Here is a 144,179-nt window from a genome sequence, read left to right as displayed (position 1 = left end):
GCCAGGGCTGAGGAGAGCTGGGCTTCCATCGGGAAGGCCTGAGGCCCTCCCCCTCCCTTCCTTCCTGAGCCACGCAAACCCCTCGCCTTTGTTCCCCAACAGGACGAGCAGCTGCCCCAAACAACGGGGACCAGGCCCAGGAAGCCGAGACCCCGCCTCGGCCTCATGCAAATTGCACTTTCAGCATCCTCCTGTTTGTCCACCTCAAAAAAGAAAGGAAGAGGTGGGGGGGGGGGGTGCCGGGAGGGTGGGGTGAGTAGAAATGAGCGGTTACTTTCACATCTGCCCTGATGGGGATAGAGCAGACACCAGCGGATGAGGTGAGGTGGGGTGATCACTGGGCCCATTTCACAGATGAAGAAATTAAGGCTCCAAGAGACTGGGTGACTCGAGACAGAGCAGAGACTCACACCTGGGACCGTGGCCCCAAACCCAGACTCTTCATTGGCTCCACGGCACTGTGCCACGAAAGCCCCTCCCCACCCCAAATAAGGAAGATGCTGGGCCAGAAAGTTCATGGAGGAAGGAATGTTGAAGAAGGGATCTAAGACTGGCTTCGAGAAACGGCATGAGAAGGAATGCCCCTCAGAGCACAGCCAGCGAGAGGCCCAGGAGAGCTGTCAAGAGCTCAGACCCCTGGCCAGGCCTAAATTAGATCCTGGCCCGATGTTACAGCCACTCGGGTCCTCAGTATTCTCACCTGGAAAATGGGAATACCATGGCACACCTCCCTCATGAGTTGGCTGTGAGAATGAGGTGACAAGACCTGAACGGCTCTTGAATATCACCTGGCTCGTGTGAAGCATCATGTTAGTCGTACAGGTAAGCGTCACCTAAGTGTCGGTGACTGCTGCTGGCGTGGGGGTCTGTGCAGACCCAGTGGGGGAACGCCACCAACTAAACTCCCACAGGCTAGCCCGTGTCACCCAGCCTTCCGCCCAGGAAAAGGCTGGTGGCACAGGGCTACCCTAACAGTGACCCCTGGGGTCACCTGAGGCCAGAGTACCCGGCGCTGTTCTGGAAGGGGCAGGCCTGTCGCTCCGCAACCCCCGAGCTCCTCGGCGCCCAGCAGCATGCCAGCGAGCTCAGCTTGGCCTGTTTACCCTGGGCCCATGCCAGCCGCCCCTGCCAGGAATGATTTCATCCGACAGTCGCAGCGGGTGGGCAAGCGGGGCCCGTGATGTGCACGGGGCCAGTCTGGGGGAGGCCTGCTGGGGACGCTGCCGCTCCTTCAGGGCTGGGCAAGGGGACACGGCAGTGAAGGCTCCTGGGGCTGGGTATGTCTGGCTGCCCAAGATCACCGTTGCTTTTCACCAACTTCAAGGCAAGAGATCAAGTTCAAACAGAGAGGTGGGCCTAGCCCACATCAGCTCAGCCACAAACTGGGAACCACATCAGAAAGTTCCCTGGGGCAGAGGGCTATGGAGATCCTAACTAGCCCTTGCCTACCCTGTATCCCTTATCCCTGCACTCCACCTCCACCGCCTCGGAAGGGGGCAGACGCAGGCCCCCAGTTCTTGGGGTTCAGAAGGCAGAGGGGCCTCAAGACAACCCTGCGCCCTGCCCCGAGCTCTTCTTTTCCCAGTCTGAGCTCAGGCCCAGCAAACGAGGCAGGGAGGCAAACACTTCTGGGACAGCAGAAGCTGTGAGGACAGAGAGGAGTGACACCCCGCTGCGGGGAGAACAGCCGGGGCCTGCATGCTGCTCCGCCACGCTCACCGGGGAGGGCCTGGGACCCCCAGCACACTGTGAAGTTGTCACACTGAGGGGACCACACGGGCCTGGACAAGTGGACACCAGGGATACCAGCCCGGAGTCTCCCCAAGAACCAGTCCTCACTTGAACAAAACAGGGGGACATCTGGACCCCAAGTGGCCAGTCAGACCTGCACCGATGGTACCCCTGGGCCACATGAGCTCTGCCTCATATAAGCTTTTATTCCCTCAAGCATCTTCTAGATCATGAAGGACAATCGGAGACAGAAATAAGCAAGTGGACATAGCCCAAGGGGGTGGGGCTTGTAATAGGAAGGCTTGATTGATGTGAAAGGAGTGCACTTTCTACCTCCCAGCTGACAAAGCCTTTCATGGCCACCAGGGGTGTTAGGGCGGGTGTCCCCTCATTTTACAGAGGTGAACTGAGACTCAGAGGTGGGGCGGCTTCCCCCAGCTAATGAGCAGCCTGGCTAAAGAAGAGAACAGGCTTCCTAACTCTCAGACCTGCACTCCGAGTACGTGTTAACCTGGAATCTAAGTGTAGGCAGAAATCTTTGCAAGGGAGTGACATGGGATGGAAATGTGGGCCAGGCCAGACTTACAGCTCTCCAGGATGCCAACGTGCCTTTTTGGGCTGCTCCCCACCAGTGCTGCTGGCCCCACGAGCATCAGGCTCTCCAGCTGTTCCAGATAGTCCTCACCACGGGTCTGTCTGCTCAACGCAGCCATACCTCTGCTGGCCAAACTCCTACTTGGTAACTGAGCATTTTATTCCATAGCTGTCTAGACATATGCTCCACGGGGGGCCTGGGGGAGATGAAATGCAGACACGGCTGCAAGTGCCAAGCCACACCTCAGGCTTGACCTGCAGATGGGAAACACCGGTCCGCTTCACTCCGCAGCGCCGTCCAAAGGCTGGTCCCCAAGCCACCCACATCAAAGGCGCCCCAAGGCTCCCGGAGCAGACACTCCGCCTGAATCTCCCTCTGAAGTGGCCCCCGCCACAGGCCCTGTCGGAGAAGCCAGCCCCAATCCTGACAGCCACTTCCCACACCTCTCCATCTCAATGGAGCCTGGCTTGCAGCACATGTGTGAAACAAAACACAGACGTCTCTCCTCCACTTGGCAGGAAGCAAGGGGGCGAGTGGCTCCCATTCCCATGTCAGACTCTCTAATCACCGGGGGGATAACGATGTAAATCGGGTGTGCACACCACAGCAGTGGGGTGGGAGAGCTCGTAAATGGCCAAAGCAAAACTCCAAGGCTCCGTACCGGAGCCAAGAAGGAACCCTCGGGGGCCCTACCCAGAGAGCATGGGGCTCGAGATTGGCCCAAGTCCTTCGAGGACAAGGGATATTCCACAGCACGTCCAACATGCTGCTAGTTCTTAAGGTCACACTTATGCCCATGAGAGGTGGGGAGGCTCTCTGCAAGGTGACTCCCTAATGCTAAAGGACGTCCTCACACTACCACCATCAAAAGCAACTTTAAGAAAACATGAGTCCCCCTAACACCTGGGTTTTCAGCCCACTATGACCCGGGCCGATGGAGAAACAGCCCAGGTGAGGGTGTCAGAAGTCCTGGGTGTGGACTCCAGACTTACCATATCTGTGTTAAATTACTAAATACTAGCCATAGGCAGGATACTAATTGTGTGGTAGATTTCATGCGAAAACTTGGAAGAGGTTGGTGCACAGCATGATTAAAGAAGGCTCTCCCATTCATTTAATCACAACAAACAAACAACCAGCAGGCCCAGCAGCACTGCTCCCGTGAAACACCACCAACATGAAAGAGAACTTTCTCAACAAGCATTCACTGAGCGTCTCCGACGGGCCAGGCACAGTGAACACAGAAGATCAATGAATCCATCTGTGCCTCCCAGGCCTACTGTCTGATGCGTTGGAGTCACATGGCGGTGAAAAGAGACAAAGTCCCAATCTCCATTGCCATGGTCAGCTCAGTCCGGAATGTTCCATAAGGGCTAACAATAGATCAACACTAAAAATGACTGAGGTGTATCAGTGAGGGTGTTTGCCGGCTGCAAGTATCAGGAACCCCAACTCAAAATGGAATAAATATCCAGCTGTTCAAGGGCAGGGTGGCGCCAGGGCTAATTACTTCAAAGACTCATGGACATCTTTCCTTCTGTCCGATCAACTTAAGCCACCTCCATTCCAGGCGTTAGGTAAAGACATGACTATGCCCAGTGGAAGTAAAAGGATCTTTTCTCCCCTGTGTGTCTCTTTTGAAGAGCAAAGAATTTGGGGCCTCGAACCTTCCTCCTCCTGGGTCATCAGCCAGCAATTAGTCATAAGATTACCCTCAACCAGTCCTAGGCAAGGGGAACATGGCCCCCACGACTGCCTTAGGCTCCCCAGGACTTGCCTATGTTAGGAAGGAGGTGGGTCACGGGGGGACGGACCAGGGCTGTACCAGCAGGAAGAAGGCTGAGTCTGCTGTGGAAGCTGGGGGGGGTGGGGTAGGCTTGGAGAGGCGGCCATTAGCATCCGCCAAGGCTTTGGGGGAAATGGCTCATTTTAGAGCAGCAATCCTAATACCTAACTAGGTTTGGGAAGGGCTCTAATAAGTATATGCTCCTTCACGCAGGTTTTTGGGGGGTGGGAGCAAGAGGAGAAATCTGCTTCTAAAAACAGTAATGGTCACGAGGGGTGCCTGGCAGCACAATCGATTGGCTGTCCCACGCTTGGTTTCAGCTCAGATCATGATCTAAGGGTCGTGGGATCAAGCCCCACGTCGGGCTCTATGCTCAGTGTGGAGTCTGCTTAGGACTCTCTCTCCGTCTCCCTCAATCTCTGTCTAAAATAAATAAATCTTAAAAAATAAAGTAATGGTCACTAAATATCTGCGTTGGTCAGTGCACAACACAAGTTATCCAAGCAGAGCCTGGCCAGACCCACCCCTGTATGCATGCCCCCCGTGCCTCCTGCTCTGTCATTCCCTCGGCCTTTACAGCCAGCCGCTCGGTGGGACAGATCACCCTGCCTGTTCTGCAGCCCACGTTCCCCCAGCTTGGTGGTGGCAGTACCAGGACTAGAGTCTTCCCCGTGCCTCCAATCCAGGTGTTCCTCTCTCCAGCCTACCCCGCCCGCTGCCCAAATGTGCAGAGCATATTGTGGGCAGGTGAGGGCAGCAGGGATGACACACAACAGGACAGCTGGGGAGTCAAAGGACGCCCAGCCCAGAAACCAGCCAGAGGAGGCAGCATTCATGAGTCCTCGGCGTGAGGGCCCGGGCCTCGCTGTTCCTCCAACGCCGGGAGCCTGAATTAGCCTCAGACAAGCCCGGGCTGGGGCATGAAGGCAGGCCTGTGCAGCACCAGTCGCTCTGAGGACTCTCCGTGGGGCCTGGACTCGCGCTGAAGGTGAATCGCGAGCCCCGGAGCCCCCCAGGAAGAAAATCTGGGCGTGTGCTGGCTCAGGCCCCTGGGTGATGGCTTGCTCTGGGGTTCTTCTGCAGCAGCAGCCAAGGGTGCGGCACAAGTGAAGACTCAGACAAAATCACACACACACCATATGCACACGCACACGCGCACACACGCACACAGGCGGACACACACATGCCACTTCAGCCTCTGCAGATCCCCAGAGCACCATGTCCCAGGCAGCAGACAGCTGGGCTTGGACCTGGTCCTGCAGTAACTCACTCTGTGACCTCGGGCCATTTGACTGACTTCTCTGAGTCCCAGTTTTACCACTTCTAAAATAAGGTTGTTTGAGGCTGGTGATGTCCAAGGTCATCCCAGCTCTGACAATTAGGGTCCTTTCCGAAAGACCTGGCTGATTTCCAAAAAACCTATTAGCAGACGATGGTTAAATTTGGTGAGATCAAAACAGGCACCACAGTCCTTAATAAATCTCTTTTCATACAACCCCCCAACGGGGTCAGATGAGCCCACAAGCTCAGGCCACAAGCAGAGAGGGGACTCCTGGAATTCTCCAGATGCTGGCTCAGCCAGGAGTCGGCTAGAGAAGCTCTAACAACAATGGCCCGTCAGTCTTGCAGCTTCTGGCCACACTGGTTTTGACCTAATAGGCCTTGAGTGCCCACTCCAGTGCTCTCTCCTTCCCTCAAGCTTGCAGAGAAGGGCAATAAAACAAACCAATAAAGCTTAAGGGAAAAAAAAAATTTTTTTAGCCTAATGAGGCAAGTGAACTACTTCTTTTTCTTCCTTGGAAAGTATAAAGTACTCCTGTTACAAAAATATTTTCTGTTGCTGAATCCGCAGGAGCCACGGCCTCCGCCAGCCACCCAGCATGCTCGTTTTCAAGGGGCTGGGGCTTCCAGGCTGGTCCTGGGTGTCGGCTGAAGCTTGCTTCAGAGTCTAATGTTGCAGCAGCTGGCTGGGGCTCAACTGAGTGATTCAACGTGCTTTCTGGAAACAGTTATGCTAACCTTTCATTTTATTTTAAAAATATGTGATGGAGAAAATAGCACATCCCCCATACCCAGCAAGAAGCAGAGCCCTAGAACTCACATGCTTCCCGCGGAAAAGCAAACTAGGCGGCCAAGGCATCAGCATCTGGGCTGTCCCACCGATGGCAGTGGGGGAGGGCTCAGATGGGAGAAACAGGAGAAGTGGGGGAGTCAGGGGGAGAGAGAAGGAGGAACAGAGCACCATCGTGCACAAGCAGAAAAGGAGCAAACACAACCATCTTCCTCCTCCCTGTTTACGAACGCCACCATAATAATTAGTCTCCTTCAAGCTGGGTCAAGAAACATGGGCATTTTGGGGCGCCTGGGTGGCTCAGTCATTAGGCGGCTGCCTTCGGCTCAGGTCATGATCCCAGGGTCCTGGGATCGAGCCCCGCATCGGGCTCCCTGCTCAGCAGGAAGCCTGCTTCTCCCTCTCCCTCTGCTTGTGTTCCTGCTCTCGCTGTGTCTCTCTCTGTGTCAAATAAATAAAATAAAATCTTTAAAATTAAAAATTAAAAAAATAAAAAATCGATGAATATGAAAGTGACAAATGAAAGAATGAACCAACCAGATTTTAAAAGATCCTTCCCAAAGGGATGGGTGGTGGTCTCTCTCTGGTCAATTCAGGGCACAACGTGCAGCAACCACCCAATGTCTGTTGAACTGAACTGTCTCCTCACTCCCCATGACCACTTAGAGCCCCTGATGTCCTATATGCAGAGAAGCCCAGGAGATATCTTTCCTTCCAAATTTATGCTTAAAAATTTTTTAAGATGTGTGATGTATTACCTCCTCAACATAAAAATAATCTGAGATGGTGAGTGACACAGGGCCTATTATAATACATTAATTAAAATATATTCATGGCATAAAATGGGGCCATAGAGAATATGCTAACCACAAAACCAATGGTTTCTATGAGCTGCCCAGTAGCTAAAGCAAAGAGGGAAACATCACGAGTCACACACTCTCATTATCAGATTCTGGTGCCTTAATTAACAAAAGTGACTTGTTAGTTAGCATGTGTATTAAATAATCAGTCCACAATTCACCACAATGTCTTATTTCTCCCTCACCATAGAAGGTGGTCATGATGATTTTAGGAAACCAGTTTTGGGAAATTGTGTCTATACTGCTATGAAAAGAGATAACCAGGTCAGTACAAAGCCTTTGCACCTTCAGACTCTCAGGAGATTGACTACATAAAAAACCAGAGCTTTCCAGAGTATGACCAGGAATCCCCAAGAACAAGGCCAATAAGAAATGTAGACAATATGCAGAGAAACCAGCTACGCAGAAACGTAGGCTTGGGTCCTGAAGGGCTCTAATAAACTCACTGAGAAATAAGTTTGCACCTTGGTCCAAGGTTCAGGTCCTCCAGGTTTGCCCCCTAATCTTCCCCTAGGTACACTCTACCTGTCCTTCCTGTCCTTCCTGTCACCCCAAATATAAACTTCCCTGCCTACACTATCTACAGAGGCCTCCCCAGCCTCCAGTGCCTTCTGCCGCTTCTGCTTGTTCCTTTTCTGTACTTGTTACCGTATTTGTCCCACTTCTCCTGTTTCCCACCCTAGACTGTCATCACGGGGCCACATGGCTCTTGCCCATTTCTGATACATGCTCAGCACCTAACACTGTGTTTGGCCGAGACAGATGCTCAGTAAATACTGATAGAATCCATGAATGAATAAGGAGTAACTGAAGAAAATGAACAAAACCAGACCTTAAAAGATCTTCCGGATTTGAAATTGGATAATCATTTTCAAAATATCTTGGAATTCTACTGATAATGCAGAGAAACGAGCAAACAGAAGGCTTCTCTGCTTAATCCAGCAAAAGCAAAGCCACGGCGGCAGCAAAGAAACACAATTTGAGTGCATGTGCGCACGCACACACACATACACACACATACACACATACACACACACACACCTGCCCCAAGAGAAAGAGCAAATGAAATCAGCCTGTCTGTGCTCTCCTCTTTGGTCACCTAGACTTTGGGTCTTATGAGCATACTGGGCCTCCGGCCACTCATTTCCTCTAGGACAAGGTGTTAATTGTCTCACACTGGGGTTGACAAACTTCTTCTGTAAAAGGCCAAAAGGTAAACACTTTCAGCTTCATGGGCCATGTGGTCTCCATCCTCATGACTCAACTCTGCTGAGACAGGGCAAAAGCAGCTACAGACTCTAAATCATGGGCATGGCTGTGTTGCAATAAAACTTTATTTACAAAAACAGACGGAGGGCCAGATTCGGCCTGCAAGCTGCAACTGGCCAACCCTGGACTCTCACACAGTGTTACATACTCGCTAAACTGTCAAATGGAAGCAGCATCTATGTACCCCCTCCCCGCTCAGTAAAGGAGACAGGAGACATTCCGGATGGGGCACCTACAAATTCGGTCCCAACAACCTGGGAACTGCTTTGTCAGAACCATAAAAAAGAGTCTTAATCCAATTCCCTGAAGACAGAGCACCGATGTGAAAAAAGGCATTACCATATTAAGAGAAAAACATAGCCAAAGAATTTCCTTAACAATCAGCTAAGTTCTTGAACTGGGGCCAGAGAACACATGAGGGCTCCGGTTCTGATAGTTTGGGGAACTGAAACATTTTCACATTCCAAAAGGAGCTGCAATCAGAACAGAAGGAGCCACGTCCCCATCGGCCTCTGGACAAAGGCCGCGCAGAGGAATGAGGGCCGGCCTCCACTTCGCTGCCTGGGTTTACATTCCCTAATGAAATATTGATTCCCACGCCCTCCAAGTGGTAAAAATCAATACGGTAACAGAAGCCTTGTAACATCAACCGGGGCCACGGCGTCGGCAGCAAATCCAACGGCAGCCCTCTGAGCTCTGCGACAGAGAGCGCGAGACCACAGAACGACCAGTACAGACGGAGCGAGTGGGGAAAAGGATCCAAAATGGAAAAACACAGAAACAAAATAAGAGGGTAACTATGGTAGTGCGATCCACAGCCCAGGCTCCCAGTTGCTTTACGAGGATGAGTGACAGGCTCCAGAAGATGCGAAGCCATTCAGCCCAGGCTCTGTGTTATCTGATTCACCCTGGGACAGCTCACGCGGCTGAGTCAGCGCCTTCCGACCATCAGGTTGCCTAAGGAGAACTGGCGGGCGGGCGTGAGTCACGCCGAGCACCGCACCACCCCCGGCCCTTGCCACCATCCCGGGGGCCACCTGATACACCCCCCCCACCCCGCGCTGAGGACTCAGGGCAGAGTCACCGCGCACCGGTCCAAATCTTGAGACACGGGCCTGGAGAAGACAGAGCCCGCTGAGCAGCTACGGGGACCTGTGCTTGGAAGGCCCAGGGCCCCCCACCCACCCCGGCCCCGAGTGACCCCTGTCCTGAGCTTCATGGATCAGAGCTGGCCCCTCTTCCTGGCCCCACCCCCCACCCCGTGGCCGGCTCAGCAGTAAAAGGACCCTCTGTAAACAAAGCAGCCCCCCCCCTGCCTAGGAGTGTTCCTCTTCAGCCACTTCAAACGGGTCTGGCCTGTAGGTGGCAAGAGGCCCGAAGGTGGCCAGGGGCGGATGCAGGCCTGGGGGTGAGGGAAGAAAAACACCTCAGAGGCCTCAACCTGGTGGCCTGCACACATTTCCCTGGTTGTTGGCCTCAGGAAACCTCACTGCCTCGGCCGCGCTCTGAGTAACCAGAGACCACAAAGCTCCTGGAGCCCCGGCAAAGCCAGGTGTCCGTCCAAACCAGACGGCCCCTGGGATCAGATGAGCCCCGGCTGAGGAGTGCAGGTGAGGGCGAGTGGTGGCCCGCCCGCCGCGCCACCAGGCCCTCATCTGACAACCCCGTGAGCCCCGGGCCTCCCCACTCTGCCGTGCCTCGGAGCCATGCACCTTGCTCCCTCGTGAGCAGAGGGGACTCGGCCTCGTCCTGGGACCCCGCTGTCCCGCGCCGACTACCTGACAAGTGCATAAGACCAGAGTGTCCCTCACACTCCAGCAGCTCTGAGCAACTTAAATCAACAAATAAGACAACAGTCGACTATGCTAAGGAGATGGGGGGGGCAGGTAAAGAGTGAAATGTGACTGTCCTCAGAGTGACAGTCGGGGGATGGGATGTGGGGAGCCGCCTTGCGTACTGGGTTGGGGAAGGGCTGTCTAGGGCGGAATTTCGGGCAGGACCCGGAGGATGGGAAGGCCAGCCCTGGAGCGGCTGTGGGGAGACACCCCGGGGAGCCATGGCCCAGACCCCCGAAGCGTGGCCCTGGCCTGTGGGAGGCAAGAGGGGAGGGGCATCCAGGCAGAGTGGGTGAGGGGCGGAAGGAGGAGGTGAGGCCAGGAGGAGGGCCGCCCCATCAGGCCAGGCCTCCGAGGCCCTGGGAAAGGGGCTAAGCTCTCTCGGTGAGAACAGCGGGAAATGTGTAAAGGGTAGACAGCACACGGTCCCAACGCTGGAATCAGCAAGGGAGGCTCGGGCTCTTGTCCTGGTGCTTCCTCTTCAACACAGCTGGAAAATCGCAGTAACAAAAGTAGCTTTCCTTTCTTACCTTCTTCAATATATCCCTGTATTTCTGCCCTGGGGTCGGGCCTAGAGAGACCAAATCGCTCTCCTTTTACCTCTCCCTCGACAGCCACCCCCTCCCCTTCTCTGTCTCTCTCCCCCTCTCTCTCTCTTTCTGAACTACTCAGGGAAAAAAACTGCATGGGACAAAAATGCTGCCTTTGGATAAAATTTTTAAATGTTCTGCAAACACGCCCAGTGTCATGTTGAACACATTTGGAAACGGTTTGTATCTGAAGCTGAACTAGTCTGCCCTCAAAGCTGCTTTCTATTAAAATGTTTGCATGCACATGGTCCCTCCTTCCTGCAGCTGGCTTCCCCCACTCCTTGACGGCTAGCCCCAGGAAAGATGGATGCAAATCCTAGGACGGAAGCACAGAATGGGCTGTGGTTGGAGGGGATGGGCCTGCAGGGGGGCACCTTCCTCCCCCAGCTTGGGGGGGTGGGGGGCAGGGGGACAGACCAGGCTTCTTCTGAAAGCTCTCCCATCTCAAAACTCAGCAGGGAAAGTGAGTGCACACGTGTCTTCTCAGCAGTGAGAAGCAAAAACAGAGTTCTTTGGTCGCAAGCCCAGACATGTCGCTGGCAATCTCGAGCCAAGGGGGGTTCACTGGAGATGCGCAGGGAGTTCCAAGAATGGAAAGAAAAGTAGACAGCTTGGGTCAGAAACGACAGGAACTCAGCACCCAGGGGTGCTCATCAGCAGGGCCTCTACCACGCAGTTTTGGTGAGAGTGACACCCAGCTGCACCTCCGAGGGGAGGGTCTGCTTGATCTCCGGGTCCCATGTCCACCCCCTGGCCCTGGAGGGTGGGGCACCGTGACTGCCGGTCCCACCAAGACTGTCCAATGGGGGAGACGTAGCCCCCAAAGGAAATGCTAGTTGCTGTTCCCAGGAGATGGGGGCTGGATGACAAGGGGACATGACAACAGACGTCCATGGTAATTTCTATTCCTTAAAAGTGTTGAGGGGCACCTGGGTGGCTCAGTCGGTTAAGCATCCAACTCTTGATTTTGGCTCAGGTTACCATCTCAGGGTCCTGGGATCAAGCCCCGAGTCAAACTCTGTGCCCAGAAGGGGAGCCTGCTTCTCTCTCTCTCTGTCCCTCCTCTCCCTCTGCCCGTCCCCCACTCGCATGAGTGCATGCGTGCTCTCTCTCTCTCAAATAAATTAAAAAAAGAATCTTTAAAAAAAAAAGTGTCGAGAATACCACACTCAGGAAGGACAATAGCTGTTAAGGTAATGGAGAGCCTCCAAATGAAATCATGACGGTGGGGGGAGGAAACGGGCCCAGGCTAGGAGCCACTGAGCTCGTGGACATGGCAGGCGGTCCCATCAATTTCCTTGGGTTATTAGAAAACAGCCCGGGGAGGCTGGGCCACAGCCTCACGTGGCAAGGCACCATTTGGAATGATTTTCGATCCTCAGGCTCAATTTTTGTTGGTTCTGTTCTGCCTGCTCTGAGTTCTCCCCCGACGGTTTCTTGTCCTTTGCTATTCCCGAGAGTGACCCAATGCAAGGCGAGCTCACAGCCCATCCACAGCCTGCAGTTTATTAACTCATGTGCTCAGACGGATTTGGATTTGCTGGGAGGAGAGGCTCCTTCCAAACGGAGCCTCATTTCAAGCCAGTCTCCACCCCCTCCTAAATAATCAATCATCCAACGAAGGGAACAAAAGGGAAAGCGCTAGAAGAGATGGTTTCACTCTCCCCACTTCCAACTACTATCAGCAAAAAAAAGCAGTTTAGTCAGTGGAAACCAGTCTCTTGTGTGGGTGTCTGCAATTTAATATCCATTCATTTCCGATTCCTTTTTGAAAAGCCACGTTTAGTTCAACTTTTAAATGTTAAGCATCTTTTTCTTGAGCTAGAAACAGCCCTCAAATACTGAGCTGCCGGCACAGGGCTAGACTCCTGCGGGCAGCAAAGGCCGGGTCAGAAACACGGCAAAGCTGGTCTGTTGAGATCTTTCACATCCTTCCTGGACATGTCGGGGATGACACAAGGATACAGTCTCCACCTTGGCTCAAAATCTGAAAAGAATCTCCCCCTGGCCAGAGGCACATTCCATGCCCACGCATTCCAAACACGGAATCACTCAGTGGCAGTGGCTCACGAAGCATCTGGGCCAGCACCCTGCCTGCAGAGAGCCCCACCGCTGGCTGCCTTCCAGGGGCTGGGGTGCGGGGGGAGAGCTGAAAAGTCCTGCGTGCAGCCACAGGATGTGCTATTCTGGCTAGCCTCCTTCCGGTGAGACTACCACATCCTGGACACCCTTCTAGCGGCATGTTCCTAAACAGGGCAGCACCAGCCTTCCCGGGGGCTATTTAAGGTCCAGCCATCCCATCACACCAAACAGCCAGGTTCCATCCCTCCAGTAAGGGCCATGGCCTTGGGTACTTGGGGGTCAGCAGCCTGGCTCGGCTTGGAAGGTTAGTTTCCCCACAGCACAGCTGTGTGACTTCAGGCAGGTTACTTAAGCTCTCTGAGCCCCTGTTCTGTCCTCTATAAAATGGGGATGATAAGCTATCTTGCTGATTAGGTGCAAGTTACGAATGAAGCCAGAGGCTGGATCAGCACTGGAACTCATCAAGCAGAAGTTACTATGATTATGTTGTGACCAATAAACACATTTTCAAAGATAGTTGTTGCTAGAAATTCCACAGTTACCTAATAGAAATAATATCCGACGGAGACCTCGCTGAAGGCCAGTTTCCTACATCAACCACGGAGCCTGTTTCTGTCCTGAGGAACAGCAGACAGACAAAAAGCAGCCTGTGGGATACTACACTGGTCTGCCTTCACAGCCCACATCCAGGCAAAGGTATGCGAAGAGCTGGGTCAGAAGACCCCTCGTGGCTCTCAGTCTAGAATCTTTTCCTGCACCAACAACAAGATTCCAGCCTCCCGGGAGTCTTCCTTCCTTCCACAGGAATTCCAGAAAATTACAAGGGCATGAAGAAACCCAAAAATGCAATCTCACTGCAAACCAAACCTCCTCAATCAACATATACCAACAAGTGGGAATTGTTGACGGTCTAGTAAGAACTGGATTTAATTTCAGGTATGAAGCCTTCACTAAACAAATCAAACAGAGCAAAAATGACTGCAAGGAGAATATTTAAATAGAAAGCAAACCATTTTCAAACACAGCATTTCTCAGACTGAACTATGTCTCAGTTTTGCCCAAAAAAAAAGTGCTAAGCTCAGATGATTATCATTTGGAGTGCACACCCTTTTGTGGGAGACTCCTGTGTGCATTAGCATATTAAAAGTTTTGAGAAGTTCTGTAAGAAAGAAATCCATTAGCTTTGCTTTTTTTTTTTTTTAAAGATTTTATTTATTTATTTGACAGAGAGACACAGCGAGAGAGAGAACACAAGCAGTGAGAGAGGGAGAAGCAGGCTTCCCGCGGAGCAGGGAGCCCGATGCGGGGCTCGATCCCAGGACCCCGGGATCATGACCTGAGCCGAAGGCAGATGCTTAACGAGTGAGCCACCCAGGCGCCCCCATTAGCTTTGCTTTAATTCAAGGTTTCCAAAACTTTTTTAAGAATGGAGCATTGTTTTAAAACCCATCTAGAGGGACGCCTGAGTGGCTCAGTTGGCTAAGCGTCCAACTCTTGGTTTCAGCTCGGGTCATGATCTCAGAGTCGTGGGATCAAGCCCGGCAACTGACTCTCTGCTCAGTGGGGGGTCTGCTTGGGCTTCTCTCTCTCTCTCCCTCTCCCTCTGCCCCCCCTTCTCTCTCTCTCAAATAATAAATAAATCTTAAAACACACACACACACACACATACACATACATCCAGTAACCCTGCAAAAACCCAATTTGAGAGACTTGGTTTGTTTTCAAACCCAGTGAAACGCACAAATGAACAAAAATGAACACAAATGAACAAGAGTTGCCTCAGGAATGGAGGGGAGACTCAACATTCACTGCTCACCTACTAATTTCTTTATAAACTTATTGCTTTCTTTTATAAAATCATTAAGCTTCTATTTTTAAAACTCTGATCTTATAGTCTTCTTATTAAAGATGCTTTCATGAGTCCCCCCACTTTCCCTAACTGCAGGCCACACTCAGTATCTCCTAATCCTCACCTCCTGGGGTCCAGGCTTGACTGGTTCTCAGGAAATCAGGGTGCTCTGGGGCTTCTGACTTCTCCCAGGCTTTGCCACCTGGGAGCTCAGGTCTTCAGGCAGGGAGCACACTTACCTCGTGGTCAATTTTGATAAGTGCAATGTCTGCCTTCTCATCCACATCCTTGATTTTGGCTTCGTAGGTGGCACCGTTCTTCAGCTCGACCTTGACCCGATGCTTGTTGGTCACCACGTGGGCGTTTGTCACAATCAGTCCATCTTCGGACACGATAAAGCCAGACCCACTGGCCACCGGCACCTCCCTCTTAGAAAAAGGAAGCCTAAAACCCAGAGGAGACCCCAGTTAAGGCCGAGAATCACCTTCAGATCAACTCTTCGACACACTGATTCACTGGGTCTGCAAGAGCAACACATATCTAGGAATTTATACGTCAGGTCTGTTTAACGGCAGAACAGTGGAAGGCTATCGATTTTTGTAAGCATCAAAAAACTCCACTTACAAAATATTCTTAGGGACTCTCTTCAGAGCTAGAGGTTCTTAAATCATCTAGAAGGGTCAAGAATGTACATTCAAACAGGCTAAAGGGAAAGCATCCTAAGGGGGAAATGCTATGCTCCCGTAGGAACATATTCAGTGGCTCTTGGACATTTCCAAGTGTCCCAGAAACAGCCCCGATGCTTTGCTAACGGCAATGCGTCTCGGTGGGAGCTTCGGAGTCCGTGGGAAAACAAGAAGGCCCTCTTTACTTGCGAAACAGCTCGATGTGCACCACGGCAGGAGCGATCTTCTCCACCACGTCGGCAATGAAGTTGTATTTATGGCGCAAGCTGTTGGGGTCTTCCTGCCCTGAGAACAAAGCAAAGACAGGACACGTCAAGACACTGTGCTCTGTGCTGTGGTCTCCTGAGAAAGGCATGGGTGAGAAGGAGCCAAAATGCACACCCGGACCTCCGGAACCCCAGACAAGTGACGACAAGACCCCAGACCCGTGCTCCGTTGCAAAGGTCCTCGGGGCTCTCCAGGGAACACCCACTCAGGTAAGGGGTAACACCCATCAGAAATGACCTCTTTGCTCTGCTTCTTTCCTTCCAACGGTTTCACTGCAAAAATGCTGAGCCGGAGGCACCAACTGATACCTGGAACTCCTAGGGGCTCCTCGGCAAAGGTGGTGGGGCAAGGAAGGGGTCACGGTCACAGTCAGGGCTCCACCCTCCGCCACGCCCCTGCCAGTTCCCACAGCACCACCGAGAAGCAGCCGCTCCCAGCGTGCGGTCACCACCCAGGGGAGGGCTGAGGTTGCTTTTGAGGAGATGCCCACTAGACGTTACAGATTGAAAAGGCATTAAGGCGGGGCGCCTGGGTGTCTCAGTCGTTAAGCGTCTGCCTTCGGCTCAGGTCATGATCCCAGGGTCCCGGGATCGAGTCCCGCATCGGGCTCCCTGCTCCGCGGGAGGCCTGCTTCTCCCTCTCCCACTCCCCCTGCTTGTGTTCCCTCTCTCACTGTGTCTCTCTCTGTCAAATAAATAAATAAAATCTTAAAAAAAAAAAAAAAAGAAAAGGCATTAAGGCAAAGGCACAGATTCTGCCTTCCCACTGATTCCACAAGGTGGACAGAGGCCACCGTCTGTCCCCAAAGCAGTTTTCCACCATGCCTTGTTTATTCCAGTCCCCTGGGACACCCCAGGACAGAAGGTACAAGAGGTGCCTTGACACCATTGGGGGAAAAAAGAAAGAGAAATCAAATGACCATAATTTCTATATAAACATACACACTATAATTACCGAACCCCCATTTCAAAGCTACTTTGAGACAAAGCGATCCCACATCCCAATGTAGGGCTCTCACCCAGCAAGGCCAAAAAATTGGTTTCCACCCAGCAGATGCCCACACCATGGCATCTGGTTCAGAAATGAGCTACTGGAGACTCAGGTCCCAGGACACCCATTCTGCTGGGACGGGTGGTGGCAGGGGCCAATGTGGCCCCCGGAAGTGCAACCCGAGCCTGCCACCCTGGCCCCAAATCCATGCCACCTGCTGATATCCTTCAACACATCTCTCTCTGCCTTCACAGGCTAGAGGGGTTCTAGGCTAGTCTGCAGCCAAGACCCACACACCCTTTCCTTTCTCTCTCCTTGTCTCCCTTGGTGCGGTCACCTCCCTTGGGCCAGTCGCCTAGCCTAATGCTACACAAAGCAGGCTCCAGGGACCAGAATTCTCTGCCAGCTTCGCTCTCCCTTGTCCCATGTAGACACTGGCAGACAGCTTTCAGATACCTTTAGAGCAATTTGCCAGAGTAATCTGTCTGTTGCATCGAAAAATTTTAAATTGGGGCTTATATTTTGTGTCTTTCTTACAACATTTTGGTAGGAATTCATTTTTAGCATATTTTAATTGGTCCATAATGAATAGGAAATAAAGGAAAAGAAATCTGTTCCTTTACCACAGATGGTCTAAGGAGCACTGATCTGTCCCCTGCACCTGTCACTCCCTGTCACAGCTCACTCAGAGGGATTCACAACACAACTTTGCAGTTTAAAAAGAAACCACTGGCCTACAAAACTGCCCCTTATTCACATAAGGGCCTGTGTTCCCCACCCCCAACACACACGCACAAAACCCCACACTCGCACGAGCACAAACCCACACCCACACTTACACGCTCAGTCGTGAGCATGCACAGGCACATACACGCACAGAGACTCACACCCCCACACGCCTCCCTCCCCGCGAGAGAGGACTGTGGCCACAGCCCGGGCTCGGGGCCGGCCGAGAAGGTTGTGACCCTTTCAAGTCCTCTGTGGCCCTCAGAGCTGCATATCCACAGGCTTCCGTGGCGGCCCCACAGCATCTGTCCAGATTGTGTCCTCGGTCCCTGCCATGGCTGTGTGTCCCCACCGGAGACATCAGTAATGCGATTCATACCACTGGACCCCAGGACATCTAGGGGACGAGTCTGCCTCTCCCAAGCTTTCCCTCTGGGAAGTGAGAGACCATCGACAAGCAAAGGGTCCCTCTCAGCCCTGGCTACCGGGCTCTGAACTGCTTTACTTCAGGGTTGGAATGCCTCTCTTTTTGCAAAGTAGGATTTTCTAAGGTCAGAAAAAGATCTGCACCTATTAGGCAAGGAAAACTAACTCAACAAGTTCACACTAGCATCATTTTATTATTTTTGCTTTCAAAGCCCTTTCATACAGCACCCTATTTTTATTTCCCCCCTCCCTAAGGATGAGGAAAATTAGATGTTGTGCTCGAATTATATTTAAGGAAACTGAGGCTCACAGACCATAAATGACTTCTCCATGGACACTTAACTTTCTTAATAGAGAATATAAATAAGAGGAAAATCTGGGCAGAGCTACAACTTTTCTTCTCAATCCTGGCCCCAGACATATCTGCCACCCTCCTAGGTTTCTAGGTAGTTGCTGTTAATTGGTCTGTCTCCCCAAGTGCTCCGAAGGGAGCTATAAAGAAAGGGATAGAAACATTCCTTCTGGCCACAGAACCTGGCGAACATCACCCAGAGACAGCTGTAAACACATGCATCCGGGCCTCCTCAGACCAGCTTCCTGGGAAAGACCAAAGGAGGTTTAACGCCCAAAGGCCAGCAGCCCCCGCAGGGCAGCGTGGGGTTTCAGAGGCCTTCCCGAGCAGGGCAATCACCAGAGCCGTACCACTGAGGATCATTAACTCACTTCCTATCCCTGACTTCCCAAAGTAGGCATGGGAGAATCTGCCCGCAGCAGGAGTAAAAATGAACATGGGTTTTTCCAGCTAATGCGAGAACCACCTGCCTTCTCACACAAACTAGCAAGAGATGCTGCTCCAGGAACTGTGCCCCCCAGGAAAGCAACATGGAGAGCAGGGAGGACACCGGCCTGGGCACCAGAAGGCCCAGGTCCCATCCTGTCTGCTGGGTGGCCTCCACTTCCACATCTGTAAAATGGGGCGAGGTGCCTCTATATTAAGCTGCAAAGTCCCTCCAGTCCAGCTCCAGCATTCTATGATCTAATCACCTTCTCTCCCTCTCACCCCAACAAGCTGCAGCAAGATAAAGAGCTCGTGGAATTTGAGACTGGGCACAGGACTCTCCAAACCCTGCAGATGAGTAAACAGAAAGGGGAAGTGGAAGGACAGACCATAATGAAAAGCCCAACTGACAATCCTTAATTGTGCAGCTCAGATGAAAAAGCAACCAGTGACCTCCATTACCATCACTGAGTGGACCAGCATCAACGGGAAGACGAAATAGAGCAGAAACAATGAACATAAGGAACACCAAGTAATTGTTCAAACATGGGCAAGATGTCAAACCAAAGAAGAAGTGTTTGGCTTCTCAAAATGCTATTTGAGAACGAGAAATAAACAGGTCTCTAAGAACAGCGTGGCTCCGTGTCAGAGTCCTGCTCCATGTGAAAGGGTTGCCCATCAAGCAAGAGGAGGCTGCCACTGCCCTCCTGGTCTTTACAAACCCTGGCTCGCTCCATTTGCTCTGATCTCAAGTGCCAGCCAACTGTCTTCCTTCCAGAGGGGTCAACCGAGGTGGAGAATCCCCAGAGGTGGACCCAGGCTGTCTCTGCCACGACCCAGTGTGTACGTGATGCAGACGGATGGAGGGTTGGGGTGTCCAGGCCACTCAGTATGGGGAAAATGGCCAAGAGCACAGGCGTGGTCTCAGATCAGAGTGTGACACTCCACACAACACTTACCTGCTGTGTGACCTTAGTTATGCCACCGCACTCCTCCGAGAGTTATCCCCTTGTCCATGAAATATGATGACAACAACCTCAAAGTGGTTTTGATGCAGATTTTATGAGTTACTATATATGAAGTGCTTGGTCAAGTCCTGGCATACAGTTTAAAGTTAAAAATAAAAAGAGAATAGGGCGCCTGGGTGGCTCAGTTGTTAAGCGTCTGCCTTCGGCTCAGGTCATGATCCCAGGGTCCTGGGATCGAGCCCCACATCGGGCGCCCTGCTTGGCGGGAAGCCTGCCTCTCCCTCTCCTACTCCCCCTGCTTGTGTTCCCTCTCTCCTCGTCTCAGGTGAGAGAGGTGCTGCTCAGTAGGCAGCTCTGGACATGTGTGAGCACCACACAGCTCAGTGGATACAGCAGGGAGAGAACTACTCTCCCTACCTTGGCAAATTTGTGTAGGCCCTGGAAACTCCTCCTAACAGGACCATCATGCAGAGGCAGGGGAAGCTGCGTGGCAGGCCAATTTTTCTGGCTTTGATGTTCACCTATGCTCCCCCTTGTACGAGGCTAATCCACAGCCACGGCAGAAGGGAAACAGGGAGCTGGGTCAACAGAATAATCTAACCCGAACTGTAGCCCATCTGTACACAAGGAGCAACCAACCTGCACCAGAAGACAAATATAACTCCCTCTATAAAGTGAGGGCCTTGTTTAGTTAGGCCAAACCAATGTGGCAGAAGGTAATGAAAATGGGAAGCCTCATGCAGGGTCAAGGCCTGGCCCTTCTAACTGTTCTAATCGTTCCATTATTGTACAGAAAGCTGGAATTGACTGGAGTTCAGTAACAGCCCACCATTTACAGAAAGCTGGTGATTCAGAATTCAGAAACGTGGAGGTAAGGTGTTTTTTACATTCCTGATTAATGAAAAAAAACCAGAAAAGACAAAATGACCAGTATCATGAATCAAAGAGGATGCAGCACTATAGATCCTACAGACATTAAAAGTATGATATGAAAATATTCTGGACAAATTTGTGCACATAAATTCTACATCTTAGATGAAGATAGATTTCTTTAAAAGACATAATTTGGGGCACCTGGGTGGCTCAGTTGGTTAAGCGTCTGCCTTCAGCTCAGGTCATGATCCCAGCATCCTGGGATTGAGCCCCACATCAGCTCCCTGCTCAGCGGGGAGCCTGCTTCTCCCTCTCCCTCTGTCTCCCTATCTGCCTACCTGTGATCTCTCTCTCTCTCTCTCTGTCAAATAAATAAATAAAAATCTTTAAAAAAATAAATAAAAAGACATCATTTACCAAAGCTCATTCAAGAAGATATAGATAACCTGAATAAGAAATTGTCTTTGCAGTTAAAAACCTTCCCACAAAGAAAGTTTCAGGCTCATGACTTCATGGGTGAATTCTACCAAACATTTAAGAAAGAAACAATACTAATACTTCACAAACTCTTCCCAAAAATAGAATACGGAAAACACTGCCCAACTTATTTTATGAACCCGGCATTACTCTAACATAAAATCCAGACAAAAGACATTACAAGAAAACTACAGACTAATATCCAACATGAATACAGGCCAAATGTCCTTAAAATGTTTATAATTCAGCAATTTATTAAAAAAAAAAAGAATTCAGCAATTTAGCAAAAAGAATAATATATCATGACCAGGCGAGGTTTATTCCAGGAAAGGATAAATGAGGTTTAACATGGGGTGCCTGGGGGGCTCAGTCAGTTGGGTGTCCCCTCTTGGTTTTGGCTCAGGTCCTGATCTCATGGGTTGTGAAATCGACCCCACATCAGGCTTTGCACTCAGCAGGAGTCTGCTTGGGTATTCTCTCCCTCTGCCCCTTCCCCTGCTCTCTCTCTCTCTCTCAAATAAATAACCTTTAAAATAAATAAATAGGGGTGCCTGGGTGGTTCGGTCGTTAAGCGTCTGTCTTTGGCTCAGGTCATGGTCCCGGGGTCCTGGGATCGAGCCCCACATCGGGCTCCCTGCTCAGCGGGAAGCCTGCTTCTCCCTCCCCAACTCCCCCTGCTTCTGTTCCCTCTCTCGCTGTGTTTCTCTCTGTCAAATAAATAAATAAAATCTTTAAAAATAAATAAATAAATAAGATGTAACATTAGAATATAATACTAAGAAAACCCAAATGGTTATCCCATAGATGCAAAAAGATGTGACAAAAAATTGAACACCCATTCACAATAAAAACACTCAGCCAACTAGAAAGAGAACTTCCTCAACCTGATAAAAGGGATCAATAAAAAACCTAAAACTAATATCATACTTAATAGTGAAAGATTGAATACTTTCTCTCTACAAATGAGAATAAGACAAGGACATCCACTCTTACCACTTCTATTCAGTATTTTACGATGTCCTGGTTGGAATAATTAAGCTAGAAGAAGAAACAAAGGCATAAAGATTAGAAAGGAGAACATAAAACTACTAGTATTTGAAGATGACATAATAGTGCATATGAAAGTTGCTTAGGAAGCTGTAAATATACTGCTAGAATAAGTGAGTTTGTCAATGTCACAGGCTAACAGGTCTATACACACAAAACCATATTTCTATGAATTAATAATAAACCATTGGAAACTGAAATTTTTAAAATACCAATTATAATAGCATCAAAAATATTAAATAGGTAGGTAAATATTTAATAAAGTATGTGTAAGACACTGCAAAACACCACTGAAATAAATTTTATTTTATTATTTTTTTATTTAAATGTTAGGTTGTTAACATACAGTACAATTTTGGTGTCTGGAGTAGAATTCAGTGATTCATCACTTACATGTAATACCCTGTGCTCATCACAAGTGCCCTCTTTAATATCCATCACTCACCTAGCCCATCCCCTACACACCTCCCTCCATCAACCCTCAGTGTGTTCTCCATTGTGAAGTGTAAGGTTTGTTTCTCTCTCTCCTTTTTGCTGAAATAAATTTTGAAAGACCTAAGTACATCAAGAGATACACGATACTCATGAATCAGAAGACTCACTATTGCCGAGCTAGCAATTTTCTCAAAATTGACCTACAGATTCAGCATACTCCCAATGAAATCCCAGGAGGTGCTTGTGTAGAAATTGATAAGCTATTTCTGAAGCTTATGTGGAAAGCAAAAAACCTGGGATATCCAAAATAATTCTCAAAAAGAGAAAATCGAATGATTTATACTATGTGATTTTATTTTAAACTGAAAAATTCTGAATAACTAGGATTAGTAGAAAGATGAGTCACAACATTTTACAGGATAGGCCTTTCCATTCATCTAATAAATATTTATCGTTACTGATTATTAACACAACAAATGACCCATTAAGAGTAGCCAACATTTCCTATAATTTAATGAGTTTTAAAATTGCCAGGATTTCATCCAAAAATAATAAATGATTGCTGCCTCCTCTTTATAAACTACTAGGAAAGCACATGACTCCATAAATGTTACTTCCTTGGAGCCTATGGTCCCTGGAGTTTTACAGATAATACTTAACTACTTTCAATAACTTCCTTAAAGGAGGAAAGAGAGATACATACAGTGTTGCTAAGTTTCATTAATTAGTATTAAAATTAGCATAACAGACACTTCCATTATTGTTTGCCAAAAAGAGCCAGGCACTAAGTTAAGTATTTGACATACATTATCACAGTGAAGAAAATGTGTTTTTGCAGCGAAAATGAAAATCACAATGTGGGAACTAGGAACCAACAGACTTTATTTGTGTTTCTAGGCAAAAATGTAACACAAAATCAGGTATGTGCCTTAACAACATCAAAATGTGTGCTTTTTTTAATATTTAAGGTAAAAATGTCAGGTAAAGATTAGATGTGGGTCAGGAGGAAGAGAGAAGTAAGTGTTTATGGTCCTAATGCCATAGTTCTCAAACTCTGCCCCAAGGCACCCTAGAGTGCCATAGCAAACTCATAGGATAGTTTAAGTTTTCTGCAGAAACACAGTGATACTTGATATCTGCTGGACATCTTGAGAGCTAGTTCTCAGTTTCAAAATCAGATTACACTATAATCCTTTGGATGATCTCATATCTTTGTCACTTTGGATTCTGGCGGTCACTGTGATTAAAAGCAAGTACTGTACAAAAGTCAATGTTGAACTTGGAAATGGGGGTGGCAGTGTCCAATTTGATTCCAAGGCTTAAGAAGCTATATGGCACCCAGCAGTAGACCTAGCCCATTCATAAATAGGTGTGGTTACTGAATAACAAAATTAAAATACCATTTTTCCTTTATTTTCTTTTCAAGTGACTATTATACTGTAAAGGCACAAACGCTCACTCAGTTGTTGGGACCTAATTACTTGATGAATAGAACCATTAGGTATTTGTTTTGGCCCAGGGGGTACCACGAAAAAATCACTGAGACACGAAGGGTGTCACAAACCATGAAAATCTGGGCACCTCTGCCTGATGCCTCTCGGGCTCTCTCCAGCAGAGGATCCTGAATCCCAACACAGTTGCAATAATTCAGAGCAAAAGTGGATTTACAGTGAAGGGTGAAGGTAAACATTGGCCCCGCGAGGGGCCCTAGCAAAGCGTTCAGTTGTCAGACACTTTTTGGAAAATAGTTAATAAATAACAACAAAAATATTTATAAAAATATTTAAACTGCAGGTGATTGAGGCCACTTGTCTCCTTACCTCGGCCACACATCTCCTGTCCTGTCAGAGTGGCTGTAGCATTTGGGGATGTGGCTAAAAAGTCAAACTGTAGAATCATTTTGCTTGAATTTTCATGTGCTTTGAAGTCACTTCTGCCTTTCTATCCCAGTACAGAAATGGTTTCCAGGGACACTCCTACTCTTCCATCCTGCTAGCTCCCTAGAGCAAGCCAGAGGTTTTATAGGGTATGGTGATCTGGCCTGGAAGTATACAGTAGTGGAGAAATATGACAGCGGAAAGACTAAATTAACAACAATAATAATAAGTCATTCTATTCTCTCCATAGGAAACATTACAAACTCACTGTCATATGAAAAGGTGATCAAGGTAAAGAGTCTATAGCCAAAAAGTATATAGGAGAGGGAAGGTATTTTAAAGGTGAAGGTGTATTTGGCAGTTAATGACAACCTCATGACATTTTTCTGGGTTTTTGGAGTCTGTAGTATTTTCTCATTTTAAAAAACTTGTAATTTGTGGGGGTTTGCTTTTTCAATCTAAATAAAGATCATGTCCATGCATAATGTTATATTTATAATTTTGAATTCTTTTTCTTAAAGAGGGTCCTCTGACTTGTACGAGTTTCAGATCCCATAAAACCCAGACCTGCCAGCAGCGAGGCAGGAGTGCCAACCCTACCCAAGTAGCAGGCCCGAGTCCCGCACATTCCCAGCTCCCAGGCCCTCTGGAGCTCATGACTGGCTCGCGATGTAAGGGGTGGGGGCGGGGGGACCTCTGAGCTACACCTACAGGATGCGCTGCCTCGGCCGCCAGGACTCTCAGTCACCCACCAGACAACACGGCCAGCATGGAAGGCATCTGCTTTAGAAGGACCCAGGGAGCCCTCCAGGCCCTCCCTGGCAGTCCCAAGAGAGCCCCAGGGCTGCAGCAGGGGGGCTGCCTCAGACCTGGCTCCAGGAATCCTAGCAATGGATCCTGGACACCCTGCCCCTGTTCTCGGCTCCACTGTGCCTTCTCCAGGCAGACCCGCCCACCCTCTCCCCATCTGACGCTTGGAGTATCAGGGATGGACGGAATGCCATGCTGAGCTCTAAGCCCAGTGGATTCCTAGCAGGGTCAGCGAGGCTGGGAAAGGTCCCAAGGCTCCCACTAGTGCCAGGACGACTCCAGAGCCAGACTTGGCCTCAAATCCTGATTCTGCTGCTTCACAGCTGTGTTACTGCAGGCAGTGGCCCTGTCTGAGCCTCACTCTCCCATTCTGCAGCGTGAAGATAGCATCACCTCCTCCAGGCGGTTGCGAGTCCTAAGGGAGAGGAGGCACACAAAGCCTGCGCTCAAGGCCATGATCACCTCCCCCGTCTCACCAGGTGTGCCACCGCCCAGGTACGTTTCAAGGCCTCCAAGTGCCTCCTCCCACACTTCTAAGGCTTCTCAGAAGCCCATTTCTGCTTTCTAATTCAGGCGCACGTGGCCCATTTTCAGGTGTCTCCCCGCAATGATAGCTACCACCTGGGGTGCATGAACTTACCGCAGGACCCCCATGCTGGTCTCCGTCTCCTGCGCACGACCCCCCAGCTCTCTATCCCAGGACTTCCTGACGTACGCTCCCCACTGCTGCAAACTTCTCACTGGCTCCCAAAACACCACGCGCCACCTGACCTCCTTGCACTCACACGGTCTTCCTGCCTGGGATCCTTATTCTCCTCCCAGACAGCTAGGGAAACCCCACCCAATCCGCAATACTGGCAACCAAATAATAACACCATAACCACACTCATTTATTGAGCATCTACTATGTGTCAAGCCCAATGCTAGGCACTCAGTAAAAATTACCTCTAATTATTCCTGCAAGCCTATAAAGTGGATCTTATGCCCGGTCTACAGAAAGATGGAAAAATGAAGGATCGGGGAAGTAAGGCAGAGAGGTGGGGCATGTGACTCTTGTCCTTGGTGCTGGCGGGTGGCGCAGGGGGGAGGCTAGCCCCTCTGCTCTGCAGCCGTAGCCTCCCTTCCAGGTCCTTCACTCAGCCTCCAGCCCCCTGCAGCCCCCATGGTTGTAAGGGGTGGGGAGCCGAGAACAGGGGCAGGGTGTCCAGGATCCAGTTTCCTACAACGGAAAATGCTCCCCACTTCCGTGCATGAGAACTCAGGGCCAGAGCTCAGGATTCACAGTCCAACCTTGGCTTCCAACAAGAATAATCGTGCCTTCCAATTTCTCAACAGAATCAAGAAGTAGAGCGAATTTGGAAAACAGAACACAGTGTATTCGAGGGAAAAGAAATGAATCCCCCTTTATTCACAGGGAACAGCATGTTCCCCAAATTCAAACCAGTTGCAAGAGCAGATTGATCAAATCACTGGCATTTTAATGCACTGTCCCATATTCAGGATGGGGTAGATGATTTGTAGGGCCCCGTGCAAAACAAAAATGCAGGGGCTCCTTGTTCCAAAAGTATTAAGAAGTCCAAGAGGGGGCCAACAGAGCATTAACCCAGGTATGAGGTCCTTTTGAGCATGGACCGCATAGGCTGCATGCCTGCATTTCAATTTTGTTTGATTTAAAACCCCACGTGCAGGCCAAGTACTGAGAAGCAGCACCTGTTGCTCAGGAGCTGACTGAGCCAGATTCACAGGCAGTCTTCAGGGGCTGATGGGTACCCCACATGCCGGGAGGCACCCCCCCTTCCATGGCCCAAGGTGCAGGCACCACTCACACATGGGGAAGGCATGAGACCTCAGGCAAGCCCCTTGGGCTGAAGGTTCCTGAACTTTAAAATAAGGAGGCTTGACTGGGTGGCTTCCACTTTCCCCCTCCCTCTCCCAGCTCTCGAGGAGAAAGGGAAGACCTCGCTTGTGATGTTTCACCTAATTACTGCAACTGTAAGTGCCCCTAAAGGTATTGGTCCTTGCAAGCCTACAAATCATAGCCCAGCCCGGTTCCAATCATTGGCAGGATGCAGGGAGAAGGACGAGAAATACCAAGAAAGAAACTCAGCCAAAAAGGCCAGAGTCGGCCAGGGCCTGCTGGCCAAGGGACCACGGGAGGACGCTCGGGGACAGTTCGCCCTCCTCCGCTTGCCCCGGCCCCCGCGTGCTCCCATTCCAGCCCTTCTTTTCCTTCTGTCACACGGGCCCGGGCACGAGTCCCTTCAAAGGCAAAGGCACAACCAGCCAGGCTCCCACTGGCTCAGGAATTGTAAATCAAGAAAAACCACAGCAGGCCCCGAGTGGGGTGTCATGAAATATTTAGTCCTTCGGAAGGGCTCAGTTGATTAACGGGTCTGGGACATACTCCTCAGCTGTCATCAGCCACCAGCCCGCGGCCCCTGCACCCCAAGCATGAGCCCCGCCTCCACGAGGTCCTGCCTCCGGAGCTCCATCCTCCAAGTAACCAGCCTTAGTTCAGGCCAACAATCCGCTGACACCTCAGAATGTATTGCCATGGGGGTGCGTGCTGGAGACCGTCCTCTTTTTCATCTTTCGATGGCCCGAGGGGCATATCTGAACATTTCCCTGTCCCTAGCATGGCCAGATTAAAAATAACTACCAACAGGCTACTTGGTGGGTAAATAAATCTGGGCCCAAATCCAGAGGGGACCTCCAGGAGGCACATCACCCGCCCTCCTACCCGCTCTGTTTTGCTCAGTCTGGCACCCTCATGGAGAAGCCAATGGAGCCGGGGGTGGGGGGCGGGTGGCAAACGCAGTCAGAGCTGAATCCAAAGCTTGGCCCCCCGATGCTCCTCCTACCTCCCCAGCACGGCACTGCCCTGAGCCCAAGGTCCCCACACTTCTGATGGGCTGGGGGTGGGGGGTGCAACAGCAGAGAGACAAAACAAAGCAGAGAATGGGAGGGCTGCAGACCAAGGCCAACCGATAGGGAGCACCTGCCATGGCCCGTCGCTAGGATGGCAAGAATACCACGCTTTCGCTCAATGGCGGGCCCCGCCACGCCGCTTGTCACATCAGGTCTTTTGATGTCAGAATTGGAACTGGGCTCCATAAGTCTGCCTGGCACAGGTCCCTGAAGGGGGAGCGGGACACCTGTCCCACTTCTGTAGGCACGTGGAGACGCGACCAGGAAGCAGGCGGTTAACTAACCTGACACCATGCAGCTGGGAGGGGTGCCGGTCCACATTCAGGGAGGGCAAGGGGGATGATTTTTCACTAAGAAAAGCTCTCTTTGTGAGGCTGCATGATGAATTCGAGAATGACCGTGAGAGGGACGGGGCGGGGGTGGGGGGGCTGAGGGAGGACCAGCCAAGGGGGGAGAAAGAGAGGCAGGCAGGCGGCATAACAGGAACTAGACGGCAGCGGAGAAACAGACGCTTCCTCCTCTTACAGTGGACTTTCACGACTTTCTCCCTGAGGGTCAGCAGAGAAATCAATTTAAACAGGTTCCTTTTTTTTTTTTTTTTAAGATTTTATTTATTTATTCATTAGAGAGAGAGAGAGGCAGAGGGAGAAGCAGGCTCCCAAGGAGCAGGGAGCCCGATGCGGGACTCGATCCCAGGACCCTGAGATCATGACCTGAGCCAAAGGCAGACGCTTAACCATCTGAGCCACCCAGGCGCCCTAAACAGGTTCCTAATGGGTAATGAGTCATGAAGTGCAAAGGGGATGGGGCCTCCCGTTTGCAAGAGTGGTTGCCTGTGGGGGGCGGGGAAAAGCGGAACCCAGTGAAAGCTGCAAAGATGCCCCGCAAGACTCATTGTCTCCATGTTTTCAGTTTGAGTGACTGCATTCTGTCTGTCCCACTCGATTCCTTTCTAAGGACCCTTGTCAGCCACGGCTCCAACCCAGAGGCTGGCCCCGCGCTGGTCTGGGGCGTGGAGGCAGCAGAAACAGAAGCGAGACTTTGCACATTCCAGGAACCCAGACCCCCATTCTAATCAGTGCTGTGGCTGCACGTTCCAGGGCGCCCGGGGCCCCCCGTGCAATGAGGTGTCTCTGAACCTCGCAGGGAAAAGGCACAGGAGGGAGAGAGGGGCATCACTTGGCTGTGGCGAAGGCCGCAAGCTGAGGTCTCAAATAAACCTGAAAACCCTGTGCATCATCAGGAACACCCGGCTGCAAACCGAAGGAAGAACGAACCAGAAGAAACAGTCTGGGAGTCAGCCTTCCCAAGGCCAAAGGCTCTTGGACCTCTTCTTGTTAAAATAAACTGAATTGACAAGTAGCAACTGTTACTTTTTTTTAAGGTTCAAAATCGAACGAGGGACTCCCCTACTCTCTGTCTTCTGTACAGAAAGAAAGAAAGAAAACGCAGGAGGGCTCCGGGTGACCTATTTCTCGCCTCATCGTGAATAAAGGAGGAAGAGGAGGCGGAGCCCGGGAGCCTGGCCTCGGTTGCCAGCCCACACTGGCACTTCCAAGCGCTGGCAGCCCCTCTCTTTCCGGAGCAGTCTCCCAGACGGCTGAGAGTGGGAAAAGCTCGCCTGACGCCAGACCTCAGGCTGCCAATCCGTCCCCCATGTCCATGGTGCCCTGAGCCCGGAGCCGTCTGTAGAAGCTGGCCCACAGCTGCAGCAGATGGTGCTGGAAAAGACCAGGGCAAGTGAAGTGAAGGAGCGCAAACCCTGACTCTGACCCAAGCAAGTCTGAGACGGTCTCTCCCGACCCCCAACAGGCTTTTGGGAGCACCTGGCCAGTTGGCTGCAAACCCCTACAAATTCTGTCAGTCACAAGCGTGGCTCAGTTTCAACGTTGCTGGTATAAGGTGCCTTTTCCAGAACAATGTGTCTATGTTTAATGGTGCCTGTCATTGCTAATCACTTTGCAGTCTCATTGCCCAACCCGCCCCCCCCCCCCCCGCAAAAAAAAAGGTCCTTCCTTGCACACCATGGTGAATGCTTGGGTTTGGTCAGCATTGTTGCATTTGACAGTCTTTCCTGACCTACTGTATGTATTAAGAAAAAAAGTTTCCAATCAACTCCCCCCACAATTCTTCTTTTTCCCGAAGTTTCCTGAATGCCCGCATGATGTGTCTTTTATTACCATCAGGGAAATGGCTGACTGCTCAGTTCACAAAAACACTATTAACGTTCCCCTTGATAAGCATCTGGCTCCGGTCTTGACCTTCCCAGATTTCTCATTTGGGTTCTCTTCCTGCTCTGACTGCTCCTAGTTGTTATGTCTGGAGTGGCCGGGAAGGTTCAGGCTCCGCAAGCAGCAGGCTGAGAGGAGATGGTTGAGTTGCTCAAGGGGCCTGGGAGACACCCTCCTCAGCTGTCTTGGGCCCCCTCCCACAGCCCCCTGGTTGGGGGGTGGATCTGGATTTGGGGTGGGGAACAGGAAGGTACAGGGAGGGGTGTGACCAGAGAACCAAGGCCCTCCGTCCAGAAAGGGGACAGTTCCTCCTGAGAAGTGCCCCATACCCATTCGTGATGAGCACGATCCTCCAGATCCGAGGAGGAGAATGAGGGTAACCTGTCAAACTGACAGAAGCCAGAAGGAATCTTTGGCTCGAGTAAGAAGTGAAAAGTGGGCCCTGAGACCCCAGACAAGCCACTTCCTCTCTCTGGGCCTCAGTTACCTCATCAGTAAGATGATGAGGGGCTAGGCGACACAATTTCCAACATCCTTTCCAGCTCCCAAAAAAGGTATATGATCTAATAAACCTGAAAAGTGCATTTCCTGATCTTTTCCTTTCAGCGTATAATTCTCATCCATATAGAATATTCCTGTTTTCAATGCTGGCTTCCTGTGTCCCGTGCTCGGGTTTCTTCTGATAGAATAAGCCAGGGCCGCCCCACCAGTTTAGACTTTCAAAGTGACCTTCCTGGCTGGGATTAGGATCCCCCGTCAGGAAGAGCAGACAAAATAAAAAGTCTGGCCTTCCTATATCCACACAACAGAATATGATGCGGTCATAAAATGGAAGGCTCAGGAATGCTACAACATGAATGAACCTTGAAAACGGGACGCTAAGTGAAACAAACCAGCCACCAAAAACCACACGTTGTGTGGTTCCATTAATATGAAATGTCCAGAACAGGCAAATCCATAGGGACAGAAAGCAGATTAGTGGTTGCCCAGGGCTGGGCAGAGGGGAAGTATGGGGTACGTGCTAACGGGTACTGGGTTTCCTTGGGGAGTGATGAAAATGTTCTAGAGTTAGATCATGGTGATAGTCGCACCCTTCTATGAATATAGGGAAACTAGGAACCGTACGCTTTAAGATGGCGAATTTTATGGTATGTGAATTACGTCTCAATAGACCTGCAATAAAAAAAGAAAAAAATGTCACTTGTTCCTTTTTACTCTTTTAACGTGGCTACTACAAAGTTGGATTTTACCTACGTGGTTCATGTTATATTTCTGTTTGTGTGTACGAAACATTTGAATAAACATATTCTTCACTTTTCAAAACAAACAAAAACATCCTGGTCTCCTCCTGCATCCTGGGCAGCCTTGGTATCCGGGAGGCCCAGTGTGAAGAGGCCTGGGCTGCGTGGCCAGAGACTCATCATGTTCGCGGTCATAGTCCTGGCTTGTGACCTCGGACCTTCGCATCCCCTGGCCGGTCCTGGCTCCTCAGTGAAAACACTAGGGAGTTTGCTTCTCTCTCCCTCTCTCTCTGCCCCTCTCCACAGCTCGTTCTCTCTTTTCTCTCTCTCAAATAAATAAAATCTAAAAAAAAAAAGCATCCACCTGAGAATAAAAAGAACTTAAAGGTCAACCAGGTAATTACCTCACTGAGCAGGATGACTCGTGTGGTACCTTCCTATTCTATTTATCTTGAAGGATTGCTTTTGGGGGAATTTCTTTTTGCTCGCCTCCCCTGTCAGTGACTCAAGAGGCTGATAATCATAGATAGCTGATGGCAACAAATATGGGTATAATCCTCTTGGAAAACAACTTGGCAACATACACCAAGAGGCATAAAAAATCCCTATCATTTCATCCAGTCGTCGTACTTCTTAATATCTACCAATATCAAGGGCATAACCCCAGATACAGAAATAATGATGAGCATGAAAACATTCGTCTTAGTATCACTCCCAACAGCAAACACAGCTCAAATGGACACATAGAGGGGACTGGTCAACTAGATGCTGGTGATGCTTAGGACAGAGACGATGAAGCTGCGGTGGCTCTTTTTCTGTTTTTCTTTATTTCTGATACAATTAAACTATATTTATAACTTTAAAAAACTGATACAGTAAAATATGTCATCAAAAGTATGCATGCGTTTTCCACGATGTCTACACAGTATGGTAAAAGAAATTAAAAAGAGCCTTTATGCCAAGAGAAGGGAAGCTTGGTATAGTCATCTCAAAGAAAATCTAACCACAGCTTAAAAGGCATGGAAGCATCTCAGCCCTGATTTATCTGGCATGTCCACCATGATATTTGTACTGTTTTGTTTTGTTTTTTCCCTTCAGCAAGGGCATTGTAATTACGGTTAAAGGGCATTAATAATATATGCTTAGAACTCTCGAGAGGAGAAATCAGTCATTACATGGATAGCTTTTGGGTCATCTTCCAACCAAAGGAGACTGTTTGGGGCAGGGGGTGTTTTCTTTAGCATCATTTTGGGAGACTAAGCAAAAGTACCCACCGTTTCTCAGACTCATAGAAAAATCATCTGGATGGACCCTGTCCCCTCCCAAACACCCACCTGCTCCAGCAGGAAGGTGGGCTGAGGTGGGAAGGCCTCCAGGGCTGTTCCTTGGGCCTCAGCACAGAGTCTACATTGGCCCCCCACTGATGAGTGGGGCAGCTTATGAGAGGCATGCTCCCTTTGGGTTTCCCCATCTGTAAAGTGAAGGGTTGGGCAACAGGACCTGCAAGGACCTTCCAAACTCAGGTTTCAGGTTCTGGGATTGGGTCCTCTCTACAAGTCTGTTAGTGAGTATGGACAACCACCAGTGTCTCTGCAGGGAAGGAGTTGTCCTTGTCCACAGGACCCCAGAAAACAAGCAAATGGGGAGTTGCCATAGTCAGAGGCAGGTTGTGGAAACGCAGTGATATTTTTCAGAGGATGAAGGATTGATTATCTGCTGGCCAGCGATGGATATCCCAAGGGAACAGGCTGTGTATGAGAGTACTACACAACCCCACATGCTGGAAGGAATCAGCGTACGTGGGTCCTTTCTAGATGGTCTCAAATTCTTGCCCTTCCTCCTGTACTTTCTGTTATCAGACTTCTCCTACTGGGTTTTTCCAATGAGGGCTGAACCATACTGGGCTATATTTTTCAGAGCCAAAAATGTCAAACTGGTGAAGAAATTTCAGGCTGGGACCTAAGGAACCTCAACTCAGGTCATTCCTTGACCAGCACATGTTCGACAGAAACTCAGCCTGAGGATCTCAGAATGCAGGCCACAGGTTCCCTGTAGGCACAAGAGATGGCGGTGTGCTCTACATAATAATTGGGGTGCAGGTGTTTTGAACCAAAATGTTCTTCCCTTGGAGCTGATGGTAGAGGACTCTGCCTTTGGCTTCCCTGAAACAGAGGATCGGTGCTTGCAAACAATTCAGTGACCTTGGCCAAGAGCTATGCTGTCTCAGTGGGACAAGGGAACATGCCCTGAGGAGACCCGTGTCTTTTTTTTTTTTAATTATTTATTTATTTGAGAGACTGAGATTGGGTGGGGAGAGAGAGAGAGAGCACGCATGCATGAGCCAGGGCAGAGAGAGAGAGAGAGAAGTAGACTCCCTATTGAGCAGAGAGCCCTGATGTGGGGCTCGATCCCAGGACCCTGAGATAATGACCTGAGCCAAAGGCAGATGCTTAACAGACTGAGCTACCCAGGTGCCCTGAGACCTGTGTCTTGACACTCAGGAAGCATATGACTTTTTCCATCCTTCTGGCTCCATTGCTTGGTGCTGGTTCTAACAGGAGTCCCGAAGAGTCTAGAATTGCCAATAAGAGGTCCTAACTCCTTGCAGCTGCGATGTTCCAGGACTCCCAGGTGACAAGTGCCTTCCCAGCCTGACCCTCACAGTGTCCCTCCGAGGTTTCTGAGGCAGCATCCTTATCCCCCTATGGTAGATAGGGAAACCGAGGCTGAAGGGAGTTAGTAACTCACCCAAAAGGTCCAAGGGGGGCTAGAACACATGTTTCCTAGGACACTAGCAGGTCACAGAGGAGACAGCAGGTCAGGATTTCAGAACAGACTCAGGAGACTTCAACACCCCTCTTTCTGGAACTGACAGACCGAGGAGGCAGAAAATCAGTAAGGCCAGAGTTGACCTGAGCAACATTATCAATCTGCCAGACCTAACTGGCATTTATAGAACACTCCACCCAACAACAGCAGAATATTCGGCTGCTCACATGGAACACTCACCAAGGCAGACCACATTCCAGACCAGAACACACACCCTAACAAACTTAAAAGAACACAAATCATACAAAGTATGTTCTCAGGCCACAGTGGAACTGAACTAGAAATCAGTAACAGAAAGACAGCTAGAACCCCCCCCCCCCCAGATACTTGGAGATTAAGTAACACGCTTCTAAATGACAGTTGGGACAGAGAAGTCTCAAGCCGTGATTTGGGAGTACAGCAGACCTGGGTCCCAATCCCAGCTCTGCCTCACCCCTACCGGCTAGCCTTGGACGATTACAATCCACTGCTTGGGAGTGGACTGCCAGTCAGCCAGGGAGCAAGGACAGCACCACCCCCTCCCTGGGTGCGTCCAGCATGCGCCCCAACTGTGGGCGGTCACCTGGGCAGGCCCCTAACTCAGGCAGCACAGCAGCCCCTCCCAGAGAGCACCCAGTGGCCGTAGCTCTTTGGGTCATTTTTATGCCCACACTGTCCCCCACCACCTGGCCGTCCTGGAGAATACTGCCCCCGCACCCCGCACAGAGGCCCCCGGCTAGCTCACTCTGCCAGCGAAAAGCAGATGTGCCCGCTAGATGCTCAGTCTTCTCTACGTCCATTGGGCGGCCACCTGCCTAGGCATCCCTGCCAGGCAGAACTCCCTGTGTCCGTCCATCCCCACCAAGCGGTGACTGCCACTTGCAATAGTAGCACCAAAGACGGGGTTCTCCTAGCCACGGGGAGCGAGATGACTCAAATGCTAGATGAGCCGGGGAAATCTCACCCGAAACTGTGTGGAAGGGAACTCTACTGCAAATCCTGCCAGACCCTGAGGGAAAAAAACAAAACAGCTCATCTCACTCACACACACACACACACACACACACACACACACGCAGGCCTAGTGTCTTCTTCTCAAGATCTGATTGCACAACTCAAGAAAAAGAGGTTTCCTGAGGCTTGAAAATCTTGCACAAGGCTCTGACTCATTTAGACGGGACATATTCAAGTTTGAAATTATCAAAAATTCCAGCCACAACAACATGCCCTCCAAAACCATCATGCGCCCAAGGGGACGGGCTCAGCCCCTGGTGAGGGAGCAGCTCCTGTCACATGGTGCTGTGGAGGACTGTTTCTGAAATGTGCTTACTTGACAATTTGTCCCGGGAATCTCAAATCATAGGGTGTACCCGCAGGCTCCCAAACCTTTTCCCCCCTTAAGATGTGACAATTATTTCCATGGGAGGAGTTCCTAAAACATGGAAAGCAAACCAAGGATTCTTGAAGAAGGTCTCGGGGCTTCAGGGTTAACCACTGCTATCTCTGGAGCGTCACAAACACCAGGGAGGGTTAACAAGGTGGCATCTGCTGAATCCCAGGTGTTCCAGCTCTTTGTTCTAGAGAAGTCACACACTTTGGTCCAGCGATATCTAAGCAAGGACCAGGGGGTTCAGAGGGTGACGAGCAAGGTGGTGTCTGAGTCCCTCTGCCTGGAAAAACTCTCTAAACATATTTATTGGCAATTTCCAAGTCAGCCCGCAGGATGCATGTCCCTTACCTAACCTTCCTTCTCTGTAAAGCCTTCTCTAACCCACCGACCAGGAAGACATGATCATTATAGCATTTCCCCCACCGAGCTGACTCCTTGTTAGATGCCTCAGTGCTGATGGCAGTTACTGTGATGATGACTAATACTGACTGGGTTCTAGTAATGCATCCCTACACTCCAAGCGCTTCACTTAAGTAGGTGTCCCCACCCTCCAGCAACCCCAGGACACATGCAGGCAAGGCCCCGTGTTTTTATTATGATTTCACTAGAGAAATGGGGAAATGGAGGCTTATGGAGATTAAGTCACACCCAAGAAGTGCCACATTTAGAAAGTGGTGATCTAACTCCTTCAGCCAGGTATTATGTGACCTACTACGAGCTCCTGAAGACCATGGGCTGCCTGGCTTTACTCCCTTTGACTCCCTACATCCGGGCCTTCTGAGTACACAGTAGGCATTCCATAAATGCTCTGAATAAACTTAGAACTCGGGCGCCTGGGTGGCTCAGTTGGTTAAGCGACTGCCTTCGGCTCAGGTCATGATCCTGGAGTCCCTGGATCGAGTCCCGCATCGGGCTCCCTGCTCGGCGGGGAGCCTGCTTCTCCCTCTGACCCTCCCCCCTCTCATGTGCTCTCTCTCTCTCATTCTCTCTGTCTCAAATAAATAAATAAAATCTTTAAAAAAAAAAAACTTAGAACTCATGTCACTAATTCCAAGAGCTAAACTCTGGGCCCTGACCGCAGCGAGGGACATGCCTCTTCACTGCCACTCATCTCTGTCCTGGGCCATGTTGTACTGGCGGGGTTCATCAGTGGCTCCAGACATACGTCACCCAGCAGCATGGATCACACCATCTTCCCTACCACTTCCAGGAGCCCTGCCAAAAGCATCTGGAATAGCTACACTCCTCAGTGTCTCTGCTAATACTTATTTTCTTTTTCTTTTTTTTCTTCTTCCCTCCCTCCTTCCCTCCCTTTCTTTCTTTCTTCCTACCTTCCTTCTCTCCTTCTTTTCTTCCTTCTTTCCTTCCTTCCTTTCTCTCTTTCTTCCTTCTTTCCTTCCTTCCTCTTTCTTTCTTTCTTTCTTTCTTTCTTTCTTTCTTTCTTTCTCTCTCTCTCTCTCTCTCTCTTTTATGGCAGAGATGGTGGGAAGGAAAGATGAAATGACTCAGGAGGGATCTCACTCCAGGGACCCATGCAGCCCAGCCTCAGAGCCCCTGCGAAGCAGCAAGAGATACCAGGTCCGCTGGAGCTCCTGTCTTGGGGTGTGGGCATGTCACCACAGGGGTCACCCAGGGATTTTCCACAGCCAGCAAAAGCTGAAGTACTCAGGAACCAGGCCCAAGATGGGCCAATGTCAACCCGGGCTTTATCCATCAATAACCTAAGAAAAGAAATAACTCAGCCCAGCCTTTAAAATGGGGATGCAGTGACCACAATTTTTCAGACTAGTTTTCTTACAAGAATCACGGACCATTCCAGCAGGAAGGGACCTCAGAGATCATCTGGCCCAATCCCCTTATTGCTGAGGCTCTGAGAGGTTGGGGGCCGGTCACTTGGTCACCAGCCTGCTGGTCCCTCCACTCCAGCTGGCCTTCTAAGGAACCCTCAACCACTAGCCAAACTTGATTTCTTCTTCAAACTAAGCCTCACCAGAGCTATTTATTCACTTGAAATATAAGCTCATGGAAAGTCTGATTTCTCAATCCAAGGCATGAAATGGTGTCCAGGATCACACAACCCCAAATGGACTGAGAACCCAGCCTTGCAGTCCGGAGGCTGTCGGACGTCTGACCACAGTTAGCTCATGGTCCCCACCATAATCACTTACTGAATGCAGTTATTTTAAGCTCTAATGCAACCTATTTACAGCTCTTCTGGATGGAATGAAGTTACTCAAATGCTTGGCTTTCGATACTCTTAACTTAACTAATTTTATGAAACCTTAATATTTTAACTCTTTAGCAAAACTGACAGAGAATAAAAGCAAATAGCCAACCAGAGAGCGCAAAGCCTCATAAACTGTGGCAAAGACAGTTTTTCTTCTAAGCCACTGGTCCTTCACCAGGAATGCACACCAGAGGCCCTCCCTGCTCAGGCCTGCGGGGCAGGGGTACCAGGACCAGGATGGGGAGAGCTCCAGGCTTGTCTGGGCTGTGTTTCGGGTGGGGTGGGGTGGGCTGTCCTGTCGGGGGTACTAGGAGCAGAAATGGAGGAGCCTGCTGCTTTGGGAAGTCTTTTTCAGCCTCTTTCCTGGCTTCTTGTCCATTTTCTGGCAGAGGTCTGCAGCGCTACACATCCTGACCCGTCTTTTGCAACATCTGGGAATCCAGCGGGGCCTTTCTCTCCCCAAGAGCCGTTTGGGGCCTGGGGCTCTGGTTCCGAAACATCTTTACTCCAGCCCCTTCTGCTCCTTTCGCTTTTCTTCTGCAAGAGCTGCCCTGATGGCAACCACGTCCTCCACCTCCCGTGCCCACGGACTGAGAGCTGGGAGGTGTCCTACATTTCATCTCAAGGCCACGGCCATCTGGAGCACTGTTTATTCCAGCTATTAGCTGCGGCTTAGCTGAAGTTGGCGTATAATCTTAGTTTCTCTGTCAACAGCACAGCGTGGTGATTATGAATGGGCCCTGGACCAGAGGCATGGGTTCAAGTCCTGGACAAGGAATTTCTCTGTGACTGTGTCTCCCAGCTGTGGGAGATTCCAGAACACCCCTCACACGGTTCTAGGAGGGTCAAATGAGTTACCATGTGCCTGGCACAGAATAAGCACTAAACATATGTTGGCCTTTATTATTATACTGTTATATTAATTGCAATTCCTTTCTTTGTTATAATTTCCTGACCGTAGAGAGTTTTTGCTTTAAACTAATCCAAACCGCTAATGGTGGAAGAGGAGAGATCTTTGTTCTCTAGTATAACTGGACCCTTTCCCATCCAAACCCTGACAGCAGCACTGATTTCTGAAATAGAGGATTTGCCTTCATTTCCAGAACTGTTTTTTAGGAGACGTTGTCTGAAGTCTTCGTTAAACAGTGTACAGATAAAAGTGCTTTCTCTCTCTCTTTTTTTTTTAAGATTTTATTTATTTATTTGAGAAGAGAGAGCACCTGAGCAGTGGGGAGGGGCAGAGGGAGAGGGAGAAGCAGACTCTCCACTGAGTGCGGGGCCCAGTAGGGCTGGATCCCAGGACCCTGAGATCATGACCTGAGCCGAAGTCAGACGCTCAACTGACCAAGCCACCCAGGCACCCCCAAAGGGCTTTCTTTTAAATGGTGACACATTCCGCCATCCAAAGTTCCATGACTGCAAAGAGCCGCTCACCTGCCCAGGGCCTCTGGTCTGCGGCCATTTCCTGCTCCCTTCCCCTCGCTCTCTGCTCCCGGCAAACCCTCCCTAGGATCTTGGAAATCATGGAGCCCACTCCTGTCTCGGGAGCTTCTTCCCCACATGCTTGCATGGCTCACCCCAACTTCAGGCCTCCAGCGTCCAGCCCAGCGCAAACAGCATCCCTGCCAATCCCCTCCGCCAGAGCAGGCAGCCAATTCACCTCATTTAACAATGACGTCAAGTGACCTGCTCATGGGCAGGGCTTCGACCAAATGACGTCTTGGCTCCCAGGCTCCGGTCCTCAGAGGTACCTCTGGGAAGTCAAGGGTGGAGTGCGAGATGGGGGGGGGGGGGGGGGGGCAAAAGCAAAGCCTTCCATGAAGGGAAGTCTGGATGGCCCACGTCTCTGGTTTCTTGATGTGTTCATTCATCATCTACCCACACACCGATCAGGTGCCGGCTGAGTGCCAGGCAGACAGAGAAATACAGAGTGCAGCCCTCAGTAAATATTTGCAGAGAGAGGAAAAGGGTGAGAACAGACTTGCGCCCTCTGTCTCTCTCTCCTCTCGAGGCTGCCACCCTCATCCTCCTGTGGCTGTCCCCTCGCTGGCTCTCTGGCAGCCTGCTGTGGGCCCGATGGCCGATGGGCAAGGACCTGTTTCTGTCCCCACGGCGACTATGAATGCCTCTGCCAGGTCCGAAGCTCGCTAAGTGACTCCACCTCGTGGGCAATAAACTAGGTGCTCAGACGGTGCCAGTTCCTCAGGACCTGGAGCAGCGAGGTGTCACACGGTAACAGCTGTTTGTGACCAAAAATATGCAATATGCTTTTTTTTTTTTTTAGAATTTTTTTTTTAATGTAGATTTGTTTTCTTTTTTTTTTTTTTTAAGATTTTATTTATTTGACAGGGAGAGACACAGCGAGAGAGGGAACACAAGCAGGGGGAGTGGGAGAGGGAGAAGCAGGCTTCCCGCGGAGCAGGGAGCCCGATGCGGGCTTAACGACTGAGCCACCCAGGCGCCCAGCAATATGCTTTCTTAATGTCATCACCTCACACCCCGCCCGTGGCAGGGGCCCTACCAGCACACCTGGCTCGCTGTGCCCTTGGCCGCTAGCTGAGTCCTGCCCTGGGATTTCCTGAAGCTGCCCTGGTCCGAGTACCTCAGAGTACACAGCGCATCTGGCCTCTTCGGGCCAGGGACTCTGCGCCACCAGCCTGGGTCACTCTCGCTGCCCTCCCCAAATGTCCCCAGCCGCACCAATCTATCCGCCAGCTCCCAAGCAAGTCTCGGGCTTTGCCCAGGCTGTCCCCGGCCCTCCGGAAACTTCCCTCACCCTGCCTGACCTCTCTTCCTCAGCCTTGGGGTTGAGCACGGGGCTGGCTGGGAGGTAGGCCGTCTGGGCTCAAATTCCAGCTGAGTGGCCCTGGGCACGTAACTGAACCTCAGTTCCCCCGTCTGTGAAAGGGGGATGACGGCTGATGCCCCCTCCTCATGAGGCTGTGAAGCCGCGTGAAGTCCCACGGGTAACACGCCTGGCCCCCAGGGCTGGGGCACAGAGCGCACACCCAGACCTGTGCATGGTCACACTCAGTCCCCGCTGGATCATTTCCCTCCAAGATAAGTCTCCTGCACCCCCTAGCTAGGCTCTTCCCTAAGGGCAGAGGCCAGGCTCCCTGCTCCTGAGTTGCTGGAATTCTCCAGTTTCTCCTACACAGCTCTGGCGCCCTGCTCCCCGTGTGAGCCACCCTGTGCCAGGCCCTAGTTGGTCATGCTGGCCCCTATTCCGACAGAGAACATCTAGACCAGCTCCTGGCGCTGGGTGCCCCTCTCTCCCTCCATGCACTGCCCCCGGCAGGAGGCGGCCGCCCCCAGCACTGCCAAGCGCCGCTGGCCCGGCCCAACACCGCGGGATCGGCCGCAGCCGAACTCCGTACTGTTTTTCCACAGGGTGTCCCTGTCTGGAGACCAGAAGCATCCCTCTGGAAGGTCCCGCGAGAGACACAATTTCCCCACCCTTCGCCCCATCCCCGCCGCCGTTCCACCCGCCCCGCCCCCAAGAGGGGTCCTGTTGATACCGAAAAGATGAGAAAGGAAGGAGAAGGGGTTCCCGTCTCCATCTCTAACCCGCCTCCCCCCCTCTGCCTCCGATTCCGCCATCCAAAGTCCCGTTCGGCTTATTCCAAAAAAACCACTTTCATTTTTGTAGGATTGGCTCAAACACGGGCAGCAGGCCGGCGGCGACGGCGCTGCGGGGTCTGCGCTGCTCCCCCGGCGCCTGCCCGGCGGGATCACCGCGGGCGCCGCGGAGCCGGCCGGCAGCCCCGTTCCTTTCAACCCAAAGTTCCGCCGCGAAGTTTTCGCCGACAGGATCCGCAAGAAAATGACCGCTCGGCTAACTCTAAAGGCGCGGGGCGGCCGGAGGGGGCACCGCGGAGAAGCAGAGGGACGGCAGGCAGAGCGACGGAATCGAGTCCTTGCGGCCCCAACGCGCCCGGCACAAGGCACCTTTCCCAGTCCCTCTCAACTCTGGGCGCACACTCCTGTCCCGGTTGTCCCTGCTCCCTGGCGCGCTGTGGCGCCCCGCGGGGCACCCAGCAGCCGGCCACCCGGCGGGACGCCCCAGTCACCCCGGCCGGGCGCTGCGGGGCAGAGCGCGCGGGGCACCCGCCGGGCGCGCAACCGGCCCCGGGCTGCGCGCAGAGCTGCGTTCCGAGGGGGCCCGCGGACTGCCGCTCCCCGGGGGCCGGTGCCCGCCTTTCCCCGCGGGCCGGAGCCCTGAACAGCCCGCGACGCTTGGCCGCCCGTCGGCTCGCCCGGCCGGCCCGTGCGGACCGGTCGGGGCCGGGAGGGCGAGCCCGGGAGCGCGGGGCGCGCGCGCGGGTACCTTGGCCGCAGGCGCCGCGCTGCAGGACGATGACCGGCGGCTGGTGCAGCCTCTCGGAGCGGCGGCTGGCGGCGCGCAGCTGGCACAGGTTGGCGTAGGTGTTGGCGTCGCTGCCGCACACCGGCTCGGGGCTGGCGCACACGCAGAGGCCGGCGTGCGCGCGCCGCCGCACCGTGGCCGAGGCGGGCACCCCGAAGGGCACCACGCACTGCAGCCCCTCGCCGCACGGGCCCTCCTGCAGGCCGCACGCCGCCCCCTCGGGCGCGCCGCACACCTCGCAGCAGCCGCACGCGTCGCGGACGCGGCCGCCTTCGCAGTGTCCCGGCGGCGGCGGGCAGCGCGCGGGCTCGCAGCGCTCCGGGCAGCCGGCGGGGGCGGGGGGCGCCGAGCGGCCGGGCGCCGCGAGGAGCAGCAGCAGCAGCGGGAGGCACGAGGAGCGCGGGGGCTGCATGGCGGCGGCGGCGGCGGCGGGCTGGGCGAGGAGCGGAGAGCTGCGCCCGGGCGAGCGCGGGCGGGACTAGCGGGAGCGGGTGCGAGTGCGCGCGGCCGCGCGGCCCAGCCCATTGGCCTCGCGGCGGTGACGAGCCGCCTTGGGGACGGGCACGGCGGCCGGGGGCGGGGGGGCGGCCGGAGCGGGGGCGGCCCGCGGCGGGGGCAGGGCGGGCGCGGCTGGCGGGGCGCGGGCGGGGCGGCGCGCGGGTCCGCCCTCTCGCGGGGCCCGCTCCCCGGGTCTGCGCGCCCCTGCTCTCCGCCCTTCGCGGGCTCTCTCACGCCCCTTGCGAGCCAGAAGCTAAACGACTCCGCGCAGGGGAACCGGCAGCGGCCCCGCGCGTGCGGGCCCGAGAAAATTCCCCAAATTGCCCGGCTGGGGACCCGCCCCGGCAGCGGGAGGGGCCGCTGCCCACCGCCGGCTCCCGTCACGCGCTCCAGAGGAGGGGGACGGGCACCTCTCTGGCGTTGACCCCCGTGTCCGGCACGCGCGCCCGTGACTGTGGTCCCCGTGCCGCCGGACAAAGAGGCGGCGCCCACGGGACTGGCGGAAAGCCAACACCCAGACCCACGGTTACATGACAAAGGCAAAGAGCACAAGTAATTAGAATATAACCATTCGTGTCAGATTCCTTTAAAAAGTTGTTGTTGGGGGGGTGCGTGCTTGTACACGCACAGAATAGCTCCGGAGCGAGACGCCAGGACCTGGTGACGCGCGGGGGCGGGAGGGGGGTGGGAGTCCTGGGTGAGAGAGGGGCTTTGTACCGCCTCAATTTTTCGCCACGTATGATTATCCGAAAACGTTGTTATTAAATAAAAGAGTTCATCTTTGATCTTGCACTTGAGAGCCTTCGGTGCGTCCGTTGGGACAGATGCAAGTCAAGGCATCACCTGGAGGGGCAGGGGTGGATCTCCGTGCCCTGGTGGCGCCAGGCCCGCAGGCGGCGGCCTCCACGCCAAAGCTGAGCGGACGGACAAAGCTTACGGCTGAGGACCCAGGCGGAGACGGGTTCACACACGCCCTGCTCAGGCAGAGACGCCCAAGGGCGGGTGGGCTGCGAATGCCGACCTTGGGGTGGAGTAGGTGTGGGAGGGTGCACGGAAGGCTTAGGGATTTTGCACTATTTTTTTGTATTTGGGTGGTTCCCTTGTGCACACGATATTTTTCCAATAAAAATAGTTTTAAAAAGTAAACTCCAAATATTTATAACCACCCTTGCCCAAAGCACCTCCCAAATGTGAGCCATGCTAGCGTCCAGGGTCCAGAAGGGTGCCTGGGACCAAGAGTTGGGAAACAGGAGGTTCAGCAGGGGGGAGTTCGAGAAAGACGTTAGGGAAGTATTTCCTAAAGCCAGGACCTCATCCCTGTGGAAAGGGAGACCTTGACCCAGAATTCACTCAGCCCTGGATACTGGAGAGGGCATAGCTCCGCTGACTGGGGGCGCTGAGTGCCTGGCGAGCTGTGATTACCCCAAAAGGGCGGATGCCTCTGGGTGAGGGAAGTAATTAACAAAGTTGACCAGCCAATAATGAGTCTCCCCACTGCAGTCCAGTGGGTGGATAAAATAAGCGGGGCCCATGGTAGGGAATAAATTGGTGAAGACTTTTTGTCCAGTACTCTTATTTTACAGATGAGAAAACTGAGAGCCTGAAAGGATAAGTGACTCCACCAGGGTCACACTACAAGTTAAGAGTGATGCAGCCAGGACCCCATCCTCCAACCTCCAGCCAAGCTGCTGGAGTGAAATAGCAGATTAAAAATAAAACTGCATGCTGGGTGCTTCTCCTGGCTTATTTCCCTAACAGAGGACAAGCCCCTGATGGTTTCACTGAGTCCGCCTCACCCCCTCCCCCTCACTCCATTCTCCACCCCATCTCCTCATGACAGACACTTTACTCCCCCAGAGCTGAAAAACTTGCATTCTCTGGTACACACCTTCTCCTGTCTAAAGCCTTTATGCTTTGCTCGTGCTCTTGCCTCCTCCTGAAATGCCCTTCCTCCTCTCCAGGGTGAGTTAGTGTGACCTAGTGAAGCTGCCAGCAGCCATGTCATCTGATGGTCTTGGGAGTCAAAATCCTGCTTCTGGCACTTCATTCTGTGACTTTGGGTAAGTTGTTTAAGAACCTCGGGCACCTTGACCAGGAACATGGTGGCGACTGCACATCTAGTGACTGAAAAGGGTGTTTGTGGCCACAAAACCACTCCTGTGATGGTTCACAACCCGGAAGGGATGTTCACAATGACACTGATCAGGAAATGCAAGCCACGGAGGCCGTGTGGTTCTTCTGCCAGGGAAGAAAACTGGCACCACCCCGCTACTGGACCCCATGCTGGTGGTGGCATCCAGGAGTCAACAAGGGAGGAAGGGAAGGCTGAGCCATTCCCGACAAGCAGAATTCACAATGCCCAAGGTTTTAGAAAGACCATGATCACATCACATCATCTCCCAGGCTTGACTGCAGCTCACCCCCCTGCTCTCACGTTAACACCAGCTCATCAGACGGCCCCCTACCCTCGTCCCCCAAGACCTTCAACTCAGAGATGGAGAACTTTAAGTCCCACCGGAAAGATTAGGGAGATCCTGAACAGTCCACTCAGGAGGGTGTTGTGTGTGTGTATGTGTGTGTGCACGTGAGTGCCTCCATGGAAGGACACAGAATAATTCAATCGAAACCTGGCATCAAGAGCCCATCATTGATTGCTCGTCCTTTAATCCTAGCATTTCCATTTCTAGAAGTAATGCTTTGGGTCTGAAAAGGCTACTCTTTCTTTCCTTTCTTCCCCCTCTATTGCCATTTATAAAGACAGTTTCTTACGAGATGCATATTTTTGATACATCATGAAAACTCATTTCTCACCAGCTCTTGGCACAGATTCCTAGAGAAGATTTTTCCAGAGAAAAAGGGGTAGTTCCGAAACCACAAGGGTGAGTTCCCTGCCGGTTTCTCTGCAGCCCAAATTTGCAGCATTTAAACTTTAAGTTTGGACAAAGTCAAGCCTACTCGTGAATGATAAACAAGAAAACAGCACGGCAGACAAAGCCTCTGCGAGAAAATGAGGGTTCTGAGCTGGTTCAGAGTAACCGTGTCTTCGCTGCCCCCGAAGAGAAAGATCTCCCACTTGGGGCCTCTATCCTCCCAAAAGCAAGAAGGACCCAGAATGGTTGGGGACTCACATTGCCTTTCCTAATCCACAGGACCTAAAACCTAAGGAGCTAGAGTAATAATTTTGACCCTTCCTACAGTCTTATAATTGCCCTACTCAGTAAGGCTCAGGGGCTGACAATCCCAGAAAAAGGAAATCCAGACTTCTTAACCTGACATCCAGAATGCTCCATGATGTCACCCAAACTGCCCTTCAAGGCAGATTGTCCTCTGCTTCCAGGGTGGCAGATATCCATCCTCCAGTTGCCCCTAGCATCCATTCCCACCCTCTCCATAATAACAGAACCTTGGCTGGGGACAGGCTGCCCCGGTAAAAGGCGACTTCCGAGCCAGTTTCGATTCCCTTCCCTCGGAGAATCAGGCCCATTCCTATTACTCCCGTCGGAAAATCATGACCTCCTTTGACAAAAGGCATGCCCTGCTCCTGTGTCTCTGAACACAGTCCCATGTCGGTTCAGTTTGGTTTAGTTCAAGAGAAACTTCTCGAGCATCTGCCGCATGCTGGACCCTCTGCCAGACACTGAGATGCGGCATTAAGTAACAGAGCCCCTGCCCCCAAGGAGCTCAAAGTCTAGAAATTTTCTGCAACGATGGAGATGGTCTCTACCTGTCCAAGATGGTAGCCACTACGTGTAACTAACTACTGAGCATTAGAAATGTGGCCAGTACAGCTCAGAAACTGAATTTTTATTTGTATTTCATTTTAGTTCATTTAAGTGTAACCCCATGAGTACACCCCGTTAGCCGCATGAAACGAGTGCCTATCACACTGGAGAGAGGGATAAGGACACGGGTGCAGGGTGACCGGAAGGAACTCTGCCCCGAGGGGGCAGCTGGGACTCTAAGGATGCCAACTGAGCTGCATCTTGAGGGATGGGGACCAGGGGACAAGAGCGGGCGCCATGCAGGTGGGGGTCGACCTTATGACTCCACTCAGTTGGGGAACCTTCCAGCTGTCCAGTGTGGTTGGTGGCAGGAGAGGGGTCCCCGTGGGCGGCAGAGGCAGCTGGAGGGGAGCGCCGGGTTGTGAAGGGCTCCTGCTGTCCTCCTGAGGAATTTGGGCTTTACCCTGGTGCTGACGCAGAGCCCCACTGGGCTTTAGAAAGAGATGTGTTTGGGTCGAATCACGTTGGTGCAGGGTGGATTCAGCAACAGACATTTTTAAACAGAGCTACATTATTAGATTTTAGGTTAAGGAGCACTTTGAATTAAACTGAAGATGCAGCTAATGTAACCTAATAGGATAAGAAGTGAAGAGATTCCAATAGCTTGGTAACAAATTATTCATTCATTTCCACATGACCTCTTCAATGCAAGCCCCTCATCCAAAAATACTGCAAATGGTGAGGATGCTTAAAATGTTTTGGGGAACTTCAGAGGCACTTTGGAAATATTAGCATTTCTAATATCAAATCACAAAATGTTCAGGTCCCTTAATTAAAGGAGGACCCGTGGGAACCCATCCTGGCCTGGCTCCCATTCCATGTTTCCTGTCAAGCCTTCAAGATCTACAATTCAGATCTTTCATTAATTTAGACTAATCTGTCCCCTAAATCAATTGCAGAAAACCAACGGTCTGTGTTTGCATTAATCGGCTCTTTCCAACATATTTGCTCTAGAAAATTAAAAGTGCATGCCACATGACCAAATTTTTCCACTCTCCTTGACCATCTTGATCAGACACAAGTTCAAATAGAACCACAGGCAGCCACCAAAGTGTGATGAATGACAGCCTGTCGATTTTCTGTTACTCGGGAGCAGCATAAAAACCTGACCAAGGTCATGTATAGAACCTGTTGCCTTTTAGGCAGGAACATTTGAGTTCAAATCAAAGAAATTATGAGCCAGAATTTTAAACGTGCTTATAAAAAGAAATTTTAAAAAACGGAGAAGGGTGTTCGAGCCTTGAGTTATTTCATCATCCAATTATACAGGCACTAAAAAACACGCAAAAGGCCAAAGTTCTGTAAGTATAAAAAAGCATTTACTGAGTTTATTTATCAGGAGGATCTCGGGGGTGCTTGGATGTCAACATTTTAAACCAACTTGACCTCGAAGGCCCAGATTCTTTCTCTACAAACTTGCATTGTTATTTTACATATACATTGTTACCTATGCAGCCAAATGTTTATCTTTGTTTAATCCCTCTACTAATAGGACCATGAGAAATGTGAAAACTGTGAGAATATAAAGATGGTGCCCCTTTCCTAAGGGCTATTCTAAAAGCCTTGGCCAGAAGTCGCTGAGGGCCAAGGTCTCTGCTTCCATCCGTGTAACCCCAAACCCAACCCAGTAGCTGGAGGGGGCCACCCAGGTGGACTTTGGGTTTCCCCCACCCACCCACATTCTCCCATCCAGTGCATCTTCCTGTTTCCTTTGTCTGGTGCATCCTGGGTGCACTGGAAATATTTGTTGATATTCTTGACTTACCAGCTATAGAGAATATCTACCTTGAATTACTTGACCCAGAGAAGGGCTGAATTCACCCTGATTCTAGCTGTGAGGCCGGTGGTTCTCAAACCTGAGCGTGTCTCGGCACCTAGAGGGCTGGCTGAAGCGCAGATGGCTGAGAGCCACCCCGAGTTCTGATTCAGTAGGTCTGGGGTGGGGCCTGAGGATTTGCATTTCTAGTAACTTTCAGGTGATGTTGATGCTGTTGGCCTGGAGACCCCACTTTGGGTAACAAAGAATCTGTGTCCCCCTCCTATCCCTTGTCTGCCTCTCATTCCTGCCCTGCTTGCACATCTGCATATACACACGCTGGGTGCTATTATGGGGGGAGAAGCATGGCTTCGTTTAGGGGAACAAATAACCAGCCTCAGAGGAGCTTCTGCAGAGAGACCCAGAGCAAGTCTTAAGAGCGAGCAGAAGTTAGAGGCCAGTGGGCGGGGAAGGGCAGAACAGGGACAGCCACTGTTCCCATTTATTGAATATGGAGGAACTCTGGCTTCATCCAGCGGTTTTAATCAGGAAAGGGATGTGGTGAGATTTGTGGGTTGGAAAGACCACCAGGATCAGGGCAAAAACTGGTCTAAGGGATGGGGGCGTGGATGGAGGGGGAGTCTGGAGGCAGGTTCTAGCAGGAGATGAGTGGATTTTCGCAGCTGGGATCATGGAGTACGACAAAGAAACAGTTTGCCCCTCTGCCTATAACCAGCTCCTCTCCTTCCCACCCAGTATCAAGCACAGACTCTCCAAGGGCAGACATGAAGGGCACGTGTCCCACTGAGCAGAATAGACTGACAGTCCCAGGCCCTCCAGAGGCCTGCCTTTCCCCTCCCCCTCCTCAGCTCTATTCAGTCCTGGATAGAGACTGTGTCTCGGGCTAGGGTGCAGGGCATGATACCATGACAAAGGTTCTGTCCCCTCGCCAAGCCAATTGCCCATCTGGTTCAGCTCTAGGAGAGGCATCTTTTCCTTAGTCATACAAAGATGCCTCAGGGGTTGGGCACCCTGAAAACTCTGCCCTAAATGGCTGGTGACCTCGGGGAGGGCATTGTCCTTTCTACGGTCCTCCTCTACAGGAGGAGGTGACAGAGACCCCTGGTGTCCATTAGAATCCCCTGTGGAGCTTTTTCAAAATGCTGACCCCCTGGAATTTGGCAAACCTTGATTAAATTCAGTAAATAATAGTAGTGAGCCAGTGTTGATTTTCTGATTTTGATGACTTGACTGTAGTTGCGTAAGAGAAAATTGGTTTTTATTTTTGTTTTTTAAAGAAAATACACACTTGAAGCCTTTAGAGGTAAAGGGCCTTCATGTCTGCAACTCACTCTTAAATGGTTCAGGGTTGGAGAACGAGTGAGTGTGGTTGACCTGTGGGGAAGCTGGGGTCAGGGTAAATGAGAGTTTTATACTATTTTTACAATTTTTCTCTAAACCGAAAATTATTTCAAAATAAAAAACTTTTTTTGAAAATAAATAAATTGAATAAAAAACTCTGGAGGCACCAGTAAGCACATGAAAAAGATGCTCAACATCATTAGTCATCAACAAATCAAATGCTCAGTGAGGTTTTGATTCACACCCCCTAGACACTTGTATAAAAAGTCAGGTGGGAGGATGGGGTGACTGGGGGATGGGCATTAAGGAGGGCACGTGATGGAATGAGCGCTGGGTGTTATATGCAACTGATGAATCACTAAACTCTACCTCTGGAACTAATAATACATGATATGTTAATTCATTGATTTTAAATCAAATAAAAAAATTTAAAAATCAGATGGTAACGCAAGATGGCAAAAAAATGTCGAGAAATGGGAACCCCCTTACCCTGCTGATGGGAACGGAAAATGGTTCATCAGATCATCACAGAGTCACCGTGTGGCCCAGCACTTGCACTCTCCGTGTACACCCACGAGAAACAGAAGTGAGCGTCCACGCACAAACTTGCCCGCGAATGCTCACAGCGGCATTATTCGTAATAGCCGAAGGGTGGAAATCACTCAGATGTCCAGTCGATGTGCCACATCCCTGCGATGGAATATTTCTCAGCCATAGAAAAGATCAAAATACTGATGCCCGGGACAAAATCGATGAACCTTGAAGACAGGACACTAAATGAAAGAAGCCAGTCACAAAAGACCACACATTGTATGATTCCGTTCACATGAAATGCCCACCACAGGGAAATCCACAGAGGTAGAAAATAGGTTAGTGGTTGCTTAGGGCTGCAGAGAGGATGGTGGGATAGACAGGTAATCGCTAAAGGGGAGGGGTTTCCTTTCGAGGTGATTGAAATGTTTTAAAATTGTGGTGATGGTTGCACATCTGTGAACATACTAAAACCCACTGAATCGTACTCTTTTAAACAGTGCACTGTCTGGGATTTGAATTGTATCTCAATAGAATGTTTTAAAAATGCTCTAGGGGGTGTGATGGAGCTTCCCTGATGACGAGTTTTCAGAGTCCCCCGCCCCCCAGGGACTCCAGTGAGCAGTCAGGCTGAGAACCACAGACGGGTAATTTCTATGTGTTGACATGATGGGAATACACGTCTAAACCATCCTGTTCTTTCACAGCCAGAGTACATCCAAAATTCCGTGGCTCTGGGAATTCTATTTGTCTACTCCACAGCCTGTATTTGAATCAGCCAGGCTGTGTTCAGATGGGCCACCCCACTGCCCTCCCCCCCACAGGCTGGGAGCCGTCTGGAACGGGGCGCCTGACCGGCCCATGGTGCCCACCAGTGCCAGCCCCGTGGGGCTCAGGTTGTTGGGTTAGACCGATGCTTGCAACAGATGCCAGGTACAGCCCTGAAGTCAGATCTTTTATCTTGATTTTCATGTACTTTCTTCCCTTAAATTGATTCCTTCCCCCCCCCCACTTTGGTACCTCTGAATCCCCCTCACCCATTTCGCCCAAACTTGGTTCTATTTTTGATGTGTCCTCTGGCCGTCAGCTGTCGGCAGTCCTGGACGTCGTGGCACCCACAGAGCATCATCCCCGATGAATCATGGCCGAGGTACTTTTCCATTGGCCCCTCTCCATCCTTTCTTAAAGCCCTGTCACCTTGCGTGGTAGAGACTTGTGTCCCTCTTTCCCGATGGACTCCACTTCTTGTAGGCAGTTTCTGGGCGCTCAAGCCTAGCCCCATGCCTGGCACCCGGTCATTCAGTGACTTCGCTACTCCTTTAAACACAAGAGTCACCACTTTAGAAATCGGGCCTGAAAGTCGCAGGGGCCTTCCCCTCACAAAGACCTGCAATCTGAGAGAGGGGAGGGAAAAATAACTCAGCCCCTCACCAGCAGGAAGACCAAGCCCAACCACTGTGATCATTCAAAGGGGATTCAGGAAATCCTCACTAATGGCCCAACTTCCCTAGTCTGAGATTCCAGAGGAAGCCCAGTAACGACCCCGGAGGATGCTAATACTCTAAGCAAGAAATGCAGGATATAAAACTGTGCCTGTTGTTTGCTCCCGATTGTTCAGAAACTGATGGCCAGACACAAACATGGGCAGAACAAAGCCTGAGGTTAATTCTGGGTGGCAGGGTGAAGGGTGACGGATGATATTTTCTGTACTAACCAGTAATGCTGGGAGAGATAGACAATTAAAAGTGAAGAGAAGGTAAGAAAGCCAAAGCCTTTTCCATCAGTGGGAGCCAAGCTCCTGGGCATGCCCTCCCTGCAGCAGGGGCTCCTCATCTGAGGATCCCCCAACACTGGACCATGCTCCTACCTGTGGTCATTCCTGTCCCTCAGGCCCTTCAAACCCCCCCGTCACAGCATCTGCTCCCAATCCTTTGTCGACTCCACTCGTGACTGCCTTCTACATACCTGGTTGAGTACTGGGTAGTGCTTAGTACTGAATAAATCCAAAGAATTTATAGATTGTTCCAAATCTGTATTTTCTGTCATTTGAAAGCAAGGATGCTTTTCCATGCTTTTTAATCCATGAAGACATTCATACACCTTTTTGACATCTTCCGCAAAGCTCTGTCTCTGGACATGGTTTATTCATCCTCTTCCTATTTCCCAGTTTCTGTGCCCACATCCCTAGTGGCCGGTGCCCTGCTCCCTGGCACAAGGAAATAGCTGCGTGAATGCTATATTGGTGCAGATGGTGTTCAGATATCACAATATAATTTTTAAATCATCAGGACAGTTGGGTACTGGCGTAAAGATAAACATAGAGGTCCCTGGAATAGGTGGGAGCCCAAATCAGACTCAGACATCAAGCAGTAGCCTGATTTCACAAAGGCATAATTGCAGTCAAGTAGGGTCTTTTCAATCAATGGCACTGAATTAATTAGCTATTCATATGGGGGGAAAATGAACGTAGGTCCCATATCAAACATAAAAATTAATTCAAAGTGGATCATAGACCTAAATTTGAAAATTAAAAATAATGCAGAGTTCAGGAGAAAGTTTCCAGATAGGGAAATATCTTTATGATCCTGGGGTAGGCAGAGATTTCATAAACAGGACACAGAAATCACTATTGAAAAAATTGATAAATATGACTTAATTAAAATAAAGAATTTCTGCTCATCAAAAATGAAAAATCATCAACTGGGAGAAGATACTTACAGCACCTGTCTCTAAACAAGGACTCATATTCAGAATATACAACTCAACAATAAAAACACAAATAGAAAAAAAATCTGAGCCAAAGACTTCATAAAAGAAGATCTACCAATGGCCAATGATGTCAGGAAAACACTGATTAAAACAATGACACATGCCCACAAGAATGGTTAAAATAAAAAAGTCTAACAATCCCAAGGCAGGCAGAATTCTAGGACCACCTCCAAACCTTCCCCTGCCTGGTAGACACGCCTTGTAAAATCCCCTCCCCTCCAATGTGGGTAGGACTATGGATAGGATGCTGTGATTAGGTTGTATTGAATGCTGGAGATAGAGGGATTTTGCAGATGTAATTAAGGTCTCTAATCAGTAATTTAAGCAACCGCGAGTTCTACAGCTGCGTGAAAATGAATTTGGTCAACATGTGAGCTTAGAGGAGGACCACAAGCTGCCACAACCTCCCCATCCCCCCACCTCCTATCTATAAATCATCAGCACCAGGCACCAGGCACTGGGGCAGGAACTAGAATGTCAGCTCCCTGGGGACAGGTGCCTCTCTCATCGCTCTATCCTAGCATCTCTTGCAGAGCCTGGCACATTGCAAGAGCTCAGCATATTTTAGATTAATTTATTGAGACATGGAAGGATTGGTTGTATGTGTCAAACTCAAGTGAAATACAGGATTTTTGAATTTTAATTTTTTGTATATCCTCCTCTGAATTAAAAAGACAATCCTTTCTTCTATAGATATTTTGCAATTTTGCTGGTACCTCTATGGCGTAGATTCAAATATTCATTGCCCTCCCCACCACCATAGGAGGATTATAGTAGGTTGAACCATATAAAATTGCTGATGTTTGGTCATTTTTGACTTAATAAAATGGCAATCTTATATGGTTCAACCTCATACTTCCCTGCCCTTTCGATGTCAGCCTTGACCATGTCATCTTCTCTGACCAATGAAATGTGTGCTTTAATAGCATGTGTCACTTGAGTTTTAGGAGAGGTTACATGACTGGCAAGCATTACTTTTCCCTCTTCTAAGACCACCAGTTTCCAGATAGAGGTTGCCCCATTCACTTGCGCCTCAGGGTAAAAATGAAGAGCAGAGCTATTGGCAAGCCATGATGGACAGAGAGCATAACTGATCAATCAGCCTGTATGGTTTATAAACCTCTGAGATTTTTGTTACCGCAGCAAAACCCGGTATATTCTGTCAGATAGTCTTTAGTCTGTCATGTAATAGAGGTAAATTCTGTGTGTCTTCCTCACCTATTTCTTACACATCAGAGTTCAGCAAAATTTCTTGTCCCTAGGAAACCCTTGGGAAATGATTGGATTTAATCAAGCACAGTATTTCTTCTGCTGGGAAAAAAGCCAGCTGAGCACAACCAAAGACATTTCGTAACGTTTATTAATGCCTTTTCTACCTTTAAGCCTAAGGACAAGAATCAGTCATGAGCCAAGCTCTGTTATGTCAGCAAAACTCCCAGGACAATTAAGACTCCTTTAAGGCTGAAATGAAATTGTTTTCAGAATTGGAATGAAATCCAGTTGTCAGCATGCATCTGCTAGCTCTTCTTCCTGGGGAACCCCCCCCCCATGACTCTAGGCAGCAGGATGAGAAGCCTCCTATAACACTGACTCCAAACCCAAGGTAGGAGGAAGGTGGGAGCCAGGACTAGACCCTGGAATATAGCTATTGTTTTAAGAACAATGGAAACATATCAAAGGTTTTTACCCAATGAGTAAACAATCTGATGTTTTAAATGTTGTAAGACTAGATTGTAGAGAAACAGTGTAAACAGGGATGGAATAGTAATTTTCTCAGGAATCATAAATTAGGGGTGCCTGGCTGGCTCAGTCAGTGGAGTGTGTGACTCTTGATCTCAGGGTTGTGAGTTCGAACCCCCACGCTGGGTATAGAGGTTACTTAAAATTGTTTTTAAAAATGCAATAAACATAAAAAAATAAAAATAAAGAAGTCATAAATTAATAATGTTAACAAAATAAAAAAAATAAACCAGTATCTATGGAGAAAAAGCAATATTTGTCAAAACAAACAAAAATCACCTCTGAAAAAATTCTTGAGGCCAACAGATTTCACGGTTGAATTCCTTGAAACTTTAAGTGAAGAGTTTTGTGTTCTTTAAACTGAGAGAGAACATGGGAAAAAAGGTGAAAAACCTCCCAATTCACTTTACAAAGCAGACACATGCCAATATTAAAACATAACAGAGAGCAGTCCTTCTCCCCCTTAAAAAAATATACAAGTCAATATTCTAAGTGGGTACAGATATGGAACTACTAAACATAAGCAAATCAACCTGCGTTGTATTCAAGAGTGGAATAAGAACGAAAGAATGCTATGTTATTCAGAATTGTATTAATATAATTTTTCATATCATCCCAAATCCCAAAAAGTATCTAATGAAATTCCATATCCATTCCTGACTATTTTTGGTGAACTAAAAAAATAAGGAACTTCTTTAACATGATAAAGAATATCTCAGGGCACGTGGGTGGCTCAGTTGGTTAAGCCTCCAACTCTTGATTTTGGCTCCGTTCATGGTCTCAGGGTCATGGGAGCCTCAGGATGCCTGCTTGAGATTCTCTCTCCTTCTCCCTCTGCCCCTCCCTACTCGTGCTCTTTCTCTCTAAAAAATAGAATAGAATAAAATAAAGTATAAAATAGACTATCTCAAGTCAACAGCCAGCATCATATATAATAATAAAACACCAGAGACAATCCTATTATTATCTGTACCAAAGCAAGGGTGCTAGAAATTCAGGCCAATTCAATATTAACAACCAGTTCTCGGGGGTGGGGGGGGAGTTTATTATAAATTTTACTGATATGAGAGATATGTAGCATATGATTTTCCACTACTAATAAAATATACAATACTCTTTATTGTGAATTCCATCTAGACAACTGATTTTCACAGAATGCTTTCTTAATTATGGACCAGGGCTTAGCAAACTTGGCTTACAGGCCAAAACAGTCCATCTCCTGTTTTTGTACAACCTGCAAACTCAGCATGTTTTTTTACATTTTTGAGTGGCTGAAAAAAAAATCAAAAGAATCATATTTCACGACACAAGAAAATTACATGAAATTCAACTTGCAGTATCCACAAATAGAGTTATATTGGAATCAGCCCCACTCGTTTGTGTATTGTCCACGGCTGCTTTCCCTCTACAACGGCAGAATTAGTAGTTGCGACAGAAGCCTCCTGCCTGCAAAGCCGGAAACATCTAGTATCTTGCCCTTTACAGGAAGAGGTGTCAGCCCCTCGTCTAGACGATCAACACAAGAATAAATAAACCCTCATTTGTAGCATTTGCCAATTTCCAGGGTAAACACTCCCACCGGGGCCAGCTACCAACGTGGCGTCGCTGAATTCAGAACTGGGAGGAGCGCCACAGAACACGGCCCTGTGTCGGGTTTTGGCCTCCCAGGTATAGTACATATAAATAACCGCAAGAGCATAAGTAATGATAATGTGCAGTAAAATAACTAGGACATGAGGAGTTGTATGTATTACCTTTCTGCCTAATGTAACTTACTTCATTGTAAATTTAGAAAGTCTAATCTTACTGATGGCTGTGTGTGGAAATGACAGGTGTTGGTGGGGATGCAGAGAAAGGGGAACCCGCCTACACTGTTGATGGGGATGCAAACTGGTGCAGCCACTCTGGAAAACAGTAGAGAGGTTGAGGTTCCTCAAAAAGTTAAAAATAGAGCTACCCTATGACCCAGCAATTGCAGTACTAAGGTATTTACCCCAAAGGATATAAACGTAGTGATCCGAAGGGGCACCTGCACCCCAATGTTTATAACAGCAGTGTCCACAATAGCCAAGCTATGGCAAGAGCCCAGATGTCCATCAAAAGATGAATACATAAAGAAGATGGGTGTAAATATACAATGGAATACTACTCAGCCTCCAAAAGAATGAAATCTTGCCATTTGCAATGACATGAGTGGAACTAGAGGGTATGATGCTAAGCAAAATAAGTCAGAGAAAGACAATTATCATATGGTTTCACTTATATGTGGAATTTAAGAAACAAAACAGATGAACACAGGGGAAGAGAGAGAAAAAGAAAATAAGATGAAAACAGAGAGGGAGGCCAACCATAAGGGACTCTTAACTATAGGAAACAAACTGAGGGGTGCTGGAGGGGAGGTGGAGTAACTGGGTGATGGGCATTAAGGAGGGCACTTGAAGTAATGAGCACTGAGTGTTGTATGCAACTGATGAATCACTAAATTCTACCTCTGAAACTAAAAATAAAAAATGGCTGCGTATAACAACAAGCTTGCGAAATTCCCCCAAGTTCAGCAATTGACTTACAAACCAGCCCCAGGACCACCGCCTATTTGGAGGGACCAATGGTATGGCAGAGATGTCAGCCCCCTAGCCTGTGCCCACACCAGATTCCACAGAAACGGGAAAAACGCCCTTGTCTGTACCCACACTTCCTCCATGGTCCTTCATGTCCCTCCCACCTCCAAAATGCAGGTTTTGTCCACAGCCTTCGCTGTATTCAGAGCACCCACCCACATTTGCTCTGTCTTCATGCACACAGCCTCCTCCCTGCAAATCTTCCTCCCCCAAATGCAAACGCTACAGGAGGATCCCTAGTTAGGAGAATCACCTGTCCACAGAGCCACCAAATACAGCCAGACTCCGAGAGTTTCATCCCAGGTTTTATAGGAACAAGCACACTGACATTATAAATTCAGTGTAATTGCCATTTTTAAAAAGTAGGATTTTTGGGGAACTCAAAAATAAGGATTTGAGGGTTCAAAAACAGAACAGAAAAACATGTCTTTGCTATTAAAATGATATAAACTACAAATACTAATATGGTATGATACTGGCAGAGAAATATTCGTAGCATAGAGAGCTCAGAAATGGACTCCAATGTGAACAATACTGCCTGAGTGCTAAAGCCTGAAGGTTCGGGTCCCCCCTCAAATTAATGTGTTGAACCTAACCTCCAAGGTGATGGTACCAGGAGGGGGAGCCTTTGGGAGGTGATAGATCAAATCAGTGGGAAGAAATCGATTTTTAAAACTAATAGCACAGAGAAACTGCTGAACTTGCGCATCGGGGTCGAGTGGCAGAGTATATTAGATTTTTACTTGTTACTATTTGCCGAATTTAATTCCAGTTGTAATTGACTTATAGGAGTAAAAAGTTACAATAAATGTATTGGGAGATATTATAAGTATACATATTAGATTTTGTGTGGAAAATTACTTTCTCAGCATAAAGCAAAGGCAAACTCCATAAAGAAAAAAAAGACACTCATAAACAGAAACACCTAAATGAGAGACAAGTGATAAACAAGGATAATATTTAAATATAGAAGATGAAAGGAGGACAAAGATTAATAGTTCATACATATACAGTTCTTAGAAACAAGAAAAATTCAAGCAGCAGTAAGAAACAGCTAAGGACAAATATGGGCAGTCCACAAAAAGGACAAATAGAAATGGCCAATTAACATTAAAAAAACCTGGACTTCCGTAGTTTTCAAAGAAGCATAAATTGAAATCACAACAAGATCCTTCTTTGCAATCTGGCTACCAGAAATGACGGAATCCAGCACCGTCCAGGACAGGAGGGACCGGGCGGTCTCACGCACCAGCGGCGGGAGCAGAAATGACACACGTCCTTCCCAGAAGACCGGCAGGACCGTGCTGTGAAATACCCACGCCTGGGAGACCTGCGGCGCCGAGTGAGTGTCGGGAGGCACCACCCCTGGAGGCAAAGACCCGGCTTGCAGCGTGGTTAGAATGGCAAAAAGTTGGAAACAATCAAAGGGTTCAGTAAAGGAGTGGGTAGAGAATGTTCCACTGGGATACACAAGACTAAAGGTTTAAACCTCTAGACATAGTGGGGTTGATCCATATTCACTGATACAAAAAAGCTTGTATCACATGGTCCCAAACACGTCAATAAACACACATGTAAATAAACACGAAGGCACGTCCAGAACAAAATGAAGTTTGGGAATGTCAGGTGCTTTTTACGTTATTTCGTCTGGTCTGCGTCAAATTAAATGTAAAACGGAACGTGCATGGGTGTAAAGGGGCCTGCGTCCCTCCAGCAGCTGCAGGCCACCGCCCAAGCCTCCGTGCGCATGAAGGCCCTTCCCCGAGCGGTCCTTCCTAGCGGGCGGGTCTGAATCCCGCTTCCTGTCTCATGGACGGCTCTCTTGGGCCAATCGAATCAACCAAGAGCTAGATTTGGGCTGTTTCCACTTTCGAACCTCTTCCGAATTTTGAAGTCATTGGCTTTTTTTTTTTTTTTTTTTAATTTTTATTTATTTTTTGACAGAGAGAGACAGCGAGAGAGGGAACACAAGCAGGGGGAGTGGCAGAGGGAAAAGCAGGCTTCCCTGCCAAGCAAGGAGCCCGATGCGGGGCTCGATCCCAGGGCCCTGGGATCATGACCTGAGCCGAAGGCAGACGCTAAACGGCTGAGCCACCCAGGTGCCCCAAGTCATTGGCTTTTAAAAGGGACTCCAGGGGAGAGAGAAATCTCTTTAGTGAGCCCAGAGTTTGAGTGCAGAAGCTTCCATTGAATTCTAGCTCCAATTAACTGAGTTGGATGTTGGCATGGGGAGGGAGAGGGAATCGGGTATTTTGGGGTCATCATGGCTTATGTTGTGGGAAAGCTTCTGAGAAAGCAATTCCAACGCCTCAAGGAGAAAGTTTCATCTTAGTGAGAACTGAAGGATGGATGGAATTACAAAGCAAAGATGACCAGGACAGCGACCTTCTGTAAAGGGCAGCGAGAATTATGGCAGAGAGGTGGGGAAACCAGCAAACAAAGAATGGTTCAGTTGAACTGGAACGTGGGGTATACAAGAAGCCCGGTGTGAGAAGGTGGGAGGGCTGTGAGATTAAACTGTTAAGAAATTAACAGTTTAGGGGCGCCTGGGTGGCTCAGTCGTTAAGCGTCTGCCTTCGGCTCGGGTCATGACCCCAGGGTCCTGGGATCGAGCCCCGCATCGGGCTCCCTGCTCGGCGGGAAGCCTGCTTCTCCCTCTCCCACTCCCCCTGCTTGTGTTCCCTCTCTCGCTGTGTCTCTCTCTGTCAAATAAATAAATAAAATCTTTAAAAAAAAAAAAAGAAAGAAAGAAATTAACAGTTTAAATACTGTTCATACGAGTGTTTTGCAAATGGAGAACTCAGACTTGTTTTCCAGGGATCACAGGTGCTTTATGAGAAATTTTACATTTCACACTTGAATTTTAACTTAATTAAAAAAACACAACTCATAAGGGGGCGCTCAGGTGGCTCAGTTGGTTAAGTGTGCAACTCGATTTCAGCTCAGGTCAAGATCTCAGGGGCATTAAGATCGAGCCCCATGTCCGGCTCCATGCTGGGCATGGGGACTTTGCTTACGATTCTCTCTCTCCTTCTGCCCCTCCCTCCACGCTCACGCACTTTCTCTCAAATAAATCAATCTTTAAAAAAAAAAAGGCTCATAAAATTGATATAGATGGCCTGAATATGACTTTATTTTGGTGTCCATGTATGTTTGTAATCACCGTGGTGCCAGGTAAAACACAGCGCCCTTTGCCATACAAACGAAGTCTTCACATTTGTTCATATATTTTGAGTTAAAGACAAAGTGAGTTCTTGCACTATATACTTGGCTCAACTCCATGCAAATACACTTGAAAACTTAGCATGTGTAATTGTCTAGGAATATAATTTCTCAGAACTGATTCTAGATAAGACAGAAAACCTGAGCACACCCATTTTCATAGAGGAAACGGGGAAGTTGTCAGATACACCCTCCCAAAAGAGGTTCGGAGGGGATCCTAGGGAAAGCACCAACTCTGTAGAGTAATAATCCCGTCTTTTTTAGCCAGGCCAAAGCAGAGGAGGACAACATGAGTGATAACATGAATCAGGACAATGAACGTGATGTATGTCAAAGTCACAAAGGAACACATATCACTGGGACCAATGGCCCCTATTTGGAAACAATGATTAAGATTCCACAGGGAATAGATTTTCACATGATGAAGGTACCAGAGCCAGACAAAATTGGGCTTTGATGTGGCAACTTTCTAAATCATGGAAAAGTTCCTCGCATTTCCCATCCACTCATTCCCCTAGCACCCCCGCCCCCACACACACGCGGAAGAAAACTAGTGTGGCTGATACAAGGATCACAGTTTGGGAGGGAGAAAGAGGTAACGACGTTTAGGAGAATATTTACATTTTAGCACCAATTTGGGCCCTTCAAATCCCAAATCAACATCTGAAATGTACTGTCATGTCACATAGTTTTTACTCATAAGTACCTTCTTCTCTTCTGGGACCTTTTGGAGGCCCCTACAGCACAATGCTTCTGTCACCCACTGCGTCACTCGCCGGTCACGTCGCTCTCTGCACGTGTGGATTTCCATGCTACTGTGGTCTTCCACACGTGACTTTATTACATACCACACTTTATTTTTCTCTCCACGGATTCCTTGTGGACATCATCATCTTCTTAGGTCTCCTGGGCACTGCGTATCATATGCTGGAGACACCGAGTTGACCCCAGATCTTACATTAGAAGGTCAAAAGCTTCCCACCCTACAGGTGATTAGAACCAGTCCCTCCAACTATTTCCAATACAAGAATTTGGCATCCTGAAACGATTTTATTTTATAGTCCTTATTCTGGTAATCTTATTAAATTTATACAATGTCTAATATCCGGGCTTAAAATTTCTCAGGGAGGTTATGATCAGGATACTTACATACTATTCTCAAGTGTTAAATTTAAATCAATATATAAAGAAATTATTATTTTAAAATTTCTATCATTTGAAATACTATGGTTCTGAGAAACGTTAAAAATAGATTGAATGAAAAATTAAACTCATTTAATAACCTGGAGATAGGACAATATAAACAAAGAATAGTTTTAGAGACTTCTACCAAGGCAGTTAATACCATAATAGTTGAGAGCCCAAACGCTGGTATCAAAATAATTGTGGTCTTTTTTTAAAAGATTTTATTTGACAGAGAGAGAGAGCACAAGCGCACACAAGCAGGGGGAGTGGCAGGCTTCCTGCGAGGAGCAGGGAGCCCGGCTCGAGGCTCATCCCAGGACTCTGGGAGCCACCCCAGGGGTCCCAAAAGAATTGGATCTTAAACCTAATATTACTAAGTTTATTTCCAAACCTGTAAAATGGGATGCAGGTGTGGCTATAAAGGAGGTCCTTGTGATGATGCAATTGTTTTGTATCTTGACTGTATTTGTGTCAATATCCTGATTATAATATTTTACTACAGATTTTCAGTATATTATCACTGGGAAAAGCTGAATAAAGGATATGCAAGAACTCTTACAACTCCATGTGAATCTGTAATTCTCTCCAAATAGTTTAAAGAAGTCATTTGCAAATGTTGACTTAAATTTTATATTAATTTCAAAAGTATCCTATGCAATTACATATCTTCCCTAATTTCTATGATGAGTGAAATAAAGGGGACTACAGATTACTTTAAATTTAGCAAAGACATGACCAGGAGGTGGCGCTGTTACCACATCACTGCCCCATAGGAAGGCACTACTCACTTTAAAAAATGTCTGGAAAATGGAATACTAATTTTATCAATCAAAATTGTAAATGCTAACCCCAATTCAGTAATATTTTCAGTAAGTCTTATGTGAGGTTTGAAAAACTATAATTTTCATAAGTCATTAAAAAATAAAAATATGCAAATAATTTTGGGTATGGGTAACACGGATAAGGTTGCAAATGGAAAATACAAACCCATCTAACTAAGTGTATTTTCATCATGTCTGATGTAGACTGTCAAACCCGTAGAAAGACAAGGAAAATTCTTACCACATCTGGTATTAAGCTGTTTATGTCACTGCACTTTTTAATACAAGTATTTCCCGCCTCACCTAATGTTACGTCTTGATAAAGGTACAAGAACCACTCAAAGAAAATTCCTGAAATGCAGCTAGAAGAAAAAAAAAAAAAAAAAGCTGAGAAAGGGATCTCTTTTCTGCGAAAGCAACAAAGTTTAGAACTTTCTCATTTTGGGTTTTTAAAAAATAAAAACATTTAAAATACTTTTCAGGGAAAGAAAATTAAGTTGCGCCAGTTAATAAAGATTACTAAGATAGCCTTTATCCAATTCCATCAGCATTAGACGCTGGCTGTAGAGCAGACATGGACTCTGTTACACACAGTGGGTCTGAAAAAGAAAACCCCCAACACTGGTAAACACACGTCGACAGCCCGTCTGGGAATGGAAACACCCTCTGCACCGGCCTTGCTCATGCCGCATGCAGTCTAACCAATAATCAGGCACGGCAAAAGCAGCCTGGACAAATCCACGTACGGTCTGAAGCCAACATATCATAGTGCTTTTGGAGACATGTTTTTCTTTTGTTTCAGTGAAGCAAAATAAGCAAGCCCTTTTTTCCAAAACCAATCATCTTCCCTTGTGCAATTTTAGATCAAACTATGCCTTTCAAAGGTTACCAAATAATGAGTCTGTCCTTAAATATATAAATTCCAGTCAATTACCCGTATTTTGTACTAGTTCTATTACTTGTTCACACCAGAGCGGAACCAAGCCAAAGGAGAAGTTAAGTTAGAATTTTGAGTTTATTCTCAAGTCATTACAGTGTTCAACCAGTTTGACATTATAAAGATAACAGACGTAAAAGTAAACACTGGGAAGCACACGTACATTCCCGTTCTGAAAGAAGACATTATATATACAGGAAAAAAATGCAGCAAATATTAAGGTATTCAAAGTAATTTTTTAACAATTCAGATGTGACATATTTACAAGAAAAGTATGTTTTAAAATAATTAAATAATTTTCATAGAATTATAAAAGTATTGAGATAAATATTAGGAGACCCTGATAATCACAAGAACATTTTCCTATGCTACTGAATACAAGGGTAGTTCTATAAAAAGCCCCAAAATAGAGCTAGTATTTTGCCACTATGAAATATATCAAATTACCAATACCAAAATATGCTAAAATGAACATGCAATGTAGAAGCTGTACCAAAGAAAAAAGCATGAGGCTCCTGAATATTGCAAACTGTCTATACAAGATTTCTTAGGTGTTTTCATGAAAAAGTAACTTTCAAAAGAGCCATTATAATGGATATATCAGCAGAAAATATGATATCTACTTCAAACCTTTCCCTTCTACCATTTTCCAATGTAGCTGCAAAAAAGAAAAAAAACTGAAATATAACTTTTCAAAGTATTAGCTTGTGAATAAAAAAATTGAGTGGTGCACTTTATGCATTTGGATTTTTAAACTGATTCCATGATAATTCCACTATAACAGATAGTAACCTCTGGACCCCACCACTGCGTAGGAAATAGGAAATCTCTCCCCCTCTTTCTCAAACAAGACGTCATCTTAGAAAACGCAAAGGAGAAACAGTGTCACATACGAACTCAAAACAAAACAGTACAGTAAGATGGCAAAATATCATAAAAATAGCAGCATGTGAAATTCAAGACTATTTTCTTAAAGCAAATGTTTGAAACTCAACCATTAAAAATGGCACTTCAAACTGATCTATTACACTTGAAACTAAGGGTTTTCAGAACGGTGCTGACATTCACGATATCCCCATGATTAAATGTATACTCAAATCTGTGTTTTACAACCTCTGTATCACACAGGTAGGAGAATAAAAGCATTCTGGCATCTTGACCACGAGAGGACTATGCTACTGGAAGTTAATTTTATCCCAATGTTTAAAACCGATCACGTAGGACTTCTGAGAACATCAGTCCGACAACATTGTCCAACAAGGTGAGAAGACACAGGCGCTTGAATAGAGGTTAATCAGTGACAAAAAGGGGAGGCTGCAATCGTACGGCTAAGGGCAGTATGACTTTACATATCAACTTGAGGTCTTTCATTGATCCAAATATAGAAATAAGAACTACTTATAAAACCTCGGTATGAAAATCAGATCTCCCAGAAACTTCATACCAAATCATTTTCACTGTCTGATGCTGCAAGTCCCAAGTTTTTTCAAATCCACGTCCAAGGCACAGTTGTGTGAGTTCTAATTTCCATCCCGTGCCGCCTACAACCCTCACGAACAGGTCCAGTGATACCCTCTACTCAACACTTGCCGCTCACCGTGAGATCCAGAGCATCAAAGATGGTTATCGTTTCCCAACTGTCCACGTCGTAGAATAAATTTTACAGCACCACAGACATCATGATTTTAGGTATTAGTCTGCCAACATCTCATTCAGTAAGAGTATGTCAATACCAAGCATCTAACAGGAACTCTGAGTAGCATTTTAAAAAGAACCAAAGTAATTAATAGTTAATAAGCATTTTTAACGTTTTAAGTTGTTAAACATTTAAATTGTCAGATTCACTAGGGGAAGACACCACACACGTTTTCATCACCCGAAAGAGAGCACACAAAGCTTCAGACAGTTGATACTCAAACACTAGGTTTTTTTCTCGCGGTCGTTCTTTCGTCTTGTTGGTTTTTTAAGGAAATTACATTTAGTTGGGCCACTCCCGGGATTCTTGGTCTACCAGCTTATGAAGAGTACATCAGAGAGGCAGTGTAACACACGTATCAAAAACCGTTTCATCCTCTGTCATCTTTGGCTCCAAGGGCTGCGGAGGCAGGTGCGGCTCCGCGCGCTTCCGTCTCACACGTCGCTCACCGGAAGGCTCGCGTCGTCCAAGTCCAGCGGGGCACAGTGCTCCTCCTGGGGGCCGTTTCTACTTGGAGGTCTTCGCGGAGCTTGCTCAGTCACTTTGGAAGCGGGTTCTCCTGGAGAGACAGTCTGGACCTCGAGGCCGCCTGGCTTGGCCTCGGCAAGAGACTCGTGAAATCCTCGCTGCCCCACGGTAAGGCTTGCGACCAAAGAGCTGCTGCGAGGGGCTGCGGAATGTGAGGCGGCGGCGGCTGCACCGGCAGAGTGGAGAGCGGGCCTGGGTTCGGGAGGCCGGCTGGAAGGCTCCTGCAAAGAGGAGCGGGGGTCAGACGCGCTCAAACCCGAACGACCAAGCTAGTAACTCAGCGCGAGACTTTCTTCTCTGAAGGACGAACACCACGCGCACGCGCACGCGCGCACACACGCACACGCACGCACGCACACGCGCACACGCGCCCGCGCGCGGAGCAGAAGCACGAGCCATGCAGCACCCGTGTGCAAGTTCTTTCCCAAAGCAATGCATTTTTAGGAGTGAGGTTAAAGCCGTGACAGTCAACCACCATTTCCACTAAGAAACCAGTTCTGTCACCAAAGCTTTGCCACTTGGAAGACTCAGCCGGCCTCCCCCGAGTGCAGTGCTCCCACTGCACCCGAACTGTGTCTGGAAGGGGGCCCACCAGCTCTGCCACTCTATTGAAGAGAATCTTCTCAATCAACACTAGGCATCCTCCCACATAGTGTAGGGAGATAAAAAAATAAAAATGCAGACTATAAAAAGGAAAGGCCGTATTTCTTTAATAAGTGGAACTCACTGTTTTTCAAACCTACGATTTTGTCTGGCAGTCTGACAAACTTCGTTTTTCATCCCTGAATTTTGCTGCAACCTGTAATAGCACAGTCTTCTCACTGTTCCTTTCATGGCATTTATTTAGTTTGGAATATGTCATACACTCATATGGTTAAAGATTTTAAAGGTAGCAAAGGGTACGTATTTAATCATTTAGCAAAACTGTGGTGAAATAACTATCAGCTGTGAATCTTAATTTCAATTTGCTTCTAACTAAAGATAGCCTTAATATGACCATTCCAAATGCACTGCCATACAGTTCCTGTCCTACTGCACTCACGTATGACACCAGTCAGTGGCTTTGAAAACAAAGTGCTACAAACTGACAAAACACTACAGATTCCCAGGAGCTGGCTACACTTCACCTGAGATTTAAAATGCCATGCCATCTACAGTAATGTAGGGTTTATCCAATGTATATGCATGCATGAGTCTGCATATATTATTAGAACAAGGGTGCAGTTAAGTGGTGTAGTATAAAAAATTTCAAAATACATAAAATATAGAAGTTGAAACTTGTGGCAATTCAGTAAATTAATTCAGAAGACAGCTTAATGTGACTTTTTCAATTAGTAAGGTTCCATTTTTTTTTTTATGATGTATCTTTTTCATTGTTGTTTAAATATACATATCCAACCGGATGACTGTAGTGAAACAGTTTGCGTTAGTGTTGACAAAGTCAGTTACGGTAACTGCAAAAGGCAGTTTGGTTAACTCAACTTTCTACGATCAGTTGTAAGTAGTGAGTGAGTCCGGGCCCTCTAGTAAGAAGGCACGTTTGCGTGAGAGCCCACATACGTGCTGCATTCACCAGTTCTTGATGTATACCTCTGTATACAAGGATTCGACAGCCTTCTGGCCTGCCGCATCTGGAACACAGTGCAAAGCTAAGATTAGAGTTAACCTATACTGGGGAGAGGGAGGAAAAGAGAAAGTTCTGCTGACAGTTACAGCTAGAGAGTCCACTTTGCCCCCACCACAAAGCACAAAACACAAGTGCCCTTCTCCAATTTTTCCTCTTCCCAACAGACACCATTTTTGCAGAGAGTCTCATACTTGGCTGCTGAAAATCAGGTCACATAAAACACAGGCAGTTACAAAATTAATACCTATGAAAGTGACTTCTAAGATATTCCAAAAAGGATATAAGGAGAGTAATTTAAGAGGTGAGAAACATGGATTTGTATTTACTTATCTTAGTTATCACTACCAGGAAACTATGAAAAGAGTTACTACCAGAAAAATACCAAAAGTGCAGAATATCTGGCATTAACAACAAATCTGTAGAAGGTAATAAAGGCTTTCATGCTACATGTTAGACTACATTCTGCAGACGAAAGTGCTACATTTCAAGACACTTAAAATTTTTTTTTTTCTCGGGACGCCTGGGTGGCTCAGTTGGTTAAGCGTCTGCCTTCGGCTCAGGTCATGATTCCGGGGTCCTGGGATCAAGTCCCACATCGGGCTCCTTGCTCAGTGGGGAGCCTGCTTCTCCCTCTGCCTGCCGTACCCCCTGCTTGTGCTCTCTCTTTTTGACAAATAAAATCTTTAAAAAAATTTTTTTTTCTATTCCTCAGTAGAATTTGTATTTTCGGGTGAGAGACCAGTGACCAAGGTATTCTAAAGCCAAATCTTATTCCTATGATGTTCTTGAACATGATAAATTAAAAACATTTTTCTTATTATTTCTGAAAATGTTTAACATTTCAATTTTATTATATTACCACAAAGACAATTATGATAGTGAAAAACAGCACGTTTTTAAATCACCCTACAAGAAAATGAAAATGAGAACATGTGATGGAAAATGTGGCTGAGAACAGGAAATCGTATTAAATCAGGGTCCAGCTGCTCAAAGGTCTTAGGGCACTAGTAAGTCAAAAAAATCCTTAACTGAAATTAGAGGGAGTAAAGAGGAAACTGAGGCTTTTGGCAAACTCTGTAATGCTACAACCTCAGGTGCTTTACAGGATTAGGCCACTTCCCATACTAAGAATCTGTCCAGTTGTAACAAATCTAGACCTAGTGACAAGTAAGAACTCCTAAAACAAAGCAAGGAAACGTTCATTCTTTAGTTGCCCTGCTTGTGCATTTAAGACAATACAATGCACAGAAAGTTATGTATACATAACACTACAAGGAAGCATTAAATTAGAAATGCATTATTTTTTTGCAAGTCCAATTGGTATGAAAGTCAACATGCAAATAAATCTCAATACAGAAAGAAACCAGAAGGACTAGGGGGAGAGGAAAGAAAAGAACTCGACAGGATGGGGGGGCCCTAGGGAGTATCACCCCAGAGAACAGGAAACATACAGAAGACGCTGATCGGCCAGGCCCCCGCTGTGCTACAATGGCACCAGAGACCGCTTTAATCCAACTGTGCATCTCCTCAGGACTATCAGCCTAAAGGAGAGAAAGGACTCAGTCAGTTTGTCCTCAAAATCAGCTCCTACGTCTACAAATTCAATGTATTCATTTTGGTAAATTACAGGGTCAACAACAAAATCATTCCAAGGCAATGGTTTCCAGAAAATTTTAGAAATCGCTTTTTAAAGCCAGGTTTTGCAGGTAAGTTACTATAGAGACAAAAGTTGGGAGACCTGATATTTTAAGATCAGACACCAAAAAGTGTCAATATCAATACTTCTGGAGAGAAAACAAGAGGAAGAAGTCAAAGTCAAACCTCATTTTGCTCTATCTACTGCTATATTGTCTGAATCTATTACAAGAGTATTTATGTAATTGTGCAGTTAGAAAACATTTTGACATCATTTTATATATTATTTTTCTAGAAATCTTCTCTAGTACTAACTAAATACTGGAAGAAATACTGGTAGTCATAGTCCAAAGTATCATATTCCTTGATAGGACCTTGCTTTCCAATGTGAATTTAAAACTTTACTATGACTTTAAATCCAATTAAACAGGACCTAAGAGGGGTGTAGAGATACTGCCCTTTACTTGTGTTCAAAGATTTTAAGTTACGTCACGTTCTTTCGAACCAATGATTATAACAAGGACTTTTAAAGGAAAAACTCAAAGCAGGCAAAGGTAAAGCACAAATCTAGAAATAAATTTGGCAAAAAAGGGGGTTTAAAAAGGTTTATGCTCTGACAGTTATTCCTGATCTAGAAACTAAAGAAGAAATCCAGGCAAACTTAAGCACAAAAATGTTCACCACATTGTTTATCATAGTAAATGTACAAAAACTATGTGAATAATCAGTTACAGAGGAGCAGAGAAACAGTTTAACTGCAGAGCATTCAAACACTAGAGTACGGTGCAGTTGTAAAAGTTTTTACAGAATTTTTAATGATGTGGGGAAAAAAGACTGTAATATATTTAACAGAATATATCACTGTGTACTTCATATGACCCCACTTGTTATAAAAATATATGCTTTTAAAAAGACATTAAAGGGCGCCTGGGTGGCTCAGTTGGTTAAGCGACTGCCTTCAGCTCAGGTCATGATCCTGGAGTCCCGGGATCAAGTCCCGCATTGGGCTCCTTGCTCCGCAGGGAGCCTGCTTCTCCCTCTGACCCTCCCCCCTCTCATGTGCTCTCTGTCTCTCTCATTCTCTCTGTCTCAGATAAATAAATAAAATCTTTAAAAAAAAATAAAAAATTAAAAAAATAAAAAAAAATAAAAATAATAAAAAGACACTAAAATAAGAATGGTTTCCTGAATGTGGGATTTAGTATGTTTTATACCCTTTTCTTCATATTTTTCTATATTTTCCAAATTTTATGCAATAATCATATGCAACTTTCATAAAACAAGTGTTCTTTAAAAAAAACCTTTCACTCTAATTTGCTGTGTAAGTAAAAAGTGTATTTTAAACTTAAATACAGGATGCCTATCTACCACCAGTGTGATCTATTTTTATTATGGGTATTTTAGACCCCATTTCTAAAATTACCAAAAATGATACAATCAGAATTCTAAAATATGTGCAAAAATAATCCAAATTGAAAGTTAGCATCTAAGTTAAAACAGCATTTCCCTTCCCACAAATACTACTTAATTCTATTCTGCCAATTCAGAACAAAGAGTACCCCTATTTGCTGAACATATGACCTACCAATAATTTTATATATAACATTTTTTTAAGTTGCGAATTACAGTTGTCATGTTTTTCTTTTCTTATTCACATAAGCAACAAGTTTATTTATATTTATTTCACCTCTAAAATTATTAATCTCTTGGTAGGAGGATCTATAATCTCTAAAGAAGTATCTCACCTGCACATAGAAAGTTCGAGACGATGTTACAATTTCAAAGAGATTGTCCCTCATCATTATGTCACTGTCAACAAAAACAAACGTCCAATTGCACGTAAGTAGCAGTTATTGGATAGTGTTTCTTTCACTTGTTTATCTAGCACCAAATATATGTCAACAAGAAAATAAATAGAGATAAAATACTGGTGTAATCTAGCAAAACCAAATTAGCATCTTTTTCAATTTATTCTTGTACTAAATTTTATATATTTTATATAGTTATATACATTTTTAAAAAAGATTCGTAAAAGAAGTTTAAAATTCAAAGTTTTCAACTGCTAATAAATCAGTCTGCTCAAAGAAACACTGGCACAGTTAACACATTTTCTTATAAAGCCCTATTCTGCAGCAACTTCCAAATACTAAAATTAGTAATATGTCAATCTGTCAAATATGTTAGAAGTCGTTCACATTAAAATTTTTCCTTCCCATTAATAAGCCTAGGGATTGTTTCTTAACTTTTAGTTTTCAAATGAAACAAAAAGTATCTCAATACTTTAATCTAAGGATTTTGTAGGTTCGAGCATATCCCAACTATGAAGAGTTAAAAATAACACTAGAAATAACACGGAAAAATATCATCTGCACACATCAATCAAACTAAGGCACTGCTGAGTATTAGTAAGTTGTGCCAGGCACTAAGTGAGAGCTGGTGCTTACCTCTGCTTACATTCCTGGACTTTATGAACCTCTTTAAGTGGTATTACACGGAGGGGTTCTTTTTCCTGGCAAAAAAGCAACAGGTACATGAGGTATATTCTTAAAATCCTTCTTAAGATGTAGTTGTCCTACCTGGAGGTCTGTATGAAAGCCGTGCGTCTCTCTTGAAGCATGTCCAAGACCTGTATCTACCTTCCTGAACCACCCGACGTCAGAAGAGCTCAGGTACTAGACCAGCGTAGCAAACGCCCAGCTTCTCTGAATTACATTTGTCATTTAAAGAATGTCACTCTTATATGAGTACCTTATTTTAACAAGCACAATTTATTGAACATTTACTAAGTGCCAGGGCATCTGCTAGTTTTTAAACCTATCACCTCACGTAAACTTTCCACAACCCCACAGTGTATGCACCACTATTCACCCGAGGAAACTAAGCCTCACACATTAGGTACCTCATTTAAGATTGCAAAACTAGATACAGGACACAACTGGTTCCGAATACCGTATTTACCCTATGCATTCCATGAAATACTATATGCCGTATTTCACTGAATATCATACCCTAAGGTTGAGACATACCATTACTTGACGCAGCACCAAGAAAAAGCTAAACCACGCCAGACACTTTAAAAAAAAATTACAGACCTTTAAGTTTACAAAATAGTTCATTCTAAAATAATTTTAGGGCGCCTGGGTGGCTCAGTCGTTGAGCGTCTGTCTTCGGCTCAGGTCATGGTCCCAGGGTCCTGGGATCGAGCCCCGCATCGGGCTCCCTGCTCCGCGGGAAGCCTGCTTCTCCCTCTCCCACTCCCCCTGCTTGTGTTCCCTCTCTCGCTGTGTCTCTCTCTGTCAAATAAATAAATAAAATCTTAGGGAAAAAAATTAAAATAATTTTAGACTATAAAAGGCTTACAAAAATAGTATAAAGGATTTCTGTGTACGTTGTACCCTGTTTTCCAAGATGTTAAAATTTTACGTTTGCTACACCATTCTGTTTGTGTTCATGTATGTGACTATGGTGTGTGTGTATATACCTTTCCTGAAATGTCTGAAGGCAAGTCATAGACAGGATGCACTTTACTACTAAATACTTTAGTGCGTATTTCCTAAAACAAGAACGTTCTCTTCTATAACCCCGGTCCAATTACGAGACTCCATACTGCTGCAATACTGTTATCTAATCTATAGACCATCTTCAGAGCTCATTAACTGCCCAGCAGTATCCTTGACAGAAACAGGAAAACTATGGCTTTTCTGCTGCAGGGTTCAATTTGAATCAGACCTCGTATTTAGCGGTCATGTCTCTTCGTGTCCTTGACCGTGGAAGAGTTCTGCCGTCTTTTTTTCTCTTTCACAACCTTTAGAGTTTTCCAGAGTCCAGGCCAGTTATTTTGTACAATGTCCCTTGATTTGGACTTGTCTGATGTTAACCATGCTTGGATTCAAGCTGTACAGTTTTGGCGGGAAACCACAGATGAGCTATGTTCTTCTCATCCCATCATTCTCAGGGAGTTCATGAGAGTGGTGTGTCCCATTACAAGGACATTAACCCTCATGTCTTACTGTCATGTTTGCCAGTAACTAGAAAGTCACCCTCTTCTCCTTTGTCGTTATTATCTTGTGGGAAGATACTTGGAGCCTACGGAATACCCAGTTTCCCTTCATTGTTTTGCCCATGAGTTTTATCAAACTTGGGAGGATTCCTGCCTGAAACCATTACTGTAGTAGCTGCCGAATGTTGATTTTTTTTTCCTAACCCCATCAATTCATCTACATATATTAGCTGGAATTTTGCTCTAAGGAAATGCTTTTCCTTCCATTTACTTCTTTGATTCTCTGGGTTGTAATCCATTGCTATCATTATTTAGTTAGGTGCTCAAACTGTATGAGTTTTAGGCACTGGGAGCCCCTGCAAGCTGGGTTTGCGTCCTTTTGTCATGTCCCCATCATTCTCTGAGCCACTTCCTTATTTTCTGTCACAACTAGCTCTTCCAGGCTCAGCTCGTCCTATCCCTGCCCCACCTCTGAAATGTGCCATCTCTCCAAGGTTCCACATTCCTTTTGTTAGAGAATAGCATTTATACTTGTTTGGGGGGGAAGAGGACAGCCCATCTCTTCACTCAACCATGGCTTTGTCATGATAGATGAGAAGTAATATTTCTGTGAGGTTTTAACTTGTGCTGCTCTAATTACAAGTGATGTTGAATATCTTATATATGCTTAAAGGCCATTTAAATTTCTTTGTAAATGAACTATCTATTCACGTCTTTTACTCCTTTTTCTACCAGATATTTTCCTCATTGGTTTTCTCTCTCTGTAAACTTTGAGCCAACCACAAACTTAGACAAAGGCTGAAAACACAGCACAAAGACCTAACTTTCCCGAACCATTTCAGAGTGAGTTGCTGACCTGGCCCCCACTGCCCTTCAATTTAGAGAGTATTTCCCACAAAGACATCCTCTTATCACAATACAACCATCGAAATCAGGAGAGTGTCCCCCAAATGTCCTTTATTAAAAAGAATTCAGTTCAGAATCACAGACTGCATTTAACTCATCGTATCTTTCTTTTCCTCATTCTGTCCTTGACTCCCACAATCTTGACTCTACTGAAGGCTCCAGGGCAGTTACTCTGGAGAACATCCCTGATTTGGGTGTGTCTGATCCTCCCCGAAGATTAGATTCAGGTTAGGCATCTTTGGCAGGAACATCACAGAAATGGGGCAACAACCTTCTCAAGCTATCCTGTCAGGTGGTAAATAATTTTAATTCATCTCACCACTGTTGAAGTCCACTCTAACCATCTGATCACCTGATTAGAGTGGTATCTGACAGCAGTAATTCTATCACTGTAAAGTTGCTATTTCCCTTTTTGTACTTAATGTGTATTTTGTAGACAGGGACTTTGAAGCTTTGTGATCTCTGGTTCCTCATCACACATATGTATGTACACTCATGCATTCACTCATTTATATCTATGTGGGTTCATGGATTCCTACTTTATTCAAAGGGCAATAATCTGTTACCATCATTACTTATTTTGATACTCAAAATGCCCCCAATATGGTAAGGTGGAATGTTTTCAAGTTGGATTCTAGGTCCTTCTGACATGTCCCTAGCATTCTATGAGCACTTGTTTTCTGATATAAGACATCCCAGGCTTAGTTTCTGATCATTTCTCCTGTCTTAAGCTTTGGAATCTTGCCATTTCTCCACAAGCCTAGGTTTCTTTCAGGGGAAAATGGTGGGTTTTTTTCAGTTGCACAGAGCTACAAAGTATATTAGATGCATATATATGTAAGCACATGAATACATTTTTAATTCTACATCTATCTGTATATGTTAAATGTTCACATCAATTCCAATCTAATATAAAAGTTTTCTCATTTCCATACTTATTATTCCCTTTGACAGAAACTTGGCTTTTAATATATTTCCTTATTTTATTAATAAGTACATATGTCAACATTCTCCCATCTCTGCCACCACCCTCTTCCCAGTGTGGATGTGCTCTTCTCCCTCTTCCATGTTGGGCTAACGCCCCAAGAGGACGGTCTCCTCATCCTTCTTGGGCTCTGACTGCCCACACCAGGCCACTGTGGCTCCTTCTGCCCCTGGCTCACCACATGAACACCTACATTGATCTGCCTCAGCTAGAAACTATAGGTCTGAACTGTTTGGGATTGATGGGAGGAAAAGAGGGCAGACAGTAAGGAAGGACCCCCTCAATTTTTAAGATTCTTTAGGGATATTAATGTTTTCTCCCTGATATATATTACAAATATTTTCTCCAGTTTTTTAATTGTGCACTTAAATCCTTCATACCTACTAAAAAAGCTTTTAACACCTCATCTTTTAAAAATACATACTAAAATAATTAGAGAAAATAATATGTCTAGGAGTTACTTCAAAATATGAAGGGAGAGTGGGTGGTGGTACCTAAGAAACAAAACTAGCCATGTGTTGATAATTATAAAATCTGGGTGAAGAATATATAGGGGTTCAGAATACTATCTATTTTTTGTTTAAACTTTTAGATGATCAAAAGGTTTTATAAAAGAGCCCTTTTACGCGCTAAGCATCAATTTTTATCATCTATCGTTCTTGAGCCTATGTAGGTACATAAGCAAAATTAACTGGCTAAGGTTTTTTAAAACTTCACATTTGGATTTCAGCTCTTCTCAATCAGTTTTTGACTCAGAGCCATCAATGTCAACCTTTCTCACTCCATACCATTCTCTGTGTCTTTAAGAGAACTGGGGATGCAGCATTTCTTAAGAACGCCCCACTGTATCCCTGAGATTGTCTTCAGAGCCGTCAGCACCCTCTCTGCAGGATCTGGCGCTGGTGTTTCGCAGACCTTACCCAAGGGGCTGTGCGCACGCGAGCAATGCCAACTGCCACACGGCTGCTGCCTGACCGCCCCCGCCCCCCGCCCCTGCAACTCGAAGACACCCTGAGATTTCAGAAATGTTAAATGTGGGGGAAATGCACACCTTAGTTACGGATTAAAGTAATTATAAAAATACTTAGATTCCAGCCTTATCTGTGCTCATTATAAATGCTTAACACATTCCTACGTACGCATGGCATCATTTCCCTCCCTCATCTGTTAGTTCAGTATTCTTTCATCTCAAATTTTATAGCATCATGTCTACATGCAGGTTTTCAAAATTCAGTAAATGTTTCCATAATAGTTCTTGTCTCGTTACCTCTTCCCAAGAGTACTGCCACTAATTAAAAGCAATGAATCAACCTACTAACCACGTACACGTGTAGCCTTCTGAGACACCAAGTCTGATACTTTTTGAGCCAAGTAACTACTACTTCCAGTTGAGGCTCTTACAATCTGATGTCTGAGCAAGGCTAAATACCCATGTTAAAATGGGTATTCTTGCTATGCTATGCCAATTTTCATTCATTCAGAAACACTTATTAATTATCTACCAAGTACCAGGTGCTGTGTTCATAAAAAGAAATAAAAGAGATCTTTGCTCTCAAGAAGCTCACATAAGTAACTGGTAAAGACAAGTATGCATACAATTACAAAACACAGCGGGAGGTATTATGATAGATGTGGGCATCGGGCACCATGGTGTGTAAGGAGAAGGCACTTAATCTGGAGTCTGGAAAGCCTCCCAGAAGAACAGACACCTAAGATGAACCTCAAAATATTCCTTTCCTATTCTCTGGTAGTCTCCTGTCCAATACAGTACCACTAGCTATGTGTAACTATTTAAATTAAAAACATACTAAAAACAATCCGTATTAATTTTAGAATTAAATAAAGTCAGGCTCCTCTGTCATACTAGCCGTATTTTAAGCATTCACCAGCCACATGTAGCCAGTAAACCTGGCCAATGCACATATAGACCATTTCCATCAGTGTAGAAAGTTCTACCGGAGAGTGCTATTCTGGTGCCTTCATTCAAATAAAGTATATGATCCCCATGCAAAGGTCCCATAAAACAGGAACAGCCAGGACAGACATGTAAGGTTTAAAAAAGCATCCAAATTATCCAACAATCTGTTGCAGAACTCAGGCGTGAGAAGAATATTTTAAATGAGGACGTTACTCAAACAAGTTAAAAGAGAAAATTTCAATCTTTAGTTCCACCTTCAGATAGGATAAAAAGGTCTTATATGAGGAAACTTAAAAAGTCAATCTGAAACAGGAAAAAAAAATATCAAGAGAGGGCAGAGAAAAAAAAGTAGAAATACAGAGTTAAAATGTTGACTTTGAGAGTCTTAATTCTTCTTACAATCTCCTCCCGCCCCCCTTTAGAGGAAATCTGTAGACTAAGGAGTTCTGATATTTTTAATTCTTTCAAGGTGAAATGCCTTTGAAGATATGATCTTTTTATTTAAGATGTATTTACAAAATTACCATTAAAACATCACAACCAAATAAACTGAACTGTATGCACCTCTCAAAACCAGAATTATTTTAAAAATAGAAAACAGGACAAGAAACTATACACACACACTAAAATCACCACAGTGTTAACACTCTTCTCAAACATTTTAAGGCAACATTTATGACAGAGCAACATACCAGTTCAGATTTGAAGTAGCCTATTGTGTTTTCATCCAATTGAAAATATCTTCTCTTCCAGTTTTTCATCTACCAGAGATGAACACAGACATAAGACTTCTATTTCTAAGAATGTCAAATGTTAACAGCCGCTTAATTATTCTGATATGAGCCCACAATCAGAAATGTCAAGCACTGAAAAACTTCACTACCCTCCCTTGATGAGGAGATACATGAAACTTCATCTCTTATGCTACTCAGGTCTTGAACTCCTAAGTCAACTTTGGTGGCTGGCTTTCAGCTTGTATCCTATAATTTATAATATGGTTTCGTATTTTTAATGCTCTAAAAGTAAAAAAACAACAAAAAAAAGCAGTTCCCCATCCCCCAACCCCACAAAGTAAATGCCATCAAGAAGAGTTCAAGAGCAAGCACAGGAAATGTTATTAAACCACATTAAGTTCTGTAAGATCTGTAAAACGAAAGAATCTTTCTTCAGGTACTTTATACTTAGTAGTAAAGCATCAAAAATTTAGTAAGGTGAACCTACTTTGTACAAATATTTTTTGTCACTGAAATACAGTTTTCGTGAAAGCACTACAGTATCTCTAAGGGTTGTTATTTGGATTTGGGAGTAAAACAAAAAGAAAGAAATGTCTCCCTAAAAGCCCTAATTAACACAAGTGAGTCACTGCCTGATGAGACTTCTGACTTTACCCGTAGGCCTGCTACCATGAGACTCTCAGCCTTCCCCTTCATTTCCCTCAGCTTAAAGGTTAAAAGGCAAGAACTTTTCCATGGCTGACCTAAGCTAATGAGTTGCCAGAAAGTGATGTGAAGTCAAAGAGAACTGCCAGTAGGGTCTGAAGTACTTATTTCTTTACTCAGAGAATTTTTTTTTAAATTTTCAAACTTTAAAGTTTATTTTCTCATGAAATTCTAACGATTTGGTTCACATAGGGTGACAAACTTTGGAAAAGTACTTTGGAACCTCAGAAATACTGGTCAATATACTTGCTCTTCCTACAACGTCCCACCATGGGTCTGGCTGGATGAGAGGATCTGGCTAACCCTTAACAGCTCTTACTAAGGACCAGGTGCTGTGCTAATACTATCTTAATTTACATCTTCCAAAAAAAAAAAAATCTCCAGATGGTAGGTTTTATAACCTAATTTTCCTAAAAAGAAACTGAGACTGAGAGGTTAAATAAGCAGCTCAAGGTCACAGAGAATTCAACTGAGGTCAGCCCAACACCAAATGGAGTGAGTGAGCCTTCCCCCACCCCACACCCCTGCCCCCTCTTTTCCTGACAACTCCCTGCTAGAGCTCTCGTTCTCTGACCCACTCCCAAGGGAGGAAAAATCAATAGGAAAGCCTTCTGGGATAAACTGTTAGGAAAGCTCATTTAAAGTTAAAGGTCAGTGGTAATAGTCATTAGCTTATCCAGCCACTCACAGACCAATAAAATAACAGCACTGAGTTATGAACACAGAGTCACCCCTATTCTATCTCCTGACTCCTCAGCACACCAGTCTCTCATTTTGGGTCTTTCAAAAAACAAAGCAAATGACTGGTATGTTAGAGTGCTAGCGGAGATGCATTTTCCATCATTACCGTACATACCATTATGGTACTCACCACTGCTCCTTGCTTTACACAATATCCAGCTTTGATGACTGCACTGTCTGGGGGTGGTTTAGGAGTAAAGTAGGGGAGATGGCTTTGTGACCGTTTCAAATTATTTCTGTCAATACTTTCACCACATTCATTCACCTCTTCTTTCTGAAATGAAGCAAATAAAGAAATTCTTTTCCTGTTTGTTTAGCTTCAAAGCACAGTTGCTGTCACTCTAATAAAAAAAATCTTAAAATCTTAGTTCAGTTAGGAACACAAATTTTGAAGAGTTTCCTAAATAATTTGAGATACTTAATCATTAACACTCACATCAATGATAAAACCATAGATTTCTATTTCTCTTGTTTTGCCCCCAGTGCTTTTTTTTAGAGGGTGAAGGGGGTGAACTTTTGATTTTGAAATAATTATATATTCACTAATACAGAAAGTTGTAAAAAAAAAAAAAAAAGTACAGAAGGTCCTATGTACCCTTCAACCAGTTCCCCCAACAGGGAAACTGTATAACTACGCTACATTATCAAAACTGACACTGGAACATCCCACAAGCCTTATCCAGATTTCATTGGTTTTACAGGCATTCATTTGTCTCTGTGTCTGGATCATTCTATGCAATTCTGTCACATGCAGCTTTGTGTAAAACCACCACCACAACCACATACAGAAGTGTTCATCATTATAAGGCTCCCTTGGGCTACCCCTTTAGAGTCGCTATGCCCAAACCCCTGGAAACCCCTAATTTGTTCTCCATCTTGATTATTCTGATATTCAGGCAATGTGACATAAATGGATCCTACAGTACATGACCTTATGAGATCAGCATCATTCTCAGGAGGCTCATCCAGGCAGCTCCCTGTATCACTAGTCTGTCCCTTCCTCCTGCTGAGTAGCACTCATGGTCTGGACATACCATGGGCTGTTTAACCCTCTGCCTATTAAAGGGCATTTGAGTTGTTCCCTGTTTTGGACCATTAGGAATAAAAGTGTTATGAACATTCATGTACAGATTTATGTAAACTAAGTCTCCGTTTCTCTGGGAGCAAAGCCTAGGAGTACATATGCTGGGTTGTATAATAATCCCAAGTTTAATTTAATAAAAAACTGCCGTATTGTTTTTCAGAGTGGCCATATTTGTACATGCCCACCAGCAGCGTACGAATGATGCAGTTTCTCCTCATCCTTGTCAGCAGTCAGCATTTGTGTTATTAACTGAGTCATTCTGAGAGGTGTGCGGTAATATCTCACTGCAGTCTTAATTCGCATTTCCCTACTTACTAATGACAGTGAACAGCCTTTCTAGAGCCTCTCTGCCACATGTGTATCTTTTACCTTTTGTTCATGAATTCTGCCCATTTCCTAAATGGATTATTTGTTCACTGCTGAGTTTTGATAGTTCCTTACATGTTCTAGATACAAGTGCCTTGTTGAATATGTGGTTTGCAAATATTTCCTCTTAGTGTGTAGCTTTTCCTTTCATCCTCTTAACATTTTCAATTTTGATGAGGTCCAATTTATCAATTTTTCCTTTTATGGACTATGGTTTTGATGTCAAGTCTAAAAACTCTTTGCCAGGGCGCCTGGGTGGCTCAGTTGGTTAAGCGACTGCCTTCGGCTCAGGTCATGATCCTGGAGTCCCGGGATCGAGTCCCGCATCGGGCTCCCTGCTCAGCGGGGAGTCTGCTTCTCCCTCTGACCCTCCTCCCTCTCATGCTTTCTGTCTCTCATTCTCTCTCTCTCAAATAAATAAACAAAATCTTTAAAAAAAATAAAAATAAAAATAAAAATAAAAACTCTTTGCCGGCAGATTTTCTCCTTGCTCTTAGAATCTAAAAGTTCTGCAGGGTTTGTTTGTTTTTTTTGTTTTGTTTTGTTTTGTTTTTTACCTGCCAAATCCAGTGCTTTTAAAAAAAGATCTAACTACACTCATGTTTTCATGGTCCCCAAAGCACTGGCTTCTGGTTATTTATAATATGCAACATATTATAATCTAGAATCCCACAAATCAACCAAACATGTATTTTGAGGAACTCCTAAATTTCAAGAGAAAAACTAATACTCAAGTTTTATCTTGAGGAATTTTCAACCTGTTATACATTTAGACAGGTCAACAGCATGAATTATGTACTTAAATTCTGTAACTCTAGCACGTAACTGCTACTAACCCAATAGTAATTGAAAAAATTAATCAAGCAAATGAGATTTGTCATTTTCTTGATAATATAGCAATTAAATGCTTTTATAATGAGTAAATACTTCTTTATAAATTTAAAAAGCTACATTACAAAATGACAAAGTAAAAAAAATTCTTGGGGATCTTTTTAATATGGCAGCTGCTATGGAATCTTACCTAGAACCTACTGAATAATCTACACCAAAATTAAAACAGAATGAAATCTTAATTCTGTATAAAATTAAAACAGCCAGAGATACAAACTACTATCTTTTTTTTTTTTTTAAAGATTTTATTTATTTATTTGAGACAGAGAGAATGAGAGAGAGAGAGAGCACATTGAGAGGGGGGAGGATCAGAGGGAGAAGCAGGCTCCCTGCCGAGCAGGGAGCCCGATGCGGGACTCGATCCAGGGACTCCAGGATCATGACCTGAGCCGAAAGCAGTCGCTTAACCAACTGAGCCACCCAGGCGCCCCACAAACTACTATCTTAATATAACTATAGACAAGCTGTCTTACCACTTATATCAGCATTAAGACGTAAGACAGGTGAAAGCAGCTTAGTCTAGTTCTAACTTAACCAGACGTCTTACATGTTAAAATCATTACTTTTTTTAAAAGTGTACACACACACACACACACACACACAACTAGCTTATACTTTTATCCAACTCTGGTGAAAAAAGTAAGCTCCCACTAGAGCATGGATTTTTTTTGTTCATTAATATACCCTTCATTTAGAATACAGAAAGCACTAATTAGTTAATTAATGTGTTAAGATTCTCCACCATCACCCTTCCCTGACAGAAGACCTGAAAAATATGGTGCATAAAACGATTTAAAAGATTAATAAAGTGCCAAAGGCCTCTCAGTCCAAACAGTCATACAGACAAGGAAAGTGTCCAGCTGGCAACAGGAATTCCATTACCTCAAGACCCACAGTTTCTCAATAGCTGGTAATCAATTTGTATTACAAACTCATTCACTCAATAGCAACACGAGAAATTTAAGCTTATTCAAAAGTTTTCATTTCATTCAAAATTTTTTTATAAATTTATATTTTTCATAACACCTAAATAAGATATGACTTAGCAGATTAGCACTTTTGTGATAGAACGGAGTAAAAATTCCAGTTCTCTGTGTGGCTCACCTAGGTCAGGTTGCAGAAAAATAGGTTTAAAAAATTACATATATTTGCAAACTCTTTCATTTGGCATTTTATTCTAGGACTTTATCCTTTAAAAAACTATTCTCCATGTCTCTAAAGTTTATGCTACAAGAATCTCATCACAGCATTTATGGATGATGGGAAAATGTATACCTATTGGTCTCTGCCCTGGTTCCAGGCACACAGCTCCTAAGGCCCTTGTAAATTCCTAAATGATAAGCACTAGGGACATCTCTTGTTCTTTTTTTTTTTTTTAAGATTTTATTATTTATTTGAGAGAGAGAGAATGAGAGACAGAGAGCATGAGAGGGAGGAGGGTCAGAGGGAGAAGCAGACTCCCCGCCGAGCAGGGAGCCCGATGCGGGACTCGATCCCGGGACTCCAGGATCATGACCTGAGCCGAAGGCAGTCGCTTAACTAACTGAGCCACCCAGGCGCCCGCATCTCTTGTTCTAATTCAGTGACTCTGGGTGGGCTCCTAGGTGCGGGCTGGTCACCAGAAAGACCAAGTCATGACTAGAAGCTTGGGACTTTCAGCCCCACCCGCCATTCTCCAGAGGGAAGAGGGGCTGGAAACAGAGTTGATCATGCCTATATGACGAAGCCTCTATAAGAATCCCGAAAGTACAGGGTTCAGAGAGCTTCTGGGTTGGTGAACACTTGGGAGGTTCTGGGAGAGTCCCAGAGAGGGCACAGAACCTTCACGCCCTTCTGGATGTTCATGTGCATCTTTTATTATATCCTTTTATAACAAACCAGTAAGTAGCAAATAAACTGTTTTCTTCTGTTCTGGGAGCCACTCAAGCAAATTAATCAAATCTGAGGACAAAGTCATGGGAACCTCCCATTTACAGCCCATCGGTCAGAAGCGCAGGTAACAACCTGGACTTTCAACTGGCATGTGAAGGGATGTAGGGGCAGTCTTGGAGGACAGAGCCCTTAACCTGTGGGATCCAGGCTGACTGTCAGAATTGACTTAAACTGTAGGACACCCAGCCACTGTCACAGAACCCCACACCTCTGATGTGAGCAGCATGTGAGTGTGGTAGTGTGGGGGAGGAAGAGTGGGCTTTTCCTACTCATACTGTTTCCAAAAGGAAAAGGAACTCTGTCCAACAACAGAGGATTTATAAACTATGGTAAATTCATGGCAAAATGACTAGTCATTAAAAATGATGTAGATTAATTTTTAATGACTTGGAAGATGTTTGAGATATAAGTGAAAAAAGCTGTTTACAAAGTATCTCCATTTCTGGCGACAAAGTATAAAGAAGAAAGGCTCAGAGAAAACGTGAAAAGTCTTAAGTGTTGTGTATCTATGATTTCCAAATGTTTCATAATAAACACATACTTTTGAAATAAGAAACAAATAGGAAGTTTTTAAAATTAATTAACTACTGTATTAATTCAGTATAGATGTTCTATTTTATAACATAAAAATCATTACAAAGTAGGTAAACCATCACACAGTAGACTAACCAATGTATTACCTGAGTTGGGGTAATGATGGGCACGCCCCCAACAATGTCAGTTCTGTAAGACACTTGCTTCTTCCCACATTCACTCTGGCGACTTAGGTTATCAGAATGAGGCTGTGAGTCTGACTGCTTTGGTACCTAAAATAATACATAAATGAATCATTTTGCAACCAGCATTATTTAGGAGACCCTCTTTTATCACAGAATATCCACCTAATCGTCCACTTATATATAACTGACATACATAAAAATTATGTATAATGTGTGTGTACCCCTTTGAGTTCTCACACTAATGTTTCTGTTTCAGTAATACTTTACAATACAGCCACCATCTACTAAGTGTTTACTTGGGCAGGTACTACTTCATACCTTCTCCCACTTAATCCTCTGATCAACCCTATGCATAGGGTGGTATCTCCACTCTTGCAATGAGAAAACAGAGGCTCAGAGGCATGAAGAAATGTAGATTTAGATCCTGACTGTACCATGTTCTATTTAAGTTCGTGTAACTCTCTTCTACACTCAACCACTATACTATACTTCCTATTGATTAGAGAATTTGAAACTGGATTATAGCACTATGATGTTCTCTCTTCCTGTCCTCCATTCCTGCCCAGGATTCTGCAGCACCCCTAAGGACAGGGATCATGCCAAATCCATCTTTACTGGTGTCAGAACAGTCTACTACTGAAAACATAGTAAGTATTCAGTAAATGTTGAAAGACTGACTCAGTGGATGAATCCAAAATCAGCAGGAAAAAAAGAATAAGATACTTAACATAAACTAGAAGTCAAAATGTTCAAAATAACTTAAAGCTTATTGGAAATTTTTAAAAGAAATTCCAATACTTGTATTAATGATAAATCACTCACAAGTACCTCACATAAATAAGATATGACTTAGCAGACTCACAAGTACCTCACTATAGGGGAATCAAAGGCATCATAAATGTTTCACATACATTTTAACTTTTCTTATGTGGCCTAATCCGGAAACAAGGTACTTGGCGAAGTAATATTTCTATCAAGAGACTATCTATTTTGAAATATAGATTTTTTTGGCTATGAATAAAATGTAATAAAATATGCTTGGCACTGATGTGATGTTGAGCATGACAGTTAATCTCTCTCCACTGATTTAAAGGGCATCTGAAGATCTTAACAGTGTTTCAGAAACATTATGACAACTCCTTCCAAATAAGCACCATAGTCATGATGTAAAAACATTTAAAATTAAATAACCTGCCTGCCCTACAGTTAATCCCGGTAACAGGGCACTGGCACAGCTCCAGGGGACACTATTCACACTGCAGTCAAAGACCCAAACCACTTATTAATATGATTCCAAAGCAGTGTGGTTTCTCAAGCTTTAACATTCATGAAGTATCCACTAGGAACATTATTAAAACCTTCAGATTCCCAGGCTGCACACCCAGAAATTCTGACTCGATCAAGTCATGGTGGTGTGGACAAGGCTGCACTTTCAGCAGAACTCCAGAGGCTTCTGAGGTGGGTGCTTCATAAACCAGCGTGAGAAACACTGCTGCCAGGCCTGTGCTCTCCCACCAGGTCTGGGGAAAAGCAGGTGGGACAGTGGGGTCTGCAGACAAGGCTTTACGAAATACTGGACAAACATGCTCCAAATGTGTTTAAGCTGATCTCAATCCACATAAATATAATTTATGGATATACACAACTTGTCTCTTGGGTGACTTCCACAACTCCTCTCTCCCCCCTACCTCTCCCTCCTGGAGATGCTTCCCCACAAGGCTTTCTCCCCAGGCCTAAGGCCATACTTACACTACAAGGCAGGTCACTGGCAGGAACAAAAGTGAAGGAAACAGGAAGAGAAATGAACCCTGCCAGGGAATGCCTCCAGAAGTCTTCTAAGAGGCTGCACATTTTGGAGCTTTTTAAAGGCAACAGATAATGGCTAGAATTTTACTCGACAAGATTCATAATGACATGACAGTGAAGGGGCTACGAAGGACACTACACACCCAGAAACAATCTAAGGAAGCCTATTAATGTTTTGAATGAATAGCATCATGTATTTCAATTATGACAGACAAAATGGGGCCAAGTTATCCCATTAAGAACAGAACACAGCATTAGAAGAATTTCAAACCAGAGAGCTCAACTCACATTTCAACTGTGTTAGCTGAAATGTGCTAAGAGGTGACCATATGAAGTTAGTCCTTCTTTTAGGAAGTTGAGTTTAGTTATATATATGGACATTTCCTAAGAAAAACCTTAAATACCAGCCTAAAAATACATTGAAATTTATACTGATTTTTAAATTTTTCTTCCAGAAATGATATGTTAAAAATCCTTCTCTATGCTGTTAATCCCACTACTTCTAATTTGTCCTGATAATAAAATAAAATGCTAAGTATGGCATAATTCCAATGCTAGAGCTCAATAATTAACTTAGAACTGTACTTTACAATAAAAATTAACTGTGTGGTGAGCATTGAGTAATGTGTGGAACTTTTGAATCAATATGTTGTACACCTGAAACTAATATATTAAACATTTCCTATCAATTAAAAAAATAAACTATAAACATTCTCCCAAAACAAGAAAAATATAAGCAAACTACCTACAAATAATACTCTTAAAAATTCTGAATATCAGTCTAAATTCAGCCATTAAAATAAACATAATTTCAGGACAAAACAAACGAACAAAAAAAACCCAGCCAACTATTGAATGAGAATCAGAAAAATGACCTCACCAGGCAGATAGCAAATGTCAAAGACACTGGACATGCTTACGCTCGTTGCCCCTGACTTTCCTCCTCTCTCTGGCTTTCTGTCTGTATTGTAGCTCTTTCTGTGAGAAATCTGCATGTATTTTTATGAGGTGTTTGCTTGTGGTCTGTTAGGATCACAAGCAAACAGTAGAAAAAGAAAAGATAGTCAGAGAATGAAGAGATGAACAAATCGGAGAAAAAGGACAGGGCTTACACACTAAAACCTAAAATGTTCGAACACAAACTACTGAGTACCCATGAGCCTTCTGAGGGCTCTATCCATGACCTGTCAGCTGAAGAACACAGGTATAAAGTAGAAGGCCTTGCACCTGTGGCAGATTTACCATTTTCTTAGGACCAAAGTCCCACATTCAGCTGACTCTACTTGTCCCCAGCTGCCAATTAAAAAAAAAAAAAAACAACTGTAGAATTTTGGCCACAATTTCAAAAACACTGATCTCTAGATTAAAATCTAATATTAATTTTTAAATTAAAATCTGTAGTGGGGATAAGGCACTATTTTTTAAAATAGTGGGTTTCTGCTTAGGAATATACCATATACATCTTGGACATTCCTCAATCAGTAAGGGACCAAAGACCACCATATTTATACTGTTATTACTATAAATGAATAGTTAGTTGAAAGTATACTTTAAAATTTGATTTTCCCAACTCTAGTCACTGATACTCCCTTCAGGGTTGGTTCCTCCACTACTGACTCTCTCTCTTTTCAAATAAGGGGGAAAATTTTTTTAAATGGCAGCCACCAATAAACATGCATACAGATATTAGGAAAGTAAGGAAAGCCACAGACCAGGGTGTCAAAGGACAGTCCATTAAGATGACAGGTACTATAATTAGGAAGTAGTTTAATAATCACCATTCCCTTACCACTACCCCCTAACCCCCCCTATTCTGAAACCACATTCTTCCAAAACCTAATTATGAATTTTTAAAAGTTTTAAGTTTATATAGCACATTGTACTCAGCAGACTACTAAATTACATAGTTGGCCAAAATGTCATTTGGAGCGATTTCATAGAAACATAAACTACACATACACTAAAATGTAAATTTTAATTTTCCAAAGAAATCTACCTGTAAATCATTGGCAATTTCCATAGGAAAGTATGACAAATTAGATTCCACACCCTAATACATTTACATGTGTATTTATGCATATGACATTAAAATTGGCAACTCTTTAAATATTATTTCTTTATTTGAGAGAGAGAGTGTGTGTGAGCAGAGGGAGGGGCAGAGGCAGAGAATCTCAGGCAGACTCCCCACTGAGACTGACACAGGGCTCGATCTCAGGACCCTGAGATCAAGACTTGAACCAAATCCAAGAGTCGGATGCTTGACAAACTGAGCCACCCAGGCGCCCTCTGGCAAGACTCTTTAGAGAAAAAAATTAAATGTACCTTATGTAAGCATGGGAAATTCTCTCCCTGCTATCCTGTAAGTTAAATGTTTATTTAAGATGGATCTTTAGTAAATGCTATCAATTCTATATTCACTTTAATTCACTTTAATATCACTATTCACTTTGTTGACTAGCTAAGGATTTCTGTATCTTTTATGTATTCCTATCTTCTAAATGTGAATTACAAAAAACATGAATTATAAAAGCATGACTATCAACTGATTTAGCTTAAAAGCTATAAAAATTTCAACATATAAAATAAAGCTGTAAAACCACAAAAGCTCATATTCAAAAGTCTTTATACGTTGAAACATTACCCAACCTGAGTTTCTCTTGCATTTGAATAAGCTTAACAGTGTCATCTGTAGAAGGTGGTTTCACACCATTAATAACGTATATACTGCAATTCAAGAACCGCCCCCACAAAGGGCAAAAAGCCTGAGACTATTCACTACTTTTTCCCTTAAAGCACTAAGAAACCAGTGCTACTTATTATTTTAAATTGTAATAAATGAATCAATTAAGTTACTAGATACGGTCTTTCTAAAGAAAATTTCACATTAAAAGTATATATATTGAGCTTAAAACAATTTTAAGACCTTTTAAGAATATGTCCTTGTGAATCAGCTCAAAAAATTGCTTTCCTGAAACTGCACAAAACCTAAAATAACTTCTGCTTCACGTACAGATCAGATGCACTGCGTGGGTGTTTTCTGTCATGTGGTAACAAGCTGTGCTGGTGCAAGACAAAAACTCTGACTTCACTCTGAGAACAGCTTTAGTTATATTAACTCTTTATTGTGTTGTGATATAAATATGGAATCATTCATTTCAGATGGAAACTATCAAGTAACTAACATATGCTAACTTTCAGAGCATGTGTCTTTCCAGGGCTGAGTCGTTTAGGGTCAGTAAATAACTGCACTTTAGTAAAAACACACTTCAATTTACACAAACCTCACACAGGAACTCCTTCCAGATCCTCTTCTCTACAAGTGTGTAAGGAGGGAACAAGCAAGGAGAGGTAGGATCAGGGCACAGAACCTCTCTAACTTGCCTATCATCATTAGTAAATGCTCTCAGAAAAGTCTGGTTTTTGCTTTAGGAACAAAAGAGGAGGAAAGGGCTCTTTTTGGGGGGAAGCAGTAAGGCACTGCGCTTCAGGGTCGGGCTCCAGAGTCAAACGGGCTGGGTTTGGCTCACGGCTCCACCTCTTACCAGCTGTGAAACCAGTAAAAGTTACTCAATTCTTCTAAGCTCACTTTTCCAGATAATTTGGGTAAAACCTGCAGGGCAAGGCCTGGCACGCTGCAGATAATCAATACATATTCCTGTTCAACAGAAAACCAAAAGGAGAAATGCAGGTGGCAAGCAGGAAGCTGGAGCACAGAAAAGGCGTGCAAGGCCAGCCAGCCTGGAGCTCAAGGAGGAAGAGGGGGCCAGGCAGGTTTTAGAGCCTGAGACAGACTCCCGGGACCATGAGGGCAGGACCCTCTGGCCGCCACAGCTTGACAGATCCACTCCCTATCCCTGTGCCGACTCCACGGCTTCACCTCTGCTTCCTGCTCCTCTCTTCAAACTCTACCCTATCCCACAGCAATCCCTGCCATGGCCTGGAAGACAGGAAGGCCGACGCCCAGTAGCTGGGTCAGTGGCAGGAAACCCCTTATCCTACTCAGGAAGAAAAAACATCCTCAACATGCATTTTTACCCTAGAAACATTACTGTATGCAGTGATTAAAATCTACACTAATATATATCTTATTAGGTACATAATGGGTTCAAAAGGCATTTATGCATGGGCTGTTTTTAAGGGCTGATAGTCACCTTGTACAAGGAAACATATTCACATTATAAACATCTGCCTTTTAAACAAACTTGGAATATGCAACCCGTCGATAAAATGGAGACACTCAGCAGGTATATTTTCAAAATGTCAAGATTATTTCCAGACATTAAAAATTAAAAAAAAAAAACAAAACCACAAATACTTACTGTAATTTTTATAGCTTTGTTCAACACATTTACCCATTCTACTAGGTCCTGCTGATCATTAGCTTGTAGGAAATATTTCCTCATCCCTGCATTCATAACTGTTGAGAGAAAAAAACAAACTACAACACATGAAATTTTGCACTTGTTACATCTAAATTTATGTTTGCGGCTACCTTCTGAAAAACCATGCTAGGTTCAATACTGTGACTCTCTTGGATTTGAAAAGATCATATGTAATAATGCTTTTATCACTCAATAACTTAGGTAAAACTCTTATTTTTAATGGCCGTGTTTTTCATGAAATGGAAATACCACAATATATTTAGCCAATCCCCTAATGATGGACATTTAGGCGATTTCCAATTTTTGAAATCATATGAATTATCCCAATGGAATATCATGTACATCGATCTTCCCGTACTTGGGTTACCAGTTCTATAGGATAAATTTCTTAACACAGATGTGTTGGGACAAAGGGAATTCACCTTTAAAATTTTTATAGATATTGGCAACTTGTCTTCCCAAAAGGTTGAACCCATTTACATTCCTAACAACAGTGTATGCAAACAGTACCCCACACCAGTCCTGATTATTAACACCGATGCCAGTCAGGGACCTTGTCTTCAGCCCCGAGACTCTGATATTGGAGCGGGGGTCCGCAAACAACATTTCCTAGGACCCCTTGCCAGCTGCTACTGGGAGGTACTGATGGGAGATTAGGTGTGAGGGAGGCGGGGAGAGGACACCCCTTGTAGGTTCCTGCTACCGCTGCCCTCCCTCCACCAGCAGCAACACACGCTAGCTACTGGTCCAGGCACTTCTGTCGCTCTCTACCCGAGCTTTACGGGCTCCTCAGACACCCCTCACCAGCTTCATCCTGGCCCCCTTCCAAGGTCCTAGGTTCTGGTGATACCACCTCTTCCCCTTTCGTCTCTCCAGCCATGTGGGTGAGAGCAGCTTTATACAGTTTCTAATTTCTGGGTTTCTTCAGCATTCCCTTTGTGCTCTTTCAGCTTTCCAACAAATGGGTAACCAATTCCCTGTAAACAAATACCCCAGGGTTTGAAATACCTAATGCAGAGTGTTTTCCTGACTGGACCCCAACAGATACAGCAATCTCTGACTACCTAATTGGTGAATAATCATATCTTGTTTAAATGTGAATTTCTTTGATTACTGAGACAAATTAGTTTTATATGTTTCTTGGCCATTAGAAGTTGTTTTGTGAGCTTTATTTTCTTTACTCCTATTTCTCCTGAGTGTTCATTTATTTTGTATTGACTTGGAGAACTTTTATATTAATCATTTGTTTTATTTCAAGCTCTTTTCCCAGTCTGTCATTTGCCTTTTCACTTTGCTCATGGTATCTTTTATCAAACAGAAATATTCTATCAATCTTTTCTTTTTCCTGTAATGACTTGAGCTTTCACATATTTAGAAAATCTCTCCAACTCAAGATTATAAAAATAAACACCTTGATATTTTCAGCACTATGTCCTTTATGTCTTTATATCTAAAATTTTATTATATTTGGAACTTTTTGTGCAATTTAACTGATATATACCTGTTTAGTGACTTTCTACTTGTATAAAGCAAAGCATACCAGCATACACAGTTGTCTACAAACTACCACAGTCAACTCTTGAATCAAAGCTTATTAATTATACTTCATGAGCATTTACTTTTAAAAACATAAATATCATTCTAGGAGCTAATGCACCTGAATAGCTATACTGTTGCAATTTTGAACTATAAAAATAACTTCCAAAGTCTCCATCAGAATATTAAACGACATACTCGCACTCAGTTGAATATGACTAAGGAAAGGGGGAAATGAAAACCCTCAAGGAAAAAAAGTTATTTCTCAAATGCACAGGACTTTGAAATTGGAACTGAGACCAAGACACTAAACCAGAGTTTCCTTGAACTGAGATGAGGATCTGAGCAAGGGAGTCAAATAGTTCCTTGGGAAGTGCTGTATGACAACTAGTCTGGAAACTAAAGAAATTTAAAACACTGTAAATCAGTTATTTTATATCTTACTAGAGACTGGAGAAATTATAAATGCCACTGCATAAATTAAGGTAAATGAGTAGCACAGGAAGATATATGTTAACACACTGCTTTTATTTTTAATTACTAACAATTGGCAAAGCACCCTTTCACAATCTTGTTCCAACTCAGGCTGAGGCTGAGCTCCCCCCACCCCGCAATGGCTTCTTCCTTCAATGCTGTTCTGGGCATCTGCCGGGATCACCCAGAGAGCCTGAAAATCTAAGCACTTGGGACTACACTGTACCTGCTACAAAGCAAGTGCTTAATATATCTATTTTTGAATGAATAACATTTATATAAGGACTTCTTTTAAGGGAAAAGAGGCAAATACGCCTCTCAAAAAGATTTTTTTTTTAATGATTTATTTATTTATTTGAGAGAGAGAGAGAGACAGCGAGAGAGGGAACACAAGCAGGGGGAGTGGGAGAGGGAGAAGCAGGCTCCCCGAGGAGCAGGGAGCCCAATGCGGGGCTCGATCCCAGAACCCTGGGATCATGACCTGAGTGGAAGGCAGATGCTTAATGACTGAGCCACCCAGGCACCCCTCAAAAAGATTCTTAACACACCCTGCAGTCCAAATAAAAATTTAGGTGCTATATTATTGTATATAGTGCATGGCAGAAAGAAGCATAATGATATGATGGGAGGGAAAAAATCAGAGCCTGGAGTCACTCAGACCTGACCAGCTCATGCACTTAACTAGCAACGTCATCTTGCAAAACCCATGTAATCTCTCTGAGCCCCATTTTCTTCATCAATGAAATGGATGCAACCCATTCGTTCCTTGAGGGGTGGAGGTGAGAGATGTAAAGAACCTAGGACAGTACTTGGGACAAAACAGAGATCATCATCTTCATCATCATCTGGAGATTTCCAAGTAAGAAAGCACTGTGGAAAATGTAAAGCAAATTACTGAGAAGTGGCTTATTAACAACGTTGGGAGGGAGGCGGGGACAGAGAAAGAAAAAACATTGGAATAAAACAAAACTATACAAAACCTGTAAGTTGCCATGCTTTTAAATCAGAGGTTTCACAGTGTATGATGACTCCATCCCAGAGGCTTGTGTTCCTACTACCTTTTCACTTGAGTACTTCTTTATTTCATTTCAAATCTTTACCATTAGAGTGAACGTATCGGATGGGTAAAGGTCAAGCGCAAACATGAGCCTGACTGCAAACAAATATCTCACAACCTAGGAGAAACTTAGGTTATGGTTCGAATGTGGTTACGGACCACATGGTTATGCGACCCTTTCCACATGACTTCTTTGTCAGTCTCTCTCTTCCCTCCATTCTTTCTCTGTCCTCTCCTCTTAGTCAGATGGCGGACTTTCTTAAAGGAACCTCTAATTTTCTCATTTCTCTCCTCTCATCTTTTTCTCTGCTCTACTTTTAGATTTTGACTTTTTTCTTCTGAGTTTTGCATTGTCTTGTGTCCCTTTTCCTATTTGACAGTTCTCTCTCCTCAAATGTCATGTAATCTTGGGCTTTCCATTCATATTTAAAAACAAGGTATTAAAAAACTGATTGGAAGCTCTCCTGAAGATTTGTAGGGCTGCTAACTGCTGGACCTCACTACACAGCAAACTCCTCCAGTAGAAACGCCCAGACGTCAGCACCTATGGCTCTCTTCTCTTGGGTATGCAGACTCTCATCCCACTATACGTGGCTGCCCAGTGCTCCGGAACTGGACACAGGAAAAGGGTGCATTCAATGTGCAGATTTTCACTTAGTCCTCCTATTTTCAGTTTCATGCCTCATCCCTCCCCTTCTCCCCAAGCACCAAGCCTCACTGACTCTATTTTTTTTTTTTAAGTTTTTATTTATTTAAGTAATCTCTATACCCATCATGGGACTCGAACTCATGACGCCAAGATCAAGAGTCACGTGCTCCTCCAACAGAGCCAGCCAGGCACCCCTCACTGATTCTATTTCTAAAGATACTACACATGCCATTTCTTGCTGGGATTGTGGATGGGCAGCTGCCTAAGCCGGATGGAAGCAGGGACCAGAGGCTGTCCCCCAACACAGACATCCAAATGTAGTCCCTGTTTTCAGTCCCTCCTCTTGTTGCATCCCCAAACAGTACCCAGAACCTAGCTCTATCTGGAGTTGGGGTGGGAGGCAGGACCCTGACAGGCCAGCTCTTCATTGGCCTCTGCTGCGACTCTGCTAAGTCATTTTACATTCCTCCGTGCACTTCCCATCTGTATACACTGCGGGTTACAGGTATCTGCCAGGTTCATCAAAGATGATTTGAGTGTTTCTTGTTCTCACACTTGTTTTTGAGCAATCTGAGATGAAATAATGGCAGAACGGTCTTTATGTTGCCATTCTGAATGGAAGTTATGGTTCCATTTTAGGAGCCTCTGCCTCCCTCTCTGACGGCACAAGCATTTTATGAATCTCTTTTCTATCTAATTTCTACTAATAAACTACTGGGAAACCAAAACTCTTAATCTTTGATTCCAAGTAATATCACCCATTCTAAATACTCCAATAACTGAATGTCACATCTATTACTATATAGTCCTATTCCTTCAAACCGCAGGTTTGAGATTTACATTAAAGACCTGTCAAGAGTATATGCTGTACACATTCTAAAACACAAAGTTTTCTGTTTCTTGACTTGCCCCCACTAGCTTTTCATTCACAAGGCTCTGAGGCATTTTCCTATTTAGTAACCAAAATTATAGATTTGTAATAAATACATAAATTTTTTTTTTAGTTTCTTAGTGGTGATAAAAGCCTTATAGAGGATTCTCTGAACAGCTACCTCACATCCTGCTCATATCCTGTTCTCTTACTGGATGTACATGACTGCCATCTGATGTTATCCCTAACACAATGCCTAGAGAAGAAACCTGCACTTTACAAGCAAAAGAGAACAAGGAACTTTAACATCAATTCTACCTCAAGAAGTTTCTTACCTTCACGTAAAGCACGTCAGTTGGCCACTCTGAATTTTGTCCTTTCCATCACGAGGGTCCACTAACATACTGAGGGCACATCAATTCTCCCAGCTTCAACTACCACCCACTATCTTCACAGGTTCCAAATTTCTCCATTCCTGATCTTCAGGCTCCATCTAGTCCTCGATTACTGTTACCACAACATTTCCATTTGGATGTTTCCCCACCACATCAAACTCCTTACCGAACATTTTACCCAATCCAGCTCTCCTTGACTCCTCATTTCTTTACTGGAAGAGAACCTACCGGAAACCTCTCTCTTCCCACATATTCAGTCACCAAGTCCCTTCACGTTTCCTGCTAGTGTCCTTCCTCTCTCCCCCACTGCCACCACCCAGATTCAAGCCTTTAGGTAAGGACAGTAGTTTGGGAGCCACTGAACTAATCTACCTGCATCAAAACTCTATCCATGCAAAAAACTTCCTTCACCTTATGTCAGCTTTCTAGATGCTAATTTCTCACCTCTTGTTTACACACACACAAACACACACACACACACACACACACACACACTACTTGTCAACATGTTATACCCACACTCCCGCCTGCCCTTTTACTTTTTGGTCTGTCGCTGTTCATTCCCAGCAGCTTCAAGGAGTGTTCAGGTGCCCGTGCACACCATGCTCTTCTCCCCTGCACGCCTCTGTCCCTGGGATCCCATCCCCCTGTCTTCCCAACGGTAGACAATGATCAAGGGTAGCTGGTCACTGACTCCAGTGTCTCCTCACCCAGTGTGGTTTCCCCCGACTCCCCAATGAGGATCTGAAGCTCTTCCTCTGTGGTTCTTTAATAGAATGTACACTCCTTTACCTACTGACTATAATAAATGCAATGATATTTTCAGCTACTGTGTCTGTCTGTGAGACAAGCAGCCTGTGAGACTCTTAAGGGCAACGACTGCTTCTTGTTACTCTTGCAGCCCCAGGGCCAAGCAGAGTGTGCACGTACTAGACATTCACTAGGTGTTTGCTGAACAAGTGGGTCAGACAACCTCAACTACCCCCAAACTGTAAACTTCTCACTACCCACAAGCTGAAAACAAAATCCTTTCCATTATTTATGCATTTATTATAAAATACTACAAGACAGAAAGTTAAAAATTACTGGAAATCTCACTGGTGGTGATCACTATACATGGTGGATAACGTCTACATCTGAGCAGAGGGAGGTGGCTATGACTGGGATGGACACAAGAAAGAGGCTTCAGGGGTAGGGGGTTTTATTTCTTCACCTGGATGGTGGTATCAAGGGAATTTCCCTTAGCATAATCCATTAATCCAAGGTTTGTGTTGTGTGGTTTTCAGGGACTGTTTTCTTTTACAGTATAACGTAATTATATTAGCCAAACTTAAATTAACAAACATATAAAATATGGCTACTTACCAAAACAGAATTCAGCCTTTGGCCTTAGCTTAGTTGCATCGCTAACCTAACAAAAAAGAGAAATGAGTCACTCACTTCTTCATATGCTACTATAACCAACTTTAAATGCTGCATGAACGTCCACATGTATGATTTCCCAATAACATGCATTTAGCACACAGATCTAAAATTAAACTTTAAAGACTACTGAAAAAGAACTGCAAATTAAACACAGAATATGGCTCCCAACTATAAGATGTTTGAAACAAATAATACTTCCATGTTCTTTTTGAATAAACTTGTATTTATTCAAAGGAAACATGAAGAAGTTGAAAGCAAACCATTAAAAGTTTTTATGTGACACACAGAAGAAATTTTAGTTTAACATAATTTTCAAAATACCTTCAGAATACTCTACAGAAACTATGAATTCTTCCCAAATTGCATATTTCCAAATTAGCTGTGAACCTTAAGAGAAAATGATGGTGGGCAAAGGGGAGATTGTGTATTTAATCAAGTCCCAAAATCCAGAAGGCATTAATCTGCAATGAGGAAACCAAAATGGTCCTGGATCCTCTTGTATATTAGAATACCTTGGGATAATGGGGTCACTTTGCTAAACGTGCCAATGTTTCAGAACGTTTCACCTTCTGAAACACCGAGCTGCACCTGGTTGCTGTTACCCCTATAAATACAGTAGCGCTCGTGGAAGCCCATTCAGGACTATCACCACCCTGCTGCCCAGTGTTAGAACATATCATTGTAGCATCTGTTTTGTACCTTCAAAAGGAATTCTAAGTCTGGGGTTCCTGACTGATCCCAACTACAAATTCACAGCTCTGAGTCACACTGGAATCTGTTCCAGGAATAAATTCTGGAAAAAAATGGCATGCCTAAAGTAGAGTACAAACTGTACAATTCAAACTTCGGAAAGCTGTGGGACAGAGATGAAAGTCAACAGAAGTGCACAGAGAAAGTTATATTTTAAAAGAGGAGCACAGGAGTTAGGAAGCAGATGGCCAATCAGTCCCACTTGCTTAGTTAATACTTTATTTTTAAAAAGAGTTCCCATTTTTAAAAACACCAGGTTACAAATGACTGAAAAGATATAAGCATATGGGCAACCTCTCCCTCAACTGCCTATTCCTCATCATTGCACTGAGAGTCAAAAATGTCTAGCAGCAATATATTTACATTACAGTACACATATACTGTAAGCCAGCAAGAAGACAAGGGGTCTACAGTTTTACAGTGGAATTCTATGCTTCCTAATAATAACTGCTATAGAATTCAAGCTGCAGGCTACCCTAAAGCATTTATTAAATGTCTTAATTTACAGGAACATTTGAGGTATACTTAAACAATATTTGTCTTTTGCAAATTAAATAATACAGTTTTAATTAAATAAATAATAATAAAATGTTGCCCTTTAAATATGTCATCTTTGTTGTGTAAGGGCTGATTCTTTTTGTTGTTGTCAATGAGAACAATACTGAGAACAAAGTACTTTATCTACAAAACTGTCCTTTAAACAAGAGGTACACTTGTAAACCAGTTTTCTCCTAAGGACCTTTGCTAACAAATTCCAATATATGCATAAGAGTATGCACACACATATGACTTAATGCTACTTTTCACATCTCATAACTTAAGCTTCTACAAACATACTTTGTATAAAAACCCCACAGGTCTAGCTCTTCAACATCTCTCTCTCAGTTCCCAAAACACCAATAAAATAAAGGGGGAGAAATACCTGAAAATACCAAACCTAAATTTTTGCAAAGAAAAACAGTACTGCAAAAATTCCAGAAATATCAACAAACAAGAAAACAGAAATTAGTAGAAACAAAGTGAAATGAGGGAAAACCCATTGTTTCATCATGAAGATGGTTTTCTTCAAAATAAAACATAAAGAAACAAGAAGTCAAAGGTAATGGGATTAAAAGTTAGAAACAGTTTAAATAAATACAGACTTAGAAAAAATCTTTTCCAGATTTCCCAAAGATAGAACCTGTTAACTGATCTTAGTCCTTCTGATGTCCCAATCATAAAAGTTAACGTTAACTTTTGCAATTTGCCACATCTTACAAGTTAACCCCATATTCTTCCTAAATTTTATCAAAGAACTTCTTCCTACACATAGTGACCAGGTACTATTTTCAGCATGATATGAACCCGAACATCATCACTAAATGACACAGAAAGGAAACTGCTTTTATTCACACTCTCATTCCAAGGAATTTTAATTCATGCATGAATGTGAAACAATATAGAAAAACTACCTTTGAAATGTAGGTAAGTTTAATGGCTCCCACACATGACGACCCAGAAGGTAAGTTCTGGAAACAAATTATTAATATATAATTAAAATCCAACATTAATTTATCTTATAATGTTCTAAACATACTAGAAAAAGTTAAGAATTTAGATTTTTTAATATCCCAGTTTACAAATCAACTTTTTCAGTTCAAGTATTTACAAATCAAGCTGATAATGTAGATAACAAAACCAAACTCTATTGTGTTCCACCATAATGCATTCTATAATTAAAAGGCTATTTTTATCATTGTGGCTAAACTTTTCTTTAAAAGCCGTAAGCGTAGGGTTGTGATACAGGATCATTTAGGCTTGTAGTAGAAAATGGTTGTTTGGGAACTTGAACTAAGAACCTAACTTACCTAACCTAAATTAAAAAGTAGCAAAGAATTTACACAGTTAAGAATTTGAACCACTAACAAAGGTTTGTGAGCATTCAAATTGTGAGCAATCAAAATTGTACTTTAATATATCCTGTAATAAAATAAACTGGATGGGTTATAGAGGGGGAAGATAGAGGCAGGAACATCAGATAAGAGTCTGGAAAAAAGTAATAAAGAATATAAAGGAAAACTCTGATAGAAGATTTTAAAAGTAAAATTAAGACAATGTTAACTTTGAAAGTTTCCTCCACTGTAGATTAACCAAGATCAACTTTTTAACTAACTTTATAATAATGTGCATTAAAAAGAAAATCTTTGGTTTTGTTTTTATGAATGATTAGGAGGTACGTTTCTCGGACCTCTCTATAAGCTTACTGGAAACAATTAATTATATGAAAGCCAAGACATTTCAAAGACTTAAGATTCCTAAACATAAACTGGTTATTGTTGACAGGGACAGGTCTTTTCAAAATTTTCACTCCCATATAAACTGCGTTGTTTTGCTTTAAACTATATACTACGTTCAAGCTTCTAAATATAAACCATAAATATATATATAAAATAAAATTGTAATTTTTAAGGTAAACTGTTAAATGGTTGTGTTCCTATATAAAATGTTTTACGTTTAGAGGTTGCTTTGTTGTTGCTGTTTTTAGTTTTGGATAAGGAAATGAAATGTTAAAATGTCTTCAAGACCTCCTAACTACTATCAAAATGATTTTTCTCAAACACTGCTACCATTCCATTCAAAAGTGTTATTTTTCTCTTAAGTCCTCCAAAAATTTATTGTTTTAACTAGCTGAATACAGTTCTAAGCCTTGTATGAGGAAGAGAAATGAGAACTATGTCATGGCCGCATGACATGAAGGGTCACAGATTAAAGAGTGGCACAGGGGATGCCTGGGTGGCTCAGCTGGTTAAGCGACTGCCTTCAGCTCAGGTCATGATCCTGGAGTCCTGGGATCGAGTCCCACATCGGGCTCCCTGCTCGGTGGGGAGTCTGCTTCTCCCTCTGACCCTCCTCCCTCTCATGCTCTCTGTCTCTCCTTCTCTCTCTCTCAAATAAATAAATAATCTTTAAAAAAAATAAAATAAAATAAAGAGTGGCACAGTACAGGGAAATATAAGTAGGTGAGAGACAAAGTTGAATATTCAAAATACCTAGTTCCTATGGATCAGTATGATTACTGCCAAATTCAACTACAAAAAAGTAGGTTTCAAAATCTGTTCCCTGACGGTGAACAAGAAATAATCAACTAGTGACGTTTTAAGATAAAAAGGAAAATGAGCCATTTGTTCTTATGAGTTCCTACACTCTTTTTGCCAAAAATACTTTTTTCAAGTTTCTTCAAAGTCACTCCCTGATACAGATACTCAATTATTTAATTCTCCACCATTACCCACACCCTCAACAAAATACAGAAAGCTCCAAATGGATCCCTAGTAATACACTAGAATGGATTTTTAAACCAATGGTTAGTGGTAAAGAAAGGAAAATGGAGGAAGATGGCTCCCTAAGGACAGGTGAGCCAAACTGATTTTCTTTTCGTTATCAGGGTTATTATGATCAGTATAAGTGTGTTACAGCACCGTAACATAAGCAACTAGATTGAAGCAGATGAAACTGTCATTCTTCAGTAGATCAAAATAGTGGTATACTGGCAATTTCATGTGGTTCAACCTAACATCATAATCTTAGCAAGACATTTTACTAAAGCTTTCATGAGGAAATATAAGTCTTAATACATTTAAAAACGACACAAAGCTGGTGTACTGATGGCTAATCCACTGGCTGCAGAGTCAAGATTGTAAAAGGTTCTTATCAGTTAGAATGAAGAGTTAAAATTATTAAGAACCAAATAAAAGACAGATTTAAAATTCTGTACTACATTCATAAAAACCAATGTGTTAATTACACCATGGAAATCTGGCTTTTAAAGAGTTTTTGCTGGGGCATCTGGCTGGTTCGGTCAGAAGAGCAAGTGACTCTTGATCTCAGGGTCGTGAGCTCAAGCCCCACGCTGGGTGTAGAATCTACTTAAATAATAAACTTTTTAAAAAAAAATTGCAACTCTTAAAACAACAACAACAAAAAAACAGTTCATGTAGAAAAAGATCTAGCTGAGTGCAAACTTTAATATCCACCCTCCCTGCTACAGCCACAGTGACCTATTCTCCACACAGGCCACAGCCTTCCTTGCTTGGACTTCTTTGTCCGTGCTATTCTTTGAGCACTGGAATACCCACTTCTCCATCTCTTGGCCAAAATCGTATCCACCCTCTGGGTCAATTTTCAATGCTGCTACCTCCATGAAGACCGTAACTCTGATTCCAAATTCATGTTTCCTTCAGTGTAATAAAGATAATCCATTTTGTGCTCACCTTCTTCTAGCTCTAAGTGGGAAGTGCTGATAAAAGTAATTCTGAGGGAAGAATCTATTATTATGAAGAAAAACAACCAAGGAGCTTTAAATACAATTTGGGAAAATCCATATATATCAGTCCACCAGGTCTTGTGAAGAGAGACAAACCAAGAAGAGCACAGGCCAGAATGGTCATAAAGGGGAGAAATCTGATTTCTATTAAAAAATAATAATAATAAATAAACATGAACTTTTGATTTCTGCTGACCTGTTCCTTCTTCCACTGACTCTGGCCAAGTAAATTAAGGTTATTAATCATTGTAGGTCCATAGCCAGGCTACTACCACCCAAGAAAGGTGGTTACACCCAGAGATAAGGGAGTAAAACAGTGTCAGGAAGCTCTATAAGGATATGGATAAAGAGTAGACAGTTCCTAGGGAAAAGAGTCTCAAAGTCAGCACTCAAATAATCTACACTGAATTAAAATACAAATTATCCTCCAAAATTTCAAAGGCTGTGTCAGGATAAAGGACTAAACTTACTTTATGGAGAATCAGAGGACAGGGTAGTATTAATGCGGAGCAGATACAAGGAAATAGATTTTGGCTCACAGAGCAAATAATAATTAAAGTGTCTCAAATACCATAAGTACTTTTTCATAATGTGTAATTCAAACAACAGCTAAAGTGAAGATCAGGGACAGACAGGTTTCCTGCATTGAGGAGGAGGTGGAATTTGTACTAAAGTCCCTAACAACTTGAATTCCATATAAACAAATATAAATGCATTAGTACATAAATATTTTGTCTAACCTGAAATAAGTAGAGAGTGGTGAAGAATACTAGACTGGTTGTCAGGGGATCTAGTTCCTTCTCCATGAAACAGAACAAACCTCCCACCAGTCCCCACTCCTCCCTTGATTCTAAGTTCCTCACCCACTAGACAGGATCAGCTTAGACATTTGCTAGGGACTCATCCTTGCAACATCTATCCCAACTGAATGAAGAGATTCACCGGGCGAGAAAACTTAAAACTACTCGACAGATGATCTCTAATCCAAGGTTTTTCAGATCTAAAACAGGGATTCTGATTTTTAATTTATGACATTTCCCCAATGATTTGAAAGGCAACAGTAAAATCAAAGTGCGTTTCAATTTGTGAATGACAGCTGACACTCAAATCTGCTGCTACAAGACGAAAGGACCACACGTGTGTGCAAGAGCGGCAACTAGCTCAGTCGTTTCTTTACCAAAAGACAGCAAGCTCTATCCTAGAGGCATTATCTTAAATTTAAATAATTTCAGAATTTTTTACCAGAGCCAGCATTTCTCTCCCCACCCCGGGGCAGGAGGGAATGGACATATATGCATGCACAAATTTTTATTGAATAAACTTAGTCTCATCTTCTGAAATTCAAGTAAGACAGCAGGAGTTGAGCATGCAAGACAGGAAGAATGCAGCCAGTAGAATTAAATCTAAACATACATTTTTTGGGAAAACAAATCCTAACAGCATATAGTATGTTCAATATTTTAATAATTAAAATTCTTGTGTGCTTTTGAAAAAAGGTTAACCAGCTGGATTTTACAAACCTGTGGATTATCCATGTACCATACAAAACTATCTTCTCTGGTATCCAGTATGAAGTACCTTCGAAGAAATTTCCCACTGTTTTCATTTTCCTCAATGTCTAGAAAACCACAAATACGATTCTGACGATCCACATAAGGCATTTCTGAGCCTGAACATTACACTGTAAAATAAAAACATTTGACAGTAAGTAATTTCTCAGTGGACTTCAAACATAAAATGTGCCATATACAATTTATTTAACAAAGAGCCCACTTCCCAAAATGAAGTGGTGATGTACATGTGAATATGTACAAAGCATGGGCAAAACCTTTTGAAATTAAGATTATGAGTGGTTACTAAATACAACTATACACATTGATTGGACCAAAGGAGAGCCATTCACCTCAGTTGAATAACTGACCTACTTTTTTCCCTAAACACACCCAGATGAGCCAAAAAATTAGCTATCCAAACTTTAATTTCCTCACTTATAAATTGAGATAATCTACCTTTCAGATTATTCCAGAATATTTTTAAATTCACAGAACAACAATAGCTAACACTTACTGGCCACTAACTATATGCTAGGCTCTGTGCAAGGTTCTTTTCCATGCATTTTCTCACTGAACCCTCAAAATGACCCCATGAATAGGAATCACCATCCCCATTTCACAGATAAGAGACTTAAGGCTCATAAGGGAAAGTGACTCTCTAAGATTAGAGAACTAGTAAATAAATCAAAACATGAACCCAGATTCTTGGGCTCTAGAGCTTATATCCTAACATCTATACCACATTCTCTCTCTAAAACTCTTCGAATTGCTAAAACTAAAATGAATCAAAGTAAAATTAATTAACATCATGAAAAAGAGAGATAAGCAGGTATTATGTGCCTCCTGATAAAGACACAAACATCACCTATGAAGTGAGCATGTAACAAAAAAGTTTTTTTTTTTTTTAAAGATTTATTTATTTATTTGAGAGAGCGAGAATGAGAGAGAGAGAGTACATGAGAGGGGGGAGGGTTAGAGAGAGAAGCAGGCTCCTCGCCGAGCAGGGAGCCCGATGCGGGACTCGATCCAGGGACTCCAGGATCATGACCTGAGCTGAAGGCAGTCGCTTAACCAACTGAGCCACCCAGGCGCCCTAACAAAAAAGTTTTTATCTGAATCGGATCCAGTCTCTAGATCTCCCTATGTCAAACCACCAATTTACAGGCAATAAAAAACGCAGAGGAACATAGTAAACTGCACCACGGGGGTTCAATCAGCCAAAGCCAGACTGTGGGGAACAGCAGGACAAACAGCCCAGTTTCTTCAGTAAATAATTATGGGGGGAAAAAAGAGGAGAAGGGAGAAGTTATAGATTAAGAGACTTCAAAAGCGTATCATATTCTGATTCTTAAAGTACTAAAATTTTTGTTGTACTGATTAAAGTTAAAAACCATGACTTGAGTAAAAAGCAGTTCCCAGCCATTTTTTTCTCTAGAAACTGTAGATATGTGACTCCTTCCTGATGGATGCAAATCTGCAGACTGTTCCTATTCCAACATCTTTTGGCAGGCTGAATTTATATATGTAACTAGTTCTTCATTTAAAGTCTCGAGGTTGTTTCACCCACAGTGAAAATTCAATTACAACACATTCTGATACACTGCATATTTAAATCACTATTCTATATGCATCCAGAGAAATTAGACACACCAAAAATTTTTAAACAAAATTATCTACTAAGGTCATGTATGTGTGTTATTATAAACCTGGCACTTAGAGGAGATAATTTCTTTAATGAACTTACCCAACATTTTAAAAATTTAAGTGTAATCAAAACTTGAAAAATTAATATACCATAATAACGTATAGGCATATCTCCTTTTATTGCACTTCACAGATACTGTGGTTTTTTACAAACTGAAGGTTTGTGGCAAACCTTACATGGAGCCAAGTCTACTGGCACCATTTTTCCAACAGCATCTGTTCACTTGGTGTCTCTGTGTGGCATATCGGGGTAAGTCTCACAATACTTCAAATCTTTTCATTATTATTATATTTGTCATGGTGATCTATGATCAGTGACTATGACTCGCTAAAAGCTCAAATGATGGTTAGCATTTTCCTAGCAAGAAAGGGTTTTTAAATTAAGATATGTACATTGGGGGCGCCTGGGTGGCTCAGTTGTTAAGCGTCTGCCTTTGGCTCAGGTCATGGTCCCAGGGTCCTGGGATCGAGCCCCACATCTGGCTCCCTGCTCAGCAGGAAGCCTGCTCCTCCCTCTCCCACTCCTCCTGCTTGTGTTCTCTCTCTCACTCTCTCTCTCTCTGTCAAATAAATAAAATAAAATAAAATCTTTTTAAAAAAAGGTATGTACATTGTTTTCTTTAGATGTAATACTATTACACTCTTAACAGACTATAGTATAGTGTGAACCTAACTTTTATATGCACTGAAAAACCAAAAAATTCATTTGACTTGCTTTATTGTGGTATTTGCTTTATTGTGGTAGTCTGGAGTCTAACCCACAATATCTTCCAGGTATACCTGTATCCACAGTAAAAACTATCCACTTGAGTGGTGTCATGAGGATAGACACACACCAAAGGAATAATATTGAGACCCCAGACAAACCCATACATCTATGGCCAACTGATTTTCAACAAAGGTACCAAACATCATGCAATGGGGAAGATTTGGCCTCTTCAAAATATGGTGCTGGGACAACTGGATATCCACATGCTAAAGAATGAAACTGAACCCTTCTTCACACTATATATGAAAACTGACTCAAAATGGATTAACAATCTGAATATAAGATAGCTAAAACCGTAATACTTTAAGAAAACATGGAGGCTGATATTCATGACCTTGGATTTGGCAATGAATTATTAGATATGAAATAAAAATATGAACAACAAAAGAAAAAACAGGCTAAATTGGACTTCATAAAAACTAAAAGCTTTTTTTTTTTTTTTTTAAGAGACATAGAGTGTACAAGCAGAGTACAAAGGGGAGAGAGAAACTTAAGCAGACTCTGCACTGAGCTGGAGCCCAAAGCTGGGCTCAATCTCAGGACCCCAAGATCACAACATGAGCTGAAACCAACAGTCAGATGCTTAACCAACTGCACCACCCACATGCCCCAAAACTAAAAGCTTTTTTGCATCAAAGAACATCAAGAAAATGAAAAGAGAACCTACAGAATGGGAGTAAATATTCACAAATTACATATCTGACAAGGGTCTAATATCCAGAATATATAAATAGCTCTTACAATTCAATAACAAACAATCCAAATAAAAAATAGGCAAGGACTTGAAAAGTCATTTTGCCCAAAGAAGATACATAAATGGCCAAACAGAACCCAAAAAGATGCTCAGTATCATTGGTAATTAGGGAAATGTAAACCAAAACCACAGTGAGATACCACTTTATAACCACTAGGATGGTGATAATTAAAAGAAAGGAAAATAACAAGTGTTAGCGAAGATGTGGAAAACTGGAACCCCCCCCACTCTAAAATGGTACAACAGCTGTGTAAAACAGTTTAGTAGTTCTTCTAAAGTTGAACACAATTACCATACAACTCAGCATTTCCACTCCTAGATATACACCCAAAAGAAGTGAAAACAGGTACTCATAAATATTAATTGCAGCACTATTCACAATAAGCAAAAAGTGGAAACAACCCATATGTTCATCAACAGGTGAACAGTTAAACATGTGATCTACCCAACACAATGGAATATTATGCAGATACAGAAAAGAATGAAGTACTGATATAATAATCCAATAAAAAGTCTGACAGAATATTTTATAAAAATTGAGAATATGATATGTATTTTATGATATATACTGAAATGCACATGACCTAGAAAAGCCAAATCAATGTGGTGCCTAGGCAGCCCAGTCGTTAAGTGGCTGCCTTAGGCCCAGGTCATGATCCCAGTGTCCTGGGATCGAGCCCCGCACCAGGCTCCCTGCTCAGCGGGGAGCCTGCTTCTCCCTCTCCCTCTGCTGCTGCTTCCCCTACTTGTGCTCTCTCTCTGTGTCAAATAAATAAATAAAATTTTTTAAAAAGGAAGAAAGAAAAGCCAAATCTACTTCCCAAAAGAATAGAGTAGGATAACTTACACTATTTGATTTTAAGACTTACAAAAAAGCTACAACAATACAGTGTAGGATTAAAAAAAAAAAAAAAAAGATATAACAAATCAGTGGAACAGAGAAGCATCCAGAAACAGACTCTTACATATTTACTGTCAGTTGATTTTCAACAAAGATGCCAAGGCAATTCCATAGGGAAAGGATAGTCTTTTCAACAAATGGCGCTAGAACAATTAGGTATTCATGTGGGAAAAAATGTAACAAAATTAATCACAGACCTAATATAAAAGCTACAACAATAAAGCTTCTTAAAAAAAAATAGGAGAAAGTGCTCATGACCTTAGGAGTACATAAAGATTTCTTAATTAAGACACAAAGAGCATGAGCCATATAGTAGTTGTTATATTGGACTTAAAAAAATTAAAAACTGCTCTTTGAAAGACACTGTTAAGAAATCAAAAGACAAGCCACAGAATGAGAAAAATATTCAGTACCTATAGGTCTATCAAATAACTGATATCCAAGAACAGGCAAGAAATTATTACAGTTCAATAATAAGAGAAGCAAACAAACAGGAAAATGGCCAAAAAATCTGAAGAGACAAGTCAATGAAGATACAAATAGTAAACGAACACATGAAAAGACGTTCATGATCATTAGTCAGAAAAGTATTGCAAATAAAAACCATGAGATAGGGCGCCTGGGTGGCTCAGTTGGTTAAGCAACTGCCTTCAGCTCAGGTCATGATCCCGGGGTCCTGGGATCGAGTCCCACATAGGGCTCCCAGCTCAGTGGGGAGCCTGCTTCTCCCTCTGACCCTCTCCTCTCTCGTGCTGTTTCTCTCTCGCTCGCTCTCTAATAAATAAATAAATAAAATCTTTAAAAAAAAAAAAAAAAAAACCATGAGATACCACAACATATCTAATAGAATGGCTAAAACAAAAACAACCCAAAAAACAACAAAACCTGACAATATCAAATGCTGACAAGAATGTGAAACAAGTGAACTCCCTCTCATACATTGCTGGTGAGATGCAAAATGGTACAGCAACTTGGAAGAACAGTTTCCACAGTTTCTCATGAAGTTAAACATACCATTACAATGACCCAGCAATCCTACTGTGAACTGAAAGATGTGTTTGCACAAAAATCTGTACAAGTGTCTACAGCAACATTATTTTACTGGCAAAAAGCAGAAACAACCCAAATGTCCTTCGACCAATAAATGAATAAACTGTGGTATAACCAATACAATGGAATACTACTTAGCAATATAAAGCAACAAACCACTGATACATACAACATGAATAAATCTCAAATCTATTTGGCTAAGTGAAAAAAGCCAGACCAAAAAGGCTATTGGGACAGAGAACAAATCAGTAGGTGAAGGCAGGGGTTGGCTTCAAAGGGTAATATGTGTAGTGATGAACTGTTTTGCATCTTAATTGTGGTGGGATACACCACTACATAATGAATTCATCAAAACTCAGGCCTATAGACCACAGAATAAACTTTAGTGCATACAAGTTAAAAAACAAAACAAAACAAACTACAGTGATTAAAAAAAACACCAGAATTGCTAAGGCTTGGGGGGCACCTGGGTGGCTCAGTCGGTTAAATGTCCAACTCTTGGTTTAGGCTCAGGTCATGATCTCAGGGTTGTGAGATCGGGCCCCACACAGGGCTCCCTCCACACTCAGTGGGGAGTATGCTGGAAATTCTCTCCCTTTGCCCCTCCCCTCTACTCTCTCTCTCTCTCAAATAATCTTAAAAAAAAAAAAAAAAAGAATTGCTAGGTCTTAAGATAAGGAAAAGGACTACAAAGGAATGTAAGTCAAATTTTTTGATGTGTAACTGTTGTGTATCTAGATTGTGGTGGAGCTTACACAATTACATGCACATGTCAATACTTAGAGAACTGTGCCCTAAAATGAGTAAAATTTACTGTTTGTAAATTATAAATCAATAACCCTGAATTTAAAAAGATACCATACACTCACCAGATGGCTAAAATTAAGCAAAATGACAATATGGTATGTTGTCAAAGATGTGGCACATACAGAATTTCTGTACTGTTGATGGGAACGTAAAATGATACAACCACTCTGGGAAAAGTTCTGGCAATAAAACCAAAATAATACACCTAATCTCTGACCCACCCATTCCATTCCTAGGTATTAATGCAAGAGAAATGAAAACATATATTTATGCAAAGACTAATTCAAAATTTTTATAGTTTTACTTCTAATAGCCTCAAACTAGAAACAACCCAATGTCCATCAACACATGAAGAGATAAATAAAATGTAATCGGTCTATACAATGAAATACCATTCTACTGTGTGAAGGAAGCACAGCCACACGCCACAGTATAGTCAAAACTCATCAAACTGTAAACTTCAAATGGATAGTTTATTGTATGTAACTTAAAGTTCTACAAAGTTAATAAAAAATATCCAGTAGCAATAAAAAATTCATTGATAAAATTGACCATGCATAACTTTTTAAAAAAAGCTTTTGCATGGCAAAAACCTGATAAGCAAAGTCAAAACCAGTAGAAAATATTTACAACTTATATCATGATAACATTTAAAGAGCTTGCAAAAAAAGTCAAGGGAAATATATCAAAAGTTCAATAGAAAAATGGGGAAAACGCATGAACAGATATTCTGCAGAAAATGATATAAAAATGGCCCTTAAACATATAAAAAGATGCTCAACTTCATTCATAATAAGAAAAATCTCAAAATAAGAGATACAGTAGGCATTGCCACTGACTCCATAAACAAGACAACCAGACTTCATGTGTCTAAGAACATGATAGCATCTATGAAACACTTCTGAAAAAAAAAAAAAAAAAAAAAAAGCTTGAATTTGACCAAACCTCTAGATCTAACTACCAACTGATAGAAAACAGGGGAAAAACATGTTAAACCACACCACAGGGATTCAAATAGCAAAATCCAAACTATAAGAAATTTCTCAGGACAAATAACATAATTTCTTCAAAAATAAATTCCAAGGGAGCAGGGGGAAAGGAATGGGAGGAAGAACCTATAAATTAAAAAACTAAGGGGCGCCTGGAATGGCTCAGTCGGTTGAGTGACCGACTCTTGGTTTTGGCTCAGGTTGTGACCTAGGGTCCTGAGATCCAGCCCCACATCAGGCTCAGGGGGGAGTGTGCTTGAGATTCTCTCCCTCTGCCCCTTTCCCTGCTCCCAGGTGCGCTCGCTAATAAATCTTTAAAAAAATAAATAATAAAAGACTTAAAAAAAACACAATCACAACATGTGGACCTTATATAAATCCTGTTTTTAAAAAAACACGGACAAGGGCACTTGGGTGGCTCAGTCAGTTGAGCGTCTGCCTTTGGCTCAGGTCATGATCTCAGGGTCCTGGGATCAAGCCCCCCCCCCATCGGGCTCCCTGCTCTGTGGGGAGTCTGCTTATCCCTCTCCCTCTCTCTGCTGCTCTCTGCTGCTCCCCATCCCTGCTTGTGCTTTCTTGACTCTCTCTCAAATAAAATCTTTAAAATAAATAAATTAAAATAAATTTAAAAAACACTGACATATTTAAGAAAACTAGATATTAGGATACTGCCTAATGGTATTAAGGAAATGGATCTTTATTTTCAGTGTGATAATGTTATTGTGGTTATGTCATCAAGAAAATGAATCCTTATCAGTTAGAGGTATTTACTGATACAGACATAAAATATCACCTGCATAATCTAGGGGGAGGGAATGAAGAAGGCATGGCCTGGATTGACAGTTGTTGGAGCTACATGATGGGTACTATAGTTATATAATTCTGTCTACTTTTTTGGATGTTCACAACCTTCACAATAGAAACAAATCTGTGTTACAGAGAGATACCATTTCTCACCTATCTCACTGGCAAAAAGTCAAAAGCTTGCCAATACACTATACTGGTGATGCTATTAGATAACAGGGACTCTTTTACACTGCTCATGAAAATGCAAAATGGTGCAACCCTACTGAGGTGAATACGGTACTATTTAACAAAATCACATATACATTTATCCCATAACCCAGTAATCTCACTTGGTATTATAACTCTGAAAATATTTTATATATATGATAGTATTTGATGTGCACTATAGGATAATGTAAACATATTAATGCTATGATTATCTTGCCATAACACTTATAGAATATACAATAGAATATAGAATATAAAATATGATATCATGTAACATAAAGTAATACAACATTCATTTGTTATTAGGAACCAAGATTTTCATGGTAACAGAAAAGATGTATAAATAAAAAAGGCAAAACTCTACATAATACATCTGAATTAGAGATATTATGAACTCATTCTTTGAAAATATAATAATAGAAAATCATCACTTTTGCAACATAATCACTGATTTAAAGTAAGGATCTTCAATGAACACTAAAACCAATATATAACAGGTTGTTAGAGAACAGAATATTCACAGTCTCAAAATATTTACCCCACAGTTTTCTTACTAATTACAAAGAGGAAAATGTATCTTTACAATGAGAGATCTTATAGCCCCCACCTTTACCAAATGCTTAATTATCTAATGACTCTAGATGCTAGGTAGTAACGAATACTACTTCTTCCTACACAGATTACATATTATATGATCCCAATGATTTGAACTCCATATGGGCAAACCCGTAAAGACAGAAGTAGATTAGCACTTGCCTAGGGATAGAAGGGATGAGGGGAATGAGGAGTTACCCCGGGATGGGAGGGTACAGGTTTCATTTTAGGGTAATAAAAATATTCTAAAATTGAGTGTGGTAACAGTTGCACAATTCTGTGAATATACTAAAAACCACTGAATTGTACACCTTAAATCGGCAAATTATATCTTAATAAAGCTGTTTTTCTAAAAAAAAAAAAAAAAAAGAAAAAGAAAGAAGAATTACAATTGTTTTTCATTCTAGATCACATGAGAAACTCTAAGAAACATTTCATCTCCCAGACCTCTGAATTTTATTAGAGTGTCCCAGGAGGTAGCCCATGGACCTCTTTTCTGTATATATGCAGTTCCTTGGTGAGCTCACTTATTTACACAGGTCTACGTACAGATGGTTTCCAACAGCTATCTCCAGCTCTGGACATCCAGCTGAACTGCAGACTCATGTATACAACTGTCTACATATCTACTTACTTACCTAAGAGACATCTCAAACTTAACAAACAGCATCAGATATTCCCCTTAGAAACCTGTTGTCTCAGTCCTCCTCATCTCAATAAATAGCCACTCCCTTCTTCCAGCTGTCAGGCAAAATATCTTAGAGTCAGAATTGAATGAATCTTCTTTCTCAGCAAATCCTGTTGACTCCATCTTGTAAATATATCCAGAATCCCACTACTTCTCATCACTTGCATTTGTAGCCACTCTGGTCCAAGCCACTATCACCTCTCAGCTGGATGACTGTTCCTTGCTTCTGCTCTTGCCCCCTTCACTTTATTCTCAACAGAGCAGAGTGATCCCATTAAGACATATATCCAAGTGTTTATTTAATAAACACATACCACTACTGGCCAAGCACTGTTCCAAATATTTAAATATAAGTTCATTTAATCCTTGTAACAAATTTACAGATGAAAAAACAAAGCACAGGGAATTTTAAAAATAACTTGTCCCAGGTCACAGGTTTAGGAAGTGGCACAGTTCAGATTCAAACCAGAGAAGTCTAGCTCTGGAGCCCAGGCTCTTCAATACTAGGTAATGTCACTCTGCTCAAAACTCTTCAACTTTGGCTACTTATTAGAATTATCTAGCAGTTGTTAAAAATCCTGATGCCAAGGCTGGACACCCCCCCAGACCAATTAAATCAGAAACTCTGGAGATGGGGGCTGCCTGGCTGGCTCAGTCAGAAACACATGTGACTGCTGATCTCGAGGGTTGTAAGTTTGAGCCCTACACTAAATGTACAGATTACTTAAATAAATAAAACTTAAAAAAAAAAAAAAGAAGAAAGAAACTCTGAAGATGGGATCTAGACATTAGTACATTTTTAAATCTCCCCAGATAATTCCAGTGTTCAGCCAAGGTTAAGAACCATTGTTTCAATGTGATCTCATCTCATTCAAGTAAAAACTAAAGCCTTTACAAAGACATACAGGCCTCACCTACACGCCCCACACCCTATCCCAGTCCCCCCTTGGTCACTTATCTGGCCACTGGACTCTGTACTATGTCAGACAAGCTCCCCACTCGGGGTCTTTGAACTCAAATATCACTTTCTCAGAGAAAGAGCGACACCCAACTTGACACTATCTAAAATTGCAAATGTCAACTGTACTGCCACTTCCTATCTCCCTTTTCTGCTTTATTCTCCTTAGCATTTGCTGCTAACAAACAATATCATTTACTTATTTACCTATCTCCTGTTTCCCCACACTGGAATGTCGGCTCCACAAGAGCAGTGATTTTTTTTTTTTTATTTACTATTGTTTCTTCAATGCTTAAAACAGTCCTGATCCATGGAAGGCACGCAGTAACTATTTGTTGAACGAAGTATTAAGAAGCCCGTAATAATTGCAACAAATATTTTCTTCCTCCACAATTGTTTTATTCAAGTATAATTAACATAGTGTTATATTAGTTACAGGTGTACAATATGGTGATTCAACAGCTCTATATATTACTCAGTGCTCATTGCAGTAAATGTACTCTTGATGCCTTTCGCCTACTTTACCCATCCCTCATCCACCTCCCCTCTAGCAGCCACCAATTTGTTCTCTGTAGTTAAGAGCCTGGGGGTTTTTTTGTCTCTTTTTTCTTCGTTCATTTATTTTGTATCTTCAATTCCATGTGAGTGAAATCATACGGTATTTGTCTTTACCAGACTGACTTATTTCACTTAGCATTATACCCTCTAGATCTATCCATGTTTTTGCAATGAATATTAATATTTCAGTTTCTAGATAGAAAGCTGCTTTTTCCTCATTAGACAAGAAATCATTTAGGGGGCGCCTGGGTGGCTGAGTCGTTAAGCATCTGCCTTCAGCTCGGGTCATGATCCCAGGGTCCTGGGATCAAGCCCCACATCGGGCTCCCTGCTCAGCGGGAAGCCTGCTTCTCCCTCTCCTACTCCCCCTGCTTGTGTTCCCTCTCGCGCTATGTCTCTCTCTGTCAAATAAATAAATAAAATCTTTTAAAAAAATAAAATAGGGTGCCTGGGTGGCTCAGCTGGTTAAGTGACTGCCTTCGGCTCAGGTCATGATCCTGGAGTCCCGGGATCGAGTCCTGCATCGGGCTCCCTGCTCGGCAGGGAGTCTGCTTCTCCCTCTGACCCTCCTCCCTCTCATGCTCTCTCTCATTCTCTCTCTCTCAAATAAATAAATAAAATCTTAAAAATAAATAAATAATTAATTAATTAAAAAAATAAAATAAAATAAAATAAAATAAATCATTTAGCACATTTAACTGACTGGTTTGCTTAGCCAATGGAAGGAAAAAGGTTCAAACACTATATTTCTATTTGTTTTTGTATTTTTAGTAAAGCTAGTATGAGGCAAGAATAGATAAAATTATATCATTAAAACCTTCCCCCAAATGTATCCTCCAGTCTAAGGTATAGTTAGATCATACAATCAATTAACACAGTCACAGTTAATACTTTATCAGTGAGGACCCAGGAAGTAAGCCAAAAAAACAAAAACAAAACAAAAATCACAGACAAAAAAAAAGGAAAAATTAAATTCTGCACAGTTAGACGTCATTAGGCCCACAGGGCTTCACTATTATGTGTTAACCAACTAGCCTTGTTGTCCCAAATCTGCTAACAAACACAAAGCTGAGGATTTACAGACCTCAAGGATCAAACATTTGGGAAGCCCAGCACTGACACCCCTTCCCTCACACACACATACCCCTCAGGGCTCTGGCACCTTAATCAACACTTTACCATCATTTGATATAAGCATTTGACAGAAGAGAGGGAAAAAATTCAAAGTCTTCCAAGTCTTCAGGGAGAACACTCAGGAAGGAAGGAGGTACTCCTTCCTTCATTCACGAAGAAGTGTCTACAAGGAGAGACCGGCATTCCATTCTTTAGTTCAATGCCTACTCATAAAACAGACTGAGTGGCTGGTCTGTACTTACTTGAGCAGGGGGACAAAAAAAAATTAATAAGAAATGTAAGGCCACAAAAAGAGGGCAGATTTATGCAGCTGGCCTACCACTTGGCATCACAAGGAAGTGAGTTTCCAGTGGGTTACATGAAAGCTGCAGGAGATAGCTAGACTTGAGCTATCTTGCTCTTATCAGAAAATCTGGCTGTAGAAAGAAAAGATCCCCCAAAGCACCTCACCCCCAGGAACCAGGGGGTGGGACTGACAGGTCGGGGACAAGGAGGTGGCCGTGTAGGCCCACAGCAAATTTCTTATCCAGGCATGATGTGCAGTGAGAAGTCTCTGAGAGCTCACCAAAAATTCCAGTGTGGACGCCTATCAGTGGACATCAATGATTTGCCACTGCTAATCAAAAGAGGGCTTTAACAGCACCCAGTAAGATAGACTTGTCTTTTTCCATTTTTCTTCTTACAAGTCCCTGACCAAGTAGATCCCAGAAGAGGAAAGAGGAATTCCGGGAGCATACCACAATTCCTCCCCACTCCAAGTATTTCAAGTAATAAGTGGCCTGACACTGGGGCAGGGGAGGAGAACTTTAAATTGAACAGGAGATTGAAGGTTTAAACTGAAAGAGACAGACTGGAGCTTTTAATAGCTATAAATGATGGAAAAGCTACCATTTGTCCATGATGTGATGAGGTGGGGAGAGAGGGGAAAAAAGAAGACAAAACATAGTTGAAAGCAGTGAATGGTGAAAAATAAAACTGTCTTCTGTTTGTTTTCCCCAAGTTCAGACTACTCAACAACCTGATGATATATGGAACAGCATCACTGCCCTTAGTAATGAGAGGAAACACCAGACATGAAAATTCCCACGGGGGATTTACTATACTGGATAAGATGCTACATTAGAAGTCCTCTGAGACTGCTTCTAGTTCTAAGTGCCTGAGATTGTCTTTTCTTCAAAAGAGGGTAAACTGAACACAGAATACAGAGTTCAGTGGTTAAACTATAAGAGGCTAGACTATGTAAAAGCGTAAAACCACAACTTTTTGAAAAATAAAACTATCAGACTGACAATAATAAGGTTCCCATGTAGGGAAAAATATTTAAGACTCTAAGGCTTATTTAGATGCTAAAAAATATCCCAAATTATACTGATGTTGTTTTACAGTCAAAAGACATTCCAATTCAAATTCTGATATAAAATCCCCAAAACACGGGGCGCCTGCGTGGCTCAGTCGGTTAGGCGTCTGCCTTTGGCTCAGGTGGTCCTGGGGTTGAGCCCCGCATAGGGTTCCCTGCTCATCGGGAAGCCTGCTTCTCCTTGTCCCTCTGCCTGCCACTTCCCCTGCTTGTGCTCTCTCTCTCGCAAATAAAATCTTAAAAAAAAAAAAAAAATCCCAAAACACTATTTCCCTGAATCAAAGCAATTCAGCTAATCAAAAGTCTTATCAAAATAAACAGCAAATATGTTTGCTTAAATATCTTCTAGGAATTAATTACAAGCTCACATATTCTTTATTACACAGCAGCTACTAGGAAAAAATATTACTCAGAGTTCAATGCTTTAATGTTACTAAGCATAACTGAGTCCTACTGCTATAACAAATATCAACAGGAATTTTTATTTTTATGTTTCTAAAAATAATTAAGCATTACAAACATCTAAAACCACCAGAAATTTCTGCCCTAAGAACTCTTTTCAATACCATGTTAATACCTTTCTAAATGCTGTGTATCTAATGGTCAAAACAAAAAAACTCAGTTTTAATATTTATTTCCTACCGAAACCATTTTATTATATTATTGCAGATCAGAAATATGAGAATCATCTTGAAATTTAAAATCAAAATTTAATATTACCAAAAGTAAAATGCTCAAGCATGTGGAGAAGTAGTATTTGTATATTACTTCAGCTCAAAGCTGAGGCAGTTACTACTACTATAGTACTTGAAGTTTTCGATCTCATAAAAGCAGAGTGTTGACTGTTGTCACATCTGAATAATTACTATATTGTATTCAGAAAACGATGTCTCCCATTCTTAAATGACAAATTTAAACAAGAACAATTTAACATCCAGCAATATTTCAACATCAAAGTCTAACTTAAATTATGCTAATAAATTATTTCATAGATTTCACTCAGGGTTACAAATTATCATACAGTCAAAAGAACAGTAAGTTTCTCAGTAGGACTATACGAACTTTGAGACTTAAGTCTTTTTTTGTTTTCTTTTTAAACTGCATTAGACATTTCTAGAGGAAAAGCCTCTACAAAAATATAAAATGTTTCCATCTTTCCTAAATATTTTCCCAGGAGTCTTCAATATTGTCACATCCTATACGTTAACAACAAATACGGAGGACTGCCCACAGCGGCTTTTTAAAGAAAAATCCCAATGCTATTCTTAATGTCCTTAAACATTTCTAAAAAGGTCCTTCCGGCTTATGAACTCATAGCAGTTTCCTAACAATTGTATACTTATCCTGTTTTACTGTCTCCCCTGGTCTATGACAAACTCAAATTGACACACGACCTCTCTTTCCTATTTTGCTACATTGCTAAAATTGGAGAATAAAAAGATACAAACTTGCTACTTCCCTCCTCCCCAAAGGAACCATAAAACTACTAATTAGCAAGATAAATTGCCATATGAAGCAGTTTCAATACATATAAATCACTTCTTAAGTCACAAAAGTTACCCACTACTTACCACAAAAAGCAAATTCAAGCTATATCCCTTGATATGGCTCTCTCCTCAAGAGAAACCCATCAATGGATATTCCGTAGGTTTTACAGCACTGTAAAATAAATTAACCATTAACTCAAATCCTGCTAAGCTCAGACATTCTTGTTTAAATATATAAATATTCTAAAATGTAATTTTCCTTGGGAAGATTTGGTCAAGATGAGGACTATTTAAACAAACTCTATTTGGGGAACTCCTTTTTGCCACAAGTTTATTAATATGAAAATTAGGAATATGAAAAGTAACAGGCATTTTAGTCAGAATGAATCTTACTATTTCTGAAATAACAGTTCTTCAAGTCCCTCACATTGTGAAGAAAAATGGAGCTTTACAAAATGATTTTCTGCAAGTTCTCCGATTCATAGAAAGCTTAGCCAAATTTCTCTGTCAAGTGTTTCAATGGCATTAAACTCGCACAGAAAGTATGTAAGCTGAGTCCTGGGGGGGGGGGGGGGGGGGCGGCGGGTAATAAAGCAGACTGATCAGTATTTCTAAGATAAAAGACAATGGTTATAAACCTCATAGTGCGCTACTTGTTCCAGTCATTAAACACACAGGAAATAAGACTTTCTAGTTAGAAAACTAATTCACAAAGGCAATGACTTCATTAAAGCGAAGAAAGTCCTGCTGAAACAGACAACAATCGCAAAATAAGAAAGCAAGTATTTTAGGACTGGAAGGTGAAAAGGGAGAGGAAAATGGCACAAACTGCGTGCATATTTCTTCCTTAAGCCTCCTCTTGGATCTGCCCCGCAACTGAACAATCGAGTGCCTGGCGGAGGGCAGATGCTCGGCTTTGGGACTCAGCATCACTAGAATTCAACAAGGGCAATAAACGCTATAAATAACAAGACCGTTTTCACTCTGACACCACTTTCCCCTCTGATGATCTATCCAGGAGGGTCAATAGAAAGCATCTGAAATAAACCACAAACCGCTCAGGACCTCCCCAAGGCGCTGCGGCCGGCAGCTGGCCTCGAGGCTGAAAGACCAGGGTTCCTTCTGGTCGCCTCCCTGGTCCTACCTGCGTGACCTTGGGCAAGTCACTTTCAACTCTCGCTCTGGTCGTCTGCACCATTAAGGTGCGAAGGTAAAGCATGATTCTACGGCACAGGGCGGAGTCGACTGCTGACTCGGCGAGTCCTAAAGTGAAAGCGCATGAAGACAGGAGAAAACGATGCCCAAGGCAGTTGAGCCCCCGGGGGCACAGCCCTGGAGTCTAGCCACTCCGACAGGCGTCGCCCGCCGGGAATCCCCGGACAGCTGGCCGGCGCACGGCGCCGGGAGCAGCGCGCGACCGTCCTTTCCAGCAGAGCCCCCGACCAGCTCGTCGGCGACCGCGACCGCCGCCGGCCTCCCTGCCCTCCGCCGCCGGACGCCGCCGAGGGCTGAGGGCAGGAAAACAATAAAGGAGTCGCGGGAAGAGGACGCCGCCCCCTCCCGCCGCCCCGGAGCCCGCGCGCAGGTGAGCCAGCGGCGCGGCCTCGCCCAGGTGCAGCCGCGCGCGGCGGACACTCGGGGAGAGGAGCCGCGGGGCAGCCCGGGACCCTGCGCCGCCCGCGGCCCGCCGCCCCTCACTCACCAGCGCCCGCCGGCCCCTCGCGGGACGCGCGGCCGCCTCCCTGTTGGCTTCAGCCGGCGCGGCGCTCCCGGAGCGCGGCCCCGCCCGCCCCGCCCCGGTGCGACCACGCTCCTCACGCCCAACTTCACGTCGGCCCTCGGCCCGCAGCACCCGCACAGCCGCGGCCCCGGCTCCCACAGGCACCGAACTGCCGGAGCGGCGCCCACGACGGCCCGTCCACACACTGCGCACGCGTGCCCGCGCCGGCTCAGCCCCCAGACGGCGGCCGAGATTCCGGAGCGGCACTCCCAGCCCGCGGAGACTACAAGTCCCGGCAGGCTCCGCGCGGGTCCCGGGGCCGTGGCGGGCCGGGCATCGGGCGTCTTCCTGGTTCCAGAGGAGGTGGCCTCGGCGCGTCGGGGCGGGCTGCGCGTGGACCTCTGGGCCCCTGCGTTGCGGTGCCTCCTGGGATTGGTAGTCTTTGAGGACCGAGGGGCTTGGCTCGGAGTTGGGGGGCGGAAACTCGGGGTTCTCTGATGTCTTCGCCTAGAGCTTCGCGGCCCAGGGATCTTTAAAAATAGGCTTCGTTCGCTTGCGCATAATAGGTTTGCAAGCTGTTCTATAATCGGCCCGGGAAGCATAAATTCACAGGCTGCTGTGTGATCTGAAGGAAAACGCTTTACAGCTGTGCGCACCAACTCTTGGCTCATAACCGTTTCTCCCTAGGACTATCAGCTCAGCCTCCTACTTTATAGGACAGGGGGCTTAGAGAAACTTAAAAAAGGATGAATTCAAATTCTTTCAGGAAATATGCAGCATAAATATGTATTCTCGTGACTATTCATAAATATTTACCATTTGTTGAGCACCTACTATGTGCCAGATCCTGTGATAGGCACTAGGTGTACATCTTAGAACAAGACAGACACCGTCCTGCCCTCATGGAGCCTGCAGTCTGTGAGGAGAGCTAGTCCTTAAACAAGCAAGATAATTTTAGATTTTAACGCAATGCAGAAATGGCACAAGTTAAAGAGATAGAGGGGTACTCTAGAGAAGGGGGTCAGGGAAAGCTCTCTGAGGAAGTGATATTTGAACTGAAACCTGAAAAATGAGAATTATTCAGACATGCAAAGAGCTGGGAAAGAATTATATGCCACACCCTCCACAGTGCATGGCACACATTAGGCTCTCAATAAATATTTGTTCTGTCTGTGTCCTTCTTTCCCTTCCCCATGCACAGCTTTAGATCACATCCTTCACCCTTCGAGATCTTTATCAACACCTTTCAGAACATCCTTCCTATGTGAAAATGTAGAGGAGACAAGTCAGTGTCCAGTGGTAGGACAGGCCGTACAGCTGCTGAGACAGAAAACACAAGGTAAATGCCATGACCTGGTTACATGGCAGAATCCTGACTACTTATCTTTATTTGTGAACTAGGTTAAAAGTCTGGGCACTCAGGCTGGCCTCCTGACTTAATTCTGGTTATGAGGCAGAAGACTGGATTTGGAGTTTGTCTTTATTAGGATCCTAAAGATATTATCTCATCTGAATCAAAGGAGAAGTGGAAAACAGCCCTACACTTACCTGTGGAAACATACCTGTGTGACCTCAGGCAGAGGCTGACACTTTGTCTTTCTTGACTCTCAGTGATTTCAAGTGCTGAACTTAAAGAATGTTCTCAGAGGCCCCATAAGCTGTTGGAGGTGAATACATCTTCCATGGAATGCTCCTGTCCTGGCTCTTTCAGACTGCTCATTTTCAACATTTCCAGGAGGATGGTTCTGTTATCTTTTGAGAAACCTTAGCTGTGTAGCCTTGCTAACACCTATCTTCTTGAAGTTTCATTTCTTCATCCATATAATGGTTGAAAGCGTTGGCCTGATGATAGTTTCTAAACTGGCCAGAGCACTATTTCCATTGGTTCAAACAGTAGGTTTAGGATTTCTTTTTTAAACTGTGTGGCTAACATTTAAAAATAGAAAGATTTTGGGGTGACTGGGTGGCTCAGTCAGTTGAGCGTCTGCCTTCAGCTCCTCCAGTCATGATCTCAGGGTCCTGGGATCGAGCCCTGTGTAGTGCTCCCCTTTCAGCTGGGAGGGGAGGGGCAGTAATCAGATTCTCCCTCTGCCCTCCCCGCCCGCCACCCCGCTCATGAGCTTGCCTGAGCGTGCTCTCTCTCTCTCAAATAAATAAATAAATAAAATCTTTAAAATAAATAAAAATAGTAAGATTTCACATAAAAATCCAGATATCACCTTTCTGATTCCTCTAGACGTCTGAGCTTGCCTTCCCTGACTAGAGAGTCTGGAGGGAGTCTCCAGCTCTGGAATCCTAGAAGATTCTAAGTGGGATATTTGGGACATACTTAAACCAAAAACAAACAAAAACTCCTGTTTACCTGAAATTCAAATTCAAATTTAGCATGTATTTGATCTGGAAACCCTAGCCCAGAGATCAGACCTCTGAAGCAGAGAGCCTCTCATTCACTCTGGGCAGGACATTATTGACTGACTGATTTTAAATGATTCCTTTGTGTTTTTGGTCTAACAAGCCCCAAAGGTTGTTTGATATTGAGAGCCACATGTACAGACAATGAGGAGAGCCAGGAAAGTGATTCAAATTGGCCAAAGATACACAGCCAGGTAATCCCAGGGCTCCTTTGAGGTTGCAGTATAAATAGAACCTGTTAACACCCTTCTGTACGGAAGGCTCAGGGTCAGCCAATAAATGCAGTGACCAAAATAATAATAATGATGATAATAATAATAATAACAACAACCATAATAATATTCCTCTCTGTCCTTTTCATCCAGCCTTTTTTGGATGGAGAGATTATTACATAACAGTGCTCCTGGTTTTGTTTTTTTGTGTTTTTTTTTTTTTTAAAGAAGAAGTATGTGGAATATTCCCTTGTTGAAATTACAGTCTGAGAACAAACCCAGAACATTCAGGACCCACAGACAGCACCGAGGAATGCTGGAATATTCCATGGCTACTTGTCATCTGAAGAAAAGGAGGAGTCTGAATTCAAGAATCTGCAATTTACCTTTAAAACATCACTCTCCCCCTCCTCATCACACCTTGAGTGTGTAAAGCACTTTGATGTTGCATTCGAAAATATTTATCAAGTCCCTTCCATATGATTACATGCAGGACCCTGGATCCTCCACATAGAATTAACCCTTTCGACAGCACGAAGTAGAGCAGTGTAGACAAGTCACATGACTGGCCCAAAATCACACAGAAATTTACTGAGCACGTGTCACCTCCGAAATCTTTGACCTCCCCTCACTGACACTTCAGGTCTTCCTTCCTTGCTTTATATTTTTCTCCTTAACAATGATCGCTTTCCTACACATTATATATCTTACTTATTTGTTTATTTTCTGCATGTCACACTACAGTGAAATCTGTAGGTTTTTTTTAATCTGTTTTGTTCATCGCTGTATCTTCAGTGCCAAGGACAGAAATATTTCTTCAATGATGAAGGCCACCAGCCTGCTTCATGGACAGTCAGAATCAGAAGTCAACAGAAGAAGCGACTCCAGAAGTAAACCCCTGTTCTCACTAGAAATCAGAACCAAGATAGAATAAGAATTAAACATGAACCAAACACTCTGCAAACCTAGCTTTGTTTCTGTTGCATCCCTTCCAGAAACTGGGTGGCAGAGAGTGAAAAACAGCTCTTCCCTGTTTTTCAGTGTAAAAATGAAACTCGCTGCAGTTGATAGGGTTGCTGTTCTGGTTGAGGAGTCAGAAGGCTGGCCCTCCCGGCCTTCCCACGCACTGGGCTTCAGCCAAGCGATAGGAACGATGAGTCTCAGTAATTACCCAGGGTGGGGTGGGATTGAGTGACCTGCCCAGAATACAGATCAGGTGACTGGATGCTCCTTCTGGAGCTCATTCTTGTGTCACTAGGCTGGAGCGCAATCCTTCAGGGAGGAGCTATGAGGGACTTGTCCACAAGTCATGCTCACAGAGGTGTGACAACAGGATTTCAGAACAGGTCAGCAACCAACCCCAAAAGTGGGGATCAGGGGAGATAATTGCCTCCAAGATTTTTAGGGAGGAGGACCAGGTATATCTTGCCTTAGGACCCCTATTCCATAGGACTCCTAAAATTCCTCAGCACCCCTATGATCTCTGGGGTCTGGTGAGGTTCCAGCCCCATCACACACCCCAGTAAGGTCATACTTTAATTATCCTGACCACATGTACCAGGTCTGGGATGCTGGTAAACCTTAAAGTTGTGGAGCACAGAATGCCTATCATCCAAACATGTGATCTCTTGCTCCAATGTGGCATGAAAACATGAAAAGGAAGATTTTCTGAAGCCAACTTGCTTATCCAGGGCCACAGCTGGGTAGCTAAGTAGAGGAACATTCTAGAAGGTAAAAGGCTCTTTCTTCCAGACAAATCTGGGAGAGGATCTGGGAATGAGTCCATCTTGGACTTTACTCCTCAGCCTATGGGAATTCCTCCTCAGACCACTGCAACTCACCTGTCGCACTGTAGCCAAGCTCCTCCTTGAGTTAAAGGCCACTGGTTTCTCTCACCCATCTTGTTGTTCATCTGAAGAGTGTATTTGCCTAAACCACCCATCTTGTCATTCATCTGAAGAGTGTATTTGCCTTCGACAACCAGAACCAATGCCTCAAGCGTTTGGGAGGGCTGCCATGCTCTGACCCCCAGAGGAAGAGAAGCAGAAGTTACAGCTTCCACCACAAACCCCGTGGACATTGTGGGTCCCACCCCAGGACAAGCTAGAAAGGAGCTAGGGCTCTGAAGTCCACCTGCACTGACCAGCTGTGACCTTAGGCTCCTTACCTTATTTCTCCGAGCCTCAACATTTCCTCATCTGTAAAATGGAGTTGATAATAATTCCTACGTTACAGCTCATCGTGAGTCTTAAATGAAATAACACATATTAGCAAATATGTACTCTTAGCGAGGTGTCTGGCACACATTAATGGCTCTACCAATATCCACGACTGTATTATTCAGTTTAGTCCAATTCCCGAGCTTGCCTGACCAAGATGGATGATACATTTAGAATCTCTCACCTGGGCAGTGGGTAGGTTCTAGAACTACTTTGATTGCTGTGAACCTCACACATATTTAGGGTGACTGGGATGGAAGTACTCATTGTGGTCTAGGATCTTGGGGAGTTTGGTACAGCTGGAGAGCAGTATTGTGTGGACATGGTACTGGGGAAGGACGAGGGGCTCCTTCAGAAGGACCAAGGATGCCCATGTAAGGGGGATGTGATGGCTAATTATATGTGGCAGCTTGACTGATGCTCAGATAACTGGTAAGACATTATTTCTGCATGTATCTGTGACAGTGTCTCTGGTAGAGATTACCATTTGAGTCGGTAGACTGAGTAAAGAAGATCTGCCTCCCCAGTGTGGGTGGGCATCATCCAATCCTTTTAGGGCCTGAACAGAAAAGGCGGAGGTAGGTGAATTCATGGCTGCCTGAGCTGAGGAGACATCCATCTTCTTCTGCCCTCAGACGTCGGTGCTCCTGGACTCAAACTGAAAGACACCACCAGCCATTCTGGCTTCCCAGCTTGCAGGGACCAGATCATGGGACTTCTCGGCCTCCATAGGCGCGTGAGACAATTCGTATAAGTCTCCTTTCTCATACATCTGTATCTTTATGGCTCTCTATCTATATCTTTCTATATCTATCTCTATTTGTCCTAATTAGTCTGTTTGTCTGGAGAACCTTGACTAATAATACAGGGGAACTTCAGTTTGCTTTCCCAAGTGCACCCCACACCCCCTTCCGGCTACAAAAGTAAATAAATAGAAATAAATGGACTTAGACTAGATCAGGACGCCATGGCTTCTTCATCATTTCCCATCCTGTCCGCCTCCCTCAGAAACATTTCGCTTTCACCTAGAAGCTGGCAGGTCCCCCCCCCTCCAGCCCCTCCCCCATCACAGACAAACAGCAAGGGTAGCTCTAAAAATAGCGTGGCTTCACCGCCCCCCGCTGGCGTGTAAATACATCTTTGTTCCGGCCAGCATTTAATAACTGTACTTTATGCTGAAACAAAAGCTGTAATTAGAGCCCAACAATGGAAGGTGCAGTCAGCGCTGAACAATACTCAGAATTCCCATGGTGGTCCCCCCACCCGCAGCTGTGAGAACCAGAAGTCCCCAGCACGAATTCCATTCACAATTATTCACCTAGTCCCTTCGCGGCTTATTCCAATCACGGCTTTCCTGCCTCCTCAGCGGGGCTACGGAGAGGCTGAAAAGAGATGCTAAGCCTGGGCCCCTGCCAAGACCAGCCCGTGCAGGTGTGCGCGCTGAGGGGGGCGCGGAGAAGCCGGCGCAGCGGCCCCGGGACAAGCCAGACCGCCCCGGGGCTGGAGACCTCAACGGCCACCTCTGCAGCAGTCCTTCATGCGCGACTTCCTCCAGATAAAAGAGAGCTTTGCACTGATTTCCTTATCCGGCACTGCAGTCTGTGCATTCCAGCATAAGCCCGGAGGCTGGCTTCCCCTGCCTGGTTCAAGTGCTAGAACGGTGGAGAGAGGAGGTCTTTATAATAGAGGGACTACCGTCTCAAGCCCTGGGGCAGAGTGGGATCATTGAGATGCTTTAAGAAAATTCTTGGGACAAGACCCCACCGGCAGACCAATTGAATTAGAATCTCTGGCAATGAGCAAATGACATTGTTATCATTTTTTTTCTCTGTTTTTGTTTTGTTTTAAGGTATAACTTAAATACGGTGCTATGGACCGAATTAGGTTCCCTGCCCTGCCCCCCCCCACCCCCCACCCCCCCACCCCCCGCCAAGTTAATAGGTTGAACCCCCAACCCTCAATGTGACTGTATTTGGAGATAGGGCCTTTATGGAGGTAATTAAAATTAAAGGAGGTCATAAGGAGGGGGAGGGGCTGACCCAATAGGATTCGTGTCCCTGTAAAAAGAGACGCCAGAGCTCACTGTCCCCACTCCTCCCAACAAGGTGAAGACTCTGGGAGCAGGCAGCCATCTGCAAGCCAGCAAAACCCTCACCAGGGATTGAATCACATTTCCTTGTCAGTAAAACTGGACTTCCCAGCCTCCAAAACTGTGAGAAATACAGTTAAAAATATTAAAAATATCTAAAAATTAAAAAAATTAATTTAAGCTACTCAGTCTGTGGTATTTTGTTATAGCAGCCCAAGCTGACTAATACACATAGCAAAATCTACAATTCTTAAGTTTAAAGCCCAATAAACTGTAACCACCACTCAGATCAAGATACATTTCATTTTTTGAAGATTTTATTAAGTAATCTCTACATCCAATGTGGGGCTTGAACCCACAACCCCGAGATCAAGAGTTGTACGCCTTACCACCCGAGCCAGCCAGGCACCCCAAGATACATTTCTAACACCCCAAAAGGCTTCTTATGCCAGCCAGATATCACCTCTATTCTGATTTCTATCACCATAGATTAGTTTGACCCATTCTTGAACTTGAAGAAGTCTGACTTCTTTTGCTGAACATTGCGTCTGTGAGATTTATCTATGTCCTTGAGTACTGTAATAGGTCTGTTCTTTTTTATCATTATGTAATACTTCATCTTGTGAATAAAGCACAGTTTATTCTCCTGTTGATGGACATTTTGATTATTTCCCCTTCTGTTTCTTTTTTCATGTTGCTTTCTCTGTCCAGAATGGCTTTTCCCTCTAACCCTATCCCACCCCCTAATCTCCCCCAAATAAAACCCACCTTCCCTGAGAGGCAAGCTTTAATACCCCAGTCAAAACTCATCATCTCTTGGAATCTTTCTGGACTTTCAGAGAGAAGTGACTTTCTCTCCTCTGTGACCCCCCTACTGCCATTTTTAAATTATAGGGGAGCCTGTATCAGGAGACCATGATTTCCTCAGGGCAGGGACCATGTCTTAATTATCTCTGTAGTCTCAGCCCCTAGAGAAAGGAGGGTCAAGAAACAGTGGCTTGTTTCTGGGAGGCGGGTGCCCCTTCCAGGGAGGGCCAGTATGCCTGGGGGCCAGTATGCCTGCTTGCTGGCAGTTCCCAGCCCTAGAAAGGGCCTTGAGACTGAAGGACAGCCTGACAGGAAGTCAGTGGAACAGACTGGGAATGAGCATGGTGTGCAGCTACCCAGGACTCGCTCCTGGTGACCTAATCCCAAGCCCCCAGGCTTACCTCCAGATGCTGAGCCCCGCATAGCACCTGTGGAGATGGGCTTGGGCGCCTGGGAGAATGGAGCCCTTGGGCAGGGCATCGGTGGGCGCAGCTATGAGAGACTAGGGACTGCCATGTCTTGGCATTGCCTGGAGCACCATCTTGAACACAGCCACATGGCCCTGGTCCCTCATGGCTGCCGCCCCCTTTCCAGTGCGGCACTTGGATCTGCCCAGGAAGCTGGTCAGAGGAGGCCAGCAGTTTTCATTTTATTTCCTGCCGCAGGATTCCTTTTCTCTGATTTCTTTCTTGTCTTTCACATAAGCCAACTAAGTGTCAACCACTATGGTTCAGCATCCAATAGGGCAAACCAACAGCCCTCCTCAGAAAGCTCAGTCTCTGCAGCAATAGCTCTTTATCAATTCGGGCTCTTTGTCATAGAGACATGATTAGCATTAGTCAGAAAAGCTGCTTTCACAAGTACCTAAATGATCACGTCTCTGTGTTCAGCTTTTTGGCCCATGATGCTGTAGCAAGGGGATGCTGTTGGTGCCAGACAGATCTGAGTTCAAATCTACTGCTTGCTGGCTGGGTAACTTCATGCCACCCACTCAAGTGTCCTGAGCTTCAGTTTCCTCATTGGCCAACTGATCCCTCTGCTGCTCAGAGATTGTGAGGATGGGGCTCAGTGCACAGCATGAGAGCTTCTCATGACAGTGTTTACTGGGCCATTGGAGAAGGTACCCGCCCCCCTCGCCCCAGCCCTATTCCAGGATTCATCATCTTTATTTTCTAACAACAAACAGGCTTTTCTCTGGAAGCTCTCCTGGTTATCCTGAAATGCCCTCCCCCACTTCATTCTGGTGCCCACATGCTGCCCGCCAGACTGTTTGTTTTGGATGCAGGAGGCCAGCCAGGGAGTGGCGGGCCTGCCCATGCGGTTCCTTAAAACAAAAGTTGTTCCCTGAGTCATTGCTGGGAGAAGCTAGCCTATCCAAGCAAGCACCCACACAGGCATGTCAGAGGTAGGATGTCCTGTGAGCAGGACTGTTGGTGGTTAGAGTGGGGCACAGGCAGAGTGATGGGGGCAGAGGGCTGGGAAGCCAGGCACAAAGCGCAGGCTTGATCGTGGGAGAAATGGAAAGCGGGCATTGAAGACTTTCAAATAAGAGAGGGCACAATCAGACTTGTGGGTTAGAAAAGTCTGGACTTTTTGGAAGGGAAGACATCCCCCCTTCCATATTCCAGCCTCATTTCCTTCCTTTGCCTATCACAAATTTTCCGCTCTAGCTAAACGCTCTAGCCAAACTCCTAGACAGGCTTTCTGTACCCCTGTCCCATTGAAGTGCTCTCTACCTGGTGGCATTTTCCCTATCTCTCAAGGCCTGGCTTGATTATTTCTCCTTCAGGACTCCTCCTCTGCCCCTCAACACATGTTTGTTGCTCCCTTCCCAGAACCCAGGGTTCTCTCCTAAATACCCAGTGGCCAGAGCCACTCAGAACTTGCTGCCCTGTGTGGCTAATTCTCAGAGCATGCATGCTGTAGAAAGAACAGAACTTCTGCAGTGAGAGAACCTGAGTTCAAGTTCAGATTCCGTCCTTAGCAACTTGTGGTCTTTAGCATCTCATTCAACCTCTCTGAGCCACACTTTGTTCATTTGCACAGTGGGGCAAGGTGACGCATCTCCCAGGCCTGTGGTAAGTATGAAGGGAATGTAAAAGCACTCTGTAAACAGTGATGTCAGACAAAAGCTGGGAAAGTTAGGGGCTGCAGAGACTAGAAGACCTGGGTGGGACCCGAGCTCCCTCTCCTACTTGTTGACTGTCTCTAGACAGGTCACCCAGTCCCTCTGGGCTTACTCTCCTTTTCTGTATGTGGGGAGCTTAGTACCTGCCTCTGGGATTAATGTGAAGATCAAGTATGTTAAGAGATCGGCACCATGCCCAGCACATAGTAGCCTGGCACCAGGTGCTAATGCCCTGCCAAAGTATGACAGTAGTTTGGATGGGGGAGTACATATGTGTCTGTTGATTGCCTGGCTAATTTAATTCCTGACCTGCCAAATAAAGGGGTGGATGGGTAGGTGGGTGGATGGGTGGAGGGATGGAGGGATGGAGGGATGGAAGGATAGATGGGTGGGTGGGCAGGTGGATGGATGAGTGTCTTCGTGGACAGATGAATGTTTGATTAAAGGAGTGAATCAATGAGTGAATGACCAAACTGATAAAAAAATAAAATCAAATGAATGAGTGAATGAACAATGAATGGAGTAAGCAAATCACTAGTGAATGATGAGGGATATGGTAGTAAGTGACTGTTCTCCTTTGGCCCAGAGGCCCACCTCATCCCCCTGGCCTCCGGGGTATGAGTAAAGTGCTAGTTACTTTGAAGACCCTCCCTTAGCAGCAAACAGTTGCCCCTGTCAGGTAACCAGGGTAACCAGGTTCCTGGAGAGAAGCAGCATTAGGCTGGCTCCTGGGAAAGAACATCTGGGACTATCTCGGTGACAAGGATGAATGCATCTGGGACTCCACAGATGAGGGACAGTCCCCACTCTGAGCCGCCAGCATGCAAGCTCAGGCCAGGCGCTCTCCTAGCCTAGTGTGGGGCTGCATCCTCAGCAGTCTCCGACCTCCTGCCTCGGAAAGGCAGCACTGTTTGCCTCACTAGAGCAGATACAACTGGCATGGGAAAGCTAGGGGAGTGGGTTAGAATCCCAGAGAGAGGGGATCTGGAGAGAGGTGGGAGCATGGCCCCTACCCTGCTGATCGTGAGCCTGTGGGTCAGGAGACAGCTCCATCAGTCACAGCATCACCAGCGGGGCAAGGAACAAAGATGCATCTGCAAAGGCCCCCTGACTGAGGAACCATTCACAGTCAGGCCTCTCTCTTACAACCAGGCTTGGAGGCAGCCAGGCGGTGCTTGCCTCTGACAACCCATTTACAGATAAAGAGGCCCAGATAGGCAAAGAGTCTTGCCCAGGGTATGAGAGTGAAGCAGCAGAGCATGAAAAAGCCCAAAGTCTCTCAATACCTCCCACCTTTTTCTATAGGGCTCTCAGTAAAAAGCCGAGACCCACTTGTAGTTAAATTAAAAGTCTCATTAACATCTTGCAAAAATCAGTCAGGTCGACCAGCTGGCTGGTTACCTACTACTGCCTGATTACCCACTCAAGACCTTTTGGTGTCTGGCCTCTTAGCACTTCTTTAAGGCAATGAAAAAGCCATAGATTTTCAATCCCCTCTTTTGCTAAGGGACACACAGGTAAGTGGGCCAAAGGGAACAACCATGTCGGCCAGACCCTGTTTTAGATCCAGTTTTAGACCCTGTTCTAAGCATGTTGTCTCATTGAGAGCTGACAACAGCCCGGTCCAGTGTTTCTCCCATTTTACAGATGAGGATACTGGAGCTCATGCACCTAGGAAGTAGAAGAGCCAGTCCTTGCATTTCCAGCCACACCGACCATGTCTGTTTTAATAGACATACGAGAGCACTAAGCTTCACGGAAGCACACACATCAGTTCTCTTTCCTATCATAATCCTGCATGCACAAATTCCCCAATGGAAAGACCAAAATAAATCCTTGATCATCAAAGCTAGGAAAAAATGTCATTGAATCTAGTTTCTAGGTATCTGAATTACTTACATAAAAGGGGACCTTCTAGGGTATGTTAAGAGTTGGTGATATCATTCTTTAGCACCCAGAGACTCAAAAAATTATTATTGTATCACCATTGTTGTTACTGGCTGGAATATTTAATATGTACCAGTCCATAAATACACATGATCTCTACGATTCATTTTCTACTTGGAGTTAAAATGAAATTTAGAAATTTCCGGTTTAAGTGGGAATTTGAAATGAACTGAGTTAAGAGCTTTCGCAAGGGCTTGGTGGAGAGGAGTGAGAGAGTGAGGTAGGGTGATTGCCCAGGCCTCTGATTTACGATCAGAAAGGCAATTGCTATGTATTGAGCTCTTCAGAGGGGCTGTCACCATAAGGAAGGGGGCAAGTATTCTTTCTGGGGCTAAAGCCCTGAACCACACATCCATCCAGTGAGCCACTATACCCGCTACCACCGTCACCCATTGCCAAGGCCAAATGGATGTGTCTTTTCAGAACTCTTTTATTTCTTTTAGACTTTAAATTAAAAATAACTCACACTATATATAGAACATAAAGAAGAAAGTGAAAATCACTCCCAAATGCTACCTTTCAAGTAATAGTCACTCAAACATTTGGTGAACATCCTTCCAGACACCTTCCTACACAGATACTTCCCCTATTGATAAAGCTAAACGATTTTGTAAAATGACATGATGCTCTACATACCTTTTTTTCCAAAACGCTTATTTTGACATACTTATAGGTTCTTAGAGAGCTGCAAGGGTAGTTCAAGGAGGCCCCCGATACCCTTCACCCAGTTTACCCCAATGGGTACATATCACATGATCAAGTACAATATCAAAACCAACTAACCTCGAGGGACGCCTGGCCTTCGGCTCAGGTCATGATCCCAGGGTCCTGGGATCGAGTCCCACGTCGGGCTCCTTGCTCGATGGGGAGCCTGCTTCTCCCTCTCACTCTGGTGCTCCCCCTGCTTGTGCTCTCTCTCTCTGACAAATAAATAAATAAAAATCTTTAAAATAAAAAAATAAAAATAAAAATAAAAAAAACCAACTAACCTCGAAACAATATATGTGTCCAGTCCTAGCATCCACTGAGCTTTAACTTTGGTTGTTGTATTTTTCAGGTCTAAAACTCCCCTTGGACTCTTCTGTAGTCTTCAATGTGTTTGCTGAGCCTTCTATGTTCTCACTGACCGTTTCCATTTTTCCTTTGTTTCAAGCATGTTCATGATTGCCTATGGTAGCCCTTGCATGATGGCAGTTCTAAAATCTTTGTCAGATCATTCTAGATCTGTGTCATCTCAGCGTTCGTGTCTGTTGGTCGTCTTCTTTCACTCAAAGTGAGATTTTCTGGTTCTCAGGACGATGAGCAATTTTTAAAACCTGGACATTCGGGTGTACTATGACATTCTGGAGCACATTTCTGTCTGGGGTTGGAGCAGGTCATCTGAGGCACCACCCAGCAGGTGGCAAGAGGCCACCTTGTTACTTCCGGGTACAGACGACATTCCAGGCTCTCAGCTCAGGCTCACTGACACCAGAGCGGGAGGGGTTCCTGTTATGGCCGGGTAGGCCTGAAAGTTCTAGCTCTCCACTAGGCCTCGGCTGACACCACCCTGGCTGTGAGGGGCAAGGATGCTCGTTTTGCTCCCCACGTGACCTCTACTGACACTGAAGTAGGGGGTGAGTGAGCAGCAGTAAAAGTTTTAGCTCCCCACTCTGTCTCCTCTGACACCACCCCAGCAAGGACAGGGCTAGAGGTGCCTTGTAATCTCTGGATGGCAGACAAGCCCAGGCTCCCTGGGTGTTCTGCACCAACATTGGGAAGACAGGCTTGTTACTACAGGTCCCATCTTTCCACTTAGCCTGTTCTTTTTTTTTTTTTTTACGATTTTATTTATTTATTTGACAGAGAGAGACAGCAAGAGAGGGAACACAAGCAGGGTGGTGGGAGAGGGAGAAGTAGGCTTCCCGCCGAGCAGAGAGCCCGATGCGGGGCTCGATCCCAGGACCCTGGGATCATGACCTGAGCCGAAGGCAGACGCTTAATGACTGAGCCACCCAGGCCACTGCCCCTCACTTGGCCTGTTCTGACAACCCCGGGAGTGAGGGGTTAGAGCATCTCATTACAGTCAGGTGGTGGAGAAAGTCGAGCTCTCCACTTAGCCTTTTCGGGCTCGAGCGGAGATGGGGCTGCAATTTTCTCTGTGATGTTTGGCTAAAGTGGGTGGTCATTGTTCTGTTTTGCTAGGCTGGCCCCCTCGCCTGGCTCTTTGGGTGGACAGCACAGGCTTCTCTTGGGCCTTTTTTTGGTCTGTACCCATTGGGGTTTCTGAGTTGCCAGCATCTCTGGTACACAGACTATACTATGTGAGGCAAAAAACCCCAAAAAACAAAAAAACAGGAGCACCTGGCTGCCTCAGTTGGTAGAGCATGCAACTCTCAACCTCGGAGTTCCAAGTCTGAGCCCCACGGTGGGTGTAGAGATCACTTAAAAATAAAATCTTCAAAAAAATAAATAAGGGGCACCTGGATGGCTCAGTCAGTTAAGCGTCTGCCTTCAGCTTGGGTCTTGGTCCCAGGGTCCAGGGATAGAGTCCAGCATTGGGCTCCCTGCCCAGCAGGGAGCCTGCTTCTTTCTCCCTCTGCCTGACACTTCCTCTGCTTGTGCTCTTGCTCTCTCTCTGTTAAATAAATAAATAAAATCTTAAAAAAAAATTCTCATCTTGCTATGACTTCCAGTGTTTGTCAGCATTCTCTGCTGATCAGCAACAGAAGGAAGCGTATTCCTGCCTCTAACTCAGAGACCTCTTACTGTCCTTTAAACTCCATGAAGCCTGCTGGGTCCCGAGTAGAAATGGAAGACAGTTGATTCTCAAAACTAACACCTTTCACGTGCTAAAGCCATCTGGTATTGACAAGCATTTGCCCAGGTTGGCCCCCTTCCCCAGATTGAAAATCCCTTACCCCTTTAACTTTGACTCACAGGTTTGAGTGCCTAATCCCCTTTGCAGGGCTCCTCAGAACCCTTGAGCAGTGGAACCCCAGGGCAGAACACAAAGCTCTGTTCTGTAATCCTTGAGGGATGTGGGGAAAATGATGCTGGCGTCTTGTCTGAGAGGTGCACGTTGGAGCATCAAGGTCCCTCCTTGATCAAATGAGATGCTGTACATACTCTTGGACTTTTTTTAAAGATTGTATTTATTTGAGAGAGACAGCAGGGGGAGCGGGGAGGTGCAAAGCAGGGGGAGTGGCAGGCTCCCCGCTGAGCAAGGAGCCCGATGTGGGACTTGATTCCAGGACCCTGAGATCATGACCTGAGCCGAAGGCAGACGTTTCACAGACTGAGCCACCCAGGCGCCTACTCTTGGACATTTTTATAGATCTTGGTAATAGAAATAGTCAAGCCAGGAGCATGCATAGAAAGGAAGAGGATGCAGCCCTCCCTGCCTTGTCCTGCGGGGGAGGTCCATCCATCCCTCACTCTCTGCAGGCCAAACCGGCCTCCACCAGCAACCCCCAACAGTCTCCAGGGATGGGGGAGCTCCTGCCACAGTCTGGGGTCACTGGTTCTGGCAGCCCCTGGGCACCTCATGATGGAGGAGGCAGATGGGTCAGTCCATAGCCATGGAATCTGACTGTCACTGTGGCAAACAAACTCGTAGAAGGAGTCCCGGAAGGTGTTCAATCTGCCCTTGACCTCGGGTTCTAAGACATGTTCCATCAAATCCGCAGGTGCCAGGTTTGTGAGGGATTTTCCAGCATATGCAACTCCTCCGGACCTCTGTGCTTGGGCACAGGGCCTCAGTTTGGGTCCAGATCGCCACCCCCAACTAGCAGAGGCTCCCTCCTCTCGCCTGTGTTCTCTTCTTGAATCCTCTCCCAAGTCTCTGACTTCTTCTCAACCTCCCTCCCTCTCCCCAGTCCTGCCTCCAGAGCTGGTTTGGGTCACTCTCCACTCCATTGGATTCCAGGGTGCAGGGCATGATGGGGAGGGGCCCTCACAAAGACCTACACTTGGGGTGATAAACCTAACATTCAGACCTTTCCAGCCCTGGAGGTGAAGCTGTGGCCAACACATCTCCTAGGCATTATTATGCAAAAGGAGGTCTTGTCCCCTGCCTGCCTTCAGGCCCTAAAACAAAAAGCCCCTACTTAGGATCTTGACCTCCAGCGACATCCCTTGCATACTTTTATTCCACAAGTATTTATTGTCAGTCACTCTTCTAGATGCTGGGGATCTATCAGTGAAAAAACAAAGATCCAGTTCTAGTTCTTTCGAAGTTTATGTCCCACCTAGGTGGGGTAGGTAGGGGTGGGGTGGGAGGAACAGAAAATGAACAATGGACATAATAAATGAGTAAATTATATGGTACATGGAAAATGACAAAGTCACTCCAAGTGAAAGGAATTAGTGATGCCAAGGAGGGGAGGGTGTGGTCAGGGTTGGCCTCCTGGAGCAGGTGATGTGTGTGCACCCAGCTGGAGCAGGTGAATGAATGAGTGAGCTGTGCAGATAATCGCAGGAGCGGCACCCAGGCCCGATTGCTGGTGGGAAGAGCCTCCAAGAGCCCTTGAGGTGGCATATTTGAAACTTCAGGTGCTAAAAAGACAGCATCTGGACCTATGAGCCTTGGAAAATGATTAAAACCAAAAAATCTATTAGCTCTAAAATAAGAAAACGACAATATGGTTTAATCAAATATCCACATACAATGTAACGTGTTGTCAACTTACTTAGTTGTGAAATTGAGAGTTTGAATTTCATGACATTGAAAAATAACAGACTCTATTTCTTTCACTTCACGAAAAGTTTCCAGATACACATGATTTACTAAGAAATTATAGGCAAGTATTATACATTAAATAATAATATTACATAGCCAAATAATTTCAAAGGTAAAATTATAAGAGCCCTTTTGGAATCTATAGGAAAATTCTCTTTAACGTGGAATGGGCTGAGTTTTCATGTTTGATGGGACAGGGAGTGGAACCTCTGAAAGCGAGATTGAGCCCAAGATGATCTTATAATAGTCCTGCCCGTCCGCCTCGCATGTTAGTACCAGCCCACAAAAGCAGGTCACGTTTCAGGCTAGCCTGAGTTAGTTGTGGGACAAAACGCAGTGCCCACCCACTCCATGCAGAACTGACTGGTTCCAGTGCATTGATAGCCTCTCTGAGCTGAAGAGGTGTTGATGTCCCAATTTCCTGGCATAAAACTTTCATTTCCATTTGGAATCTCATTTTCTGATGGCCTTCCCTTGTCATTTCTGGGCTGAGTCAGTACATCTCCGATCCTGAAGATACTTAAGCAAGATGATGGGGGAGGAAGAAAAGTATCACAGGCTCTTCCTCCCACCCTGGCAACATACTGGAATTCACAGGATTGGTCAACTGGGAAGAATCTTCCTGGGCATTTAGCAAAAGAGACCTCCTGTGTGCCTGCCACTGTGCTAGGCACCATAGTCTAAGGAGATATAAGACCACCTGCTCTTGAGCCACGATGCTTCCAAGTTCAGTTAGGACTGGGCTTGATTAGAATATCTGGTGCTTTGGAATAAACCGCAAGTCCTCCAGAAGAAAGGGGTGGTGGGAAGCCCCTGGAGTGGACAACAGAGATGTCATTGGCCCCCCACCTCCCCAGTCCACCTGACCCAGGGAGAAAATCCCCTATTCAGAGAATATTTCAGCGCTCAGCCCTCCCTGTCTCTCCAACAGGGAGCCTCACCATCACCTGCCGCTTGTTAGAAATGCAAATTCTCTGTTCTCACCTCGAATTCCTTGAGTCCCACTGTTGGGGTGGGAGCCCAGCAGTCTGGGTTACAAGCAGCGCTCGGGGTGAATCTGGCAGGGGCGCACCAGAGCTTGAGAACCACAGCTCCAAATGAGGTCATCTGTGTAACTTCGTCCCTGTTCTTTTTTTTTTTTTTTTAAAGATTTTATTTATTTATCTGAGACAGAGAGAATGAGAGAGACAGAGAGCACATGAGAGGGGGGAGGGTCAGAGGGAGAAGCAGACTCCCTGCCGAGCAGGGAGCCCGATGCGGGACTCGATCCTGGGACTCCAGGATCATGACCTGAGCCGAAGGCAGTCGCTTAACCAACTGAGCCACCCAGGCGCCCACTTCGTCCTTGTTCTAACATCACAGTGTCATGCACAGGTTACCTTGGACTCTGGGGAGCCCTGCGCCGGGGAATCTTTTCCCAAAAAGTCATAATTAACCCCTTTAATGGATCTGGAAGGTGACACGATGCAGTGGGTAAAGGTGCCTGAAACCAGACGGTCAGCTCTGTCATTCACCAACTGTACCTCCTGGGCAGGGCACTCTGGCTCCTTCAAGCCAGATCCTTGATCTGTAAAATGACCATCATAACAATGGAAAGAACCTCGTAGGGTAATGGGGATAAGCCCTTGAGAGCTCTTAGCACTGTGCCTACCACAGAGTAAGCACTTGAGCCATCCTAACGACCACTAACCATTTTGCAAATTCAGGTTTATACCCACTGGGTCTTCTTATAAGAGTGGTCGTGACTTGAAGCATTCATCCCAACAGAATCGTAGAGCAAATGTGGCTTGAAGACTCCTTGATTTGAGCCAGTTCCCCTGTAGGACAGGGGAGTAGACAGGTCCCAGCCTCACAGTCTCTGAACCATACCCCCCTCCAGTTCCCCTCAAAGCATGAGTGGCTGCTTCCCCCCTTTCTCGTCAGTCCTGGACAAGCAAACCAAACGAAGCCACCTCTGTCTCCTGCCAGAGAGATGGTGGCTTTGGGGATCCTCCAGTTGATGGAGTAAGTCCTCTTTCCCCTATAACAGGCCTGAGTGAATAATAAACCATCAGGGCTGCTTTCCTATTGCCTTTGTCTACTGAGAAAATCTCTGGCTATAGATTCATATACTAAAGAATAAAGAAGGGATGCTTGGGTGGCTCAGTCAGTTAAGCATCTGCCTTTGGCTCGGGTCACGATCCCGGGGTCCTGGGATCGAGCCCCGCATGGGGCTCCCTGCTCGGCGGGGAGCCTGCTTCTCCCTCTCCCTCTGCCCCTCCCCCCCCGGCTTGTGCTCTCTCTGACAAATAAATAAATACGTAAATCTTAAAAAAAAGGAAAGAATAAAGAACACTTTCAGGATTCTTACCTCAACCAAGCTGATCGTTCTTCTGTACTGTGTACTCTAAGCGGGTTCCGCGGCCTGGTACAGCACACACACATTTATTCTCCACCTTCACTGGGATATGTGCAGAAAGTGAGAGTCAGCATTTACAAGTGTGTATAGCATTTTGATGTTGTAACATACAAATGCATAGTGGTGGAGGTTGTATTTTGTAAGTCTTTGTTTTTCTAGTCATTCATTTTTTATCATATTTTATAGAAGCATCAGTCTGAGGTGGAGGGGGGACAAAAATGCAGCTGGTTCCACCACGGGTAACATTACCTCTGAAGGCCTTGGAGAGATGCAGGGATCAAGAACATTCGGGATTTTGAGGACTGGCTGTTGACTTCCAGAAGGAGATGACCCTGCTTAAACAAAGATTTTCTCTGGCCACCCCCGCCCCCCAACCCCCTCATGCACGGTATTACAAATTTTGAAATTCTAGAATGACTCAGGACATCCTGCTCTGAGAAAGGTGTCAGGGGTGGGGGGAGGGGTACGCTTACCACAAGGCTAAGACTCTTCTGGGAGATTTTCCTCAACACCGGGGGACCAGGAAGAACTTTCCAAAGGCTCCTTGACACTTGGCCAGAGGAGCCAGGCTTAAGAAGGGAGCACAGGCCGTGCAGAGGTGAGGGCAGAAAGATGCAATCTGTTAGTGATGCTATGAACCAGGGCCAGGAGGGAGAAGGTAGGAGGAGAAAGACTCCAGAGGAGCAGCACTTCTTGCTGCTTCTTCACTCTCCCACCCTTGTCTCTCCAGCACCCTCAGAGGAGAGTAAACAGAAAGGTGGCAGGAGAACCAGGTCCTCTTCCAGAGCTTTCCACTGACCCTCACTCAGGCCATCCTGATGGAAAATCACTTCATGGGCTTCCTGTGCCTTTTCACTTGGCTAGCTCCTGAGATTTTCCAGACCAGTGAGCAGTGAAGTTAGGTGTACAGCAGGAAGAAAACAGGCGGCAGAGAGCACCTGGATGGGTTCAGGGGAGCCCCCCCGAGGGGGTGACTGGGAGCTGAGACCCGAGTGATAAGCAGAGACCATCTATGTGGGGATCTGGGGAGCCCTGGTCCAGGCAGAGGAACAGAACGTACAAAGACTCAGAGTGGGGAAAGTGTTTAAGCAGCGGCAGAAAGCCTAACGTGATGGGGCATGTGGAGAGAGTGAGGGCATAATATGAGGTCCCCGAGTAGGCAAAAGTGGGAACCCCAGGATTCTGTCCATCAAGGGGAAGAGTCGAGATTGAATTCATTGTATTCAGTTAGGGTTGCCGCATAAAATACAGCATGCCCAGTTAAATGTGAATTTCAGATTCGTTTTGGGACATGCTTATATTTTTAAAAATTATTCATGGTTTATCAGGAATTCCGATTTAACCAGGCACCTTGCATATTTGTTGCTCAATCTATTTCCAAGTCCTATTTAGGATGCATTGAGGGCTTTAAAGCAATGGCGGGATGATCTGGTCTGATTTGTACTCTGTTTGGGGTTGTTGGGCCTGCCGTGTAGATTGTGGGCTATGGTGGGGCTGGAGGAGAGGTAGGATTGCAGATCAGGAGAGAGAAGAGGTGCGTGCCCAGGCTGGTCCGCCGAGGAGCACAGCCAAGCAGGTGAGTATTCTCTCACAATGGATGAGGCCCGAGGCCCATCCACTCAGGATCTGTTGACTGAATCCTCAGGCAGAAGGAATCCCACTGGTCGGTCCAGCCACCAGCTCACAGAGCCCTTGCCTTGCACGGCAGTGACGCTGGGCTGACAAAACTCTGAGACACCCAGAGCATGGGAAGCCCCGGGACACCCAGCATCTGCCTGGTTGTCACACTGACGGCTCTCCAGGTGGACTCAGAATACATGTGACGGAGAGGAGGAGGAGTTCCCAGAGAGTCATACTTGAGTTCCAGTGAATTCGCCATGTTCCCAACTGTGAGGGGTGGTCACACCTGGGCAAGGATTGGAGGGGGTGCTCTGAAATAGGTCAGCGGGTTATCTGGGGAACAGCTGTCCTGGAGGGGAGCTTCGGTGGGTGCCCACAGGCAGGCCTGCCAGGAGCCTGAGGGTCCCAGGGCCTCATCAGTGGGTGGGCACCTCACACATGAGTCCCAATGCCAGTGGTTCCCAACGCCCAATTCCCCACAACGGCTCACTGCATTATTTCTTTGGGGTAGTTTCAGGGGGAAAGTGAGGTCTTTGGCTTGAATCTCTTAGTGACACCAGCTGCCTACGAAGTTCCAAGAGTGGTGTTTCTCCACCGTCCAGGTCAAGGCTGAGGCGGGCCAGTAGTCCTGAGATGCAGTCTTGGGTGCCAGAACATTCCAGGCGGTGTCTTGGACTACAGCCATGCCATGCTGCCTGTAGAAATGGGCTCAATGCGGGGCACCTGGGTGGCTCAGATGGTTAAGCGTCTGCCTTCGGCTCAGGTCATGGTCCCGGGGTCCTGGGATCGAGCCCCACATCGGGCTCCCTGCTCGGCGGGAGGCCTGCTTCTCCCTCTCCCGCTCCCCCTGCTTGTGTTCCCTCTCTCGCTGTGTCTCTCTCTGTCAAATAAGTAAATAAAATCTTAAAAAAAAAAAAAAAGAAATGGGCTCAGTGCTCCCTACTCCCTCCATGTCCTGCCTTGTCACCGGACCCCAAAGCAGCTCAGTTTCCCCCCATGACACTGTTAGAGTCCCTTGGAAAAGAGTTCCTTCGGCTCTGTCCAGAGTCTCTCCCCACGGGACTGGGGCTTAAATCTGGGTGACCTGGCAGGCTGAGCAGCAGACCTCACTGGGGCCGCACGGCTACTCACCCCGCCTCTGCAGGCACTTCCCCTCCCTGCAAGGAGACACCTGCGGGCGGCCACCTTGCTGGCTCATCAGGCACACCCTCCGTGCTTGGCCTCACCTGGTTCCGGCTACCTGACAGCCAATCTGTCTGCGTGCACAGGGTTTTAGATTTACAGGCCACCCCGTATTAGTGCTGCTCTAACACATGACGAACCAAATGGCCTAAAACACGCATCTCTTCTCTTAGAGTTCTGGAAACCAGGAGGCTAGTCTCACTGGGCTCGAGTCAAGCTGTTGGCGGGGCCAATTCCTTCTGGCGGCCCTGGTCGACAATCTGTCCCTTGCCTCCTGGAGCTTCCAAAGACCGTTAGCATTCCGTGGCTCATGGTCACATGACTCCAGTCTCTGTATAGTCGCATCCCCTCTGCCTTTCTGACCTGCTGCCTCCCTCTTGTAAGGCCCCCTGTGATGATCCTGGGCCTGCTCAGAGAACCCAGGATGATTCTGCCCAACTCAAAACCCTTAACTTCATCACACCTGCCTTCACACCCTTTTGCCACATAAGGGAACATTCACAGCTTCCGGGGCATGGGACATGGGCGTGTTTGGGGATCATTATTCGGCCTCCCACCCATCCCCACTCCTCACTTCATCTCATGGTCACAGTGGCTTTGTGAGGGCGAGACACAGAGGCTCAGAGAGTTTAGGTGATTTGCTGAAAATCACACAGCTAGAAAACTGTAGGGAAGGGGAGGGAAATCCAGGTCTCCGTGATTCTGACTGAATGTAACAGATTATATAATAAAGTCAGAGGAGTACAAGGTATCCACAGTGTGAAAAAGGTTCTGCTTTTCTCTCCCCGATTCCTATGCCCCAACATGCCCCAACAAAGCAAGCCTTTGTTCCAACTTCTTTCTTTCAAGGGCTAAGAGTTGAGTGTCTGTCTGAGCACAAAAGGGACACCTGCAGACTGTCCTAGTTCAAGGAGTGACCCACATTAGAAGAAAGAGCTAAGCAGGCCACAGCTGGGTCCCAGCCTGGATGGCAGTTCAAGGGTTGTTAGCACAGCATGCCCACGTATGGTTTGGTAAATGATTTTCTCAATTAACCCATGAGTCAATAAACTTCCTATTATTTAAGGAGATGCCCCACATCCTAGGACCTTCAGCCTTGATTCAACAGCCAGGAAAAAAGAAAAGAAATGGAGCAGAAAAAAGACTCTAGAGTAATATCATTTTGTTTTAAATAAGGCATTGTTGATTCAGTATTGAGCTTGTGTCTGAGGGGACAGCAGGCATTATTCACTCCCTGGGTATCTCTAGGGCACATAAAGGAAAAGGAACCGTCACACCTGCCTGAAATGAAATGTGCGCGGGCCACAGTGGGACGTCCACAGTAAGACATCAGTGACTCATGCAGGGCTTGTTGGGGAAGCCAAGCAGCTGGCCATGCTGCTCAGTGATGCAGAGATTAAAGAGAAGTTAATCACTGTGTTCGAGACTCACTGAGCCTTTTCTGGCATGCTGGGTCGACACATGACTCCCCGGCTGCCAGCCGCCGTCCCATCCCCCTGGCATGACGCCTGGCTTCATGCTGGCTTTTCATGATGCACCTGAATGTTCCTTCTCTGTACGGGAGTCCAGGAGTAAATCAGGCCCCTTTGTTGGGGTGAGAAATGGGTCAAGGGAAGGTGTCTCTGGGTGGCCAAGAAACCAGGAAATCCTGTTCAGTGAAATCAAGGTTAAAGCTACCTTTGCTCTAACTCACATGGACTCTGAGAGTGGACTGACCGGCCTCTCAAATGCGTTAGCAGGTGGCTGGGGACGTGACTGGGACATAGAGAAGCAGAAAGGCTTATCACTGCTGGTGGGAAGTATATTGTGACATCCATCTTTAGAGAGCATTTTAACAATATCAGATTGAAGTTGCATATGCCTTTGGACCCATCAATTTCATCTCAAAATACAAATAAAATATGCATATTTTAATGGAATCATAGATACTTTTAGAAAATGTTTTGTTGGGGCGCCTGGGTGGCTCAGTCGTTAAGCGTCTGCCTTCAGCTCAGGTCATGATCCCCGGGTCCTGGGATGGAGCCCCGCATCGGGCTCCCTGCTCCGCGGGGCGCCTGCTTCTCCCTCTCCCGCTCTCCCTGCTTATGTTTCCTCTCTCGCTGTGTCTCTCTCTGTCAAATAAATAAATAAATAAAATCTTTAAAAAAAAAAAAAAGAGAAAACATTTTGTTTTTCTATTTAATAGTGATTCTGGAAATCTTGCCACTAGCATACCTCAATAATAAATTTTTTAAAAGATTTATTTATTTATTTGAGAGAGAGAGCACGTGAGCAGTGGGGAGGGGCAGAGGAAGAGGGAGAGAGAATCCTCAAGCAGACTCCCTGCTGAGCACAGAGCCTGATGTAGGGCTCGATCCCACAACACCGAGATCATGACCAGAGCCAAAATCAAGACTTAGACGCTTAACCTACTGAGCCACCCATGCACCCCTCAATAATATCTTTTTGATGATTGTATAGTATACATATGTACCATATTCTATCTAATCCCTGCTGTTGGATAATCTAAGATCATACCAATGTGGGTTTTTTTGTTTTGTTTTTTTAAAGATTTTATTTATTTATTTGACACAGCGAGAGAGGGAACACAAGTAGGGGGAGTGGGAGAGGGAGAAGCAGGCTTCCCGCAGAGCAGGGAGCCCGATGCGGGGCTCGATCCCAGGACCCTGGGATCATGACCTGAGCCGAAGGCAGTCGCTTAACCATCTGAGCCACCCAGGTGCCCCATGCCAATGTTTTATATCATAAACAATGCTTCAAGGAACACCTTTGTAACTAAATTGTTGGTTATTTTTTTTATTTTTGTTTTTATTGGTATAAATACCTAAAGTGGATTTGTTTCATCAAAAGGGC

The 144,179-nt window shown here is 45.0% G+C and overlaps 2 protein-coding genes across 17 annotated transcripts in view; both read right to left on the bottom strand.

Moving 5' to 3' along the window:
• Positions 1-42,690, bottom strand: part of HTRA1 (HtrA serine peptidase 1) — a 51,131-nt gene extending 8,441 nt beyond the window's left edge. Inside the window, exons 1-3 of the mRNA XM_045879011.3 lie at positions 42,181-42,690; positions 15,540-15,639; positions 14,908-15,112 (exon numbers count right to left, since the gene is read on the bottom strand). Of these exons, the coding sequence (XP_045734967.1) occupies positions 14,908-15,112; positions 15,540-15,639; positions 42,181-42,631 (756 nt within the window). The 5' untranslated portion in view covers positions 42,632-42,690. The remainder of the gene's footprint in view (positions 1-14,907; positions 15,113-15,539; positions 15,640-42,180) is intronic.
• Positions 42,691-63,499: 20,809 nt separating this feature from the next.
• PLEKHA1 (pleckstrin homology domain containing A1) lies at positions 63,500-119,715 on the bottom strand. 16 transcript variants are annotated; one of them, XM_064595377.1, is made up of 13 exons: positions 119,575-119,715; positions 103,076-103,236; positions 98,704-98,760; positions 96,443-96,488; positions 90,033-90,151; positions 83,869-83,994; positions 79,031-79,189; positions 77,428-77,496; positions 71,371-71,435; positions 70,672-70,735; positions 68,743-68,832; positions 67,225-67,295; positions 63,500-65,885 (listed from the first exon to the last, which is right to left on the bottom strand). In XM_064595377.1, the coding sequence occupies exons 2-13, from the start codon at positions 103,214-103,216 to the stop codon at positions 65,675-65,677; spliced, it is 1,218 nt and encodes a 405-aa protein (XP_064451447.1). In that variant the 5' UTR covers positions 103,217-103,236; positions 119,575-119,715; the 3' UTR covers positions 63,500-65,674. The 16 variants fall into 16 exon arrangements, with proteins under 16 accessions (XP_064451447.1, XP_064451450.1, XP_064451448.1 ...); XM_064595380.1 differs by having other exon boundaries at positions 67,255-67,295; XM_064595378.1 differs by having other exon boundaries at positions 79,046-79,189.
• Between the last annotated feature and the right edge of the window lie 24,464 nt (positions 119,716-144,179).

The sequence above is a fragment of the Mirounga angustirostris genome, unplaced genomic scaffold, assembly GCF_029215605.1.
Source record: "Mirounga angustirostris isolate CCGP_5_RB_7025 unplaced genomic scaffold, mMirAng1.0.hap1 SCAF_6, whole genome shotgun sequence".
NCBI classification, from domain to species: Eukaryota; Metazoa; Chordata; class Mammalia; order Carnivora; family Phocidae; genus Mirounga; species Mirounga angustirostris.
The sequence above is the reverse complement of the archived record's forward strand: the minus strand, read 5'-3'. Positions and strand labels throughout refer to the sequence as shown.

Excerpts from the sequence above, each read along its gene's own strand:
- PLEKHA1 (XM_064595373.1), bottom strand. The coding sequence starts at position 103,216 with ATGCCTTATGTGGATCGTCAGAATCGTATTTGTGGTTTTCTAGACATT. Across the intron at positions 90,152-96,442 it reads AAAGGCTGAATTCTGTTTTG|TTTGTTTTTTTCTCTCAACA; the intron begins GTAAGTAGCCAT and ends CATGTGTTGTAG. Across the intron at positions 65,886-68,742 it reads CTGGCCGATCAGCGTCTTCT|GAGCCTTCCAGCCGGCCTCC; the intron begins GTATGTTTCCTG and ends TCCTCTTTGCAG.